The sequence below is a fragment of the Prionailurus bengalensis genome, chromosome A2, assembly GCF_016509475.1.
Source record: "Prionailurus bengalensis isolate Pbe53 chromosome A2, Fcat_Pben_1.1_paternal_pri, whole genome shotgun sequence".
NCBI lineage: Eukaryota > Metazoa > Chordata > Mammalia > Carnivora > Felidae > Prionailurus > Prionailurus bengalensis.
Genome location: NC_057348.1, coordinates 96609034 through 96753212, shown reverse-complemented (window position 1 = coordinate 96753212; position 144179 = coordinate 96609034). Strand labels below are relative to the sequence as shown.

Sequence of the window (144179 nt, the reverse complement as noted above, 5' to 3'; positions counted from 1 at the left end):
AACATTGGAAAACCAGTTTAATTCATCACATTTATTTTTTTTTTAATTTTTTTTTAACGTTTATTTATTTTTGAGGCAGAGAGAGACAGAGCATGAACGGGGGAGGGTCAGAGAGAGAGGGACACACAGAATCTGAAACAGGCTCCAGGCTCTGAGCGGTCAGCACAGAGCCCGACGCGGGGCTCGAACTCACGGAGTGTGAGATCGTGACCTGAGCTGAAGTTGGCCGCTTAACCGACTGAGCCACCCAGGCGCCCCAATTCACCACATTTAAAGATATTAAAAGTTGAATAGGGGCATCTGGGTGGTTCGGTTGGTTGAGCGTCTGACTTTGGCTCAGGTCATTAACTCGGCAGTTCATGAGTTCAAGCCCCACATTGGGCTCTGTGCTGACAGCTCAGAGCCTGGAGCCTGCTTCAGATTCTTTGTCTCCCTGTTGCTCTGTCACTCCCCCACTCACACTCTGTCTCTCAAAAATAAATAAAAATTAAAAAAAAAATTTTTTTTTAAGTTGATCAGCTCAGTTGGCTCAGAAAAAGAATATGATAAAATTCTACAACCATTAATGATTTTTAAAAAAACTTTTTTGGCAAACTAGGAATATAAATGTATTTAATCTGAAAACTATGAGAAGTAGCTAAGAAAACATTTTACTTAATGTTATGCTGAAAGTTTTCACCTTGAATTTGGAAATAAGTTCGCCACTGTTCACAATTTGATTGGAAGTTCTAGCCAGTATAATGACAACAACAACAAAAAACAGGACAAGAGATAATAGACCAGGCATTATAATGAAGAAATAAAACAATCTACTTTTTATAGATAATTGTCTTAGATCAGTGCATTATCTATAAGAATTAAGTTTTTTTTAAATGTTTTTTTAACATTCATTTTTGAGAGACAGAGAGACAGAGCATGAGTGGGGAAGGGGCAGAGAGAGAGAGACACAGAATCCGAAGCAGGCTCCAGGCTCCAAGCTGTCAGCACAGAGCCCTACTCGGGGCTCGAACCCACAAACTGCAGGATCATGACCTGAGCCAAAGTCGGATGCTCAACCAACTAAGCCACCCAGGCGCCCTTATTAGAATTTAGTTTTATTTCATTTTTATATACCAGAAACAGAAATTAAATTCTTTTTTTTTAATTTTTTAAGTTTATGTTTTTTGAGAGAGAGACAAAGACAGTGCAAGTGGGGGATGGGCAGAGAGAGAGGGAAAAAGAGAATCCCAAGCAGGCCTTGTGCTGCCAGACAGAGCCCAATGTGGAGCTTGAACCCATGAAACCTCAAGATCACGACTTGAGCCAAAACCAAGAGTTGGATGCTTAACTGACTGAACCACCCAGGTGCCCCAGAAATTAAATTCTTAACAAAGATACCATTTATAATAACATCAAAAATATCAATATTTAGGGATAGTGTTAACAGAAATTATGTAAGATTTCTACATGGAAGACTATAGAACATTACTGTGAGAAACTGAGGAAACCTAATGTAAACATAAAGATATCATTGATGGGGCACCTGGGTGGCTCAGTCAGTTAAGTGTCTGACTTCAGCTCAGGTCATGATCTCACTCGGTTTTTGAGTTCGAGCTCCACCTCAGGCTCTGTGCTGATAGCCCAGAGCCTGGAGCCTGCTTCGGATTCTGTGTCTCCATTCTCTCTCTCTGCCCCTCCCCCACTCACACTCTCTCTCTCTCTCTCTCTCAAAAATAAATAAACATAAAAAAATTTTTTTTAAACTGCAAAGGGAGCAGGGTAAAGACTTTCTTGAATAAGAACATGGTAGGAAGACTTATTCTACTGAATACTGAGTCTTGTTGTCAAGCTGTTGCTAATGCAAGGATACAGAATAGAAAATTTAAAAATTATTTTAAAAGATTATAAAAATACACCAATGGAATAAGAGAGTTTATAAAAATAAAAGGCCATAAGGGGCCTCAGTCAGCCAGGTGTCAGACTCTTGGTTTCCGCTCAGGTCATGATCTCACAGCAGTTCCTGGGATATAGCTCTGCATCTGGCTCTGCACTGACAGTGCAGATCCTGCCTGAGATTCTCTTTCCCTCTCTTTCTGTCCCTCCCCTGCTTGCATGCTTTCTCTGTCTCTCCCTTTCTCTCTCTCTCTCTCTCTCTCTCTCTCAAAATAAATAAACTTTAAAAAAAGTTAAAAAAAGCCATAAGAACAGAGGTACTTAGTTTATGAGGAAGGATTGGGGGACAGAAAGGAAAAAAACCAGTATTTTCAACAGTAATGAAAATTATAAAATTGGATATTCATACAGAAAAAAATGCACCTTGATTCCTACCTCATAAAAGCAATCACAAGTAAAGTATAGATATAAATGTTACTGATACATTACAAATAACTAAGAGTGCTAGAATATTCAGATGTCTACAGCATTGTTCCTCAAAAGTGTGACTAGCAAAGATCTTACACAGCCTCCACCTTTGGAGTGTCTCCAGATGAATTTAGGGAAGCTAAAACATAACTATTCACCCATACCCCCAATCAATCATGGAGAATTCATTAAATGCCATTAAATGCTGATGAGAAAAAATTAGAGTTCTGGTGTGTTTGAGGGGAGTGGACCTGAAAGCAAGGACGTTTAGAAACCCAGCAAGATTTAAGGTGTTTGAAGCTTACAATAACATTGTTAGTTTTGGAATGGAAAGAAAGGGGCAAATCAAAAAGATATTTTAATAGGGCTTAGCAGCTGTGTTGGTATGGGGGCAAAATGGGAAAAAGTCTAAATGACCCAAAGGTTTTGAGACTTATCCTTTTCTTAAGGACAGAAAATCAAGAAGACGTGGTGCCTGGGTGGCTCAGTCAGTAAGCATCTAACTCTTGGTTTTGGCTCAAGTCATGATCTCACAGTTGGTGAGTCTGAGCCCCACACCGGGCTCCACACTGCCTGTAAGGAGTCTGCTTGGGATTCTCTCCTCTCTGCCCCTCCCCCACCCCTTGAAATAAATAAATAAACTTTAAAGAAAGAAAATCAGGAAGGCAGTCTGGTTTGGGAGAGAAAATTATTGAGTTTGAGATGACAGAGGCATATGCAAACGAAAATGCCCAAAGAAGTAAGTTATTGGCAGTAAAGGTGCAAGGGGCGAGGCCTAGGATATTCAACAGTGTCTGCGGACAAATGACACATGGCTACTCACTGTCTGTCTCAATTCTCTCACATCTGTTCCTTGAGTTACAATTGTGGTATCATCTGCATTCACAGATCACTAGCCTGGTTTTGGAATGGAGGGGAAGGGACAAGTGCTGATGTTAACAGAGATGGACAATTCCTGCTGAGAGTTGCCTTTGAATAACTCTTAAGTCACACAGAACATTGATAAAACTTTAAACTAGCCTCAGCTTAAGACATTCTAGATAAAGAGATATTTCAGTAGATTCTGGCAAGCCACTCCATTATTTCACTAGCATTAGAATCTGTCGGTCACCTTCTTTCATCAATTAAACTCACCCAGTAGAATATTAGTAAGGGATGATGCCACATCTGAGGAACAATCCACTTAACTTCTTCAAGTGGGCTTAGGGAGGACATCAGTTATCTGGTATGGAAGAAAATCTTCTTCATGACTACTCTTTTCCTATTCTCTCTAGTATAGGGATAAGGCAATATATAAATATTTATGGCCGTGCATGATGGTTGTCATTGACCATCATTCCACTAATGGATGGCACCTGGATCCCAAAAAAAAAAAAAAAAAAAAAAGTTATTCTTTAATGGAATAAAGTTCTGAATGATCCAAATTTCAGAGGAGTGCATAAGCATGAATATTTATGTAACACATTACCATTTAAAAACATTTTTTCTCCTTTCAAAGCTTTCTAATTGAGCTATAAAAATTCATGCTAGCCTAGAATTAGGCATCCATGCTAAGTGCCCAGAAGTGCCATGTTAACACTTTAATCAAGTTTGGGGGCTGGGGCTGAGGTGGCAAATTTTCTCTCCCCTACTCCTATGATACCAATTTTCTAATTCTTTCTGTAAGAATTCTTATTTCCACATAATTCTTTGCTAATAGTCACTGATCAAACTGCCTTTTGACCTTGGGGCCTATTTAAAAGAATTTTGGGAGGTGGGGGAAGTACTTTAGGAATAGAAGAAATGAAATCAAATTCATAATGTTTCCATTTAACAATCAGGAGCTTTTATGGGCAGGTAAACAGTGAAGCAAAGATGATATTTACTTTATAACAGCAAAGAGTATTGTAGGGGACAAAGGCAGACCACCCCAAGATGGGCCACTTTATCAAAATTATTTTGAGTTATAAGCCATCAAAACCCAGCAGATTTAGGAACAGCTCTTTACCCCCCTCTTCTGCTTAAATTTACATTGGAAAGGAGAGTCTATACCAGGAAGAGAGCTATTAACAGATGCCTTTTTACCTAAGAAACTTATCTGCATAATAGGGCAACCCTTGTTTTCTTTTTTTTTTTTTAATTTTTTTTTCCAACGTTTATTTATTTTTGGGACAGAGAGACAGAGCATGAACGGGGGAGGGGCAGAGAGAGAGAGGGAGACACAGAATCAGAAACAGGCTCCAGGCTCGGAGCCATCAGCCCAGAGCCTGACGCGGGGCTCGAACTCACGGACCGCGAGATCGTGACCTGGCTGAAGTCGGACGCTTAACCGACTGCACCACCCAGGCGCCCTGCAACCCTTGTTTTCTAAACATCTCCTCTCACCTTCCTACTAATGGCCTTCTTCCCTTTTGTGTCCCTGGACTCCTAACCCTCTCCTTAGCTCAGAATGTCATATAAGCCTCTTGTTGCCTGTCTTTGGAATTTCATGTCTGTGTGGATTCCCTCTATGTACAAAATTAAATTAGATTTTCTCCTGTTAATCTCTGTCATGTAGATGTAATTCTTAGTCCAGCTAGAAGAAGCTTGGACAGAAGAAAATTTCTTCACTCCCCAACAATACAAATTTTGGCTCCATTTTAATGCCAGAAATGGTCTTCTTATAGATAAGAAAAAGAAAAAAAAGCTTGCTATAGAAGAATTTGAGATTAATGAATTGCTCTATTTCATTACAATGTGGGGGTTGGGTTTGATTTCAGAATCCCTGTCAATAACAAATGGGTTCTAAGAAGATATGAGGGAATTCAGATTGCCTCTCTGTAGACAGTCTGTGTGGAAGCCACAACTTGAGACTTAACCTCCACTTCAGGGAGTATCAGAGAACCCAGTGTGCTTCAAATAAGATCAGGTCTTTATCTTGTCTCTGTAGAGAAGATGTTCTTCTAACCCCAATAAAGAAAATTCAATAAAATAAATAGTAGTGAAAGCATACAACCAAATTCACCTGGGTTAGGAATACAAATCATTGCCATTACTAACAAACCATAACTTTTATGGCCAGTTTATGATTGTGATAAAGGCCCTAATGATGTGAATGAGCACAAAGCCTTTACTTTTCTAAGCTATTCCATGAAATCTGTTTATTGCTCAGAGAACAGAGACTAAGAATTTTTATGCAAATGCTCAAATGCACACATGCTTTAATGTACTAATAAATAATATTTTCCCCTACCCCAGCAACCATTTCCTATAGAATCTTCTCTGCCCAAACTTCTGCAAACCCTATCACTCAGCATCAACTGATTCTACTAATCAGGGGTAGACACCTTAGTCATCTTTGACCTATTAGATTTTCTCTTCCAGGAAACTGGGTTTGGGAAACTGCCTGAGAGATTGCTACAGGGATCAAACTGAAGGGTCAGAGAGACATGGAGCTAAAGTTTTCATGTTGGGATAGCTGGAAATCTAATTTTCAGAGAGAAGAATAAAGTAGATGAGAAATGTGGAGAAGAGACACCACATAGGCCCAGAGGAACAAAATTGGCTCCCTCTACCACCTCCTCTCATTTAAAAGTAATGTGCTTTCTCACTTTTAACACAAAAATGCTCTTGTTTCTATCTAGTGTCTTTCATTCAATATTATATTTGTGCAGTTCATCTATGCTGTTGTATATTGTGTAAGGTTTTCCATTCTCATTCCATTATATGCTAATGTATGCATTTACTACAGTTTATCCGTTCTGTGGATGGGCAAGTACACTGTTTCAACACTTGTTGTGTTCAACAACACTTGTTGTATGTATGTTCACCTATTGTTACTATATGCCTAGGAACAGAAGTGGTGATTCATGGGCATATAAGTAGGTATTTCAGCCTTAGTAGATATTGTCAAACCATTACCCAAGGTGGCTATACCAATTTACACATCCATCAGTAGCATCAGGAGCATGTGGTTGCTCCACATCCACACCTCTATCAACACGTGGTATTGTATGTGTGTATATATAGCCATTTTGAAGGAGGTATAATGTGATCTCACTATGGTTTTTATTTGCATATTTCTGATATCAAATGATGTTAAGCAACATTTCAAATGTGTATTGGCCATTTGGATATCCTCTTCTGTGAAGAGGTTTTTTTGTCCATTTTTTTTTTTTTTATTGACTGTGCTTTCCTTTTTAATTTGCAGGAGTTCTTTCTGTATTCTTCATATCTTTACACTTCACTAATGATGTTTGATGAACAGGAATTCTTATTTTTAATGTAGTGAAATTTATAAGTTTTTCCCTTTTTGGTTAATGGCTTTTTTTGTGTCTTGTTTAGGAAATCCTTTCTATCCCAAAGATACATATATTTTTCTTAAGATTTTATTTCACCTTTCATTTTAGGCCTGTAATCCATCTCAAATTGATTTTGGATAAGAAAAAGGTAATAATAATTTGGATAAGAAAGAGGTAATAATTCTTTTTATCATATGAATATAAATTCAGTACCATTTATTGAAAAAAATGAACTTTCCTCCATTGTACTATAGTGTCACCTTTGCATAAGTCAAGTGATGATATATAGCATACAAAGTTGAAATATGTTGATATAGAAGTACCATAAAACAAATCAAGAAGTCAGGAATCAGTTGCAAGAAAAAATTACTGAAAGCACAGATAAATTTTAAAGGAAACACCACACTTGATTGTCCTAGAATGTGGGTGTCAAACAACAGTGATTCTTAGAATATGATTCAATCATTTAATGTTTTGTAGTGCTCTGAAACCATTACATTCAGTCTGTAAGAATAAAAAGAACCAAATATTGAATATGACTATGGGATTATGGTTAATAACGGACAAAGTGACAAACTTGTTCTTTTAAACTCTGGCTACAGAGTACTCCTGTGTCAAGACTGAGGCAAACTGAAATGAGACAACTTGGGTACACCTGTGACATAGTCTTGGCACACTTTTAGAAATCAAGAGTAGTGAGGCCATTTGTGCAATAAAACAAAAATTTAGGTGAATGTCTCCTACATAACAACTGATAGCATTCTCTAGCACTGAACAACTTATTGAAAATGTTTTGTCTCTCACATATACATAACTAATCTGGTCTATTGGGAAAAAACAAGTCAGCGAGTGGAGTAATTAAATAACATGTTTGTCAAAGTGTCTGATAGTGTTGTTGCACAAATAAAACTACATTGTGGACTTTGTTTTTCCTTTTGTATTTTGGATGTATCAATATGATAATTCAATATAGTTCTTGAGGAATACATGCTATTAATATAAAATGAAAATCAACTTGACTAAATTAGTCTTGAATATAAGTAATGCACAACACCCATATTTTAAAATGTACAACACCAATATTTTCTAGGCAATGGAAATTAAACCTATCATCTTTAATCTAAAATGTTTTAGAAATGTCAAAGATGTCTCTGAAATTGGAATATTAAAAGGGCAGCCTGTGCAAAGTGCCCATTTTGAAATTTAGCTCTGCTGTAGGCCCAAATATTCAGGAAAAAAAAAATTGAAGTTACTGATTAACTGACATTCAGGAAGGAATCATTTCCCAGAATGAGGTCTTAGTAACACAATAGAGTTGCTGGAAGAATGAAACTTCTTGGAGTGAAACGTAAGATAGAGCCTCATCCCTGTGATCACACCTCATCACTCAAGTTTGTTGGGATTGTGCCCAACTTGAGGAAATTTTTTCTACTGTCTGTACACATACGCCATGTCACAAGTATTTCACTCATCTATGGCTCATTAACCACTTACTGGAGATAGAAACCACTTGGTGGGTGGTTGGGGAGAACTACACAACTTGCAACCTCTTCCCTTCCTCTTTCCCTTTGTTTCAAGAATTACATGAATTTCACTGCATAGTTATTTCACCTTGATCAATCTCTCACTGTGGATATACATTCTATGTTCACTCTCTCCCTTTTTCGCTACCACTTATGGCTCCCATTGCCTTGGAAGATTTCTCTGAAGACTAGGGTCAGGTGTGCAACTTTTGCTGTGGCACAGGACCCATTTGCTAGAAAAGCATCACACTTGGCTTAAAGCCCTGTAGGTACTGTCTTGAAATTTTTAATTTTGTCTTCGAACTTGTGTTTTGAAAATGAAGTCTAATGGAACAATGGGGCATGCATATGAGCAAGAGATAGGTGCAATATACATATTAATTGTTTCTTACCACCCCATTCACATGTAACATTTGCCATGCCCCATGAATGTAGAATTCCAGTGGACCCATAACACATGGGAGTTCAAAAAAACTCGGTGAATATAAGTATGTCAAGTCTGTGACTAAGTGTGGGTACTGAGAGCCACAAAAAGCCACATGTTCTTCTTCAACCAGAACTTCTGTAGAAAGAAAAAAAACATCCAAGGAACTGTCATATTTTTCCTTATTCATCTTGCTTCCTTGTATTAGCCAGTTGTATTGAAAATGATGACATAAATGGAAAGGAAAAGGTAGAGCAACCCACAATTGCTTTTCTTTTCAATCCCTCCTAACTCATCAGTAAGCTGAAGGTAAAGGGTGGGTAGAATACCAAGACACAGTGCATATCAAGACATGGAATAAAACAGTTGAATTAATTTTGTACAGGACTTCGACAAGATACATATTCATGTATTAGCTATGAAATATGAATTATATAATTTTGGTGATTTCACATATGAGTTAAATGCTCTTATGTTTGAACCTAAAACTGTATCATTGCACAATATAAAGATGAAGGGTAAAAATCATGCCAATAACTTAAAATTTCATTTTTTAATTAGAATGGCATTAAATAACAAAACGTGGTGACAACTTGATGAGTTGTAGAGAAAAAGCTTTATTTTTTAGTACCTTAACTGCACTTTTTTCCTGCTCTTTGAATGAGGGGTATTGCATTTTCATTTGTCACTGGGTCCCACAGATATGCAGCTGGTTCTACTGAAGACTTTTCAGTTGGGAGTCGTGTGCCTCAATTTTACTAATTGTGGCTGAGAGCATTACAGCAATACTAGCAATATTCCTGAATTATAGAAAGGGAAGATCAAATTTCTTGCTCTTTGAAAACTCCTTGAAAATTTCCTTTGCATTCTCAAGTGGTTTTGAGTAAAACTAATGTCCTCTCAAACAGAATAACCAAGATAATTTTTAAAATTATTTTTTTCTTTAATTATATTGCTTATTATGAGGATTACAAAATTATTTTTTCTACTGTTTTTGCTGAAAACGAGGTAGCATTTCAGCTGTACTATGGGCTACATGAACTTTGATTGGCCAGCATAGGAACCACAATAACCATATGTTTTCTAGGGCTGGGTTGGGAAACTTACCACCATTTCAATCTTTGAGAGGAAAGTGTTTTCAGGGCCAAATAACTAACTTACAAGCCAACTTTCATTCCATAGCCTGTTTATAAATCAAGCGCTATCTCCTTTTGTTTTACATTTTCTTGTGGTTCAAATATGATGCTTGATATATACTGATGCTTAATGATTTGGAAATGTGTTCATGTTTATTTAAGACCTTGGTATGTTATTTTTCTTTGGATTAGACCTGGTCAAGAAGAGACAGGACATATGGACAGGAAGCAGACAAACAGGAAAACCAGAGTTTCAAATTTTTACCAAGATTCGGACATTTCCCACTCATTTTCTTGCTTCTGTAATGACTATGAGGAATACTTATTTTAAGTCATTTTTAGTCACTCATTTCTTTAGTCATTCAAACCCTCAGAGATTGAATGTTTTCTATGAAAATATCTTATAAGAATATAGAAAAATTTCAAAATGCTATTTATCTCCAAGAATTGTATTTGTCTTTAATCAGTAAGAAGAGTGGGAATTCTAACTTGAAGAGAAAAATAAAATAATAAAAATTAAATGATATTCCCTGTAGTCTGTATGTCAATTGTGGTCACATTTAATAATTATTCTTCTGGGTATTAAACACATCACTTCCAGTTCATCTTTTGAATGCATAATCTTCTCAACCAGTAACCATCCTAATTTGAGACTGGCAACAGTAGTGATAACCAAGTGCCTATATTTGGATTTTTAGGTCACAAGCTCAACATAAACCAGTTTTGCCTTCCTTGAGTTATATTCTTGGTATATTTCATTCTCCCCCCGCCCTTTAAAAGCTATATTTTATTCTCAGATCTCCCTACCATGTAAGGGAAGTCATTTATAAGAGGACAAGTACATAGGTAATTTAAATAGTCTGTTTAGGTAAACTTAACATTAGATTTTTAAAAATTACATTTATATGAGAAAGCCTTCTTTAAGATGATTTTTCTGACATGTTTTGTTTATAGAACGTGTGTACTTTTTTACAAAAGAAGGGACTGTCACAGCTTGTAACTTAAAAAGGGAAGCCTGACCATCGTTTCTCTTACTGAACCTTCGTGGTTATTTGAAATATTTGTCCCTGATGTGACCTTCATTTAATTCCATAGATTTTAAAGAATGGTGGTTTATTTTATTTTTATGAAGACTGTATTTCTGTCATGACACTCTTGGAATGAGTTTATTTCTCAACTTAATTACTTTCATTATAAATTGTTTTTGTGTGTATTTTACAAAAGTAACCTTAAGACAGAGACTTCAATGTTCGTATTGAGAAACTATGACCAGATTTTGCATTCTCAGAAATCTCTAGTATGCAGATTATTCCACTGTCATACAGCAGCAAACAACAAAACCACAAACACCTGGTGTTTTTTTTCAATATATGAAATTTATTCTCAAATTGGTTTCCATACAACACCCATTGCTCATCCCAACCACCTGGTGGTTTTTTAAGCATCTACTGTGTATCAGATTTTTAAAAAACTGTTATTTCATTTAATCTTCATGATAATCTTGTGAGATAAAATGAAATTCTAGGACTAACCTGTAGCCTTAAGAAATAACAGCTTTGTTTTAACACTGTAGGTTAAGAGATAACAGCCTTATTCTATCAATCAAGGGATGTGATTAGTGTTTGATTGGATTGGGGCAAGGGCCTGTTTGAACTGTTTCCACCTGGGAACTATTGCTTTGTTCTGTTCCCAGGTGATAATAAGACAATGTGGTTGGCTATAAAAACTCTGTACCCCCGGCTGTTCGGCTGTCCGGGATCGCACTCTGGTCAAGAGCGTCGGTCCTGATCGATCGGTTTGCATTGCCTCTCATTGCAGTAAACTTTGTTGTGACTGTCACTGGTGCCCATAGCATTCTGTTTCAGGAATCGTGTGGATGCAATATTTGGTGCGTTGGCCAGGAAAGTTAAAGGTCTGAAACAGGGCCGTTTCCTCGGATTGCTCCACCGACCCCTGGAAGGAGGCTCGGGATTGGGAGAGGTAAGGATTGGGGCGCGCCATTTAAATGACTCAAGAAGGGTCTGCTGGACGTGGCTATAGACCGAGAGTCAGGGTTCCTACCGGGATGCCGGTGGATCCCACTTGGTTTGGTTTTTGTTAGAAAGGATCCTATTTTCATGTGGCTGCTGCGGCCTACTGGCCTCGAGATCTCAAACTAGTGTTTTCTTCATGTCTTAATTATTTTTTCTGTTGATTGTCTTGTGTATCCTACTTGGTTTTGCCTAATTGTTTTGTTTCTGTTGATTATGTGTCCTTCTCAGTTTTGCCTAACTCATTTCCAGGACTATGGGAAAGCTGCTTCAATTCTCGACTTCCATGTCAAGAAGCCAGTCCTTCGAACTCTCTGCGAGGTGGAAGGGACCAGCTTTCAGGTTGAATGGCCTCTGCAGGGGTCCTTTGACCTTACTCTGGTACATAAGGTTCATGCTATTGTCTATTCTAGGGACAAAAATCAAATTCCATACATTGAGGCATGGAGAACCCTCATTGAAAACCCTCCAGATTGGCTAAAACCTTTCTTTCCCCCTCACCTTCCTAAAGCACAGGTTTTGCTGCTTAAAGTCCATCCACTTGATAAGAATATTGACAGGACTAAGCAGCCGTCCCCTTTACCATCTGCACCGGAGGAAGAAGAAGAAACTTGTAAATGGCCCTATAGTTCCCACCTGGAGAATACGGGTCAGGATGCTTCAGACCAGGAGACAAGCCTGAGTCGGGACACTCCCCTGAGCCCGTCTCACACCCAGTCAGGAAACTCCTTCCATCCCCCTCCCGCTGCCTTACCCCTTTGGCCAGAGCCACCCCTGCAGGGTGATGTCCGACCCTTTATGATTTATGTACCCTTTTCCACTAGCCACTTTTATAATTGGAAGCTTCAAGACCCCCCGTTCTCAGAAAAACCCCAAGCATTAATTTCTTTCTTGAAACTATATTTGTGACCCATCAGCCAACCTGGGATGACTGCCAGCAGCTCTTAGAGGTTCTCTTCACTGCTGAGGAACGGGATAATATCTGTCACGAGGCCCGGAAATTGGTGATGGGGCCAAACGGGCATCCCACCGAGGATCCCGCCTTACTCAAGGAAGGCTTTCTTTCCTCGTACCCTGAAGATTGGAATCCAAACACTCCTCACAGGTGATCACTGACCCTATTTCGCCAGACTCTACTGGGAGGTCTCTGAGCAGCCGCCTTCCGGCCCACAAACATGTCTAAGGTAACTGAAGTAAGTTGTTCAGGGGACCGAGGAGACCCCCCCCTCAGCCTTCTTAGAAAGGCTCATGGAAGTGTACCGTACTTTACCCCTATTGACCCTGAGGCACCTGAAAATAGAAGGGCATTAAACCTGGCCTTTGTCTCACATGCAGCCAGCCCCAGACATTTGGAAGAAATTGCAAAGATTAGATGGGTTCGAAGGGAAAAATTTATCTGAGTTAGTTGAAATAGCCCAAAAAATTTTAACAATAGGGATTCTCAGGAAGAGACACAAAAAAATTGACTAGGGTTGTAGCGAGGGAAGGGGACCCCAAACATCCAAAGAATTCTGGTCTGGGAAAAAGAGAAAGGACAAAGGTTAGAGCGCCACTAGGAAAAAACCAATGTGCATATTGCAAGCAAGAGGGACACTGGACAAAAGATTGCTCCAACTTAGCCGAGTGTAAAATTCAGCCACCCCAGGAGTTGATAATGAAAGCTGATTCCGACTGATGGTGCTGCGGCTCGGTGGCCCCTTCTGAGCCGTTGGTTACTGTTAATATAGCGGGCCAGCCTAAGACTTTCTTGGTGGACACTGGGGCAACCTTCTCAGTTCTAAAACAAGATCCTGGCCCCACCAGGCGAGGAGCAACCCTGGCGCAAGGAGTGACTGGGTCCCAAACTTGTAAATGGACCACTGAACAAGTAGATTTAGGCCATAAAACTGTTACACATTCTTTCCTAATCATGCCTGAATGTCCCTACCCTGGATTACTGGGTAGAGACCTATTACATAAACTAATTGCTTCTTTGAGATTCACTGAAGGGGGTATGCATGTTAAAGTCGGCCAGGATGGCCCAACAATAGTAATGGTGACTGTGCCACTTGGGGAAGAGGGCCTACTTACCCCAGTGCCCAATGAAAATGTTCACACAGTCGATCCCCTCCTTAAAAGTCTCCAGGCGGACTTTCCCCAGGTATGGGCCGAGACCAATCCACCTGGACTAGTGATTCATCAAGCCCCGGTAATTGTGGGACTTAAGGTGTCTGCGCTTCCAGTAAGACAAACAATATCCTATGTCCCGGGAGGCTAGGCAGGGAATTGCTGTTCACATCAAGCATTTGCATGGCTTGGGCATTCTGACCCCATGCAAGTCACCATGGAATACTCCACTTCTTGTCTGAAAGTCTAACTCATCTGATTTCCAGCCAGTTCAAGACCTGAGAGCAGTAAACACCAGAGTAATGGATATTCCTCCCACTGTACCCAACCTGTATACTCACCTTAGTCTGCTTCCCCCTTCTCAGGTGTATTATACAGTTCTGGACTTAAAAGACGCCTTCTTTGCCATCCCGCTGGCCCCACAGAGCCAGCCACTGTTTGCATTTGAATGGACCGATCCTGAAGAGGGAAAAGCTGGACAGCTCACCTGGACACAACTCCCCCATGGATTCAAAAACTCTTACTCTTTTTTTTTTTAATTTTTTTTTTCAACGTTTATTTATTTTTGGGACAGAGAGAGGCAGAGCATGAACGGGGGAGGGGCAGAGAGAGAGGGAGACACAGAATCGGAAACAGGCTCCAGGCTCCAAGCCATCAGCCCAGAGCCTGACACGGGGCTCGAACTCACGGACCACGAGATCGTGACCTGGCTGAAGTCGGACGCTTAACCGACTGCGCCACCCAGGCACCCCTCTCTTACTCTTTTTTAATGAAGCCCTGAACCAGGATTTAGAACCATTTCGAATCTCCAAGCCGCAGGGAACTCTGTTGCGGTATGTTGATGATATCTTGCTGGTGGCCCCCTCTCGTTCAGAATGCCCGAGTGCCACCAAGGAACTCTTGAGTCTTCTGCAAAAACTGGGATACCGAGTATCAGCCAAAAAACGCAGATCTGTCACACTGCGGTCACTTTTTTAGGTTACAACATTAAAAAAGGTAAGCGCTATCTCAGTGAACAAAGAATTCGTGCTATACTCGATATTCCTCAGCCTAAAACTCGCAAACAAGTTCGCGAGTTCCTGGGGGCAGCAGGCTACTGCAGACTATGGATACCTGGCTTTGCTGAACTGGCAGCCCCTTTGTATGCCGCTCTCAAGGGATCTCTGGAGTCCTTCACATGGGGGGAGACTCAAACTAAAGCCTTCCAAGCTTTATGAGAGGCTCTCATGACCCCACTGGCCTTGGCCCTGCCAGATCCCACTAAGCCATTCCATTTGTTTGTAGCTGAGAAAGGGGGTGTAGCCCAGGGAGTTCTGACTCAGCACCTGCGACCTTGGCGCTGACCAGTGGCCTATTTATCCAAAAGGCTAGACCCAGTTGCTTCCGGGTGGCCCACATGCGTTCGACAGATTGCTGTCACCGTGCTACTAGTCAAAGACCAAGATAAATTAACCCTGGGACAGATGTTGCCTGTTATGGTGCCCCATGAAGGAGGCCTTACTGCGGGCTCCCCCAGAATGGTGGCTATCAAATGCTCGGATTACCCAGTATCAGGCATTGCTGCTCGACCAGCCCCAATACGTTTTTGTGCCCCCACAGCCTTAAACCCAGCTACTTTGCTGCCCAAAGGACTAGGTCCCCCTCTACATTCTTGTCCAGAGACCTTAGCGACAGTTTCGTCCCTCTGCTCCGATCTCACGGACATTCCCCTACAGGATCCTGATATCAACATGTTTTCAGACGGCAGTGGTTTTGTGTTTCAAGGGCAAAGGCATGCCGGTGCTGCAGTTACGACAAACCGCGAGGTTCTATGGCAACAGACCCTTCCCCCAGGAACCTCAGCCCCGTGCGCAGAGCTCATCGCACTAACTAAAGCCCTTGAAACTTGGTAAAAACAAGCCAGTTAATATTTATACACACAGCTGTTATGCCTTTGCAACTGTGCATGTGCACGGGTCCATCTATCAAGAGCGTGGCCTCCTCACAGCGAAGGGCAAGGACATCAAAAATAAAGCCAAAATTCTAGACCTTCTAACAGCCATCTAACCTGCAAGTCTCGAGATCATTCACTGCACTACCGATCTTGATAGACCCCCTGCTTCCACCGGAGCCCAATTACACTCCTAAAGATGTGAAGTGGATTTCAAAAAAAGGAGGAAGTATGATACCAGGACAAAAGTGGTTTCAGGATCCTGAAGGTAAGATATGCTTACCCGCGTCACTTGGGCGACGTATGGTGCATCTCCTCCACCAAGGGACTCATCTGGGAAAAACAAAGATGGTGGAATTGGTGCAGAAAAAGTTCAGGGCGCAAGAGCTGGGAAAAGAGATGGAGGAGATGGTTGAAAGATGTGTAAGTTGCACCCAAGTAAATCGCGGTGCAAATAAGTTTTCAGAAGCTAAAAGAGATAGAGGAACTGAGCCAGGCCGGTTTTGGGAAGTAGATTTTACTGAAATTAAACCAGGGAAATACAGATACAAATATCTGCTCGATTTTTTTTTGGACACCTTCTCCAGATGGGTTGAGGCGTTCCCCACTAAATCAGAAATGGCTGAGGTGACAGTTAAAAAATTATTAAATGAACTAATTCTTAGAGTCGGGCTGCCTTTGAGCATAGGATAGGACAATGGTCCGGCCTTCACGGCACAGGTATTGCAGGGTCTAGCCAGAGCATTGGGAATAGATTGGGAATTACATTGCTCATATAGACCCCAGAGCTTGGGTCAAGTAGACAGGATGAATCGGACTCTAAAGGAGACCTTAACCAAATTGTCCCTTGAGACTGGCGAAAATTGGGTTGATGTTCTGCCTTTTGCCCTTTTGCGAGCACGTTGTACTCCATTTATCAAGGGATTGTCCCCTTATGAAATTTTATTTGGCAGACCTCCACCTATCTTGCCGAGGCTAGGGGATGACATAAAGGAACAGCTAGAACAGGACCACTTGTTGGCTTCACTCATGGCCCTGCATCTTGTACAAAAGGAAATAACTAATGCCTTGAAAGAAGCCTTTGCCCATCCTCCTGTTCTTCCCCACCCCTTTCAACCAGGAGACTTAGTTTGGGTCAAGAGGCACGAGCCTAAACCCCTGGAGCCACGCTGGAAAGGACCACACACTGTGATCCTGACTACACCAATGGCCATGAAGATAGACGGTGTCCGAACCTGGATTCATCACTCTCAGGTTAAGAAAAACTGCGCGGAGGTGGGAACACCCAGGACTGATACAGGACTAGAGAATGAACAGCGATGGAAGGTTAAAAGGAATAATAGTCTGGGTTTGTATAATAAGCTTGGGAGACTGTGCGGAACTGCACCCCTTGTCTTTTTAGCCATACCAATGGGAACTCAGACACTGTCACAGGGAAGGTGGTAACATCTAATGCCTCTCGTACTATGCCTTGTTTCGTGTTCGACCTGTGTGACCTGGTAGGAGAAGAATGGGGGTTGCAAACCTGGGCAAGAGCTCTCGGAAACATTGGGGAGAACAATTTTGGATGTGGAAATAGGGCACTAGAGCAAAATTTGGCTAAGATGCAGACAGAAAAAATGAATGTGAAGGAGAGGGTCAATACCACTGTGCCAAATGGGGTTGTGGGATGCTAGCCCCCTGGTTAACAGGACGGGACATTGACCCCCTAATTACTCTCCTTAGAACCCCGAACCCCCAATGTGAGGCCCAAGGAAAATGTAACCCAACACCAGCTCATCTATTTTTTCCTCATTCTGAGATACTGGGCACACTTGGGGCCTCCGAATGTATGATGTCATTGTGCCCTTGGGGTTCACGACCAATTTTAACCCTAGAGGACCTCCAAGGGCAGGGTTGGTGTATACTGTGTCATGCCAACAATTCCGGATGAATTCGAGACACTCTTAGTTTGGTAAGGAACAATCTTAGAGCTAGGGAACGTGCCAGGGAGGCCAGCAATAATTGGTATCACTCTTGGTCCCCCTGACTCACATCGCTGCTCACCACCATAGCTGGGCCACTACTGTTGTTACTTCTCGGGTTAACTATCGGCCCATGCATTATCAATTGGTTAGTACAGTATGTCAAGAGGCAAGTTGGTGAAATAAAAATTATGATTAGGTCCAACTATGTCCCCTTAGTTCCTAATGATGAATCAAGGGATTGATTCACGGACAAGAAAAGGGGGAAATGTAAGGGTTAAATTGTAGTGTAGGGCTAACCTGTAGCCTTAAGAAATAAGAGTTTTGTTTTAACACTATAGGTTAAGAGATAACAGCCTTATCCTATCAATCAAGGGGTGGGATTAGTGTTTGGATTGGGGCAAGGGCCTGTTTGAACTGTTTCCACCTGGGCACTATTCCTTTGTTCTGTTCCCAGGTGATAAGACGATGTGGTCGGCTATAAAAACCCTGTACGCCAGCTGTTCGGGACCACACTCTGGTTAAGAGTGTCTGTCGGGACCGATCAGTTTGCCTTGCCTCTCATTGCAATAAACTTTGTTGTGACTGTCACTGGTTCCCATAGCATTCTGTTTCAGGAGTCGTGTGGATGCAACATTAACCCGGATCCCAGTACCCCCCTAACCTTGCCAACAGGCTCTTAAGCCCTTACTATCTCACACATGGTAATGTGCAATGTATCTCAATATCCTTTGTGTACGTTAGAAAGATCTAAGTGGGAGAGAGTTTAGGGGTCCTTTGGTCCTCAACAACTAATAGCCAATGTTCTTTCTAGAAATGCAACCAATCCAGTAACAGGTAACTAACTTATTAGTGCCTCCGGAAACCAGGTTCCTTTTATTAACCACTTTATTCCAAGCAAGAGTCCTATTCCAAGTGACCTGATTTTTCTAACTACTGTGTGACCCAGCACAAATTTGTTACCCTCTTCCTTTCCTTCTGTGGGTCTCAGATTACTTATGTATGAGATCATTATCTTGAGTAAAGTTTTCCTGGACTTTCCCTGAACTGACTCTAGAGGTCAGAGGAAGTAAGAGGAGGAATCAGGAAAGATGAGTCAAACATCCTCCCAAGGTCTGAGAAGGGCAGATCAACGAGGTTCAACTCGGTAGGCAACAAGCTGAGAGTAACGTCCAGGAAGCCGCGAGGCCAGCAGCAAAAACCCAGATCTTGAGAACCTGAGTCAGAGCCGCCCCAGCGCTCGCGCCTCTTCCGGAAGCCACGCCCACTCTAGGAGCCCGGTTCACGCCAGGCTGTTTTACTACCTGTGTCGACGGCGAACTACATTTCCCAGAATGCCATTCAAGCCGCCTCGCAGGGCAGTGATAAGTGCCTGCGTGACGCCATCAGCCGGCGCGCTGTTTAGCGTCCACTGATGTCGTGGCGCTTTGGAGAAAGAACTTGGTGTTTCTTCGGGCCCTGGTTCTGAAGACGCCGTCTGGGGGGCCCGTGGCTCCTTTCTACCCACCCCTCCTTCTGCTTTTTTGCCCCTACTGTGGCAGGATGAGGCGTGCAGGCCTGGGTAAGAAGAGGGCTGAGGTTCGAAGTTCGGGGGCCCTAGAACTGGCCGTACTGGGTGCGGGGATGTGGAAGGAAACCGGACCGGTCTTATGTCACTGGAATCTGGGCCAGAAAACAGGATGTATTCGAAGGGTCTTTGGAGGCGGTGCCGAGTGGAAACACACCATTTGTCCCAGATCCAAAAACTTTTCTTTAGTTTGGTTCAGTCCTAAGTTTGAATGGTAGGTTTATAGAGTAGCGGAGGAATGGGGATGGGGTATGTCCAGGTGCCAACTCAATAGTCAAGGTTGGTTTTTTAAATTGTTAATGACTGTCAGAGTGATTATGAAAACCGCTGGGTTTCCCGAATTCCGGCTTCGGTTTCTCGTACTGTACTCGTCCTGGGTGTTAGTTTTTTCAGAAGCGAAATTTGAAGAATGAATGTTGCACGCGAAGCACACTAACAATATTATTAAACTGGTAACAGTGAGTTACAAAGGTAAACGTACATGTCGTTACTGTTAAAGACTGTAGTGTGTAACATTGGGGGCAAAGGCCATTTTATCCAGAACATTTCTTATCTGAGTTTTGCTCCACTGTGAAAACTTAGGAAACAGGTTCACCAAGCACAAGGACTTTTAAGGGGGCCATTATAACGCACAGCTAATAAAACAGCATTTTCTGGTTTTTGAAGCTCTCTAGTAAGAGATACTTTTTTAAAAAACCTGCTAAATCGGGGTACAGTATACCTGAGAAAATACATGGAATATTTGAAAAAAGGGAATGTTGCTTTTTTCAGTTGTTACAATTAGAGGGAAAAAAAGTTTTTCAAAAGTGCCAGGTATTTAAAATTAGTGAAATTTTCCAGTAACTTTAGACGTATACATTGATTAAAAAATTGTATGAGGAAGAGCTTTTGAAAAATACAGCTTTTATGAATACTTGGATCATAGAAAGTTGGCCAAGTAACTTGTAGGGGAAAAATAGCTAATTTTGAATAGTTTTATATGCTTAATTTTTTTCTTTTTATCATTATTAATGACATTTATTGTGTACTTGAGTAAGCTCTAAGTGTACAGTTAATTGTGGCCCTGTTTGTGCTCCCAGAGCTTCCAGTCTAGATGGTGAGTAGGAACATGTACAAAGATAAATTATGGTATAAGTGATAACTATGCATCCAAATACTGAATAAGTTCTACAGCTAGTGTCTCAGAGGTTTCAGAGATAGAGCACTGCATACTTTGTGGAGATATCAGAACTTGGCACTAGAGCTTAAATAATGGAGGGTGAGACAGGCAAGGTCCAGTTGGAAACCAGACTCCCCCCTCCCCTATTCCTACCCCCCCCCAAAGTTGTAGGACTAGAATTATGAATAGTGTGTTTAAGGGTTATCATTAAGCCAGTTTGATTGAAGTAGGAGACATGGAACCAGAACCACATTGAGGAGATCTTTTGAGTGCCGGCCAAGGAGTTTGGATCTCAGCAATAGGTCCTTTGGGCCCTTTGAATGGTTTTTTTTGTTTTGTTTTGTTTTGTTTTGTTTTGCAGCAGTGTGCCATCATTTAAATTGCAGGAAACAGAGTGACTTGAGAAGTTGTGGTTCTTAGCCCTGACTGTACATTATAATCACCTGGAGAGCTTTTAAGGCATTGATACCTGGACTGCAGCCCAGACTAATTACATTAGAATCTCTAGGATGGATATGGATAGAGCTTTTGTTTTGTTTTGTTTTTGAAGCTCCCTTGTAGTTGAGTGGAAAGACAAGACGTTTACTTAAGTGTCTATTGTTATCATTTACACTGGTGTGCTGTGATTGTAATTTTTTTAAATTCTGTGTGTTGTTTTGTTTTGTATCAGTGTGTATTGGCCTGGAATTTTAAACTTGGGATAAATATTGAAGCTGATAGATATTCATGTGGAACACTTCACATGAATCTCTAAATGATTTGGCTCAGTTATTGATAGAAACTACCCAAAAGAAGTAGCATATATGTAAATGGACAAAGGCTAAGGATGACCTTTGGCATTCACTAGCTTTCCTACAACTTTTCATACTATATTTGGAGAGTTTTATGGATGGTGTGTCAGCAGTTGAGGGAAAATTTGGGAAATGCAAATCTTTCTACCCTGGAACACACTTGTTTAACATTTTGTTGTGGTTTCTGTGGTGGTGGAAATTGTGTGTCTGCTGCATATAAAGTACTCATTAGGTACAGGGGATATAGAAGTATGATACACTGTCTCTGCCCTCAAAGAAGTTTATGATTCCATTCTTGAGAAAGGCAGGCTCATTCAAAGTTGAATAACAGTGAATTCAGATTCTATTTAATTCATTTACAAGTATTCATTGAGTGTGCCTTTGTGTGTGTGCATCTGTATGTGTGTGTGTGTACACATTTGTGGGGGATATATAGCCATAAGTGAAACAAATTTAGTTTTTGCCCTTGTAGAACTATCTAGAGTGTGATATTACTGTTATGTACAGCAAGAGCTGTAAGAATTCAGAGGGAGTTTTACCTTTTAGAGAAAGTGAGGTTCCTGCTGTGTCTTGAAAGAGCTTCCACTTTACACTTCAGCCATCCTTCAACTACGAGCACTGACTGCTGCTTCCTACCCTTCCATCTTTTACTGTCCCTGTTGCCCCATCTACTCTTTGAGTTTATAGAGACCTAGTCTCTGTATCATCCCTTCCTCATTTCTCCATTGTAACTACTTCAATTCCTGTCCAGTATAGACCCCATATTCCATATCTTAAACCTCTCTTTTGTCAAGCAGTCTCGGCCTTTTGGAGCTCTGTTCTTCAGCCCCAGTGCTGTAAATCTCTTGATGAAATTCTTGATCAATCCAACGATGCAGGTTCTCACGGGCTAACTCAGGCTGATGAGTCCTTCTTCAGAAAAATCACACATTCAGGAGGATTGAAACCACCACAGTGTGTTGCCTCGGCCAGGATTATTTTCTCACCCTAGGATCCGTGTAGTCCTAGTCACTTTCCCTCATTATTCTCCTTACTGCTTTTTCCAAATGATACCGTTCCTTAAAGACAGCCTTATCTCTTCCTTTACTGAGAAAACTGATTGTATCAACTGTCTTTTGAAAACGTGGTTAAATAAGACCCTCAACTATGCTTTCCTCTCTCAATCCTTTAGCATATTTATATATAGATTCACTCTTCAGGCTCACTCCACCCATTTGATTGCCTGGTGAATATCAAGTACTTTATTAGGTAGTAGCTGGGACTGTGGATTCTGAAGTGCAATTCCACAGACGATAAGCTCCAAAAAGTAGTACCTAGAAAGAACAATGGATCTGACACATGGAAGTTTCTGAAATATTTGTTGAATGAATTCCCCTCTTAATTCTCAGGTAATGTTCTCCATAAGTTATTTTCCATAAGTTCTCTCTTCTATTTAAAAGAAAGAAATGCAAATAAAGGACCCTCCCTCTGCCATGAGCTCTTTCCTGCTACATTTATCCTCTTGCTCCCTTTCCCTTCGTAGCCAAGCTTCTTCAATGGATAGTTGAGACTTACTTTTAGATCCTTTTTAAAAGTTGTAGTTTTATGGAGAGGGAATGTATCCTGAATATCCTTTTAGATCAGTGCCTACTTTAGTGTCTTGTGGGCAATTAATAAGCAATCAGTAAATAAGTATAAAACAAATTGAATATTCTTTGCTTAAAAGAGGGCATTAGAAAAGAATTGTTCTGATCTCCATTTGGTTATTAATTTTTAAAATTCCTTTGAAGTGTGAATGTTATAGACATATGTGGTCTGCAACGCCCTCCAGGGGTCTTTTTTGGTTCTTTTCTATCAAGGCTTCAAAGGTGGCTTGTTTTTGCTACAACTATACTGTGACTCTGATCCTTGCAGGTGAAGGAGTACCTCCAGGCAACTATGGGAACTATGGGTATGCTAACAGTGGGTACAGTGCCTGTGAAGAAGAAAATGAGAGACTCACTGAAAGTCTGAGAAGCAAAGTAACTGCTATAAAATCTGTAAGTACGTAACAGATGATATACTTTCCAATTTGTGTATTTATGTATACATATGTACTTATAAACTATTTGTTGGTATCATATGGAGGAATTCAGTTACCCAAGTTGTGTATAGTTCAGTGAGGTCAAAGTACACTCAAAATTTAAACATGATTTGAATAGAAGATTAAAAGTGTGGCCAAATCAAAACATAATGGTACATTTATTTTTTTTAGCTGTGTGTGTGTGTGTGTGTGTAAATCTACAGTACTATATGTTGTCTGTAGTAATGTCTCAGAGCGGTACATCTTCCACCCCCAAGCAGTTCTTCTCCTGACTTTTGTTCTTCTAGTATACTAAGCTACACATCTCAGTGTTTCTATCTTTGTACATCACGTTAGTCACTGAGTTTTGTGCTTCCTTCTTTCTGTTTCTACTTTTCTCTTCCTGATACCATCCCTTGGTTTTCGTAGGCAAAGTATGGAGAGAGCCTCGTAACCTATTTGTTCCTCATTTTTTGCATGTTCCGCCATCTTTTTGGAGTGTTTGTAAAATTGCATCCTTTGCTCCCAGAAGTCTTCAGTGCCTTCCCATGATGTAAGAATAAAATCCATACTCTGTAGCTTGGTTAAATGGGTCCTTTAGAGATTATCCACAGCTTATCAGACCTTATCTCCTACACTTCTGGAATGTGTATATGTTTTCTGCCAGACAAATTAGAGAATCTCTCGTCCTGTGCATGGTGTCACTTGCACTCCCACATCTTTGATCATACTCTCCCTTTACTGGGGAGGTGTCCTTTCCCTCCTTACATTGGCCAAAGCCTTTAATAGTAAAGGCTCCACTTCTCTGCACTCCTTCCTTCCTGCAAGCTTTACCTAATTACCACATCAGAAGTAACTCTTTTCCTTGTGAACATAAGACAGTTTGCACCATTTCTACAGCATGTATTGCATAGGAATCTGCATTGGGATTATTTGTATGTAAAAGAAATTTACCAGAATGTAGAGTTTTCTGTTTTTATTTTTATCTTTATCACAGCACCTAAGCATAATTCGTTATCAGTGGTATTGAGTTTAACATGTGTTAAGTAAAAGAATTACAAAAATATGATTTTAACAGTGTATGTAATTGATTCTGTATTACAGTAAACATGCTATAAACTCATAGAGCCTTCAGTAGAAACTCATGTTGCTAAAACTTAATTGGTATTTCATTAGTCTTTGGAAAATACAATTGTGTTCAGCCTGGATACTAATAACATTCTGAAAAGAGTGTTGTTTTCAAAGTCATATTAGATCAAAAAGAGTTGATCTACGAACTAAGTAATACTGTATAATGTTAACAGTTTAGAAAATCAACATTGATAGAGAATGAAGAATTATTTATTTTTAACTCTGACATTGATAATTTAGCTCCTTATTGGAATAAAGGTTTACCCCCCCGCCCCCCGGGAAATTTCTTTCCTTGTCATGAATGACAGTTGTAGAAAGTAGTTAGGTGATTTGGGCTATTTGGCTTTATAGTTGCTTTATTATCTCTGGATTGTTAAATTTGGGGAAAAAGCTCATGTTCTGATCTATAGAATTCTAGTGTGATTTTGTGTATCACCCCATATACTTTCCACACAAGAGAAGTTGAGAACAATATTTGCAATGGTTTGCCAAGATTTTCATTTGTTGCTTGTAATTTATCCAAATATCTTGGAAGTGAAGCCTTTAATGAATTTGTCATATAAAGTATCGAATAGGCTTTGGTCTGAATAACAGCCATAATCACTTAAATTGTATTTTTTTAAGGCTCGGCTGAGCCTTAACAATAACTTGTCAATCTTTTTCCAGTTTATTGTCATACTTTAAAGGAAAACTTTTAGAATCTAAATAGGGCACCCCATGACTTAGTTAAGCCTCCTATTCTTGATTTTGGCTCAAGTATGATGTCATGGTTCATGAGACCGAGCCCTGCATTGGGCTTTATGCTGACAGCACAGAACCTGCTTAGGATTCTCTTTCTCTCTCTCTCTCTCTCTCTCTCTCTCTGTCCCTCCCCTGCTCATTCTCTCTTTCTCTCAAATAAACATTTTTAAAAAAGAATCTGAATAAATAACTAGTTTAGGCATATATTCAAGGTAATGTCCCATGTAGATTTTAATTGATAATATAGGTACTTATATATATCTCTTAAAATGTAAAGAAGAAAATATACATATAAATGCTGTTGTATGAATAATATAAAGAGAGGAAGAAAAAAGCATGCAAGGATAAGAGAACCAGAGAGAAGTGTGTACCAAAATTAAAAGATGGAATTGAATATTAAAATGAAATCAAAATGAAGAGCAGGGAGACAATATCCATAGTTGGGAAACAGTAGAAATTCTAAATTTATTTTCCTTTAATGTCAGTGGAAAAATTATCAGAAAAAACTATATGTAGTTTATAGTTTTAGAAGACAGTTTTGAGAAAATGTGTATGCTTAGAATGGCATTTTACTCTATAACACTTAAATGCCATTATGTGAGTAATAATGCATGTGTCTTTTTTTTTAATAGCTTTCCATTGAAATAGGCCATGAGGTTAAACATCAAAATAAATTATTAGCTGAAATGGTAAGTGGTTGTGACTTTAAATTTAAGAAAGTTGATCTAATATTCTCAAATTTAGTCTTTTAATCAGGAATAATATCATTTTAACTCTTACCCATTTTGAAATTAATCTAGAGATCATAAGTTCTGGATTCCGGCCTATTTGTATCTCATTGCTTTGAAATAACTAATAGGTTTATTCATTCTTGCATTTTTCATCTTCCCTAACACACTGTGAGTAGGAGGAGGAGGTGGAAGCCATTGTATTTTTAATCTTATGTTTAAAACACTGTTAAAGGCTCAGGAAAAATGACTGTTTTGAGTGTTCTTGGAGATCTCAATGGATACTGACTACCAAGTAATCAAAAAGCACTTCATATCTATCCAATTGATTGTCTTTCATGTAATGTGAGCCTATTTCTATTTGATCTCCTAAGGATCACTTCTGAACAAATCAATAAGATTTGAACATAGTAACATCCCAGAGCCTTTTATCTCTCCAGTCTAAGGGAGCTCAGCAACATATACCTTTCTTTGTAGAACCTCTTTCCATTCTTTATTTCGAATGTCAAATTTCTCTAGACGTTCCCTAGTTTCTCCACTTGCTTTTAAAATTGTGTTATTCAGAAATGAATAGGTCATTGAAAGCAATGTTCTTATGGAGGTTGTACATTCAAATCACTGGGGAACTTTCTGTAAGTGTTTATGCTAGTTCTCAACCTAAATAGAATTTTAGGGGGAGGGACCTACATATATGTATTTTGGAAAAAGAAAAGTGTCCCAGGTGATTGTGATACATAACCCTGGTGAAGAGCTATAGATCTAAAGTGTTTGAACTACATAGAGCCCGAGCTGTGCAAATGCTGTCATTCAGCTGGGGCCTTTACATCTTAGGATACTGAGATTTCTGTGAAAGTGCAGTATTTCTAATCTACACCTAGTCCTCTCATCTTCAGGACTTTTCCAGTTTCCAACTATGTTTTAATATGGTAGTTTTCCCCATCCATATTTGGAGTCTAACCACATTTTACTGCCTTTACATGATATTCTCTTAACTTTTAATAAACTCTGCTGTACTTCAAAGTCAGCTATCTGAATTAAAGAATCTTAAAAGTAAAGTACCTTTAACTGCTAACCATATTAAACTTTAGATGAATTATCATACTGAATTACTGAAAGCAACCAACCATTTGCCCTTTGAGAGCAATGCCCCAACAAAAACTGAGAATCAAACACCTGTATGATAGTAGACAAACTACTTACCTTTATTATTAGTGTCTTAATTCACACAATTGGAAAAAGACCTAAATAGTTTGGGATTTTGAATTACTCTGATGCTGAAAGAAACGTTTATTCAATGAAAGAGCTTTTTATTCATTGAGAGAATTACTCTATTTTGCACAGAGTAATCAGGCTTGATTACCCAAGTTATAAACAGGCTCCTGAATTGATTAAACACTAAAAATTTCATTAAAAATGTATTCTAAGGACAGTATATTCAATTACTTAAATGTGCATATGTACAATATTAGAATCTAACTATTTTGTTTTCCCTTTCTCCTCATAGGATTCACAGTTTGATTCTACAACTGGATTTCTAGGTAAAACTATGGGAAAACTGAAGATTTTATCTAGAGGGAGCCAGACAAAGCTGTTGTGCTATATGATGCTGTTTTCATTGTTTGTCTTTTTTGTCATTTATTGGATTATTAAACTGAGGTGATGCAAGTAAGTGTGAGTTTGGGATTTGTTCCAACTTAACTGTTTGGAGTACCATTTTGGTAAAAAATCAGCATCAAAACATTCCTAATTTTCAAATATTAAGACTTTTTCCATTGACGATTACAGAATTGTGCTTGTTTTATAAATCACATTAGGTAATACAGTACTCTTTGAATACTGTTTCTTAATGATTAATTTTTTGCCCCTATTTTCAGGGGTACTGAGATGGGCTGAAGTCAGTCTGGCCCTAAGAATTTTTTTTCCTGTTGTTTGCCATCAGATTAAATAGCCGTATAACACTCTGTTGTTAGCATAAATGTGGGTTTATGTTCCCGTGAAGAAACTTAGTGGGAGAATAACAGAATGCCTGGAGAGCCTGATGTTGAGCTCTTGAGGTAGTGAACAAGTTTGTGATTGAATGCTATATGTCTTTTCCCAAGTTGTCATCAACCCTGATAATGTATTCCCCTTTCTTCCTTCATTTGGTTAAAATTATAGGCTGATTTCCTCTTACCTAAGTTTTCCTCAGAATTTTTGATGATATGACTTCTTGTTCTCCTCTGCCCAAGGACCTCATCTTTTACTAAAGCTTGTTATTTTGGCCTATTTCTTGTAGGGCCCAAAACAAATGTATACTAGTCTAGTTGTTTTTTGTTAACTTTATACATACCATTGACTTGGCTTATAATAATTTTATGATTTTAGCTGCTTAGGTAGGCCATTTGGTTATAATTTGTGATAGAATAATGTGAAGCTAAAGTAATTGCTAAGCTCCGAGTGGAAATAAAATTAACTGCCTCTGCTTTATTATGTGTTCAAAATAGATATTGAAAGTACTCAGGCATTGAATTTGGGGTTAAGAGTATTGTTGCTTTAATCCAGTATGTTTGTGGAAAGGAAAACAAAGATGGATAGAAAGAAATATTAAAATGTTCTTAAATACTCTGCATTGCTACTGTTTGGGATTTGCCCATTGATGGGCTCTAAAAATAAAATTTTTAATGAAATATATTGTCTTTGTTGCCTCTTTGTTCAAGTGTTTTTGTTTTTTTGTTGTTGTTTTTACATAGAATCTGAGACATGGTCCTGAAAACAGATCCCAAACAAAATCAGGAAAAGTTAATATACTTGTATTATTTCAGAATTTGCTTCAAACAAATGACATAAGTCATGACTTCGGTTTGAAAAATCTCTTTCTTTGTATTTTCAGTTGTAAGTCTATTATCTTTGATTTTGCTGAGTGTGCAATCCTTTTTGCTCATCCTTAATTACCTATCAATTCAGGTCCTGTCTTCGGCTGTGTTTATCATCAGGCCTCTACTGGACAGGTGGAAACACCAGAACTGAGAGGGGTTAAGTGACTTTTCATATAAGAGGCTGGAGGACTTATGATGTGATATATAAGGGACTCTGGTTTGAGTTAGATGACCTGAGTTCAGATCACCATTCCTTAACTTGCTCAGTCCCTGTTTGGGACTGTTTCTTCATTCTTCATTCACCTATTTCCTAGGATTGTTGTGAGAGGTAAATAATTTATTGAAAATACATGACACATAATAAATGTTAGTTCTCCCTATTGTTAACAGACACATCAGATATTTTACAAGACAACATGTTGGTGTCAGGCTTTGAGATGATGCTGTGACTTCCAAGTGGACATCCCTATCAGAGATTCAGTTTTGAAGAATTATTTAACTGTGTACTCTGTGCCAACTGTGTGACATCAGAGCTCAGGGAAGACTAAAAAATCATTGTCAATAATTAAAATTGCAAAAGGAAGAACAGAAGGCCAAAGAAAAATGACTAGAAGATGGAAACAAGAGAACCAACAATGCAAATAAATGAAATATCAAAGCCTTGGGAAAACCAGTGATGGCAAGTGGGGGATGGATTTCAAGATTAAGGTTTGGCTGTTATATGACAGTCTTTGTAAAGTATTAAAACACTATTTAAATGTTAGATATTATCAAGGAGGTGGGGATTTCAGGAAATGGGGTTTGGGGGCGATGTAAAAGTGATTCTCATCACTGCACTGTCCATTTCTTATTTTACAATTCTAAAAACTGCCTAAAACAGGTTGGCTGAGATTCCTGGCAGGCAGCAGACTTCTCTGGAAGGGCCTGTCCCTGCCCCCTCAGAGATTCTTCTGGCAGCACCATTTCTTCCTTTTGTTTGGAAACCCCTAGCAAAAAGTACTCCCAGAAATAAAATTGGGGGAACACCTCAAATATGGAAAAGTTTTAGCCCTTCATAATCCTTCACAAGCCCATTGCTAACTCTATAGTACTTTATTGCTATAGGTGTCTGAGAAGTTGATTATAACAATTCAGGCAAAATATTCACATAGTTTTTATTCAGTGTAAGACTTTCAGATATTTGGGTGGTGGGTGACACACTGTATATTCTATATTTTAAAGGGTGGAGAAAATTGAGGAAGCAATTTATAAAAATCCCAAATGTCCACATCTTTCTGCCAAGTATCTAGTCACTTCATTTCAGTATGAGTTGGTCCTTGGAAGTATGCTAACACATTTGCACAGAAAAGAAAGTACTACTTACCTGCACCATCCCCTTTGGATACAAGGTGTAGGTCTCTACAATGAGGAGAGGGAGAATTACACATATTATTGATAGAATTTAAATTGGCATGCAAATTAATTCTTGGATACTACTGGAACAGAGAATAGTCGTTAAATCTAAAACAAATATGCACCATCTTAAACATCAGAATTCTGGAGCAGAAAACCCAGCACCTGCATCCATAGAAAGCTGGTTCTATAAAATAAACTAGTCCTATTTTTTCAATGCTCTTAAATTTCAAATTATATGTATTGAATTTGCTTCCTTGTAGAGAAAGTGGGAAAGGCGCTTGATAATTTAGGTTCATTCAGTTAGTAAATAACTTCATCAGGCTATACTGATGAATAACCTTTGACTAAATATTTACTGGGTAGCAGAAGAGCACCAGAGCTAAGACTGAGAGCTATGAGGTCACACTGGCTGAACATAAATCCTGGTTCCCACTCATAAGTTTGGGTGGATGACCTCTCCACCTCAGGTACTCTCTTTGTAAAACAGGAAGAAAAATTGTATATAGGTAGTGGTAACACAGCATTACTGTGCTAATTAAGTGATATTACTTGTAAAGAAATTAGAATGGGGGCACCTGGGTGGCTCAGTCGGTTGAGTGTCCGACCTCAGCTCAGGTCATGATCTCACAGTGTGAGTTCGAGCCCCGCATCGGGCTCTGTGCTGAGGGCTCAGAGCCTGGAGCCTGCTTTGGATTCTGTGTCTCCCTCTCTCTCTGCCCCTCCCCCGCTCATGCTCTGCTCTCTCTCTGTTAAAAATAAACATTAAAAAAAAAAAATTAGAATGGGTTCCTGGGACTCAGCGGTAGATGTTGCCTTTGTGGTCGAACGCTTAGAAATCTAATCGGTCACACTCACCCACATGTTGCTGAAAAAATTTCTCCCCGCTGCCTGGCCTCCCCGCCCCACCATCCTGCTACAGAAGGAAGCTGCTGCCTTTCCTCTTCTAGTGAGGGGTCCCCACTTTCTGGAAGTTAGTTCAATTAGGTTTCTTTGCAGCCTCAGCAATCTGATGGAATTAAAAAATTTAACGTTCATTCATTTTTTGATAGAGACAGAGCATGAGTGGGGGAGGGACAGAGAGAGGGAGATGCATTATCTGAAGAAGGCTCCAGGCTCTGAACTATCAGCACAGAGCCCCACGCAGGGCTCGAACCCAAGGACCGTGAGATCGTGACCTGAGCCAAAGTTGGACGCTTAGCCGACTGAGCCACCCAGACACCCCTGATGGAATTAAAAAAAAAAAATCTATGATATTTTAATGTATCTATCTTATTTACATTATTAGAATGAAAGCAACAGGGTTCAGCTTTGGAAGCAGAAGTCTGAAGAGAGAAACTTAGAAAGTTGTCTACTTGTAGAGGTTTGATGAAACAGTTGATAAACATTCTATTTCCTTTTACTTTCTCTACAGTTATATTTTTTAATTCTATTTTGAAACTTACCTAACTGTATGAGGTACAGGGCACAAATGATTTTCTTTTTTTTTTTTTTTAATTTTTTTTTAAATGTTTATTTTTGAGAGAGACAGAGTGTGAGCAGGGGAGGGGCAGAGAGAGGGAGACACAGAATCCGAAGCCTCAGCAGAGAGCCTGATGTGGGGCTCGAACTCACAAACCTCAAGATCATGACCTGGGCCAAAGTCACACACTTAACAGACTGAGCCCCACAAATGATTTTCTTTTTCATTTACAAAGTGCCAACTAGTTATTCTCACAGTAAATATTGGATAACATTTTCTTGCTCTTACATATAGGGTCTTTTGCTGGGGTATTTATTTTGTTCTATTCAGTTTTCTATTCTTGTACCAGTAACACACTATTTTAATTATTGGACTTTCGTAGTATTTTCATAGTTAATAGATACCTATTCAATCTTTCTGATGAACTTCATTATACTTTGATGATATTTTAATAAAGCAGAGTGGATTTTTATGAGAACCACGTTAATCTTTTATAATATTCTCTGAAGAAAATCTCCAAAATGTTTCCCTAACTGGAAAGTTGGATTCTGACTCCAAGCAAATTTCTCATTTCATTTCATTACATATTAATATTTAATGGTATAGCCCCAGAAACCAGCTTTCTGGGGCTGGGAAGGGTAGGAGGGTGATTTATAGTAATTTTTTATTTCTTTGGTGTAAATATTCCCGCCACACTTGATTTCAGTCTACCAATGTGACATCGCTGAACACAGTTGTGAAAATATCTGCACAACTGGCTCTCATGAGCTGGTACAAGGTACTGTAGCATACCACTGGCTATATTGATGACAAATATTCTTTTAAAAGATGTATAAGTTACTTGTTTTTTAGATGAGGACATCTCACTTAAATTTTAATAGAAAACAAAATTAGGCAACATGAAGTTAAATTGATAAAGTAACTTGAAAATAGTATTTTTCAAAGACAGTGGACTCTTAGAAGATCATTTGTGCATTTTGCATGTCAACCTTTTCTTAATTGGTATACGTAAATTCATGCTACATTTATGGACCTTCCATCCTTTGATAGTTCAAGTTCTGTATATGAATCGTATACAAAAAGGGTAGGTGATTATTGTCATTCTCCATGCTTTTCCCTGCAATTGGATGGTCAAACAGAGTGCAAGGGTCGCTCTGTATATTTAAAAAAGCTTTTTTCTCTTTAGAAAAGTATTGGCTTCTGGGGCGCTTGGGTGGCTCAGTTGGTTGAGCGACCAACTTCGGCTTAGATCATGATCTCGCAGTTTGTGAGTTCAAGCCCTGTGTCAGGCTCTGTGCTGACAGCTCAGAGCCTGGAGCCAACTTCAGATTCTATGTCTCCCCCTCTCTCTACCCCTCCCCTGCTCACACTCTGTGTCTCTCTGTCTCTCAATAATAAATAAACGTTAAACAAAATTTTCTTTAAATAAAAAAAAAGAAAAGTATTGGCTTCTAAAGTTTATCTTAGCTGAAGAGTTCAACTCACTGGGTCTCGCCTTTTTAGAAGAATTTTTCACAAGCCTTTGAAGGACTACCATATAAACTGAAGAGACTTGCAAAGTGCCAGGACCAGGTCTTAAAATAATCTTTCCTTACTTTTCAAAATGAACAGAAAGATAGAAAAACACAATATGTTTTAATAAAAACATTATCCACAAACTACATGTGAGATTCTAAAATTCACATAAGCTTAATAATTTATAACTTTAATAGCTACAAATATAACCATATTATCCATTGTAAATGTAAGTATTCTACAAAGTTTCTATGATGTTTATAAAGAAAAATGTTTATTGTTTTCTTTTTAGTAATTAAGTCAACTTTGCTAACTTCAACAAGGGTATAATATTATGTAATTCTATAAAAAATTGTTCCTACCATGCTTTTTCAAAGATCCACAATCATGGTGTGATTCACATTAAAGCAGACAGCTGAATCTGACTTTCTCAGTACTTAATAGCTTCTCTCACGACCAGAGTGAATTTGGAAATAAAAAAAACCCATACCTGGAAAAAAAAAAGGTCCACATAAAACAGATTTTAATAAACAGTGAAAAACTTTGTTAGGCCATCAATTTATATTTTAAAAGAATATTTATAATTATTCCTTTCTCCTCAACTTTCTTATTAATGAATAGTCCTAAAAACCAATAACTTTTTTTTTTTTCAACGTTTATTTATTTTTGGGACAGAGAGAGACAGAGCATGAATGGGGGAGGGGCAGAGAGAGAGGGAGACACAGAATCGGAAGCAGGCTCCAGGCTCCGAGCCATCAGCCCAGAGCCCCGACGTGGGGCTCGAACTCACGGACCGCGAGATCGTGACCTGGCTGAAGTCGGACGCTTAACCGACTGCGCCACCCAGGCGCCCCAAAACCAATAACTTATTAAGCTTTCTGCATTATTCAATAATGCATTGGCTTTAAACGTATATTCTTTACTTTCAAGGAAACTGGAGCATAAGTGTTATGTGAGATAAACTGTACGCAGAAAAGTTATTGGAATAAAATGCTTTAGTCTGCTTATAGACAGATTTAATGTTTAGCATTTTAAAGCTTCCTTTTAAAGTATTGTAATTTCACATTTATGTATATTTATTTAATATATTACTTAAACATTATTTAAACAAAATTAAAAGTTGGGTTTCTTTTGTTTGTGCATGCGCGTGCGCGCACGCGCGCACACACACACACACACACACACACACACACACACACACACCAGTTTTCCAGGGAGAATAAATATGTTCCAGTGATTTTTGTTAAAGATGTCCATACTACCAGATTAAAATTCCTTCAGTGATTAATGGATTATCTTCCAGGTTATTGCTCAAAAGACAAGAAAATTTCTGGGGTTACTTGGGTGACTTAGTCAGTTAAGCGGCCAACTTTGGTCAAAATCTCACAGTTTGTGGGTTCGAACCCTGGCTCAGGTTCTGTGCTGACAGTTCAGAGTCTGGAGCCTGCTTCAGATTCTGTGTCTCCCTCTCTCTCTCTGCCTCTCCCCTGCTCTCTCTCTCAAATAATTAAACATTAAAAATAATTTTAAAGACAAGAAAATTTCTGAATGGTGTGTGCTAGTCGGCTCCCTTGGATTCTCTTTACTTTTTCTGGATTTACTTCTCACGATTAAATAATTTAAACTTAATTTTAAGCTATTTCTCAAATAGTTTCTAGAATTCATAGAGAGAGCTATTTAAGTGGGATCAATGCGGATAGAGAACATTCTTATTGATTACACACTGTTTCATCTTCAAAACTTCCACAAAATTACTTTTGAAGGCCCAGCAGAAACAGCATGAGGGCATTGGCATATTTAAGACTCTGGCAGAAAACTAGAAAAGCACAAAAATTTTCTTTGCACTCCCAATCAGGGTCACACAGAGCAAGTGGCAACACCAGACTCCTTACTGTGAACTTCTTTGCAGGTGAGATAAGACAACTTGCTTAACACAAAATTGTTTAATGCAAAGTTTAATTTATCTGCTTTCGTACGTGTAGTATATCTGCATCTGCCTGTTGGGCTAATGGTTAGCCAACTGCCTTCGAGGGAGTCGCTTAAGTCCTTTGTACTTTCATACATCCAAGATTAACCACTAGGAAATTCTCATGTAATAGAGCTTAATATAAGCTAAATATTTGTAAACAAGTGAGAAGGAAAGAAGAATATATATTTTCTCTCTCTACATAAAATTTACTCTATATATATTTATTTATTTTATATACATATTTATGCATGACTGTCAATTTTTGTTCTCGTACTTACTTAGAGCTATTGTAAATACATTGCTCTGGTACCACCTAGTATTTAAAACTCATTTCTTCCTTACCAATGAGAAACTTTTTAACAACTGTTACCTCTTCAAAAACTATCTGTGGCATCTGGTGACTATATATCCCATATACCCAGTTTTACTACATTTTTTAGAGATATGAATTTCTCATAATAAAAACATGAAAATTATTCATGGAAAAGGACATTTTAACTATCAAAACTAAGGTATTTTTGTTGTATTAAGAAATATTTGGTATCTACCAATATAAGAGATCTTATGGTAAACACCTGTGCCTTCCCTAGAGCCCATGACACAAGAGTAAATTCCAAGAAGCATTTGATGAATAAATTAACCAGAGAACATATCTTTCTTATCATCTCTCACTAAAATTCCAGTGCCGATACCATAGAAAATCCTTAATAAAAATGTGTGACTTGGGACACCTGGGTGGTTCGGTCAGTTGAGCAACCGCCTCTTGGCTCTGGCTCATGTCGTGATCTCATGGTTTGTGGGATCCAGCTCTGTGATGGGCTGTACACTGAGAGCACGGAGCCTGCTTGGGATTCCGTCTCCCCCCTCTCTCTGCCCTTCCTCTTCTCACACTCTTTCTCTCAAAATAAATAAATAAACAAAAAATTTTTGTGGCTTGATTAATACTATGCCAAGTTCAGTTACTAGCTGAGCTTCATTGAATATTGGAGGCACAAAAGTATACCCATTAAGTTAATTAGGGGCCAAAAAATGTTGCTAATTTCACATTTTTCTCATGGCTTTCCCTTTTATAAAGTTGAGGGAGCATGAGTTAAAATCAGATGCTCCCCTACAGGGTCAATAACAGATGCCACTTCATCAGGCACAAGTGGCACAAGAGTGGAGGAAAGCTATTTCATATTCCTCCTCTCCTATAACTATTCATACTTTAAAACATAAGAGGTTTATGAGCATATTGGACCCAAGTTGATCAGGTTAGCAGGGCCTTCCATTCCAAAAAAAAACCCAGAGTAAAAAAAATGTTTATTTTGAGAGAGAGAGAGAGAACAAGCATGCATGCAGGCATGCATGAGTAGGGAAGGGGCAGAGAGAGAGAGAGAGAGGGAGGGGGAGGGAGAGAGAGAGAGAGAGAGAGAGAGAGAGAGAGAGAGAGAGAATCCCAAGCAGCCCTCACGTTGTCAGCTCAGAGCCCAGTGTGGGGCTCAATCCCATGAACCATGAGACCATGACCTGAGCTGAAATCAAGAGATGGAGACTTAACTGACTAAGCCACTCAGGTACCCCATAACCTAGACTTTTTTTCCTTCTGTTTCTATTCCTAAGTAATTGGAACTGACTCCTGTCCTTAGTGAAAAAGTCTGCATTTCGTACAAAGTCCTAACAAGATGTGTAACCCATTTAGTCAGCAATGTAAGTGGCAGCTTCTCACTAGGAGTTGTCATTGGCACAAAGACCAAGGACTTATTCAGGTCAAGGAGTGGGGCAGTACATCACCACCGCAGGCAGATAGGCCCATCCAGTCAGCCTAACATTCCTGGTGGTCCACATTTTGCTGCCATGAATGATACACTGTATAGTCATCACATTTTTTTTTAAGTAGGCTTCATGTCCAATGCAGAGCCCAACGTGGGGCTCCAACTCATGACCTTGAGATCAATGCCTAAGCTGAGATCAACAGCTGGACACTTAACCTACTGAGCCACTTAGGCATTGCTAGTCATCACCTTTCTTTACATGTCACCTTGATACCTACTGAAAAGGGGAATCAGAGGAAATACAAGTTTTATTTTATATCTTTCAGATCAGACAGTCCATTCTCATTCATGAAAGGCAAGTGATAAATATTAGCAACTTAGAAACTCAGCTCTTTAGGTCTACCATGGATTTTCAGACCTATAATTTTCTGGCAGGTTCACAGTACTATATAATTTTGAACTGGAAATGAGACACTATCTAATTCCAACACATCATTTCATAAATGCAAGGTTCTGGTCAGCATATTTTCATAGGTAAAACTGAAAGAAAACTGAGGATCGATTGAGACAAGAGTGTACATGTAGGTAGAATAACAAAGACAAACAGATTTGTCTTGCTGGTCTGGCTACCTTATTTCTCATTATCAAATTTCTGATCATTAGCTTAGGCAACAAAATAGCAGAATTGGTAAGAAGATTGGTGTTAGGGGAACAGAAGAAAGATAAAATCATTAAATTCACACATCACAGGAGTACCACTGTGGTTCATCACAAACAGCACGATCACCAGCTCTAAAACATTCTAGGTCCTGGATATATAAGGAGAAAAGAGAAAAAAAAGGGAAATCTGCAGATGGCCGAACGTGATTGAACAGACTATTTAGAATGCAGCACAGAAAGACAACAAGTAGAAACTGAAAGTGAAATAAAGATACGCAAAATGAGAACTCCAGCTTGTATCAAATATTCCCAAGGGAAAAAATGGAAGAAAAGGAAATGGGGAAAAGTTTTAAGAGATAATGAATGAAATTCTCTGATATGCCACCCTATGATGCAAGCAGACTCATAAAGGAAAGAGAAGAACAAGAAATCCCACAGCTATGTGTACCACATTAAAAATGCAAAACATGGGGCACCTGGGTGGCTCAATGGGTTGAGCTGCTGCAGACTTGAGCTCAGGTCATGAGGTCGCGGTTCATGAGTTCGAGCCCTGCCTCAGGCTCTGTGCTGACAGCTGGGAGCCTGGAGCCTGCTTTGGATTCGGTGTCTCCCTCTCTCTCTGCCCCTCCCCCTCTCGCACTCTGTCTCCAGCTCAAAAATAAATAAAAATATTTTTAAGAAATTAAAATGCAAAACACTAAAGATGAGGAAAAGCCATCTTAAATGTATTTCTTCAATAAGAGGAATAATGAACATAGAAGCAAGGAGATGAACATAAGAGTGACACTTGAAAGGTAACAAGAGTACCCGATTTATTTGGTCATATTCTTTCAAATGTGAACTGTCCCTTGCCTTATTTTCAGGGCTTTGAGACCAATAAAAATGGGGGAACAATGGCTTATGAAATGAAACCACTCTAATCGACAGAACTCCATAATAGAGCCTAAAGTAGCAGCACTCCAGACTTAAAGGTTAGGACTAATGGGAGTGAGGGGAGTGGTCAGAGAGGAACTTAAATTTATTCCCCAAACTCATATAATTATGTCACACCTGCTATTGCATGAGGAGATGGTATGGCCTCAAATGTGCTGTTCTTTTTCAAAGCCTTGTGCCCACTGGTAGAAGAAAGAGTATCCTTACAGACAGTGATAAACACAGCCGGAGAGTCAAATCTGGGAAAACACATAGGATGATGGTAGTTTAAGAAGACTTATTCCACTCACTTGTAACATCAGATCATATACCAGCTTCACTAAGACCAAGAGAAGTGGTGAAACCCTCTGGCAACAGAGGGAAAAAGTCACTGCTGTGTAAGCTCTTGGCTCCCATGCCTGAGGTTAAGAGGTCAAAGGAGCACTGGCTTAAAACTGGCCATACTTATTGGCAAAGTAAATGATCAGTTCTATCAGAATCGGAGCTGTTTGTTGTCAGCCCTGGCCAATTCCCAGTGTCCGGGTGCTCAATAAATATTTACCGAGTGAATGAATTGAAGTAATCTGAAACACAAAGGAAGGTATAACTTTAATACGCAACTTAAACCCCTCTGAAATATATCATACTCTCTGAAGGTAAATTTAAAAAATAAACAGAATCTAGCTACTGGTTTTCTGTGCAATCATATTTAAAAGAGGACAGGGTTATAAAAATTTTAGATCATGGTAAATTGAGTTTACTAATTTATGACTTGACACGTAAGGGAAAATTCTACTATTTTCAGGCCACACAAACATATTTTTAAATGAAAATATTTATAAAGCACTTTTCAGTTGGTTGTATATCCTTGCCATTACATAGAAAAATGACAGAGCAAGGCTTGTGTGGTGGATGTTGGTTGTTTTTATGTACCCAGCTCCCGGGCACCCCTGCCTATTATGGGGCAATCTCTGTATGAGTGTTGCTTCCCACCCCGGAAGCTAAAGGGGCTGGGGACTCTCTTCCTGCTCTCCTGGTAGTCTGGGTGTAGGCTCATTGGGTATTTCCAACCAGGGCTTCCAAAGATGCAGGGACCTGAAAAACCACTAATGACAGAAGCCAGCAGCATCAGCTATGCAGCATAGCTAGACGCAGAGTCCAGTGGCAGCAGCCTCGAGTGTCCCACGTTGAACAGTCTGGCAGAGACACCGAAACAAGAGCCTTGTTGTCCACTAGCGGCAGTACCAGTGACAACCACCAGGAGTGCTCATCAGTCATGACTAGTTAGGCTTCCTGCTCTTTGGCCAACCTTCGTTTCCCGGTGTCAGTTTTCTGTTCTTGATCCCCCAACTTCCGGAATGATTATGTGGACAACTTGAAAACAGCTTCATTTTCCCTTCAAGTTAGCCAAAACCATTTTCTTGACATAAAACTCTGACTGATACACCTTGCCATTCGTGACACAACTTCATGTGAGATAGTAATGTGTAATATTACTAAGAGAAAACACACAAAATGAGTCCATCGTCCCTTACTTTACACATCTGCACCTGAACTTGGAGAAGAAAAAGTTCTATGAATTGTGGGCTGAATTAATTAATTTGTTAAGAAGAAGTATTTCTAATCTGTCTTGGCATTACATAAACTGCTATCTATGCAGACGGCAATGCAGACCATAATAGCCGCAGATGACTTTTTATATTTGGCTCAAAATCTGACTATGCTGCATCACACACTTTGTCTTTCAGACAATGCATCCTTATTACAAAGACATGCTTCATTTTTAACTAGGTAACTTACCTCTCGGGAATGTGATATTGATGATGTTTTTGTCTATACACTGATGTAACTTTCCTATGACTCATAGGTAGCAGCTGATCAGGGACACGTTGATGCTAATTCATCATCTAAACATCCTTCTGGGTCATACATAAACATAAAACAGACTAACTTGTATACACTAAAGTAATTTCAAGGGCTTCATCACATCGTCATAGCTTTAGAGGAAGAAAACTAGATGCTATTCCAAATAGTCTCTCTTTTCTGGAGGAGACGAAAAAAGAAAAAGGAATTATATACATAGATGTATGTATTCTACTGCAGAAAATCTAATTCTACCTATATCCACAATTGCACTTAAATTTCCCTTCACTCATTAATTCGGGGACTTTTTCTGTTAAGAGAAATTTAAACTTTAATAATGAAAAAAGAATAAAAAACATTCCCAATCTTAAATGGGAGGAAGATGCAGTAAAATAAATGTAAAAATATTGGTCATGATTCCTAATGGCAACACAATGGGATTCTTATGATAAAGAAGATTTTTTGTACCACAAACTATTAAGTCCAATAGTTTATTTTTGAGGGGAGGGAACATGGGAAAGTGCTATCCCTCAATAGTCTTCTACTAACCGGGATAATGTAAAATGATGACTTCTACTGTTTTTCAAAGAAAGACAGAAAGAGAGAGAGAAAGAGAGGGAGAGAGGGGGAGGGGGAGAGAGAGAGAGAGAGAGAGAGAGAGAGAGAGAGAGAGAGAGAGAGGAAGAAAGAAAGAAAGAAAGAAAGAAAGAAAGAAAGAAAGAAAGAAAGAAAGGAAGAAAGAAAGAAAAGTTTTACTACTTGTGGATTCTCAGTCCATCTTTACAAATTTGTGATTCTGGGTACTAAAAAAGAAGGGGATATGTCATTTTCTTAATTAAGGAAGAATTTATTGTTCATTGGCCCTAATACTCTATCTAAAGAACAAATGGGCTCTTTCCTTTGACTTCTCCCTACGTGCCATTCAGCAGTTACTAAACTTCTACACAATTTCTATTCATGCAACTGCCTTATCTAGTTATTTGGAACTATTTTAAGTTATTTATGTGTAACTATTTTACAATCACAATTTTTATTTTATTTTTCTTATGTTTATTTATTCTTGAGAGCGAGAGTGACAGAGAGCAAGCAGGAGGAGGGGCAGAGAGAGAGGGAGACACAGAATCTGAAGCAGGCTCCAGGCTCTGAGCTGTCAGCACAGAGCCCATCTTAGGCTAGAAATCACGGACTGCAAAATCATAACCTGGGGCGAAGTCAGAAGCTTAACCGACTGAGCCATCCAGGAACCCCTATAATCAGAATTAAAATAAATAATAATTTGCAACCAAAAATAACTAGTACATATCTGTTTAGGAGAGAAGGGGACTATGGCTTTATCAAAATGTTTTGAATGCGTAGGTGAATGTTTTCAAATTCAATAGTATCCGGTGAAGCTCATTATCTGATAAATGGCTTCTTAAAGTTGAGAGCTATAAAATATATAGGAGACTGATGTAACTTTTTAACACATATGATAAATATTAACAACTACTTAATAAGTAGAATATCGACATTAAAAATTCATAAGTCTGGGGCGCCTGGGTGGCTCAGTCAGTTAAGCATCTGACTTCGGCTCTGGTCATGATCTTGTGGTTCATGAGTTGGAGAGCCCCGCATAGGGCTCTCTGCTGTCAGCCCAGAGCCTGCCTTGGATCCGGTCTCCTCTCTCTGCCCCTCCCCTGTATATGCTCTCTCTCACTCTCTCTCTCTCAAAAAAAACACACAAAACAAAACAAAACAAAACAAAAAAAACTTTGTAAGTCTATTATAGCCACATAAACTGCATAAAAATATATGACATTAAGAAAAATTAAAGCCATGATAAATTTCTATTCCACAAGAATTAAAGTAGTTAATTTAAAATTATTATTTCTAATACCTACTTCCTTCTATAATCACAAGAAATAGCAAAATAATACTTTTTTAAAAAATGTTGTGAAAGAGATTTTAGTGGCAATGTGGTCCATTTAAAAATGGAACTTTAAATGTGTATATTTTTATAAAAATGATAAAACTAAGAGATCATCATAAGAATTGAACTGCCTAAGATCACAGTAGTAGGTGGGGGCAAAGTGGAAAGTAGGCCAGGTTCCCTTTAAATCAAGTGTGTTTGCTCACATCACTACCTAGACTCCAACTCAGCCATGTTTGCTTGTCAATCACTTTTGTCATGAGAACGTTACTGAAAAGAAATAGAGTTAACAGCAAGTTTGTTTGTTTTAAATTATCTAAAGGGACATGTAGCATTCTGTTCATATTTCACTGGCAAAGCTCATCTCATGACCACCCAAACCACGGAAGGCAGAAGAGAAATCTTCCTATGTGCCTAGAAGTAAAGGGAAATATTTGGTGAGCAGCATTAATTACATATATATATATATATATATATATATATATATATATATATATCAGCTATTCCTTTGAGCTTTGCAAGGAAAATATTCACTTCATTACACATTCACTGAATAATGAATATTCATATATCTGTGAAAATGCTACCAGAAGACAGAAGGCTAATGAAATTTGATATCTGATTATACCTATCTGCTTCATGAAATATATTACTAAGCAGATTTTTAAGTGGATAACATGCAAAAACCTAGAATTTATTTTTTTTTTAATTTTTTTTTCAACGTTTATTTATTTTTGGGACAGAGAGAGACAGAGCATGAATGGGGGAGGGGCAGAGAGAGAGGGAGACACAGAATCGGAAATAGGCTCCAGGCTCTGAGCCATCAGCCCAGAGCCCGACGCGGGGCTCGAACTCACGGACCGTGAGATCGTGACCTGGCTGAAGTCGGACGCTTAACCGACTGCGCCACCCAGGCGCCCCAAAAACCTAGAATTTAAAACCAGATTTTAAAACCCCATATTGATTGGAATGTGTAATTTCTTCAAAATACACTTGTTTATTCATTAGGTAATGCTGCTTTTTCCCTCATTCAGGTTTACCCAATTTAGTAATGAAGTCAGTGCAGAAAAACTATGCTATAGGTATTTTTTTTCTGTTTGATTGAAAAACCATTGTGGTTTGAATGAAGTAACTAGAGAAAGGATAAAATACCCTAGCTGTAGAGGGGCCCTAAACGTCTGAATGGGAATATCAAGATTGCCACTAAAAACACTAAATGTTCTTAGGGGGAAAAATGCTAGAAGCCAATTTAATTACACCTTTATTGTTTAGAATATACGTGCTATGTTAGCCCATTTAAGCATTCATTATTTTTCAGGGGCTGTGCAGCTTATATAAAGTTAATATACAAGAATAATTGCCTTCACAAAGACCAACGATATGACACATTTAAGAATGTAATTTACTCAGAGGTCTTAAAAAGCCAACCAACTGAAGTTTTGATGAGGCAAGAAAAGTTTGAGTCAGAAATACTTAGGTTTACATTTTAGCTTTTCTATTTTTAGCTGTGTGGCTAGTCATGTTTTCTTTGTGGCCCCATTTCCTTTCCTCTGAACTGGGGACACTTTTATCTATATCACAGAACTGTTGCAGGAATCATTCCTTCACTCCTCCTATGAAATATTTAATAAGCCTCTCCATATGCCATGTGCTTTGCTAGGCATTAAGGTTACAACGAAGCACAAAGCAGGCAAGAGAGAAGCTAAATCCACAGATAAACAAAACAAACATATTTTGATAAAGAAATAAATAAGAGTGAGAGTTACCGAGGAGGCCACTTTAGATGGGGTGGTCAGAGAGGCTTCTCTGAGACCCTGTGATTGGGAGGATGCGGATGAGCTTGGAGGAAAGACCAGCTGAGCAGAGGAAATATCAAGTGCAATGGTGTAGAGGTTGACTCAATAAAAAGCACATACAGAAAATGCAGCACTTAAGCCTCACCAGCCGCCCCCGCCCCAGCCTACGCACACTCTTATCACTACTCTGTCCTTCTGCTTTGCAGACTAACACTTCACTGGAACATGTGCTAACAGTTGTAATGAGTTTCAAAGGAAGCAAATATAATAAGTAAAATAGAAACCAATGAGAGCCTTTGGGGAACTTCACTGTTAGTGTGAATACAATCATTTAAGCCTAAGTGCCTGAGACATTTTCCAAGAGGAGGAAAAAAGTAATCTTGAATACAGTTACCTAAGAATATGTAATCTTGGAACAGGTCATCAATTCTATAACATTTGAATAAAAATGAGACTGGCACTTGCCTTTCTACAATTTAATTAGTAGGTTAATTGTCTGTATTGACTTTCCACCAAAATAAATATTCTAATGATATATTCCTTTTAGTCCAAGTAACATTCAAGTTCAGTTACTGGATCTCAGAGAGTAGTAGCCAAGGTTGCTAAATTACCCAGTATGAACCGAACAAATATATTGCTTATATCTTTCAGCCTAGAGGCGCCTGGGGAGTTCAGTGGGTTAAGTGTCTGACTTCAGCTCAGGTTATGATCTCGCAGTTCGTGAGTTTGAGTCCAGTGTCTGTGCTGATAGCTCAGAGCCTGGAGCCTGCTTCAGATTCTGTGTCTCCCTCTCTCTCTGCCCCTCACCCACTTGTGCGTGCTCTCTCTCTCTCTCTCTCTATCAAAAATAAATAAACATTTAAAAAATTTTAAAAAAAAATAAAAGTTTTCAGCTTAATGCCCCTTGAGGGGTTTGTATATTTTACACGTCTTATTAACTTTACTGAAAAATTGCTCGGAGGAAAATAGACAATCACAGACCATCCAAATAAAATCATCTTTCAACAATGCAATAACACAGCTCCATCACTAAGTCCACGCAACATTTTTATCAAGTACTCCTGTCAAGGACCAGGCAATAGTCTCCTGATTCAACATACACAAAATTCAAATGTATGAAGACAAACATGTATTGAAGACCAGAAATATCCCAGACACTATCCTACTTTACACATTAAAGCAGATTCTAAGTCACTGTCAAGGAGAAATGCTTTATTGACTTTGATGCCAAAAACTTTGGGAACAGTGGACTTATCCCATGTTATGACCCTTTAACAAAGATCTGCAGGAAACCAGACTGAAGTATCCAAGTGCCCACTTTTATTAACCACAAATTATTGAAATGAGATAAAACGGGAAACAAAAAAAGCATTGCAGTGCTAAGCTAATTCCTATTGCTTTAAATACAATAAAAATGAAAATTCTTCTTTTACAGTTACCCAGAAAACCATAGTTCAGAGATCTTGCCTACACTCAGCTTGACTAGTAAAGAAATAAAGCTGATAGCATCAAAACATTCTTATGTTTGAATTGTCATTCTACCACTTAATGTGAATATTATATATCTTTATATATATATATATATTTCTGTATGTATAATATATATACATATATATGTACACGTACCATGAGTAGATATATTTCTGTATATATACATATATACATATATATATGTACATGTACCATGAGTAGATACCTTTCAAATGTATCGTGCTTAGTAAAGCTCTCAAAATAATCCTGTCATACCTTCTTTGCTCCACTTGTGAAAGTGAAGGCTTAACATCCTTTCTTCACAATGTGAAAGATGATCTGGATGGGAGGGGGTAGGAAAGAGCAAGGACAAAAGAGTGATTTGGGTTTTCTATCAAATAATATAAGCCTTCCATTAATCCACTAATTCTCTGCTCAGTTTTTCTGCAGCTCTTCTAAAACTGTATTTTACCTAAACTTTAAACAAATTTTTTGAATAGCTTAGAAACTACCATGTAGATTTTTCACATGGACCCTTCAGGTTCCAAGTACTGATACTAGCAGAAGCCTGTTTCTGCTCATTTCAGCTATTCCTTGGCATTTGTCCAGAAGGAACAGGCTTCCTTTCAGTTCCATCTAGCACAGCCACAGAATTATATAATCACATGTCAAAACAATGACTCGGAGGCACTGTGAAATCCTACAGTGACTTACAAACCATCCAAGAAAGATGTAAGTTGTTTTTTTTAACAAGTATATTTTGTAGACTCATAATACTTTGAAAATTGAAAATCAATATATGGTGCTATGGTTGAGCATAATATTAAAAGATAGTATCAGGACATTCTTCAACTATTCAAAAGACAATGGCATTTTCCACCCTTGTTCCTTCTATCTGGGATCATTTCAGCTTTCCAGTATGGTAAGAGCCTGCTCATAATCAGAACAAAAAGACGACTGAATGACAATTTAAGTGTCTATACAAAGACAGCATTAATTGGCATGTAATCTCTCCTATCGAAAGCTGGGTCACCTTTGCTATTAAAGCTTGCAGATACTTTCTAACACGTGACACAAAAATGCTTGCATTCCTGGGGCGCCTGGGTGGCTCAGTCCATTAAGTGTCCGACTTCGGCCCAGGTCATTATCTCGTGGTTCATGAGTTGGAGCCCCACGTCCAGCTCTGTGCTGACTGCTCAGAATTCTGTGTCTCCCTCTCTCTTTGCCTCTCCTCAATTCACGCTCCATCTCTCTCTCAAAAAATAAACATTGAAAAATTTTTTAAAAAATGTTTGCATTCCCTTTTTCAAATAAAAATGTTAATTTTTTCACAAAGCCACACATAATTTCCTGACCAAAAATAAAAATGATAACCTGCCTTTTCTGAATATACATGCCCCTGTATAGAGATTTTAGAAAACAGAAAAGTGTCAAGGAAAAAATAAAAATCACCTATATTTTCACCTTCCAAAGACAACTGCTCTTAATATTCTGGTACATTTTGTTTTAGTTGTTTCAAGTTTTTGGTTTGAAAGAGTTTTAGCCTTACAGAAAAGTAGAAGAAATAGCACAGAGGACTACCTTAAATGCTTCACATAGCTTGGCTTCATGTTAATACCTTGCTCTTAATATGGTTAATAACCATAGTACAGTGATCTAAACTAAGAGATCGACATTGGTACAATACTATTCCAATTTTCCTAGTTGTATCCTTTTTCTGTTCCAGGATCCTCTTTAGGATTTCATGTTGCATTTAGTTGTCCTATTTCTATAATCTCCTTTGACTTGTGTCATGTGCAGAAATTGACACTTCTGAAGAGTACTCATCAGTGATTCTGTAGAATGTCTATCAGTTTGGTTTTGTTTGATGTTTTCTCGTGATCAGATTGAGGTTATGTATTTTTGGCAAGAATACAACAGATACGATGTGTCTCTCAGTACATCGTATTAGGGAGTATGTGATGTCGACGTATCCCATCATGGATTACGTTAACTTTGATCACTTTGTAAAAGTTGTGCCTGCCAGGTTTCTCCACTCTAAAGATATTATTTTCCACTTTGTAGTTAATATATATTTTGGAAGAGGTACTTTCAAATGCAAATGTTGCCTTTCTCCTCAAACTTTCACCCACTAATTTTAGTAACCATCAGTGGATCCTGCCTGCAATAATTTGCTGGTATTCTAAAGGTGATTCTCTGTTTCCTTCATTACTTTCTCATTTCTTAATTGGTCTACTTTTCTAAGGAAGAGGTCTCTCTCTCTCTCTACACACACACACACACACACACATTTGGGGTTCTTCCCACATCCTGATTGACTTAAAAAAACATTTTACATACTGTACAATCCATTCTTCTGTTTTGTTTTCTTTTTTTTTTTAATTTTTTTTAACGTTTATTTATTTTTGAGACAGAGAGAGACAGAGCATGAATGGGGGAGGTCAGAGAGAGGGAGACACAGAATCTGAAACAGGCTCCAGGCTCTGAGCTGTCAGCACAGAGCCCGACGCGGGGCTCGAACTCACGGACCGTGAAATCATGACCTGAGCCGAAGTTGGCCGCTTAACTGACTGAGCCACCCAGGAGCCCCTTCTGTTTTGTTTTCAAGTAGCTTTAATGTATCTTAGAACAAAGCTCAAGAATGTTTATGGAATACAAATTGTCATTCTTTGTGGTGCAGAACTCTGTGACTTTTGACAAATGCTTAGAGTCTTGTATCTACCACCATAGTCATGATACAGAATACACAGGTACCCTCAACTCTCAGCCTCCAGAAACAATTGAGAAGTTTGTGGCAATCACCAGAGCAGTCTTGCTGAAAACAAACAAGTAAGCAAACAAATAGCATCTCCCCGTTCACTGCTTTTGCTTTTCAGTCTCCCCATCACAGGGCTCAAATGCCAGGTACTGAGGTGTGCTTGGGAAGTCTGAAGACTGCCTTCATCTCTCTGTGTCCTTACTCTTACTGCTGAATTCCTCACAGTCACGTCACCAGCTGTTTACAATGGGTGGTTTTATACGCATAGGAAATCACTCTCTTGCTGCGCCCACTTCCCTCACAGGCCAGGTCCAGTAATCAAGACTGAAAATCTATTTTGCTAAAATGGCTTACCCTGAGCTAGTTCTGGTATGATGGGAATGAGGTGCTCCTTTGTAGTTCAGAGAGCTACAGGGTGCTGAAGTCCCCAGAACCTCACTAGAGACAATGGGAAGTTTGAGCTTTAGTCATCAGGCAGCGTTGCAGGGACCATCAGTGGACAGGATCCAAGAAGGACTTGCTCAAGCCTGCTGACCAGCACGGGAGGCCTTCTGAAATGGCAGGCTTCGGGACAGCAGTGAGACTGTGGAGTCTCTAAGAACCCTGGATGCTCTTGTTCCTGGTATGGATAGTCTTTCCGCTCGCACGTGAAGAAGTTTGGAAATCTGTGGCAGCTGTGACTACAAGCAGCCCAGAACTTTTGGGATATCTGTGAACTATACTTCAGGTATCTCCACAAACAAATGGTTCATTGATCCTTGAGAGCTAAATGAAGACAATCTCCAATTTTCCTGCTCTCCTTTGGATTCCTGGTACTCTTTAATTTCAGAGCCAACTTTTCTGTTTTGAAGTTGAAAAGGCTGAAGAACTTAGCCAGTTTACAGCTTCAAGAAATAAATGAAATGGAGAAGGTAGTAAGGCTGTCTAGAGGCAGTACAATAATAGAGAGCCTTCCCACTGAAATGTACAATTGCCTTTAAAAAATTGTTAAGGGCAGATGGGAGAAGAAAAAAAGATAAGGATGATTCTGTCTGCCCACTTTTTTTTCTAAGGCAAGGGCTGAAGATTTTTCAAGTAAAATAGGAATATTCAATTTTACCTCCATGTAGGGATTCTTATTTTAGTCTAGTACGAAATGGTTTTCTACCCATCTGAAAACTCTCTTCTCAGCCAGACATCAGATTGGAGCTGGAGGTGCAAGCAGGGCTGGGACAGAAAAAGCACACACGCTGAATCAATCAGCCAGGGTTTGAATCAGCCTTTCCTCAATCACCAGCTAAGTGACTTTAAGGAAGTCACTTAATCCCTCTGTCTCTCTATTTTCCTATCTGCAAAGCAACACCTACCTCACAGGTCGTTACTACTATCAAACAAAAATTTTGTGCCAAAATGCCTGGCACATAATAGGTTTTCTAGAAATGTTAATTGAACCAGAAAACAACTGGTTATATGTGGTTCAACATACTTTACCTGTAAGGCAACTCCAGTGACAGCATTTCACATGCATAATGGTTTTGTTCCCTGGCTTCCTGGCACTGTGGTGGACATTATAACTCAGGAGAAACAAACTTCGTCGCGGATGGCAGCTTGCACTCTATAGCTGACACTTAACAGTCAATCACATATGAATAGAAAATACGCTAAAGTCTATGGCAGAATTATGACCAAAGACTTGATGTAGAGTGTCATTCTCTGGGTAGGAAAGAATACAACAGGAGCCTGATGCCGCAGATGCATGCTCTATTTTAAGAAAACAAAGCCTCCTTCAGGAACTTTCTCAAGATTACCTTTTTTTTTTTTTTTAATCCCAATTGGACTTTTCTTTTTAATTGCAACTGCTGAAAAGAGCTGCAAAATATAAAAAAGCATTTTTGTGCCCCTTTAAAAGTAAGCTGACTTGTGGGGCACCTGAGTGACTCGGTTGGTTAAGCGTCTGACTCTTGGTTTCTGCTCAGGTCATGATCTCAGGGTTGGTGAGATCAAGCCCCGCATCAGGCTCTGTGCTGACAGGGCAGAACCTGCTTGAGATTCTCTCTCTCCCCTCTCTCTGCCTCTCCCAGGTTCTCTCTTTCTCTCTCTCTCTCAAAATATATAAGTAAACATTTAAAAAAATGTTAGCTGACTTCCTGGAAAGTTACTCTTTAATTAAAACTTTCTCAGTTAAATCTCATTAGCAACAAACCCACATCATTAATAAAATTTCCTATTTGTTGCCTTAACTGAACTAGAGTAACTATTTAATTTATTATCTAGACTGAAACGCTTTTGGGAATAAAAGTGGAACTATTCTGGGTCCATAAAGCATATTTAGAGATGGTTTTGGGAAAATCTGGACAGAGGGTTACTCTAATTTTCCAGAAAGGTTAACTAGCCTGATCACCAATATCTAAGAGGACTGATGCACACACGTGTGCTGTGGATGCAAGTGATGCTGCTTGGATTCAGCAGAAACATTCTATGATTCTTTTTCTCCTTGAATTGGAAGATTGGCACATAATTGTCATTTTAGCATTAACTGTTATTCTAAGAAAAATGCTCTATACCTAAATTGTCCCCAGATTTCAAAGCAGGAGTAGATTTCTTATATTGATGGCCTGGACTTTGATTTACTGTTAATGCATTAGAGACAGTATGCCACTTTTGTGATTATTAGATTTGAACCTATCATATGGCACCCTCCTCCCATGTGAAGGGACACATTATTTTCAACAGATCTGAGAATAATACATGGTTATAAGACAAATGTGGGCTTTTAAATAATGTGTGAAGGGAAACAGGAGTGCCTATGTATATATTATATTCTTAGATATTTCTGTTTAAATATTGCACTATACACAGTATATACTTGAGTCTATTAGGTTTATTAGTTAGGTACAGTGGGAGTTGTCTTGATATTATGCAATATTCTTTCTGCCAAATAATCTGCTTAATAACATAATAACACAAACATCCTCAGTAATTGTTATGATATGTAACTCACAGTTATTTAAAATGTTTTGCTAATGGCATCTCCCCTTTTCCAGGAATCCGACAAGGCCTATTTATTCTGTTCTATCTATGTCCTGCCTTTTTCAAGCTTTTTATGTTCCCTTTGAAAATTCACCACTTAGCTCTATCTTCTAGTTAGTATAAAACTGGAGACACCAAAATATTTAAAGAAAAAAAAAGGAATGATTGCAGTTTAAAACCCTCATTAATACATTTTTTTTTGTCAAAAGCCAGATACTATATAATATTTAACACGTTCATCCCCAGTTACATTCGTAAATTCCTTTTACTCTTCTTTTTTATAGGATTCATGCATTTCCTAATGCAAGTAGTGTTGTGAGCTCTGCCCTATGTGCTGAGCACTATCATCCTCGGGAAGATGACAAACAAAGTGACTAAGACATGTGCACTCTCTCAAGGGGCTCACTAACCAATTTTTGTTATTTTAGAATAAGGTGACAGGGTAAGGATTATGACTGTATATTTGTATTCTATGGGCTTAGGGTTCAGAAAAAAATGTGCAGAATATGTAAATTCTAAACTTCTCTCAAAGTCTAGCTATTTAAAAGGTCAAAAAAAGTGTTTTCTTCTCAAGTGCTAATAGGGACGAGGGACATCTGCCAAGCAAAGAGCTTCAACTTGATCATGTGTTCGTTAGCTTCTCCACACGCTGCCATTCAGACAAGAGGAGACCCTTACTGAACATTCTGGGGGCTGTCAGGCTGAATGAGTGCATTTCCCAAAGGGGAAGTCCCATTTTCCACTGATATTTAATTATGTCCTTTCTTTTTTTCTCTGTTAAACAAAGGTCTTGATAAATGGTCTTTGCAAAAGCTACCTATTTACCCCCTTCGTGAATGCTAGATTATACAAAACTGCATTTCAGAGCAAAACATCTTTAATGCAAATGCTCTTGTATAACACCAATTTTGTATAAGAGATTGATTATGAATTTAGTTATTTTATTAACAAAGAACCAATGACTGAGCGTGGTTAGTAATTTATACTTTCCTCTATGAACACACAAAAAAACTGTCAAAATTCATCAAATTAATAAATATTTGGGTAATGATGACTTATCCAAGGTTGATTTAAAATAAAATATATTAAATTTCCTACAGGTCGACGGTGAAAGTCAAAGCTAAATTCAGAGAAGTTGACTAGACATTTAAAATCATCATAAACCAAGTACGAATAGAACCAACTGTCATTTCCAAAATTATAAAGCGTCAAGATCAGAGAGAAGCAATATGAAAAATAAGCATGTAAAGAAGTAAAATAACCACAAAAATAAAATATAGGAAGATATGTTGTGTGAGATTCCAGTAACTGATATAAACTGAAGGAAGCAGAAAAATACCTCCATGAAGTTAGCATATCCTCAGGTGATTGTCTTGAATGTCATGGGTTGGGTTTTTTCTGCTTCCCAGACAAAGACAGGTCATAAACACATCTTGATCCAAGGAGCAAAGTGGCCTAGCATCTATGTCTCCTTCCTGGGCACTCCTATCCATCCACATTATAACAGACAAATTCATGAGCTTACTTGTTACATTGACAGTTGGAAAGTCACTACCAAGTTACGGTAATTTACAAGGGAGGGTGCATTCTATGGCAGAGCGAGGACTTCAGGGAAGACAGAGCCTTCCTACAGCCATTCAATGTTGGAGTCCCTTGTTACCAAATAATCACACACTTCTCCTGTCTGAGTTCTGAACAAATTGAGAAGTGGGCTCGAGAGTCAGATAGTGATCAAACTATCTACTGAAATTTCATTAAAGCTGGATTAGAGCATTCCCTTGGACCCAAGAACAAAAATATGCCTCTAATTCTTTCTCCTCTGCACTCCTAGCTATTCACCCTGTCAGGGGCAATGAAATTGGACAGAAGGGCAGGCTTTCCTCTCACCAGGAAAGAGGGACATGTGAGGTTCCTAAGGTGAGCTGAGGAGAGGAATAGAGGGACAAAATGACAGAAAAATAGGTGACCCATGAGCTGGGTATTTTGCACCTTAACTTTCCTAACATGAACCACTCGTTAGATAAATCACCTTCTTAGAAAAAAGGAGCTATTTCTATCTTATCCTTCACAGAAAGCTGAAGTCACTGGTGAATGGATAAGGAAGAATGTGAGAAGAAAAGATGGGAAACTTTATACAGGTTGAGAAAAAAAATGCCGATCCTCTAAACCAAATGCAATAAGAAACAAAAACCTCTTCAATTACATTTGTCTGGGTTGTACTTACTTTCTCTGACTCTCTTTCTCTCTATATATACATACTCTGACTACACACACTCTCTCTCCCTCTCTCTCTCAACCACTTATTCTGATACAAAATCATATCTGGCTTCTCATTATTACTTAAATGTTTCACATGTGTGTCTTCTTTCCCCAACTACAGATTATAAATTCCAAAAGGAAGATAGAGTCATGCAGCAAAAGCACACGGGCCTTAGGTTCCCCAAGAATCGGGTGCAAATTCCAGTTCTGCAATTTGCTTGGCACATGATCTTGGATGAGTTGCTTAACTCTTCAGAGGCAAAATCTTGTCTATTAAATGCACCTAACTCCTAGGACTGCTATGGAGCATACAAACAATAATGCATATAAAACATTGACTGAATGTGCTTTAGTCATGCTGACACTTGTATTTTTCTCCCACAGAAGGCATTTGTTATCTCTTTTGAATTCTGCACATTGTCCAAAGTGGCAAATGATTTAATGGCTATTAAGCTCCCACTGCCCTGCCTTGGGAGCCACTACTGAGCAGATACTACTTTCGTATGTATGGTTTTAGAATACTTGTAGATTTTTAGTGCTTGAATATTCTAGTCTGGTAAATTAGAAATAATCTGATTTTCCATTTAGATGTATTTTGTAAAACTATGCCAGCACATTTGCAGTGAATTGTTTCTAAGAACAATTGAAGGCTTGTTACAAAGGGTACAACGTTTCAGTATATAAGATGAATATATTCAAGATGAATACAACGTAGAACATGGTGACTATAGTTAACAATATTGTACTGTATACTTGAAATTTGCTAAGAGGGTAGATCTTAAGTGCTCTCATCACACACACACACACACACACACACACACACACGCACCATAACTATGGATACATTAGCTTCTTTGTGGTAAGCATTTCACAACATAAATGTTTATCAAAACATAAAGCAGTACACATTCAGTATATGCAATTTTCATCAGTTGTAACTCAATAAGGCTAAAAAATTATATTTAATTATGTTCACCAATATTTATAGATTTGGTGAACCACCAAGAGAGTTATGCTACATTTAATTTGAAGTGGAGGTGGTGGGAGTTGTATGGAGGAAATAGATTATAACTAAACTGAAATGTATACAAATTTAATGTGTTCAATATTAGGTCAAGAAAACAGGAAGATCAAATGAAATGTCATTTTACTGTCTCATGTAAAGCAAACAACCTTCTATTTATATGCTCTGGTCAGTATGTGTCAAATAAGTTTCTCCCAGGAGTAAATTTGTTTATCCTTCATGGGCCAAGAAATGTTCAATGGAAATGCTCGTTAGCAGTTTTCTTTTCTTTTTTTTTAATGTTTATTTATTTTTGAGAGAGAGAAAGAGAGAGAGAGAGAGAGAGAGAGAGAGAGAGAGAGAGAGAATATGAATGAGCAGGGGAGGGCTGGGGAGAGAGGGAGACACAGAATCTGAAAGTCTCCAGGCTCTGAGCTGTCAGCACAGAGTCCCCGCCATGGGCTCAAACTTTTGAACTGTGAGATCATGATCTGAGCTGAATTCTGACGCTTAACTGAGTGAGCCACCCAGGAACCCCAGTAGTTTGGTTTTTCAAATATTCATGGAATCCTGTGGTAATTTTAGGGAGGTTTCACAAGTAGGACTAGATTCTATTCTTTCTGATGGTTTATGTGATAAATTCTGTGGAATGAAATATACTAAGCTAAACAATACAGCTCTTAACCATCTATGAATAATAGCATTTTTGGTACTCAAATGCAAAAGAACTCTTTAGAGATTGTTAAAGGTCTGTAAACAAAACAGAAATTTTGAGTTATGAAAAGACTTTCTAATGCAAAATTCAATTCCGTTTTTAAAAAAGATGTAAAGTCTAGTTTCAGTTTCTCCTAAATACGATTTAGAAATATAATTTCCAGATAAGAAAAGCTTCCCATGTCATCGCTCCTGCTCCTACCACCATTACCAATACTTTTGCACATACATGTTTTAAATGTAAGCGAAACCCCACGAAGCTGAAAGCTAATAGTAGATGGAATGGAAAGAGTGACATGAAGGTTCAACTTGCACACCCGTGACTGCCCCCTAAATAGCCCTCCTTTTCACTTCTGCATCAGTTGCAAGGTGCAGCACACTTCTGGAGGACCCACTCTGCCTTCCATCACTTCACATCCAGACAGCATACATGAAATCAGGTACCAGTCCACATTTACAACCTGTGTAATTTTTCAGAGAAGTTTTCTTTACACTTAAGGAAACTTAGAGCATTTTTCTAGGGTGAGTCCTGACTTGATTTGTGAAAGACAGGATTTGTTTTGTTATAAAACAGAGAAATTGTATGCGTTGAACTACCTAAGGGATGTTAAGATATATTTATTCTTAATTTGGTGGCGCAGATTCATGCCCCCTCCCCCCTTCATTTAGAGGGGTGCAAACCTGGCAGCCATGTTGATACTGAAGAACTGAGTGTCTGAGCTGTGGATGACCAGGACTAAAGTCAACGAGTAACCCCAGTTAAATCAATTGGATTATTTCTCAGTGTGCTACAATGAGGGCAGTCTCTCCTTCCCCCCTCTTCCTCCTCCCTCATCTCTTCCCTCCCTTCCTCCCCCCTCCTCCCCTACACACACACACACACACACACACACTTTTTCTCTAGCTGGAACCATGATCCACAGAACAATTTCCACCCCTCAGATGGAAAAGCAGCAGGGAGGGTGAAAAACAACAAAAAACAGCAGAATGGGGGAAAATGTGAGAGAGACAGTCTGGAGGACATCTTAGCGCTCGGTTTTAGTCCTTATCTGTCTTTGGCATTCTTAGGACATTTCTGTTTAATGATTTTCTTTTTAGCTCAAGCTATTTCAAGTTTCTTTCTCTCACTTGTAATTAAAACAGTCCCAATTAGTACAATCTCCCACTCATACCCACTGGCACAAGATAACATGGACTGGTTGCCAGTATTTTGCTCATACTCAAAGACTGGTATACATAACTGTAGTGTCCCCAGAGAACTCCAGACGATATCTCTGTGAGTAAATGAACAAAACGGAGGCTCTGTCATTTGCCTACTGCTTCAACTTTCTTAGGAGTCTCTGTGGCAGTACTAGGTCCTTTGGGCCTGCTCTGTTCTGCAGTCAGCTCAGGCTTGGCTCATTTATCAAAACTGTCTGGTTTTCTGTTCCCTGCCTGGCCAAAGTTATTCTTGCTACATTGGCTAGAGGAAGGTGGAAAGGACCTAATGGGCAGAAAATTAGGAAAAGTTGAAAAGTGTGGAGAATGGGAGATGTAAGGAAAACAAATGATAAAAGAGAAGGAAAGCCAAACAGCCAGAGACAGGGGGCTTGGTCAGAAATAAGGGAAAATAGGTGGACATGATAAGAAAGGGGAGTGAAATCAACAAAAGGAGAGAATAACGCAAAAGACTGCATTAGTAAATGGTAATGGCATTTTTGTTGTTCTATCTTCTTCCAGTCCCACTTTTTCCTGATTTTCAGTGAAAAGATGTTATTTCTTAATAGTTCTTTAATCTCAGCAGGTGTTCAAACCTCCTGTACCTTCTGTACCTCCTGTAAATATGGCCACCCTAGACTTGCTCTCTAGGTTATGATTCTCAGCCCGGGTTGATCATTGGGAAATATTTAAAAATACTGATGCCTGGGCTCCACATCAGACCATATATATCAGAATCTCTGATAGTATAACTCAGCATTGATATCTTATAATTTATTATTTATTTTTTAATATTTATTTATTTTTGAGAGGGGGAGGGGCAAAGAAAGAGGGAGACAGAATCCGAAGCAGATTCCAGGTTCTGAGCTGTCAGCACAGAGCCTGATGCGGGGCTCAAACTCACAGACTGTGAGATCATGACCTGAGCTGAAGTTGGCCTCTTAACAGACTGAGCCACCCAGGTGCCCCCAGCATTGATATTTTAAAGAGCTGCCCAGCGGAGTTGAAGTCTGCTCACTTTCTACTTCCTCTGATCAGAGCTTATGATAAAAGCTCTTTTATTATGCCTCAAATTTCTTCATAGCTATAGTATGTCACTTCCCTTCTTCTCTAAGATCTTACAAGTAAATTATCACATATCCTTTCCCAGATAACTCCTCTATTTGTACTCCTGATTCCATCATCTGCTCTTTGCTACACTAATTTGCTATTGTTACTTCTCTTTCTCATTTCAACTTCTATCTTTTCTGAACCTAAAAACTGCCTCAAACAACTTTTTGTTAAGGAATCTTCCCTTTCCCCTACTTCCTCTTCTGGTATCAGCTCATTATCTTTACCATCTTTCCAGATTCTTTTTTTTTTAATTTTTTAATGTTTATTTATTTTTGAGACAGAGAGAGACAGAGCATGAACGGGGGAGGGTCAGAGAGAGAGGGAGACACAGAATCTGAAACAGGCTCCAGGCTCTGAGCTGTCAGCACAGAGCAAGACACAGGGCTCAAACTCACGGACCGTGAGATCATGACCTGAGCCGAAGTCGGACACTTAACCAACTGAGCCACCCAGGCGCCCCACCATCTTTCCAGATTCTTAAATAGTGTTTTTATGTTTCATGTTTCAGTTAGGTTTCATGTAACAACTCCAGTGGCACCATTCAAAGGCCACTGGTGACTCCCTGGTGCCCAGATCCTGTGCCTTTTTTCAGTCCTCATTCAGCCCCATCTCCATGCCCCATTTGAGAGTGCTTGTTCCTCAAGTCCTCCCGATGCTCTGACCTATCTCTCCTGCTTTTGGTTAAGATGTTCCATCTGCCTCCCTATATCAGTCCCCCAAAATCTCACGCACCTTTAAATTTTTTAAGTTTATTTATATATTTTGAGAGAGGGAGAGAGGGAGAGAGCGAGCAGGGGAGGGGCAGAGAGAGAGGGAGAGAGAGAATCCCAAGCAAGCTCTGCACCATCAGTGTGGAGCCTGATGCAGGGCTTCAACTCATGAAACGTGATCTGAGCTGAAACCAAGAGTTGGATGCATTACTGACTGAGCCACCCAGGCAGTTTTTTTTTCCTAATTTTTCTTAAAGTTTATTATTTTTTTAAATTTTTTTTAACGTTTATTTATTTTTGAGACAGAGAGACACAGAGCACGAACGGGGGAGGGCCAGAAAGAGAGGGAGACACAGAATCCGAAACAGGCTCCAGGATCTGAGCTGTCAGCACAGAGCCTGACGCAGGGCTCAAAATCACGGACCGTGCGATCATGACCTGAGCCGAAGTCGGACACCCAACTGACTGAGCCACCCAGGCGCCCCTTAAAGTTTATTATTTTAAGAGAGAGAGAGAGAGAGAGAGAGAGAGCGCGCGCGCGCGCGCACGCGCGCAAGTGGGGGAGGGGCAGAGAGAGGGAGAGAGTTTCCACCTTTAAACCTCATTTCAAACTTTCCTCCATCCATAAAGATTTTATGTCATTGAATTCTTACATCATAGAATTATGCTCTACCACTGTTAACAGGAATCCTTCCCATTATAATTAATCATTTTTGGTGTTTTTTTAATCTTTTAATTTTTTAAATTAAAAAAATTGTTAATGTTTATTTACTTTTGAGAGAGAGAGAGAGAGAGAATGTGCGCATGAGCCAGGGAGGGGCAGAGAGAGACAGAGACACAGAATCCGAAGAGGCTCCAGGCTCTGAGCTGTCAGCATAGAGCCCTAGATGGGGCTTGAAATCACAGATCAGGAGATCATGACCTGAACCGAAATCAAGAGTCGGATGCTTAACCGACTGAGCCATCCAGGAGCCCCTCATTTCAGGTTTTTAAATGCTACCCTTAACAAAACATATCTATTTTTTGGCAATAAAACTTTAAAATTTTTTCTCAAAGAAGTACCAACAAGTCTAAGGGGGGGTACTATTTGGATGTGCGGAGTAAAGAAGGCCTAAGGGCCAAGGTTGGTTTCCAGGTGTCTGACTTGAGCAAATGACCTCTGATAAAGAACATGTTAAAGGAGTGAAGGACAGGGGCACTTGGGTGGCTCAGTCGGTTAGGCGTCCGACTTCAGCTCAGGTCACGATCTCGCGGTCCGTGAGTTCGAGCCCCGCGTCGGGCTCTGGGCTGATGGCTCAGAGCCTGGAGCCTGTTTCAGATTCTGTGTCTCCCTCTCTCTCTGCCCCTCCCCCGTTCATGCTCTGTCTCTCTCTGTCTCAAAAATAAATAAACGTTAAAAAAAAAAAAGGAGTGAAGGACAAAAACTATTACATTATAGAGCAGAGCATGCTGTATGCAAGATGTCTGTGGGCTGCTGGTACAGACTCATAAGTAGGTCAAAGACACACATTTTTGTTGGAGCTGGGGCTATGGAAGTAACTCTATTTAGAGTAAGAAGGGGTCAAAGACAGAAGCCTGCAGATACAAATATGTGAGAATCAAACAAGGGAAGAGATTCCAGCTTCCTGTTTAAGTAATACTCATAGAATGGATATAATCAAATACTTTGAAATATTTGATACCAAGTAGGTACATTACAACTTTCAGCGTATTTATCCTGTACACAAAACAAGGTACTGCACCATAAAAGGAAAGTAAATCAGTCTAGCAGGAACTGTGTCTTCATGAACTCATTCTAGTTTTTAATCACTCCCCCCCGCCACATACCCTTCCACCCCCACCAAATCTTTGCTTGTGGTTCTGCCTGTGACACTTCAAGTTTTCTGTGTCTTGCAACAGATGCTAGTATTTCCAGAGTATGTGGTCTTGTCTGTTAGAACAGCTCTTGTCCCCAGAAACACCTAGTGATGGCAAGTGCCTGGACCCTAAAGTACCCACTGAAAATGTGGTCACAAGTTTGCTAGATGATTTTTACAAGCTAACAACTACAGCAACTGTTACAGAAAAACATGTAAGAAGAGACCAAGTGAAGCATCAAATAACGCATCTGATCAAATATGATTGCATCTTCTTAGTTTTAAAGACTTCTTTGATATTTTGTTACCATAATCAGCCTCATCCCTAACATTTTGGAACATCATGTGTGCTAAGTGCCTTTACTCCTTCTAACAACTCAGTTATGATCATCTTAAAAAGCAGAAACTGAGGGTGAGGACAAATTGCCCAAGGTCACATTTTTTTAAAGAATTGTGGGGTATTTTTTAGTTTATTTATTTATTCTGTGAAAGAGAGAGAGAGAGAGACAGAGAGAGAGACAGAGACAGAGAGAGACTGAGACCATGACGGGGAGGAGGGGCAGACAGAGAGGGAGAGAGAAAGAATCCCAACCAGGCTGTATGCTGTCAGCATGGAGCCTGATGCGGGACTCGAATCCACAAACCATGAGATCATGACCTGAGCCAAAACCAAAAGGAGTTGATGCTTAACCATCTGAACCACCCAGGCGCCCCAGATCACATAATTATTAAATGTTGATGATCACCATCACGTGTAAATGTAACCCAAGAGCTCCATCATCACAACTACTGTAACATCCCCTCTTGTGCTACCACCAGAACTTGAGACTTACTAAAAGCTGTCTTAACCAACCTCCACCTAACAAGTGGACGAATTGATACTCCCCATTTCCTTAACAGCACAAGCTGATACCCTACGCATGCTGCACATGACCAGGATGTCCCTGCACTTCTGCTCCAGCAGGTGAACCCGTGCACTCACCCAGACGCAGTTTGTGTTTATTTTCATACCTGCTTATGCCATTTTTACATTTCATTTTAATTCTGTGACTTAATTTAACATTACATAAATCAGTGGTATAGAAGGGTTAAAGAAAGGAAGTTGCTGTTTAATGAAAACAAAGCTGAAAACATTTACAAATGATTTTGAAGAAGATGAATTGTTTAAAAAAGGATGAATATGAATTGTTTAATACTTCTATTAAATTAGGAATGGGTAAGATGTTATAAAATTTCTAAAATTTCATTCAACATTCAAATTGCTTTGCAAGTCTGTAAACACAAACACTTGCTTCGTTTTTCATAAAAGCCAGAATGGGGCACTAAGCATTGCATATGGTTGTGGTTTATGAGGAAAAAAAAGTAGGCATGCCATTCAGTAGAAACACATTCAAAGCAAGTATCTTGGCACTACATCAAATGAACATACCTTTGTAAGTTTTAAATTTACATATAATATTCAGAGACTATATGTACCTTTGTGTGTATGTGTGTGTGTATGTGTGTGAATGTGTGTGACTTACAGTTTAATCAACTGTTTTGATTACCTGACCAACTGCTGGTCCTTTTACATCAGAGAGCAGGACTTTTTTAAATTTATTTTATTTTTTTTAATTTTTAACTCTTATTCATTTTTGAGAGAGACACAGCATGAATGGGGGAGGGCAAAGAGAGAGGGAGACATAGAATTCAAAGCAGGCTCCAGGCTCTGAGCAGTCAGCACAGAGCCCAATGTAGGGCTTGAACTCACCAACTGTGAGATCAGGACCTGAGCCAAAGTCGGACACTTAACTGACTGAGCCACCCAGGAGCTCCAGAGAGCAGGATGTCTACCAAATATCTAATACCACACTTTTCACAATGTATTGTTTGCTAACACGTTTGTCTTCTTACTAGCTTGTGAATTCCTTGATTATAGCATTAGCAGTCTCCCAATTATTATATATATCTTTGAAATGTATCTTTTTTTATATTTTAAGAGAGAGACAGAAAGAGAGAGAAAGAAAGACTATGAACAGGGGAGAGGCAGAGAAAGGGAGAGAGACAATTCCAAGCAGGCTCCAGACTGATACATGGAGCCTAATGCAGGGCTTAAACTCACACACCATGAATTCATGACCTGAGCAGAAACCAAGAGTCGGTCACTTAACCGACTGAGCCACCCAGGTGCCCCTGAAATATATCTTTGTACTAAATATTTTAATAAAAATAAGCCTATTGAAAACTTGCAGTAGCACAAAGATAAAACCAAACTTTTGTAATCTTGATCCAAGGAAACTTAGGCATTCAGTTAGCACATTCTATACCTACATTCCAAGAACTGTTACAAACATTACCTAAAACACATTTGCCCTTGCCCTTTTTAAATCATATTTTTCATATATCTTGGAATGGTAAGTAATTAGTTTAATCCAACTCCCCCCTCCATTTAAAATTCTTCTTAGGTGATACAGGGAAGGGATCTAGTATTTATTATACACCTATGATGTGGCAAAAATGGGCTAGGTACTTTACATGACATTTAATTGTTATAGCAACCCTGCGTGGCAGAAATTATTACACTCATTTTACGGATGAGAAAACTAAAACTCCAAGGAGAGAAGTATTGTTCAGTGTTACATAGAAAATGAGGATTCAAATACAAGTTTGCCTAATTCCAGATTCTGTGGTCGTTCCGATGCACTGTGGTATTTGTCACCAAGGAATAATTATATAATGTGGGTAAATAGCAATAAGAACTGGAAGGGAATAGATTTTTGTACAACCTGCTTATTATTTAGTTTGTTTGTTTATCATGTAAAGGATCTCGTGCTGTTTTTTAAATAAGCCTCTAAAGGGTAAAGATTTAAGAAGGAATGATTTACTTATTCTGAGACTAGAAGTATCTCTGTCCACAAATGGTATGATTGTGTAATCCATGTCTAAGAAAAGAACTAGATTAGGTAGATAGACAGGGAGAGGAAGGGAAGGAAGGAAGGAGAGAAAGGAGGAAGGAAGGAATTTGCAGGCCATTTATAATGGATCTATAATATACATACAAACAAATACACCTACATACATATGTAAATATATACATTTCAACTTATGTTGCTGTTTTTCTAGATCAAATAGTTTGAACAAGAAAATATACATTATATTTAAATGTTAGCACATGTATGTCTCTGTAAATTCTTCACCTGCAACTCTTTTTAAGTATTTGCTACAACATTACATAAAATTCATAGAAATTCGTGCAAATATATATCTGTGATTTCCCACTATTACAGCATGCCAGAAACTCTGTCTCTTCCTCTGTGTCCCACTGGGTGCACACAATTTTGTTTTCAACAAAAGTGCCATGTCCTAACCATGCAATGCTGACAGTCCATAAAATAACTTGTGTTGCTAAGCAGCCCATCTTCTAGCATCTCAGCAGTTCTCTTTATCTTTTATGTAACTCTGTCAAACCATTGTGAAAACAACCAATAGCAGGTTCCTGGTTACATATTTGTATGTGTGTAAGAGGGAGAGAACATTCAGGCTTAGAATAAACTCTGTCTCTCTCCATGTTTTTCAAGCCAACTACACATTTAAACCTTCATCCTTGTTTCTTTAATAAGGAGAAGGAGGACTTCTTCCTTTCCATTGTAAAAGTTCTTATCATAGAAGTTCCCCTTTGAGAGTAGGTCTAAATATTAGGGATATCTGGTTTTTTGCCCTGCTCCAATATGCATATTCTATTAGTAACTGAATAACAAAAACATATTTTGGAAGGGTAAAGTTACAAACCCTTCGGGAGGAAAATGAGTTGTATAATGAAAATGCTACCAGGCACTTAACTAAAGCAGCTCTGGCAGGGACAATTATAATATAATTTATCACCAGAAAGCACACTTAGATGCAGAATACATAATCATCTTATCAGTAAGCTGAGAGCAATGGCAAAACTCATTTGAATTAAGAACCAAAAATGTAAGTCTCAAGGAAATTATAAGGTGTCAAGCAATCAGTAAAATTGAGATGAACACTAACAGTCTTTTAAGAGGTATATTTAATTTCCGGGGGAATGGAAGTTTGTAACTATACAAAGGGTTAAAAATGTACTGTAAGTTTAGGAGTAAGAATGGCTTGTGGGGGATGTAGATGTACTTGAAATGGATTAAAATATTCTACTTTTCTTTTAGAGAACTATATACTTAGGTATTATAACTATAAAAATGTTTTTCTAGTGTGTCAACCATGCCCAAATAAAAGAATTTTAAAAAATAAAATTATTTCCATTACTGAGAGCCTAAAAGTACATCATTCAGAAACTAAACTGCATTGAATGCATAGCATTTAGGTATTCTCTGCTATAGTTCCAATTTTGTGTTGTTTTTAGGGGACTCTGTGTTGTGTATAAACCACCATTATGCTCTTTTAGACTCAATCTACCCACAGTCACCTGCACTAAAGATGTCATATCTGGCACACTTAAATAGCACTTTGTCCTTTTCAACCATTTTCACCTGTGCTTTTGCAAGAAAACTGCCCCAGGTAGGTGAGAAAAGAACAGTATTTTTCGTCCCATCCATTCTCTGGGGAGAACTTAATAATAAATGCCCTGGCCCCGGGTTTTCCCACCTCGGCTTGGATGCAGCCTTGTGAACTAGGGGTCCCTGTGGGCGCAACATGACCAAGTCTGCTCCTTTTCCTGTTTCTCTGCAATGCTGTCAAGCCAGGATGCAACTTCCAAAAGGAACTGTTCTAAGAAATAACAGAAAAGTAAACAAAGAAAATGCAAAACCATACAATTAAAATACATTGGAAAGCGGCAGAGTCCAGTCTAGGATATCTAAAGACTACAAAGAAGCAGTTGCAGCAAAGGCATGAGATGTAAGCTTAACCCGTCTTGATTTCGAGTTAGTTTTGCCTTATACTGGATGTGTGTGATTGGCTCTGATGTGTAATCTGTGCACCCTCAATTTTTGTTTCAATTTACTTGTTTTAATGTGTAAAATGCGATTAGTAACTGACTTTATAGGGCTGTTATAGAATTAACACTATGGATGCTAACTTTTCTGTCAACTCGTAACTGTGATCAAATGTAAGGCATTTTTTATCCTCTTGAAGCAGTTTTGATTAGGAAAACCATGCTATACACAATTACAGTTGGTGCTGCCCTTCAGGGACGTACAGCTTCTTTATTGTTAGTTTAGAACTCCCAAGTAGATTCAATCATACTACTCTCTGTGACCTCTCCAGTGAGTGTTGCTTTGTGTCTGAGAACCTGACCATGACCCACATGTAATAAATTAAAAAAACAAAAAAATTTTACCTGGTCCAGCAGCCTTGTACCTTCTACAGGCACGCTCCACCCCAAGATCTTGCCCCTACCCTCTCTGTCCAATTTTGAATTTCTCTCCTAGGTGAGACTTTAGTGTTTACTTCATTTGGATAGCGCTGTTATCAGACTCATACGTAATCCACCGAAGCCACTGCCTCTCTGGTTTAAGTTTTTCAGTTCTATACATAACTGAAAATCTCTTCCTTGCCCTTCTCCCATTCTTCCTGTAAGGGGATGTTCTTGTTAAATGAGTGTCATTTCCCAGTATTGCAATATCATATACATTTAAAAAGAATCCTATGCATAGGATTTTTTGCATTGCCTTAGATCCTTCCTGTGAAAAAAGCTAGGCACATCAGTCCCCACACAAATCACTGCCATGACCAACTCAAAGCATCATTTAGGGCATGAGGAATTTCTGAGTGAGACACCCTCACCCTCACCCCAGGCTTTGCCTAAGACTGAGGCAGAGCAGGAGAACTTAGGAACGTCTTGCTTTAAATACAAGGCAGTGATGGCCTACCTCACGGGGATAGCTGGCAAACCTCTATTGGCCTTGCAGATAGAGACCCTCAATAAGGTGCAATAAATTAAGGCCTTTTTTGTGTGTCTGGGGGTGGAAGAGAACCTGCGATGATTCTCCAGCACTCCCTATCTTACACTAAATATGTCCTTTACACACAATGACCAGCATTCAATTAAAAAAGATAAACAGACATGAAAAAAACAAGAAAATACATCAGCAGGATAAACAGTCAATAAACAAAAAACCCAGGCACGGCACAGATGTAAAACTGATCAGACTGGGACTTTAAAATAACTATTACTTTGGACCACCCCCAGCAGTATCCCATCAATAGCTCCCTAGCTACTCCAACACTGCTTCTCAAAGAACACCTGGGAGACCACCAGCGGCAAGCATCTCCTGGGAGCTGATTTGGAAATACATATTTGGGGCTCACCCTGTACCTACAGAACCTTGGAAGGCGGCTCAGAAATCTGTGTTTTCACAAGCCTGCCAGGTGGCTGTTATGTGTTCTAAAACTTATGAACCACTCTACTAAAGACATTGAATTCACTACCATAAGTAAACACAAGACTGAAAAGAGCTGTGCCACACAAACATTTTCAGAAAATAAAGGAAGGTGGAACGATTTTGACTCATTTTGGGAGGCCAGCATAACCTTGATATCACCGGGATAGAAAACTCTAGACCAATAACCCTCATGAACTCATATATTTAAATTTTAACAAAATATTAGATAAATTAATCTAACAATACATTTAAAAAAAGATAACACATCATGACCAATGAGATTTATTCCAGGAATGCCAAGTTGGATTGACAATAGAAAATCAACCATGCAGTTCATACTAACAAAATAAAAGAGAAATAGTATACGATCCATTTAATAGATGCAGAGAAAGCATTTGACAAAACTCAACACCCATTAATGGTAAGAATTTCCCATCACGGTGGGAGTAGAAGAAAAAGTCCTAAATCTGATCAAAGGAGTCTACAAAAACCAACAGCTAATTTCTACTTAAATGTGGAACATTATGCATACAGTTTTCAGAACAGTGCCTGGTACAAAGTAAGCACTAAAAAGGATTTGAAAAAAAAAAACTGCACAAATTTTTAATTTGTCTTTACAGATATGATACAAGTAACCACATGTGAAAATTTATGATATAATATTAACTTTTATCCTGGCAGAAAGTACATGTTCAACAGATGTTCTTTTATATTTTCCCATGGATCTCTACATTTTTAAAGAAATTTTATTTGCACTTAGTTTTGAAATTTAATGATGTTATGAATACTTCAGTACAGGAAATGAGAGATTTTGAGTCATAAAATTAATTTTAAGTACTTTTAATTTTAAATAGTCTTTCTCTCTAAAAAATGGATAATGCCTTCGTATTTTCAGACTAAAAATCTTTGCAGCAAAAACACAAGTTTTTGATGGTGTGCATGTGTGTGTTTCTGAGAGAGAGTAAGGGTGTATGTATTTGACCTGTCTGCACATCGGGATCCCTTTTTATCTTTTTTAATGTTATGTGTCCATCTGAATGAGACCTGGGCTTTGCTTACAGCACCACATATCACCAAAGCACATACATTCTGATGTGGCTCAGTGCTCCCAACTGGACCTCTGTGTTCCCGTAATATTTCCCAATACAGGCCCTAAAAATCAAAAATTCATTTAGAGAAGTACAATATTTCTCTACCTCTCTTCAGGTTTTGGAAGGATAAGAGGTGTTCTTCCTTAAAAATCTGCCTTAAGAGATATGAACTACTAAGTCCTTAATTCAAGCTCTCTGGACTCTTATTCTCTCGTCAGAAAGAAAAGCACCCACCTTTATCTATAATAATTCATATCCTCAGTACAGCCCTGTGATATGATACTAATATTATCCTCATTTTATAGATAAGGACATTGAGTCAAAGTGAGATCTTGCAATTTAAAGTGCTATAACTAGTTAAATGGAAGAGCTAAGTTTTGAACCCAGGTAGACCAGCTCTGGACTCCCAGCTCTTTGGTTTTTTTTCTTTTTGTTTTTTTTAATTTTTTAATGTTTATTTACTTTTTTGAGAGAGAGAGAGAGAGAGAGCGAGCACGCGCACATAAGCGGGGGAGGGGCAGAGAGCGAGGGAGACCCAGAATCCGAAGCTGGCTCCAGGCTCTGAGCTGTCAGCACAGAGCCTGATGCGGGCTGGAACCCCTAAACCATGAGATCATGACCTGAACCAATGTCAGACACTGAACTGAGTCACCCAGGCGCCCCTGGATTCCCAGCTCTTAAACAATGTATATACTGCAACTCATATTAGTCATTTGCTTAATGCCGTCATTAAACTGTAGGATTCATAAAGCCAGCCAACTAATTACCTTGCTCACAGGGCTTAGCACATAGATTTCTAAGAATTAGATGTTGAATGAATGAACACTTTCAGGTAGCTATTCTTATCCCTGACTTATAAATGAGGAAACAGAGATTAAAGAAAGCAAAATTATCTACTCAGAATTAAGCAAATAGTACATCCAGAATTGAACCTGGATCACTGGCTCTGAATATTTTTCTCATTAGTCTTAAAGGACACCATACTAACTCTTCTTTAGATATCTGGCATCTCCAGAAAATTAATAGACAGCAAAAAAACACTACAGAGAATTTGGCCTTGTGAGAGATAATATATGAAATCACTTTGGTCATGAGGCCTTTATAAAAGGAAGTACTCAACATCACCTACTGGTGATGACAATGGCCTTGAGGTACCTGATGATGATGGTGATGAGGAGGAGGAGGAGGAGGATTCCTATGATGAAGAATTAGTCTTCATCAAGAATCCAACGTTCTACTCCTGGGACATAATATTGTTTTTCAGGCATAAAATATGCACACTTTGATGTGTTCTGTAAAATAGTTGTGCTATTTAATGGTCAGACATTATCTGGGCAAGTAAAAAATTCACACAATTTGGTAATAAAACATCAGATATTGATTCAGTACTGTCATTAAGATAACACTGCACAATCTAGGTCACAGTTGTTTATTAAAAAAAAATTTTTTTAAGCGTTTTACTTTTCTAACTGCATATTTGACACTATATAAAATGTGTTTCAGCAGGAAAATGGTAGGGTTCCCTGGGTGGCCCAGTCAGCTGAGCATCAGACTTTGGTTCAGGTCATGATCTCACAGTTCATGAGTTCGAGCCCTGCATCAGGCTCTGTGCTGACAGTGTAGAGCCTGGAGCCTACTTCGGATTCTGTGTCTCCTTTTCTCTGCCCCTTCCCTGCTCACGCTGTCTCTCTCTCTGTGTCTTAAAAATAAATAAACATTAAAAAACAAAACAAAACAAAAAACAGGAAAATGGCAAAATAAATGTAAGTTAAGGTAGACTGGACTGAAAGATATCAATACAATCACAATAAAAAATATAAAAGAGATAAGTCAGATTTGCCTGTATTCTCTACAGATTCAGAGGGAAAAATGGAAAAATTCACATTTTAGCAGATAAGTAATGATTAGTGTTAATCACAGCAGCCTTCTTACCAATAGCAACAAAGTCAGAAAGCCATTGTCTTAACAGTGATGCTCAGTGTAGTTCTAGCCTGCTACATACAATTGTTTTCTTAAAGAAGGAAACTAAAAAGTAACTGGAAGAGCAGCAGTTTGCTACCATTCAGGGTCAGCTGCAGGCATAGCCACAGGGTCTGTCCCCGTAAGTAATGGTCTGTTGCTGTCCAGACAAGCTGGTGAGTCATTCTCAGACTTGCCCTCTGGATACAATCGTAATTACTGGAAAATTTCACAATTTTCTGCCTCATGATGTGAATAATAAGAAAGCACAAATGTATGTTTAATGACCAAATAAAACATTTGTTTTGTTGGCTTGAGTGACCTGATCTAATGCTTCAATCTTTTGATCGATAAAAGACTAACACCTTCCACTAACTCTTAAAGTAGCAAGAAAAGGAAATGGTATCAGTAAGATATGTGTTGACAACAACCTGCAAATAAAAAGCAAACTAAAGTGTATTGCCCTTACTTGTATGCCCTCTTTCCTTCCTCACTTCCCTCATTCATTCATTCAGCAAATATCTTTGGAGCACCTATCATGAGCAACGCCGAGTGTGGCCATGTGTTCTATGCCGCCAGCACACTTCAGAAAGAAGGACATCACATGGAAATGCAGCAGGGTATGGTAGATAACATCCAAACAACCATGGTAAGTGAGGCTGGATCTTCATCCAGAACTTCTAGCTGAGGTGATGAGATAAGGTTTCTGAGACCTCTCTGAGACCCTAGCCAATCTAATGAGAACTCCTTTTTATTTTTTTATTTTTATTTTTATTTTAAAAAAATTTTTTTTTCTCAACGTTTATTTTTTAATTTTTGGGACAGAGAGAGAGCATGAATGGGGGAGGGGCAGAGAGAGAGGGAGACACAGAATGGGAAACAGGCTCCAGGCTCTGAGCCATCAGCCCAGAGCCTCACGTGGGGCTCAAACTCACGGACCGCGAGATCGTGACCTGGCTGAAGTCGGACGCTTAACCGACTGCGCCACCCAGGCACCCCGAGAACTCCTTTTTAAAAAATACACTAGCCTTCTGTTTTTCTTTACCTTCCTCTTAACCAGAATGTGTGTATTCCATCATCCAACATTTCAGTAACACTCTTGGTCTCACTCTAAATGTCTGTATTTTCTTCCATTTTGATCTCATCAGCTTTGCAAAATACCAGTCCTAGATAAACCCACCTACTGATGGCCTCTTTCTTGTATTCTTTGTTGGCATTCCAATAACTTTTTTTTTCATATTACTCTGCCATCACTTTACTCAGGGGTGACTCTTTTAAACTTTTTCTATTCTCCTGGAACTTTCATCTCTGCCACTTCCCACTTCTTCCTTGGTGTCAGCATGTGACATCACCTACTATCTCAGAGGGAAAATAGATGCGATCAGTCAGTCATTTCTTCCCAACACATTCCTTCCCTCTTCATCCATTTGCACTCTCTCTCTTTTTTGCAGGAGAGGACTTGGTCCTGTTCCCTGTAAAATCAAAATCTCCCAGCTGTGATTTGTAGCCTATCATCTCGCACCTGCTTAGAAACTTCAGTCAATCAAATACTTTTTTCGCTCTCTGCAAGATTTTCTAGTTTTATCTTTAAACCTGAATATTTTCAATCGCTTTTAAGTTCTCTCAAGCCTCTCCTAAAGAAAAAATAAAAATATTTACCTGATCCTTCATTCCGCTTCAACTACAACAAACTTCTCAAAAACACTGTGCATATTTTACTGTTTCTAATTCTTTATTTCCTGTATGCTCTTTCTCTTCTACCCAGGAGGTAATATTTGGCTGTTCTCCAGGCCAGGCTCAGGCTCCCTTCTGCTTTTACTTATTTCTCTAAGCAATTCCATGGTTTTAATTAGTGTCCATGTCTCTATGGGACATAAATCTTGTGTACCTCCTAAGATGTCCCTCAACTGCTTCCTTATTCTTTTTTCTCAGCACCCCACCTAGACCTGGGCATAGCTCTCCTGCAGGGTTGTTTAATTTGGGTGTTACAGGTTGAGTAGACGTTTACAAGGCAGAGCACAGCAGTAGAGAAAATTATCCCAGATATTGAAAATGGCAAAACAAGGGCAAAATTCATAAGAATAAAAGATCAAGGTGAATTTTGGAATCAGGAAGTAACCTGCTTGAATGAGCACAAGCTTTACAAATAAGTTGAACCTGGTCATGGAGGCAGAGAGGCACCCAGGCCCCACCCAAAAAATAACAGCAATCCCATGAAGGGTTTCAACAAGGGATAAATGGTATCAAAACAGTGCTTTAAGGTGACAAACCTTAGGCCCTCATGCGAGGTGGCTCTATGGAAAGAGACAATAAAAACTAGAACACAAAGTTGGAATATAACTATTTGAGACTTTCTGTTTTTGGGGGGATAAAGACCTGATTCAAGATGGCAATGAGAACTGGAAGAAAGAATGGGCCAGAAAACACCGTGAAAGATGGCAACTAAATTTGATGTGCAGGATATGCAGCGGATGAAAATCCAGGCTAAAAAGTCTTGTGAAGGTTGAAAGTCATTGGAAAAAGAGACTCACTCTTTAATGTTCAGAAGGGGATTTGAATATGTGAAACTAGCATCTAGGAAAGAAGCCTGGGGTGTTCATATTCATTTAAAAGTCACATTCAAAGAGGTGATAGTTGACTTTTCTAAGTTGAGTTTTCCAAAGGTAGAGGTAGAAAAAGGAAAGAGAAGAAGGTGGAGGAGAAGACCTTAGAAGGCATATAAAATGTTAAGGAAGGAAATGAGGAAGAATAAGCAAAGAAGAAATTTAATTTGTGCAGGGCCAGAGAAGCGAAGGAAAGGAAGCATGTCAAGAATGTTCTGAGACACCGAGGGGGAGAGAAAAGCACTTGGCAAGTTCTGAGTGTTTTTAATCCTTGCAAAGGATTAAGAAGAGTTTGATGAAAACAGCTCAGTCTTTGAAGAAACGTTGCGGTTAAAAGGAAAAAAAAAGTTCCGTTAGTTTAAGGAGGAAGTAGAATTGCTGAAAAGTTGATATTCTTGCCTATTTTAGGCTAAGGAAAATCTGACAGCACGTTTATACAGTGTGGAAAGACAATTATTGGAGAGAGGAGACATAATATAGTAAAGAAACAATGAAGTGAAAAACAGTTTGGAGGGTGGAAGAAACAAAAGGAATGTAAGAAACAGGGAAAGATAAGTTCCAGAAAAAAGGAAGGACGCCTTGTCCTTCCAACCATTGCTGCAAATAGATCAGTTGTGAGGACCTGAGAATGATGTGCTCAGAAGTCTATTCAAAATGGATGAGATAAAGTTTTAAGGCACTGTTGGAAAAGGAAGATAAGGGAGGAATCGGGTCGTCCGCAGTTATTCATCTCCTAAAATGGCTATGTACCAAATAGAAGAGAGGGGCTGCCAAGATAGTTGTCCAGCATTCCTTTTGAAAAGTGATTAATGATAAGTTTTGCCCAAATAATTGTTGTATCTGTTATATTTAGAAAAGTCTAAACCTGAGAAAGCAAATAGGTTTAATCTGTCATGTCAACTCCAATTGATCAGCAGGCCGGCGATGCCATTGAAAAGGACTATGAGGCCTGTTCTAGCTCAGTGGGAGGGTACCCTGTGATTGATCAGCCATGTCTACTTTGGGCCAAGCATGGAGGGTTGATGTATTTGCTAACTCTGGAACCATAACTATAATCTATTTAGCACAATTTTCTGATATACAGATCAGAAGCAAGACAGCATTTAGATATTCAGCACAGGCTTATATCAAAGTGGAAATGTCAGGGGCACCTGGGTGGTTCAGTTGGTTAAGTGTTAAACTTCAGCTCAGGTCATGATCTCACAGTTTGTGGGGTTGAGCCCTGCATCAGGCTCTGTGCTGACAGCTCAGAGCCTGGAGCCTCCTTCAGATTCTGTCTGTCTGTCTGTCTGTCTCTGTTTCTGTCTCTGACCCTTCCCTGCTCATGCTCTGTGTCTCAAAAATAAATAAATCTTAAAAAAAAACATTTTAAAAGTGGAAATATCAGGCAAAGCCATCCTACTTTAAGATTCCTTAGCTGAAAGATTTGGACTTTGGAACCCAAGTTTTGAAACGTGCAGAGTCCAAGCAGAAATGTCAGACCCCACTCATTTCTCTAAGCTGTTTTCAGATTTCACGTTTGCTCCTTCCTTCCAAGTTCATGTGGGACTGGTGCGGAAACACATTTGGACTTTACATTTCGAAAAGTATGACCAAAGTTTGCAGCACTATCCAGGATTGGTTGTCTGCTTTTTTCCTCCAATAAAAATAAACAGTGTTCTAGATTGAAATAGTTTCCAAAATGTACTCTTTTTAGTAGGATGGAGAGAGAGAGAGAGAGAGAGAGAGAGAGAGAGAGAGAGAGAGAGAGAGAGAATGGCAGGGAGGGTGGAGAGCAATAGCATCTCTATACATAGAGAAGTCTCTACAGATGAGGCAGGGTAGGTGAGGTCACCATGGTAAAACATGTTCTATAGTGTCAGTCCCTATCAAAGATGCAAATGTCCATCAGTGGACCTCGGAAGAAGGGTGTGGTTGGGGGCCTGTAGTCCTCTTCATTTGCTTCAATGCCTTAATTTAAACTGGATATAGAAATTAGTTCTAGAAAAGAAAAATCAGAAGGTCCATAATTTCAGTAAAGATGTTTTACTAAGATACAAATATTGATGTATTTCTTGAGTATAATTAACTTTTTGATTAATGTTGTTGAAACTAATTTCTATATTTAATAGTTGCATCCTTGTTTCTATACTTGTGTTATAAAATTCCTCTGCTATTATGTAGTGCATTGTTCATGTGAAGCTGTTTTTAAAGGAAACACAGCTCTGTCTTGATAAATATCAGGAAACTACCAGATGTTTCCTACTGTCTAAGCCAAGCCAGTCAACAGTATGATCATGCTTTCACTGACATAATTGTGAACTATATACCACCCACAGCGCCTCTCTAATAAGAGTCCACTGCTTTAGCACCCAGCAAAATGTACAATTTAAAAAGTTAGAAAAATAAATAAAACAAAACAAAAATGAGGAACATCATTCTAGTATTATTATTTTACCTTTCATACAAAAGAAAATGCAGGAGTCATATTTGCATTCTTAATCCAAAAAAGGAATATGAGGAATATCCCTCTAATATTATTATTTTACCTTATAAAAGAAGATGCACGGGTCATATTTGAATTCTTAATCCAAAAAAGGAATAGACTTGCTTTCTAATATCATGTAACACTTCCATAAATAGAATTTATATTTTTTCTCTCCTGAAAGTGGAAAATTACTAAAGAGATTAGACAGAGAAAAAGTTAACATGTTAAGAATAATATATTAAGAAAGGCTAATGGCCAAGCAAGTTTCTTATCTGAATAACCCAGAGCTAGTTGTAGTGCCCTTGCTGAGCCTGCATTCTAATGCTGAAGCCACCTGCACAGGGGTGAGGGGGGGAGGGAAGACAGGTTTTCAGACTGCGTAAATGGCATCTGCAACAATTGGGATACAGAAAAGCTTAAGGCTTGCTTAGCTATTAGCCAGCAGTCCCCTGGATAGGTATACACAGAAGAACAATGGAAGGACATAATCAATTAAAAATGTTTGGTGTGGAACCTTGAAGCCAGGCTGAGTAGTTTGTACCTACATCATTAAGCAGGCAAAATAAGGTTATGGGAGGTTTCTGAAAGAAGAAGCATATTATAGGATTTCTGGGGACACTCTTCATGGAGAGGGATAAAGAGAAAAGTGTGAAGGGCAGAGGTCATGGCATATTTGTGTATAAGAGGCTGGAAAGAGTGGTTATCATACAGGATGGAGAAGCTCCAAGAGGCAGAAGCAGGCAGAGGAGCATGGTGGATGAAGTTTTGAAGTCAAAGGAAGAAAGGGCTTTGAGTAGAAAGCAGCTTCCCATGATACAGAAGGTCATGAGTGAAGGAAAACTTAAATGCACTGGATTTGACAGAGAGTCATGTGAAGAAAGTGGGTAGTGAGAATGGAGGTGGGATTGCAAGATTTCAAAGAATGAGAAGTTAGTAAGGGGTGGAATGAGGGAAACAATATAGGCAATGCTCTCAACAGTGGAAATTGAATGACAGCATGGAGGGTATTGCTCACACAGGAAGCAGGAACGAGGGAAAGTTTCTCTTTTTGTTTTAGTATTACAATTGTTGTTTTTATCATTGATTTGGGGCAAGTTACATTTTTAGGCAGAAAAGAGGAAACCAATCAAGGGTGAGAATTAGAAAATATAAAGGAGACAGCATAACTTGTGGTCTTATATCCCAGGAGATCCAGGGATTTAAGAGCTCAAAAAGATAGTCTTAGTTTAAAAAAAAAAAAAAAAAAGGAAAATGCTTGCTTCCCTATCAGAAAAGAGAGGGACCAATAAAGAAAGATGACCATTCTCCTGTAGGAAGGAGAAAAAGTAGGAAGAGTGTACATGTGATACATTTTCTACTGAGTAAGAGGGTAGGGCACCTGCCAGCAAGATGGCGGGCTGAAGCAAGGCTGGACTCTTGAAGAAAAGAGAGAAAGTTGGTAACTGATGCGGTGGAGAATTCAAATAGCAAGTAAAAGAATCCCAGTGCAGCAAAGGGCCTAGCCAAGGTTAGTCAGGTTTTCTCTATACCTAGTCAATACCCTGGAAGCTGAAGAAACTCCAGACTATGATGGTGGAGAGACTGATCTTCATTAGAAATTAACTGGAATTTGGAAGTGAAACAAAGCAGTGAATCGAGGATGTGGAGGAGATATGTTGGAGGACGGAATAGCAACGCTTGGAGAAAGGACAGCAGGAAGACAGTACCAGAGACAGCAGACATTCAACTTGAGGTTGTTTCCTTTTTTATCTTATAACTTCCTCTTCACTTTAAGTAGTGAATAGTATTTGCTACATACAAAAATGCCTTGTAAGAAGAGTTGTGGGGAAATAAAGAGAATACTCAGAGAACAGCATGGCAGCAGGAAATAAAATGCCAGTGGGCAGGGGCGGGGGGTAGGCGGGGTAGAATTCAGAACCAGAGGTGTCCTTGAGAAAGTAAGTCTCAGGAATTCACATCCATGGGCCTTGGCTTCCCACAAGACTTGCCACAGGAGAGCTGAGTGAGTTTTATCAAGCTTTTAAAGGATGGTGTGAAATTACCTGACATTAGAGTGATCCAAGTATGGTGTTAAAATGGCTGACTCCCCAGGCCAGGCTGGATGGAAGCAAAGAGACTCAGAATGTGGAGAAAATTGGGGAAATTTGGGGGGCTATTAGAGGGGAATGTGGACAAGCACCCAGATTTATATAAAGGAAAGGGAGGAATGAAGACCTAGAAAACTCACAAGGTTGGGATTGAAGGTGAAAGAATTTTCAGTGACACCAGTGCTCGCAGAGGTAAAGGGGAACAGAAGATAATAGAAACGAAGTGGTGGCTGCAATACTGAAGCACAAGGACAATGCTGGTATTTTGATATTTAAGCTGGTGATTTATCATAAAGCAGGATGTGGTTGTCATCATATTCTATATTCTGCCCGAGGTGCTGCTTCCCCTGAAAGAGGGTCAGGGTCCAGGCCTGAGGTGCCTTTGACCTTCTGGCTCAGATGATTGATGAAAAAAATCCTGGTTTAAATAAATCATCTAAGAGCACCAGGGGTCAGGCCCCTGACAATTTACCAGGCTTAGAATAAGAAGAGGAAGAGAGTGAAGTGCATCAGTAATCAGCCTGCAGTGACGGCCTGGGAATTACATGAGGTGGTGACCCCCCACCCTCCATTACTCTCTTCTACTCCCATAGCCCCCTGCCACACACTCCCCTGATCTCCCTGTTGTCCCTCCCCTCCACCCACAATTTTCAAGATCCTGTTATGGATCCCAGAAAGTGCAGAAGAAACTGGCTCTGGGAGAACTACAAATGATTAAAACATAAGATTCACAATGCATTGGTAACCTGGGAAATCAGAATTAAAATAAGAACATTATCTTTTAGATAGTTTCAAAGGGGAGAAGGGAGCTCAGAATATTTTCTGTGGTAGCGAAAAGCGTATATATCATGAGAGAATGTAGCACAAAGAAATATTTCACAAAATTAGCATAACTGTGTGATTAAGGACCTCACTCACCCAACATCAAAAACACTACCAGCATCCCAGAAACTCCCTTCCATCACCTTTCAGTCACACATACACCTAAGAGCAACCACAATCTTGGTTTCTTATACCACAGGTTAGTTTTACCTTAGAAAAATTCACTGCCAAAAAGCAGAAAGGAGAAGACATGCAAATTTCTCATCATTAAAGAAACACAAATCAAAACAACTACACACACAAAAAAGTAAAAAGTTCACTGTCATTTTGTTCACATTTTTCATATTCTCTGGGCATAGCTCAAGACAGAAATTATGAATATCTCAAATTGGTGATATGCCAACAAAAATATTAGTATTTTAATACGTTAAAGTAATGCAGTACAATGGAATAGTGGGATGTGCAAAACTAGTATTGTAATCACTTGGGTTAAGGAAATGAGAACCTCTAAGTTTGAAGTGTTAAAAGGGACCTCATTTTAGGAGTTGACAGATTAGGGAGAAGGATGGAGTCAAACTCTCTGATGTGATCAAGGAAGAAGCAAGGATGGTAGGTAACTAACTGCATTCAAGAAGAGAGGATGGTGAAATCAGGCAGTCTGAACTTCAAACATCAATAGATGAAGGCCATGAGGTGGTGGTTAGGGTGAGGATATAGCAATGGAGGCCCCCAAGTCATGAAGGGAAACAAATAGAAGAAGGAGCAGTCTCTTGGACTAATTGCGATAATAGGAAAAGCTAATGGAAGGAGATAATTGGGAACATGGGTCAGTCTGATGACTATGGAATGGGAGGTAGATGGGGCACAGAGGAGGGTACACAGGGCTTGTGTTCCAAGTCTCCTGGAAGTTCTCAATATAGTGAGACAGTATCTGTTCTCAACTAAAGGGTCCACACAACCTCTTTCATGTGGGTTATATAGGCAATCTCCTTCATAAGGAAGGATCCTGTTTTAGTTTTTGTTTTTTTTATTAACACTTTTGAGATTAAAATAGACTAAAAAAATAAAATAAAATAAAATAAAATAAAATAAAATAAAATAAAATAAAATAAAATAAAATAAAATAAGACTGACTTACCATCAGTAAGGAGATATGTTGAGGATATATACACAATATATTAAATTAATTTCAGAAGGCTGACTCCTGAAACTCATTTCACATATATTCATGCATACTACAGGTTAAGAGCTTTTGGTTTAAGAAAAAGTATGTTTGAAGAAATAGCTCATCAACTGAGGATATTTATTTAAACAAAGGAAAGTCAAAGTCCTGATTTAGATGTATAACCTTTGGAAACCCCTTGACCTCTGGGGCTTAATTTTGTCATCTCTAGGATGAAAATAAATCATAGGGTCTTTAGGTGTTCTGAGACTACCAATTTCAGTGTTGGAGGGGAGTGTGGGGTGTTTCCCACACAACACCAAGCAATTCTTGGACATCATCTGGGAGTGTTGGAATTCAACTCAATTCTGACACTGTCTACCTAAGACATCATCAGATGCCACAGGTTAAGGGTTCAGTGCTATAAGACTGGCCCCCTCCCACTTCAGGCACTAGCTACAAGTCCAGATTGTTACCCATACTTCTGACTGGCTATAAATTAGAGGTTCCTATGTCCTCCTCCTTGGGTTTGACTAATCTGCTACAGAGGCTCACAGAATTCAGAGAAGCATTACTTAATAGATAACTGGCTTATTATAAAAGGATACAACTCAGGTACAGCCAGGTGGAAGAGATACATACAGCTTCCATGTTCTCTCCCATTCCCTAAATCTCCACTTAGACACCCAATCTAGAAGCTCTCCAAACCCTGTCCTTTTAATTTTTTTTTTTTTTTTTTTTTTTTTTACGAAGGTTTCATTATATAGGCACTATTGAATCATTGGCTTTTGGCAATTGATCCAACCTCTGGCCCCTCCCTTCTCCCCTCTCCTGAGGGCAGGGGGTAGGACTAAAAGTTCCAACCCTCTGATCACCTGGCTGGTTCTCCTGGCAACCAGTCCCATCCTTAGGTGTTTTCTAAAAGTCACCTCATTAACATAGCAATAGACACCTTTGTTGCTCTCATCACACAGGACATTTGAAGGGTTAAGAGCTCTGTGAAACAGGAGGAAGACCAAATATATATTTATTCATAAATCACAATATCCCGCCAGGTTTAATTCTTACACTGTGTACCTCTCAGGATCAAATGAAATAATGTGATGATGCACGAAACATATCAAAAGACCATACAAATGGAAGTCACTATTAGTGGTACACTTATTTATTACTTGTTGGCCTATTCATCCCAAGAATCTAGCTTTTCCTAGAAAATCAACTACATGAGGAGCAGGAAAACATCTTTCTTCCTCCCACTGGTGAGTAAATGGGTGAATCTCCTCATCCATGCCCTGAAATCAGGACTGGAAAAAGAAATTCAATTAAATATATTTCAAATGGAGGAAATAAATTTCAAAAGGGAGATTTCTTCTAGATTCTTTAAGTGGCCCAAATTATTAATTAGATGGTTAGAATAGTCTTTTTGACTTTAGATTCCAGTGCATTATGATTTTTTAAATTATGTTTATTTATTTTTGAGAGAGAGACAGAATGAGTAGAGGAGGGGCAGAGAGAGAGTGGGACAGAGGATCTGAAGTAGTCTTTGTACTCATGTGGGGCTGATGTGGGGCTTGAACCCACAAATCATGAGATCATGACCTGATCTGAAGTCAGAAGCTTAACTGACCAAGCCACCCACGAGCCCCTAGATTTCAGTGCATTATAAATTATACCAACAGGAATTATACAGTGCCTGATACACGAGATTCTAACCCAATACCTTCTATCTTTTATCCTCATTCATTTTCACCCTCTGTTTATTAAGGGTTGACTGTGCCAGGTACTAAGGGGAATACAGAAGATGTGTGTGATGCAGACATATACCCTTGATCCCCAAGCAAAGATGAGACACTCTCTCCTTTCCTTTCTGAGTCTCTCAGACACCCTGTACCTGCTCTCTCTTTTCAATAAATTTCAATAAACTCTGCTCCCACTTCGTCACTGCTCATGTTTGATTTCTATCCTGCATGAAGCCAAGGACCCTCTTGGCTTGTCCTGCGAGATCCCCTCTGGGTCTTTGGACCTGGCAGGCCTGCATCACTAGTACAAATCTTATAGGGTCCTCGTGAGGATAAAACAGGTTAATGTGAACAAGTCCCCTGGCACAAAGTCAGATAAACTCAATAAATGTCAACAAATATCAGGGATAGGCACACAAATAGGAAGAAGCCTCTGAATAAGGAGACTACAGACCGGATACTTTCATTGTGGTTTTGCTGCACTAATTTGCAGCACAACACTTATAAATTTCACTGACCTATGGCTTCCACAGCTTGTAAACTAGAAGGACATAGTCCTCAGGACCCCCTTCATTTCTGATACCAATTACAAGTTCAGGGGTACCCCAGACAACTCTTAGAGTCAGTAATTTGCTAGAAGGACTGACAGAACTCATTGAGAGCTGTTATATTCATAGCTGCAGTTCATCACAGCTGAAAGAGTCAAATTAAAATCAGCCAAGGGAGGTGATGCATGGAGCAGAATCCAGGAAAGTTCCAAAGATGGAGTTTCCAGTTGCCCTCTCCCAACGGAATCATGGACAACACCTTTCTCTCTCAGAAACAATGTGCAACAATATGCACAGGATATTGCCCAGCAGGGAAACTCACCAAAGCCTTGGTATCCAGAGTTTTTACTGGGGCCCCACAGTCAACTATCCACATGCTTGGTCTGAGTCTCCAGCCTCCTTAGAGATCAAGCTGATACCACAAGACTCCAAGACTCACTATAAGTCACATTATTATATTTCCTGGCAAGGTCCAAAGTCCCCAAGTAAACAAAGACACTCCTATCGGCTAGGACATTCAAAGGGCTTAGAGATCACCTGGGGGGTGGGGGGAGGGAGGACATGAGAGGTAGGGGAAACCCACGCCTCAATTTGGTCAAGGTTAAAGTCTTTACTATATACTATCAAAAACTGAACTTTCAGCTCTAACAACCTAGACTAACAGTTTTCAAACTTTTATCAACTGGAACCTACAAAAAGAAATGAATTTTTGCATGTCGACCTGAACACATATGTTTCAAAAGATAAATACTTACCCTTTCACAATATAGAATGTAGGCTGGTATGTTATTTGTTTTATTTTATTTTACTTTATTTTTTATTAAATTATTGGTAACATTCCACTAAATTGATCATGACATGAAACACTGATCTAGAGCAGAGTCCTGTGGGCCAAATCCAGCCACTGCTTATTTGCATAAAAATAGTTTTATTGAAACATAGCCACACTCTTTTGGTTATCTACTTTATTGTGTGTGGCTGCTTCCATATTGGAGCAGTTGCCACAGAGATAGTATAGCTTGTAAAGGCTAGTATAGTTACCATGCGGCCCATAAAAGAAAAAGGTTGACAACCTTCCATCTAGTGTACCAATATGACTTATGACCTCAGGAAAAGGCATTTATACTATTGCCTTATGGCCCTTTTAATATGTGACAAATACATAACCTTGCATCCAGTTTTTAGTTTATACAAATACATGATAATGACACAAAGTTTAGAGTACAGGCTGTCAAGTAAATTTTGTGAAGGAAAGTCTCTAACCATTGCTTTGAAAATGTCCTTCTAAATAGGATAAAATTATCACGTATTTTCAGAGTTAGCTACCAACGCAATGGATGCACGAAGACTGTAAGCTCATGATTTGTGTGCCCTCAAACTTGTGATTGTGTTACTCACTAATCAAAAAGTATTTGCAGGGGCGCCTGGGTGGCGCAGTCGGTTAAGCGTCCGACTTCAGCCAGGTCACGATCTCGCGGCCCGTGAGTTCGAGCCCCGCGTGAGGCTCTGGGCTGATGGCTCAGAGCCGGGAGCCTGTTTCAGATTCTGTGTCTCCCTCTCTCTCTACCCCTCCCCCGTTCATGCTCTGTCTCTCTCTGTCCCAAAAATAAATACATGTTGAAAAAAAAAAGTAAAAAAAAAAGTATTTGCAAACTCTTTCCCTTCCAGATAAATCGCACTCTTTCAACTACAACAAAGTATGAGGAATTATGTGAGAAACTTTAGGCATAATAAAAGGAATCAGAAGCCTCAGAAACACTGGTCAGGATTAAAGAGAAGGAGTTCAACTTTAGTAAGAGAAGTCTTATGCCAAGAAAAAAATTCCAACACAGACAAATACCCAAAGAAGTATCAGTAGAACCCTCTAAAGTCCAGATTCAAGCAGAATGTTCAGAAGAATTAAAACAAGTGCAAATCTGGGAGGTGACTGTAAATTAAACAGCAAACCGAATTCTCTGGATTTCTCTCTGATCACAGCCATCTAAGATAGAATATTAGGAAAAGACTAGAAAGAAACGCAGGCTGCCAGAGGATGAGCAAGGAGTGGCATGATATTTTTAGTTTCTGAAATATTGGCAGGATTGGGTTATAATAGCCCTTACCCTCAACCAGACTGGCTGGTCAGTTGCTGGGAATAAATCTTGTGACTTCTCAGAGGTTGGCTCCATTGAAAATGAGTCCTTCTGCATGAAGAGGTCATCAGATTGCAGGAGGCTTTTCTATTCTGTAACATAAGATGAAAAGGGCATAATCAGAACCTCAGTCTTCCACTTCCTAGAAATTGTTGTTTTTATAAACTGAGTTAGTTAAATTAATTTTCAAGAGGCTGCTCATTTTCTCATGAAGTTTGGATTTGCCACAGTAGCTATGAGGATTTGTCAAGTTACTGACACTCAAATTCATTTTGCTACTTCTCCTCTCACAATAGATTTCTAATCCACCCCTTCCTAATTTTTTGAATTACTAAGTGTGTGCCATGACTATCCCACGTTTTGCCTTATCATCGGAACCTTCTAGCTTTTATTCTAACAAAGTGTCTTTTCCCATGGATCCCTAGGTTATTCCTTTTGGCTTCCTGTTGCCCCAGGTCAAGGCCAAGATCCTCACTCAATGTGTTGGATAGATTGTAAACTGCCCCTAACTTTCTACCCTTCCTTGTATCTACACCCTTTGCCATATGATTTTGCAGCTCTTACACTCAAGAGGGAGCTTCAATTTTTCTTCCCTTTGATTCTGGTTTGGCCTTGTGTCTTCCTTCACTGAATGCAGGGAAGTGATGGTGTGCTAGTTCTTTTTCTAGGCCTTAAGATACCTTTTATACTTCCACTTTTCTCAGAACTCTGCCACGCTATGAGAGCAAGTCCAGGAAAGTCTGTTAAAGGATGAAAGGCATATAACCCAGTCACCAACTTTGCCCTAGCCAACTCCCAGCTAACCAGTTAGCTCTCAGCTCATCCGTTGGGTGACTACAGATGAATCAAGCTAGCTGTGATCAAGAGAACAAGGCCCTTATAAACTGACTGATAGACTCATAAGCAATAATAAATATATTGTCTCATTTATTATTTATTTTATTATTTATTTACATTTTATTTATTTTATTTTATTTTATTTTATTTTATTTTATTTTATTTTATTTTGAGAGAGCATGAATAGGGGATAGGGACAGAGGGAGAGATAGAATCTCAAGCAGGCCTGATGAGGCACTCGATCCCACAACCCTGGCATCATGACCTGAGCCAAAATCAAGAGTCAGACATTCAACTGACTGAACTACCCAGGCACCCCGTTAATATATTGTTTTCAGGCATTGAATTTGGGTAATCTATTACCCACAATAACGGAAAAAGCATTTCAAAGACTTTTTTTTCTTTTTTACCGAAGATAGTATGTCCAATTAACTATAGATTCCTTCTGCTTTTGATTTATACATTTGACAAATGCTTTTAATCTGCTAAATTACACTCAATAAGTGAAATTTCTCTTAGTTTAATACTTTACAAATTATTTTCCTTCATTTAAGGTATTGTGCCTCATCCATGAAATGTTCCCCCCAAAAGGTAGAAAATGTCCTAGTCTTACTGTAATCATTCACTTATTATCCCTTTTTTCTCACTTAATCCACTTACACTTTGTACATAAATTGATTTAATTAATTGGACTTGATAAATGTCACTACCACTTGTTTCGACTGCCAATTCCTAGAATGCAGAAAAAATATTGGCTGAACTTGTCCAAGAGTGTCATGTTTATAGGCCCTTAACCCATTTGTTGAATCAAATTAAAACAAACTATTTTTAAATGTCTAAATTATTCACTGTCCCAATTGAAAAATCCAAACGTTAATAAATATTAATTTATTCTACCTTATATCTTTTATATTAACGTATGTAAATAAGACTCAGCTGAAACCCCAATTGCTTGTGATCTTTGAAAGATGAATTAAAACAAAAAAAGAAAAAAAGGCAAGTCTCAGTATTCAGTTAAAGAGCACCCACATCCATGTTGTGGTGTTCCTTGCTAACGCATAAATTCAGTTATAAAGATGAAACATTTACCACCAACGGCCTTTGAACTGTTCTTAAGTAATCAGTGACCTATGTTAATATTTACTGTCATTTTTAGACTATGTTTTCAAAGTATTTAATGTATGTTTAAATGTTTCTCTCCTCTCCTCTTCATTTTTCACTTTTAGATTGGGACACATACAGGTTTCAATACTATTTCAAAACACTCAATAAGCCAAGACCAACTCCCTTTCTCTCCTTCCGTATGCTACACCAAACAGAGCTATAAAAGCTTGAATGAATACACTACTTCTGCAGAATAAATATTTTTTTTACATATTTATAGTTCATCTGAATGCTTCCACATGGGATTTGAAGATATTTACTGATAAATGCTGATCAATATGAAAACATGAGAACCTTTTATGGATTCAAACAGCTCTACTCATAGCATAGAGAATCCAGCCTAACAATTCCCAAACCAACTCTGGTTAACTGGGTCATTAACATGGTGTCTCAGGCTGGCAGGAAGAAGAGGATGAGATGACATAAGCTAAAGCCTGTAGCTAACTTTATTAAAGAAAACATCCAAGTTTTTTCAGAGAATGAATTTGATCACTTCTTAGAAAATATTCTTCACCGGGATGCCTGGGTGGCTCAGTTGGTTAAACGTCCGACTTCAGCTCAGGTCATGATCTCGCGGTCAGTGAGTTCGAGCCCCGTGTCGGGCTCTGTGCTGACAGCTCAGAGCCTGGAGCCTGTTTCAAATTCTGTGTCTCCCTCTCCCTCTGACCCTCCCCCATTCATGCTCTGTCTCTCTCTGTCTCAAAAATAAATAAACATTAAAAAAAATTAAAAAAAAAAAAAAGAAAATATTCTTCAGTACCTGTACGCAATTCTCTAGGGCTGTGATTCAATAATTTTGGTCCTTACTGAAAGTAAGTCCTTACAGAGTCTGATTTCTTTCTTCTAGATACTCTTCCATAATTTTTATAGCCTCTATCAGATAGATTCCAGTACTAACCTGAGAGATTACATTAATCAGCAAATGAGCAAATGTTATTTGGTATATAATTTGAGTTTATCACTGTTATAAAAATTTAGGGTGTGATACGATTTTTACTAAGAAAGCAAAATTCACCCACTTGGTACAGGTTAAAATTTTTATGTTAGGCTGTGATTACAGGAAACCAACCAACCTGCCCACCCACCAACCAGCCAACCAGTAAAAGCAACTGAAATAAGCTACTGTAAAATGCTATGTCATACATCAGGGCTAAATATTTCTGAGGTGATAGGAGCTGGCTCTACACGTGCCAAAAACCACTTCAGAAAATGGCTGAGCGAATAGTTCTTCTCATATATATTGGCTTGTGTAAGAGAGGCAGTACTGCATATTGTTTAAGGCACGGTCTGTGTTGCCAGTTACCAGTTACAATAGCTCTATGACTTTGTGTAAATCATTTTCCCTATATATAAGGTACTTGTGAGGATCAAAAGACATAATCTATGTAAAAAGGCTTACTCCAGTGTCCAAAAAATATTAAGCATTTCATTTGTGTAAGCTATCATCATCGTTATGTCATCATCAGCGTCATCAGTAAAAAGTAGAAAAAAAACACTTTCCTGTTATCCTAACCTATACATCATAATATACTCTGTAATTTCTGCCTATATCTGATTAATTATAATTTCTGTAAATCCCATGATGTTAAGGACTTTGTCTAATTCACCACTATATCCCTTGGGCCTAAACCAATACCTGGCACATAGAGCTCCAAATATTTTGGGTTTTTAATAGATAAATGCATACATTTTTATATATGCCAACGTGAATTATTTTTCATGACTGCTAGTTTTACAAAGATCTTTCCTTCCATTTTAAGTGTAATTTTTGCACAATTACTTTAAGGTCAATTTCTGAAATTTATAAACCACCTGTTTTAATCCCCCTTTCCTATTTTCCTGTCCAATGAAGTTAGGCACTCTTTAATGTCAGGTTTAAAAAGGAGGTCATCACTTAATCTATGTGTGAACTCAAAGGAAAAGGAAGAAATGACATTAATGAGTCTCTACATTCTCCTAGTGCCGGTGGATGGTTTTTTATGGTCTGTGGATTCATCTCCTCAGACTGAATGTAGCCCAGATGGAAAAGGTGCTGATGATGCCCTGGTCTTCCCTGGTCAGGACAGCCTGATACACAGAGCAGGGTATCAGGGTTCATTCTAACAGGAGATATCCCACAGCACTTTCCTTCCATGACCATCCCTCTCCTCCCTATTAAATGAGAAATACCTTCTGATTAGTCCCTGCTCTCCTAGACTGTTACAAGTAAGGGCTTATTTTTCATTGATTATCATCCTTCTAAGACTCATTTATAATGAATATAACAGACTATAATAACTAGTATTATTATTATTATTATTATTATTTTTGTCTTATCAGGATAAGCTGAATAGATCAAAATATACTATTAGATCATGTTAACTATACAAACTTATTTCTGATTCATAGGACATTAATATCAAAATATACTTACTCACCAAATCCTAAACATAGTAAGTATAAAACTTGCTTCCATTTGTTATTTTTAAATTAATTTTACTTTTTAAAGTAGATAACACATTTACAGGGTACAAAAATCAAAACTTTATAAAATTACTATTGGTTTCCTGTATAACCTTAAAATGTTCCTTCAAACAAATAAAAGCAGATAAAAATGGGTACATGAAAAGATGCTCAACATCACTAACCATCAAGGAAATACAAGTGAAAACTATAACGAGATATCACCTTGTACCTGTGAAAACGGCTTTCATCAGAAAGACAAGAAATAACAAGTGCTGGTGAGGATGTGGAGTAGGGAACACTTGTGCACTGTTGGTGGGAATGCAAATCGGTGCAGCCACTACGAAAAACAATAATTCAAAAACTCAAAAAACTGAAACTAGAACTACCATATGATCCAACAATTCCACTGCTATTTATCTGAAGAAACACTAATTTGAAAAGACGTCTCTACCCCCATGCGCATTGAAGCATTATTTACAATAGCCAAGATATGGAAACAATCTAAGTGTCCATTGATGGACAAATGGATAAAAATGTATTATAATTAGATGGAATATCTATACAAAATGGAGTATTCAGCTATAACAAAAGAAGGAAATCTTGCCATTGCAACAACATGGATGGACCTTGAGGGCATTATGCTAAGTGAAGTCAGTCAGACAGAGAAAGACAAATACTATATATAATCTTACTTTTTTATGGACTAAAAACAACAACAACACCCAAGCTTATAGATACAGAGGTAGTTGTAAGAGGCGGGGGCTGGGGTCATTGAAATGGGTGAAGGTGGTCAAAAGGCACGTGAAATCACACTATAAAAATACAGGAAATCAAGGAAATGCAAATTTAGAAAATATCGGGACACCAGTTTGCATCCAACATGTAAAATAATCCATCTTAAAATATCATGTACTAGTGAGCTTGTAATGTAGATTCTGCCTAGAAATAGGAAAACCAATTTTGCTAATTTAATGAGTTCATAGAACCTGAGTCTCAATACACAAAGCATAGTCACTATTTAATCAGATACCAAATGATTAACACAACTATATACTTGGAAGAAATTGAACCCATGATTTAAATTCTACTTAACAAATTCCCACTCACTAAAGGTTACTTTTATAATAAACCCAAATATATAGTTGCTATATTTTTCATTTTCTTCCTAATACAAGCTAATAAGTTTTTAGCAGTTGAACACTTGAAAATCAAGAGGATTTTATTATACTTCTACATGTTTGCTGAATTACTATGATGAAACAGTAAGAAAAAAACAGAATTAGGTTTAGTGGAAACATCTATAAGATTGGAGATTTATTAAGGAAAAACCAAAAGTGGGCTAAGCTGTCATCTGGCTGATAGTACATGAAAATTCAAGGCTAGGACTTGGAGGTGTACATAAATGGATAGCCTTCTAATGCACAACTCTCAAGAAGTTACAGGATGAATGTGTTGATCTGACCCTCCATGAAGGAAGCAGGCGATCTGATCTGACCAAGAACAAGAATAGATGCTTGTTTCCTCATGCAACACAAGAAAACCCCATGACTTGAGAGAAATGAATGGCTCATTAAAGTCAGACTTCCTAAGCCCCAAACCATTAAAATCTCAGGCCACTTTAAATGTGAAATGACATTCCAATACTAATTGTTCTTTGGCTGTTGGAAAAATTATGCCTTTACTGTTCTTAAATCTCATCTTGGAGTAGATCATGCTTTGGGCTAAAATTATCCCTGGGTTCTCAGTAATCCCAAATGGTGTCAACACTTGGAAAACAGAAGGAAACTGAAGGAAATAGTCCCTGCTCTTGGTTTGCTGTAACCTGCTCTTTCAAAAGCCTGGAGCATCCTGTTCCCTCTCAGAGAGGGAAAAAAAAGTAATTTTAGAGCAAGGAGGTTGCTATGCTTTAGGAAGCTGCTAGAGGTCACAAATGCCTCTCTGGTTTGATAAGGTATGGGTCTAGGCAAGAGAAAAAAACCTAGTCAAGGAGAAACCTGGGCTTCTGGTGTCACATTTAAAATTGCAAGGCAAGGTAATAACTAAGCCCATTTGAATGGAACTAACCTGTAAGGGTTTTGCTGGTCTTTCTTTTGGCCGAAACCTTGAGCAATTTCCATTCAACAGAATGGAGGTGGGGGGAAATGCTCAAAGAAGAAAGGTCCCTTTCTTTGAGGTCAGTGCTACGGGTACCTTCATAAAGTACTTGAGTGGGTCATGTACCTTGGTGCATTGCACCCAGGGGTTAAAACTATAGCAGCTACCATCCTTCCATGAAATGTTAAGCCATGGGCCAGAGAAGGTTATTTGCAACACCTATCACTGACAAAGGCTGAATGGTCAAACTATGTGAAGAATGCCTACAGATTGATGAGAAGTCAAAGCTAGTTTTAGAAAGGGAAAAAGACTAACGGGTCCCTTTGGAGGAGAAGAAAAGGTGGTATGGTTGGCCTGGGCTTGCTGGAAAAGGCTGGTTAGAGTAGGTGCAGAGCCAAGTGTCCATGCCAATGCCACAGAGCTGGAGTGTCGCCATACCCAGGACCTGCAGATCTTGTGGGAGATGCAGCTCCCCGAGGAGGGACATACCAGTGCTGACCTTCTGGGTATTTCTCCAGCACCCCAAACCTGGCCCTTTCCCAAGGCCACTATTGCAGCAACACTTTGAACAAGATCTGCCTGATGATAAACCTGGGAAGCACTAAAGTGGCTCCTGACTCAGAGACTCCAGCTCCTGTCAATGTTAGGAATTCTACTCACTCCTAAGAGTTACAGTTAGGTAAAAAACATCCCAGAAGTCAGAATTCAGCACTGTAAACCAACCGAGATTTGAAGTAGAGAGAGCTGGATTGGAGACCTGATCAAATCATCTAAACTTTTGATACATGTCCCAAGCACGTGATAGGTTAAGGGGAAAAACATAAAAGTAAATGCAAAAAACAAACACAAAAACAAAACAAAGAAAACTAAAACACTTTTTAAATCACCAACAGGCATTTTCCAGAGATAAGAAAACTTTATTTAAGGCATCAAGCAATACACTGAAAAGAGGTGAGTCACGCACAAGTAATGTCCTTATTTCCATAATTGTATGTTTGATACTCTCTGCCCTCTTGAAAAGGGTGTGTAGTTAGCAAAGATGAGAAACAGTTTTTATACATAATCATATCAATAGAAGTGTTTAAGAAAGTCTTTAAATTTTGTTTTTCTTTCTTTGAAAAGAATTTTGGTTTTATTTCAGAAAACCAAAACAAGCTAGTTCTTCTACTCAGGATGAAATTTCTCTCCAGTTATTTATGAAATAATACAGCTGCCTTTCTCTTTAAAAGGATTCTTGTCTTCTGGAATTCCTTTCACAAGAGGATCCTCTCCAGAACGTTCTTCAATATAGTTCTTTATTTCTTCAGAACATTTAGACACCTTAAGAAGAAAAAAAAAAGAATGAATTAGGTCAAGATCATCTACACTTTAGTGAAATTAATTTAATTGAGTACAGCCAGCACTTTAAAAAATGAAATAATACGAAAATATTAGCACAAAGCATGTGTAATACATATGCTACATATGAATGACACAATCTAAAATACCTTTCTTACTATGGTGAGGGCCAAAAAGTTTGAAAGTCACTGTATTAAACAGATCATCCCCAGCAATTTCTATCCATTGTGCCTCATATGACTTCCTGCCACTGCTAAAATACAATTATGGTGTATCCATAATATTTTAAGAACTGAAACATACCCCGTTTTCAATTTCCCATGCTAATGAACAGGTGCAGTAATAGATAATCCCCAAATGTTTTGGGCTGCATCCTGCCAAAATTCTCACTTATTATGGGCGTGTGCCATGTTCTGCAATTTTAAAAAATGATGGAAACACTGGAGAAGGCCTGATGCTGGGAAGGTTGAGGTTGCCTATTCATACCATTTGTGTCTCTGTTCAGAATCCCTTCCCACTGCTGGAGGGCAATGATCATAGCAACAGATTTATCTGAGGTTTATTAGGCTTATTTGAGACTCTTGTGTTTATGTAATTAGTTGAAACTTTTCCTACAAAGGAGAAAGGATTGAATACTTTCCTCAGAAACTCTATCCTTTAGAAATAGGTTGCATGAATGAGTTTAAAAAAGAAAAAGGAATAAAAAGGCAAGGAAAAGAAGGACTAGTGTCTTAGTGAAGGTCTGCATTATGAGTAAGAAATTGGAAGTAAAAATTACAGAAGCTCTAGCAAATTCTAATATAGACTTCTTAACCCTAAGAAACTGTTCCCATTAAGTTTATAATCTAGATTAGCAATCTTCAAATTGTTTCAATGGTAATCACTAAAACACGTTTGCATAATTATCCCCAAATGCATATAATTATAAATAATATGTAATTATTTACTTATAAATAAGCACAGATGCTACTGTGTTAATACATAATGCATAATTATAAAACATAAACTGGAAACTGTCAAATGATGAGGCTTAAAATCTAACCAAAAGTAGAAATTGTAATATCTTACTCCCATACCCCAAAGATTCTTTGCACACAGTGTAAAGACCACTGTTCTAAAAAATTAAAACCAGCTGATGTAGTTATATGACTTAAAATGTGGAGAAATAACCATCTATTCAAGTGCCACCCTCTCAGGTGACAATTGCTTTTATTTGTTGTTGACATTTATAGTGCATGCATTTTATGTGAATTGTCAGAAGTACAGATACAAGTATCCATAACCTGGGGTCTGTCTCCCCAGAGCTATTTGTGGATAAGATTAGAGTTCCCCCAAATTGTGTCTTTCTTACAGAGGCTTCTTCATTAAGTTTCCGAAGAGGTCTGCAGCCTCTGAAAGTGAATAATTACTCCTCTGAGCATTTCCTTCCACGATCAAGAAGATAGGTTTGAACAATTAGCTGGAGCCAGAATTCAGCCTGTGAATTTTGTGTCCTTGGCCTGAGCAGAGCACACAGCTCAGACATGAACAATTTACTGACAGAATAATGAACTGGGCATCAGAACACATGTGTTTCAGTAAGTGCTCTATTATTATCTCCGAGGTCTTAAATAAGAAGGTGGTTAGCCTCCTTGGGATTCAGTTTTTTATCCTTAAAAATGAAAGCACAGAAGGATCTCTAAGAACCATAATGTTTGTATAGCACTAATACTCTATAATTCAAAGTGTCTGATAACATATGTTTGAGTATTATTATTAGGATTTAGACACCTCTCCTTGTATCCCCTAAGGCTATCCCTCATGTTTTCTTCGCCCTCGGCATACACTTGGAGTTGGAAAACAGATCCAGCAGGGTGTGTCCTCAAGAGTGGAGGTGGGGAGCTGCCAGGGAGGAACAGGGTAATGAATGATACCTTTAATTTCCACACAGTCAGCTGCACCCAGGCTCCTGCCCGATTTCTAATTTGAAGCTTAAAATACCTAGAAGACATTTGTCTCTTTTTCTCCTGTAAGTTCTGCACACTCTGTTACTAGGATATTACAACTTTGTACAATGCTTTACTTCACGAAGCAATGTGTGAAAAAAATCTAAGCGGCCAACACATACTGCACTGTGCCATCCACAAAATGGGTCCCTTAAAGTTTCAAGAAATTACCCTATTGTTTGGGTCTTATAACTTTGTTTTTTTCCTTTAAACACAGCAGTATTTTTAAAGCTACAAAAACTTTGAACAAGGATAGAAATAACTTTGAACTCCAAAATCTAGGAAGCATAGGGATTTGGAGGTGAAAGGTTAAATTTGAAAAAAGAAATGCACAAAGAGTAAAACTCAAAAACACCTGCATCTTCCAATTATCACTCAAAATGATCATCCTGAGTAACAGGACTGTGTCATGAATAGATTTACTATAAGTAGAGCAGGAAAGCAAGTGAGCATATTTACCATACCTGCTTAATTTCCATTTTTTCCTTAATTTTTTCTAGTATTAAACCATAGAAAAATGAAATTAATTTATTTTTATTTTTATTTTTATTTTTTGCTGGGGAGAAAGGATTAGAGCATTTCCTTTAAAAAATATTTATCCTAAAACCTATTCCCGGACTACAGGTTGCCTGATTGAGGAAAAAAGGAAGAAATGCATGCTCATAATACCAGTAAGAAATTGAAGTAAAATTTACAAAATCCCCAACAAATTTCAGTGGAGGCTTCTGAACACCGAGGCATATGTTCTCACTGAATTTGTAATCCACTTTAGTGGTCTCTAAGATTTTTAATCATGATCACTAAAAAGAGTTTTCAAATGCACATCAGTATATGTATTATTACTTACTTATATATAAGTGTAAAAATGCTGTATTTGTTCATTGTGCGTACTTCTAAAACAAAGTGGAAATATAAAGGGATGAGAGTTACAAACAAATAAAAATAGGAATTGTAAGGTTTTGTTTCCAAGCCCCAGTGAACTGTTCATTGCATACCTCTGGAGAGGCCTCCTGAAATTCAAAACTATGTAATTCAAATTACCTAAATTGTGATGAATTAAATAGTGATAAAACAAAAACACCTTTAAATACCAGTCTTTCCCTTAATGAAAAAGATCAAGGAATGAAATAGCCATCTGCCTTCTTCCTATAATTTGAGTTTTTAAAACCGTCTAACAGCGGGCAGAATTGTTTTGTCCATGGTCCCCCATTCTAGCTCAGATGCTGTGACAGTTGGCTTTGAATTAACTCATGGGATCCTTGCGCTCTCCTTTCCCTCTTGTGATTTCCCCACATCAAGTGGCAGTTGCCAGGTACAACCAAAGCCCCACTTCAAGAGACGCTGGTGGGGGGGCGGGGAGGAGTGAGAAACCAAAGAACAAAAAAGCTGTACTGTTTTACTGTAACAAACCAGGCAAAACCACCCTTGGTTCATTTCAGAGAAGGGAATAATATTCTGGGACAATTTACCTGTTGCCTCTGCAATTTCACTTCTTTGCGCAGTTGCTCAACTTCCATCTTCAGCTTTTCCTTTTCTGGCAAATCTTCGATGTGAAGGGCCGGCATTTTCAGCCCAGAGCTGGGGCCGAGGACTGCTCTGGAAGTGGAGTGGCTGGAAGTGCGGCGAACCAGGGCGCGTCCCCAAGTAACTGTGGTGCCCTCGCACCCCGCCCTCCGGCTCAGGACGGGACCGCCTCCCCGAGGTGGCCCCCAGAGCCCTGAGAGCTCAGCTGTCCCCGGGTCTTCTCCACGTGCTGGCCCTGCCCAGCGCCCTAGGATCTCTCTAGGGCTCCCACGACCCCGGGTGGCCGGGCCCTGCGAGCCCGGGGACGGTAGAGTTGGGAGGGAGCCTGAGAAGCTCGGTGCTGCGAGATCTCCGGGCCGGATGCTGGCCCTCTGCCGGCTCCCGAATCGGCCACGCCCGCGCGGGACCGGCCAGGGCTGCCGCCCGAGGGTTGGGGCTGCACTAACCCACTTTCCTGGAGAAACAACTGTAAAGTTTTACTTTTTGTTCCTTTTTTGTTTTGTTTTGTTTTGTTTTCCGTTTCCAAGTCACATCCGGGTTTTGTTTGTGAAGCAAGAAAAGGAGGACACTACCCTGCAGGAAATAACGACCCTTCACCTCTCCAAGAGTTTCAAAAATATACAGCATGTTCCTTTTCCCCAGTTAATCTACATGTGTACTGTGGGAAATGTGAACTCTTAAGAAAAGGCCCAAGAGGAAAGTGAAACTGACCTGTAATCTCAGAAACACCCACCACGTCTATTGATGGACCCAGTGGGTTGCATGCCTGATACATATTTACATATTGGGGGATCAAGGAGTCATTGGGATGTGAATATTGTTTACAACTTGCAGGACCATTTTCTGGCAATCGTCTGCATCCTCCACAGCAGAGTTTTTGTTCTTTCTTTAGCGGAATGTTTTGTAATGATTTAGTGGACACACGGATGATACTAGAGAAGACAGAAGCAGCAGTCTTAAAGTTCTTACCAGAAAGTATTTCTCCACTCCCTATCAACCAAGGATTGGGTGACTGTTGACACCATGGGTCTTGAATTCCTGGCTCCAGCACCTTTCTGGACATAGGCAGCAGATTCACTAAGTACTGGTTTCTCCACTATCTGCAAAGCAGTATTCATCTTGCTGCCAGGAAAAGTGTCTGCTATGACAAATGCTTACCTGCAATGTAAGGTTTCCCTTGACTATAAACTAAAGCCTTCTTAATGATGGTCAACAGACTAGAAGAAAAATAAAGCATTAAGGGTAGGAAACCTTCCCAAGCAGTCAGATATTTCTCTTTTTGGAGATATTACCTCCTGCCTACAGAGCCAGATTCAAGAGTGGTGGCATGAACTGAGTTTTTCAGGGCACTTGACCTGAGACACCCATTGTCACTCCCTGTCTTGTGAGCAGAGGTTTTGTTTGCTCACAATTTCTATGTTCCACCCACTTATCTTCAATGAATATCTTGGAACAAGAAGGACAACAAACCACTTGGTGATTACTCTGGGTCTAGTCCCAGCTCTGTCCCTGGCTAGCGCTGGAAAAGTCCTTTATTTATTTATTTTTTCTGGATTTTGGCTTTCTAATTTATACAATATATGACGGGGAAGGGGAGAGGTGGATGAGCCAAGGTATGTTTTGTTTCTAATTGTATGTATGTATCTACATCTGATAAATCACTTTCACAAAGCAAACTGTTTAGGAGTTTTTCTATATTTGAAATACCACACATTCCAGGATCTCCCAGGCTCAAAGAAGTCAAATCAGCTGCCAAAGTTTTCCCCTGTTAGTAAGCTGTGAGCCAAGACAAAAAACTAACATCTGTCTCCAAAAGCAATTTGTATTTTCTGATTCCCCATTGCTCAGATTTAAAACGTTGGTTAAAAATAACTTAAACAAGTTAGTGAAAGTAGTTAACGTGACCCAAATTAAATAAACTCAGCACCCAAATTAAATAAGTTGCTTAAGTAACTTAATGTATTTCTTTCTGGTCCAAATCATAAAAGCCGAATTATTTTAGCCTGGAAATTTTTTCTCTATGAAATCATCAACTTGCATGCAGTGATAAATATTTATAAAACCACAGTGGTTCTTTCACTTATTCCACAGTATTATGAAACTTAAATTAGAGATGAAATACATATTATTATTTTTTGTTTTTATTCTTATCAAATAATGCAGGGTCCTAATATCATATTTAGTTAATTGATTAAACTAAAATGAATTGAGAAATGCTGAAATCCATGACCACACAACATTTTGAAAACTGTCTTGTTTGGTTTTACATGGTAAGATGCTGGGAACACTTTTTAGAAGAGCATGTAGCCCCCATCCCTAGCATGGAATGTACCTCCCAGACAGCAACCATGGTAAGCAATTTCTTGTGTATTCTCACAGAAATGTTCTACTAACAAAACCGTTTGGATAAACAGATTTTAAAATCCATATCAGTTATATCCAAACGTAACGTTAGCTTTTTACTTATATTTTACATATAAGTAATAGAAGTTATGATTGTTGTTTTTTTTTTTACAAAATAGTATGTGTACAAACCATTCTGCAATGAAAATAACAAGTATAACCAGAAAGTAACTTTTATTAGCCCATTATCTTCTGACAAATGTTTTAAAGAAAACTACTTAAGAAAATTAACCATGTGTTTATTTCCTATCTATCTATCTACCTACCTACCTACCTACCTACCTACCTACCTACCTATATATCATCTATCAAACCTTTACACCCAACATGGGGCTCGAACCCATGACCCGGAGTTCAAGAGTCACAAGCTCCACCAACTGAGCCAGCCAGATGCCCCTATTTCTACTTTTAAAGTATAAAAGAGCAAAGACCATGAAATATTTACCTTGACATGCAAAAAAAAAAAAAAAAAAAAAAGAAAGAAAAAAAAAGGAAAAAAAGGAAAGAAAAAAAAATAAAAAATTCTTTGGCTATGTTTCTGAATGTATTAAGTATGTTGTTAAAAATGCATATAAAGGAAACTATATAAGAAAATATCAAGAGTATTATATTGGAGTTGATTTAATGCTAGGTTGAACTCAAAAAGACCAGGATTCTGGTCTTATTTTATCTTATGTTTTGTTTTGTTTTGTTTGTTTTTACAGGACATATATTCTCTCTGCCTCTGTTTTGTTAGTGTAAATAAACTAGGTTATTTCCCAAATTCTGCTCTTCTGGAATTTATAAAGTTCATGATGACTGTTTAGGCCATTAAAATGATGGTTTCTTTAAGGAACATATTTAACAAATATTTGATGCACTTGGTTCATTTTATTTTACTTCAACTTATTATAACAATCCCATGGAAAATTTCACAACTGACCCATTCAACTGTGTGTATAAGCTTCCTTTTCTAGATGGAGATAATATGAAGTAAGAGGATGACCTGTGTCTCATGCTCCAATTCTCCTTTTTATTTTTTATTTTTCTGAGAGACAGAGAGTGAGCACACTTGAGTGCACTGGGGAGGGACAAAGGGACAGAGAATCTTAAGCAGGCTTCATACCTAGCTTGGAGCCAGTCATGGGCCTCGATCTCATGATCTGAGATCACGACCTGAGTCAAAATCTAGGGGTGCCCTGGTGGCTCAGTCCATTGAGCCTCAGACTCTTGATTTCAGTTCGGGTCATGATCTCATGGTTTGTGAGATCAAGCCCCACCTTGGGCTCTGCGCTGATAGCTCACAGCCTGCTTGGGATTCTCTCCCTCCTTCTTTACCCCTGCCCTGTTCATGCTCTCTCTCTCAAAAATAAAAATTAAAAAAAAAAAAAAAAAGAATCAGATGCTTAATCGACTGAGCCACCCAGGTGCCCCTAATGCTCCAACTATCTTAATAACTACTTATAATTCATATCAAATATGATTTATCAATTGTGCTTATACAAGACTTTAATTTCCATTTAACTGGTCATTCTTATTACTCATTTTACTGTTTTCTTCATGTTAATATTGTTTTAAGAATTTAGGAAGTTTGATATTAGCCTTGTTTTCAAATCTGGCTCAAATCAAATCAATCCAAATTAGAATAACTGTTTTTTTTTTCTTGCTAAAGCTTAACCTCACTTATGTGTACAAAATACCCTCAACGTGCAAGTATCTCAAATGGTATATACTGCAGTATGTATACTTAACTCATTCTCACTACTGGTACCAGGAAGTTTTGTTGAAGAGCCAAATGCTAAGGCTATGCCAGGAGTCTCTTTTGTTTCCCTGTAATCTTACCTCATTCCTTTTTACCTAGTAATCCATGGTCCTGAAATAACAACTTCTGGAAGGAAAAAAAAAAAAAAAGGTCACTCACTGTTGTAGCTGAATAGCCTGTGGAACAGTCATGATTATCACATCCTTCTTCCTAAACCATCTTTCTCTGTCACTGCTTTCTATGATTTTTATCTTATTCCAACTTCTGCGGATAATCTGTATTTTTTTTAAGTTTATTTATTTATTTTCAGAGAGGAAGAGTGCAAGTGGGGGAAGGGGCAGAGAGAGAAGGAGATAGAGAATCTCAAGCAGGTCTGCACTGTCAGCACCAAGCCTGATGTGGGGCTCGAACTCATGAAACCATGAGATGATGACCTGAGCCAAAACCAAGAGTCGGACACTTAACCAACTGAGCCACCCAGGTGTGCTGACAATCTGTATTTTTAAGCAACACGAATGTTACCCTACTGTCGATTTATTCCTCAATTAAGCTAATAAGAATTCTGAATTATCCAATATAAAAAGTATTACCCTTTCCTGCTTTTAATTGAACACTTAGTCAATTAAATTGTAGAGACAATTTATTAGTTGGTATGGCAGTTTCAATAATAAACAGAGCATCTGGCTTGGGGAATTTACAATACAGAATTGAGATCAAGACAACCATACCAACTGTAATAAGAGAAAGCAAAGCGATGTTAAATGAGTTAAAAGATTTACAGAATACTCTTGGGATGGAGTGAGGGACAGAGAAGATAGTTTTTAGTGAGTCTCAGAAATGAGTAGGATTCAAAAGGCTGAAGTGAGTTAGAGAAGAGGACATTTCAGGTGGAGAGATCAATAAGACTAAAACTGCAGAAGGTGGGGAAATGGGGTGTCATGTCAGTGGTCACTTAATAGTTAAGTTTGTTGGCTACAGGAAGTCTCCAAGGTTTATTATAATAGAGGACATTTGCTCATTTGCTCATCTCTATTCTAAGTGATTTTAAATTTTCATATAAGAATCCATCCTATGCTCTCATTTTATACATGAAAAAAACTCATGATGTTCAAAGAGTTGAAGTAGAAAGTGGACAAACCAAAGCTTTAACTTAGAATTATCTGGCTCTCAGATCTATTTCCAGTTGTTAGAGATGTTAGTTGGGACCATGCATGTAGAGATGTTGGTTAGGATCATGCGTGTTACTAAGTGCCATAGCAAGGACTCTGTATTTTTTTAATCAGGGGGGGAAAATAAATGGAACACTTAATAAACATTAATTTGCATCAAACTGCACATGGAAAAACCCTTGAGATGGACCACAATTCAACAAGTAGAACAAGTAAAATATATAGTATGCTAGATGGTGGTGGGAGCTATGGAAGAAAATAGAGTGGAACACAAAGACAGGCAGTGCTGAAGGGGTGCTTGGAAAGGAGTTTTATAATTTTAAACAGGGGAAAAGAGCTTCTGCTGAGGAAAGGGTAGTTTATCCAATAGTTTATCCTGGAATCCCTTAATACCGAAAGCATGTCTATATGTGATAGAGTATGTTGTTAACCATGCAGCCAGAGATCTGGAGTCTGGACCTGAGAAACTTGCCAATTCACTTCTCTGAGCCTGGATTTCCTCTATTTCAAAATGAAAGGGTTGAGCAGGAGTCAGCAGATCTTTGCTGAGCATTTACTACCACCAGAGTAGGAAAGCACCGTGCTAGGAGACAAACTTGGGACCACATTGACATTCCCTTCCAGACCAAATAAAGATAATTCTTACCTTGTTTTTAAAATGGATGACAGGGGTGCTTGGGTGGCTCATTCAGTTGCGTGTCTGATTTTGGCTCAGGTCATGATCTCAGTGTCCGTGAGTTCAAGCCTCGCGTTGGGCTCTGTGCCGACAGCTCAGAGCCTAGAGCCTGCTTCAGATTCTATGTCTCCCTTTCTCTCTGCCCTTCCCCTGCTTGTGCTCTCTCTCTGTAACTCAAAAATAAATGAGTATTTTTTTAAAAATTTTCAAAAAATGGATGACAATCAGTGTGCCTGGGTGGCTCAGTCAGTTGAGTGTCCAAATCTTGATTTCGGCTCAGGTCGTGATCCCAGGGTCCTTGGATCAAGCCTCATGTCAGGCTCTATGCTGTGCGTGGAGCCCGCTTAAGATTCTCTCTCTTTCTCTCTCTCCCTGCCGCTCTCCCTCTCCCATAAGTAATTAAAATAAAACAAAAAGAACATCAATTAGCATTTCCTTGTATTCTGATCACTGACGTATCCAAAAATAGCACTGTACGTGTGAGATAGGATAAGGAAACAGTAACAACAAAAGTAGTTTCCAAGTTGGGGTAATTAACACTCATCATTTGTTACAGAAACAGAGGCAAATTATCTTAGTCATTAGCACAAAGGTAGTGAGATTTGGCTTATGTCAACTCAATAAGATGCCAGGAGGAAACTGATTAGGAAGATGATGCAGAACAAAGCTATTTTTCTACCATTTTGCTCTTACACTGCTATAGGAAAAAGGACCGTATTGGTGACAGTCTTCTTAGAGATGGGATGGAATAGCACGTATCTTAAAGGATTCTGGATATGCATCTAGTTCCTTTCTCAGTAACACTAGTTAACACTTATTGGGTCTTACTGTGTGTCAGGTGGTACACTAAATGCCGTAATCACTCTAGTGTAATATTTAACCCCAAGTAAAAGGGGATAGAACCATTATTCTTTCTTTCCTACAGCAGAAGAAACTGAGATTTAAAAAGATTAAGTAACTTATCCAAAGTCAGAGAGGCAGTGAAGTGCCAGGGCCAGAACTTTCTGGCTTCTTATGACCTTTCCTCAGGAACTGCGCTGCGAGATCATGATCTGAGACCGTCACTTACCCGACTGAACCACCCAGGCGCCCCATGAAACAGTACGTATCGCTAAAAGAAAAAGGTCAATCAAAATTCACTGTACTAAACAGTTGAAGAAAAACAGATTTATACATTATCACATCCCAGTTTTTATTTAAAGTTTATATTTATAAATTTAAAGCTTTACGTACATGCTTAATAGAATTCTTATATATGACCAAAAACTAGTACTGTCATTAAAGCTCAAGATATTCCAAGGATTTTTTTTTTCTTATGAAATCACACAGCCTCCTTTGAGCTCCTTGAAGGGATTTTTGTCCTCTGGGATACCCTTTACTAGTGGATCTTCGCCAGATCTTTCTTCAACATAATCCCTTACTTCTTCACAACATTTGGAGACCTTAAAGGAAAAGAGAAAGAAATGACACATTTGGTTCAATACAAATGCTGCAGAATCCAAGAATGTATTTATTATAATTTTTGTGTTCTTTTAAATGTGGTTCTGCTTTCCGCCAATGCGTATGTACTTTCTAGGAGAGAAGAAGGAATAGCTGTTCACCAGAGTGAACATTGATTGAATATTTTTCCTCTTTCCAAAAATGTGACCTGTAAAGGTGGAAGGGAATGAATAATTGTTAAATTCCAGGCTTATCACCGCTCCTGGATTCTCAGAAGTATACACATGTAATGTTATTTTAAACTCATTTACAATGATTGATGATGACAGTGCATTAGAAGGTGACCTCCAAAAGGTCAGGGACCTTTGGCTGATTTGTTCACATGTATCGAGAACACAGACTGCATTTAGTTGGTGCTCCATAAATAAATATTTGTTGAACTGAGTTTTTTTTATGAGATTGATCTTCCCTCATATGCACTATTATAATAATGAGTTCATGAAAAATCAGGCTTTAGTACTTTAATGGGCTCAGCCAGAGCCTGAATGATCCATGTAACATTTAACCCACTTTTTAGAAAGAGTCAATGTTCTATAACATATATAAATACAAATATGTGTGTGTGTGTGTGTGTGTGTGTGTGTGTGCGTGCATATGCATGCATATATACACAGGATCAAGTTATCATTCCTTTTAACTTTCAGCTTGTTTCCTTTTCACTTAATACATCATTCATGAAATTAACATGAAACTACTTCATTTCCGGCAGCCCATTAGGTGGCCATTCCATAAGCTATCTAGGTATTGTGTTTTTTTAATAAAATATTTATGCTATTTTTATATGAAAATTTCCAGCAACATTAGATATAAGACTTAAGATTACTTTTTAACTCTGTAAACTCATTATGTACATATTAGAAAACATCATTCCTAACTGAGGCAAGACCTTGGTCAGATGGCTCCTTCAATTGGAGTTTATATACAATTTTAAAATATGCAGTAATTCAGATTCACATTTGTTCTTTCTCAAAACTAAGATTTAGATTCACTATATATATTTTTTTTAATTTTATTTTTTTTTATTTTTTAAAATTTATATCCAAGTTAGTTAGCATATAGTGCAACAATGATTTCAGGAATAGATTCCTTAGTGTCCCTTACCCATTTAGCCCATCCCCCCTCCCACAACCCTTCCAGTAACCCTCAGTTTGTTCTCCATATTTGAGTCTCTTCTGTTTGGTCCCCCTTCCTGTTTTTATATTATTTTTGTTTCCCTTCCCTTATGTTCATCTAGTTTGTCTCTTAAAGTCCTCATATGAGTGAAGTCATATGATTTTTGTCTTTCTCTGACTAATTTCACTTAGCATAATACCCTCCAGTTTCATCCACGTAGTTGCAAATGGCAAGGTTTCATTCTTTTTGATTGCCAAGTAATACTCCATTGTGTGTGTGTGTGTGTGTGTGTGTGTGTGTGTATATATATATATATATATATATATATATATATATACATACACTACATCTTCTTTATCCATTCATCCATTGATGGACCTTTGGGCTCTTTCCATACTTTGGCTATTGTTGATAGTGCTGCTATAAACATGGGGGTGCATGTAGATTCACTTTTTTTTATACTTCTCCGAACACCAGCTTTTTGGGCCCCAATCAGATGTCAGGAATAGAGGTTTAACTGCTGTTCTAATTCTGGAGTCAGTGAGGGGTTGGTTTTGACAATGTCTAACTAGGATCTGGGGCTACAAGGAGCAATAAATTACCCAAAACCCATGTGAGTGTGTTGTTCAAAATGTATTTCAGTGAAGCTTATTATAAGTATAGATAGTTTAATATAGGATTATATGGCATTGTGGAAAGCATGGACTCGATTCGGGCCACTCCAGGTCTAAATTTTGGCTCTACCCACTTACCCACAATAGACCCTTAGTTTGGAGAGTTCACCCAAGGTTTAGTTACTTCATCTACGAAATAGGAACAGCAACACTAGTTCCATTCAGTTCCCAGCATACAACAGATTCTCAATCAAATGGCAGCTATTTTTAGCTATTACCACAAAGATTATCTTCAATCTTTGCCCATTGAATCGACATATAGTCATTGCAAATATGTCCTCTAAAAGTGGGATGCAAGCAGTTGTCTTATTCTGACAATAGTGCCTTGATAGCAAAAGAGGTTGAGGCATATTATGAACTAGTCTGGGTCTCAGACTTCAATAATAATTTAAAAAGTAGTAATAGCAGAAAAAACTTGCTATGTCCTGGGTATTGTTTTCAGAGCTTTATATATATTATCCCATTTATTCCTCCCAATTGTCCTCTGAATTAGATTTTGTTACTATTCCCATTTTACAGAAAATATCTCAGGTGAGTGTTCCACAGAGAGAAAGCTGTGGAGCCAGAATCTGAGCCAGGGATATGGTTCCAATATCTATCCACTGGACCATACTAGAAGGATGCTATACCATCCTGTATCAGAAATGTCGGTTCAGGACCTAAAATTTCTGTGTGTGTGTGTGTGTGTGTGTGTGTGTGTGTGTGTGTGTGTAGGTTGTGTGTAGGTGTGTGTGGTTTGGGCAGGGTGGTATTAAATTAGTTTGACTTCCAAGAGCGAGGAGACATTGAGTAGTAGGGAAAAGGAACCCCCAAACCTGACCGATGGTAAGATGTATGTGATGTTTACCCAAAATTAAAAAACATAAAAATTCCCAGGTGAGCTTGCCATAAGTGAATAATAAACATGAACACAACCAAATTGCCTTCAAAACAATAATCCTGAAGATATAAGTAATCAAACAGCTTTTGGATGTTTCAAGTAAGAAAAAAGAACTTTCCTTTATGCCAAAAGTTTATGTTTCCTAAATTATAAAGATTTTAACTTTTTTGTTGTGAGTTCCAAGCTTTTCATGATATTTATAAATTTAATTTTTTTTTACAACAAAATATGTCTTGCCTGTATGGAAAGGGCAACAGGGAAGTTTGAGACAATTATAAAGGGGAAAAAACCCCAAAATTCCCATATTTATTGGGAGTAAGAGTTTTGAGCTAAGTACAAAGATAATGCAAACTACTCCCCCTTTTTTTGCTCTGGCTTGATAAAACAAATGTTTGAAAAAATATAAAACATACTCTTATTACTCATGGAGGAGTTTTTGTTCTACTTACTTTCCTAAAATGAAGAGATCTAAAATACATATCTACATCTTCCAAGCTTCAGTCACTGTTTCTTTGGAGGAAACTTTTATTCCTTTGCCATTTCTGGTCCTTTTAACAGCAGAGAACTCTTGGTAACCATTTCTAAGATCTGTCAGATGTTTTTAGGAGGAACGAGTGAGTTCTTGTGCTTGAACTCGTTTTTGTTTGCAAAGAAGGAATAGAATGTACTCCTTCATTACTAGCCATGACAGTGCTGGAGGGGATGAGGTTTTGGCTAAAAGTATTTAAACATCAAACTATTGCATTAAATAAAGAGAAGCTTATCAATTTAGAAAAGTAAAAATAAAATGCCTATATGTATTGCTTCACTTTACTGCTTAACTGAAATATGGCCTCTGTCTCACCTTTCTTTCTTTCTTTCTTTCTTTCTTTCTTTCTTTCTTTCTTTCTTTCTTTCTTTCTTTCATTTTTAAAACAACTCTATAAAAATGTAAAAAAACATTTTTAGCTTAGTGGTCATACTAAAACAGGCTAAAGGCTGGATTTGGTCTATGAAAAATAGTTTGCCAAATCTTTGATTTATAGTCTAATCAAGAGATAATTATGATTACTAACTTTCTTAATCTCTGATGAATTTTTACCCGAACAATTTATTTTTAACTACATTGAGCTTCTCCAGTAAATGGTGTGGGGGAGGACAAATAATTTCCCCTCTACTCTTTTAGGTTCTTGGCTGAGACACCCCTATAATAAAAAAAGGCAGATTGACAGGAGAAAAACGCACAGAAATTTAATAACGTGTACCTCCTGCATATATGGGAGAGACCCAGGAGAATGAATAACCTCTCCAAAATGACCTAAGATACCCCCTTAAATACCACCTCCAGCTGAAGACAAAAGATGTTGGGGGATATGGGGAGCAGGCCAGTTATGGGAGGTTTCCAGGAAAAGCAGTCATCAAAAACCCACTTAAATCAAGTGGACTTAAGTCCTTGCCTTCTCTACTGATATGAGTTTCTAGAGATTTAGAGTCTTCTCTAAATCCTAAGTCTCTAAATGCCTTCTCAGAAGAAGACACCCTTACAAATGGAGAGTTCTCTTATAACTGTAAACGTCTCTTACAAAAGGGCAGCTTTTACATGGTTTCCAGAGCTTCTCTACTATCTGCTGTTTCTTAAAAATAATCAGCCTAAAATAATGCTTATGCCAAAGGAACATATTTTGGGGTGGCAAATTCTGCTCCCCTGCAATGGTTTCTGACCCAGTATTCCTACTATATCTACAGTTTAAAATAAAATTCAAAAGAGAACAGCAGTTTACCAGCATTCTTTCCAGTGTTACTTCTTTCTTGAGCTGGTCGACTTCCATCTTCAATTTGTCCTTTTCCGTCAGGTCCTCAATATTGATCACTGGCATCTTTTGCCTGCTGGAAAAATAGATAGTTCGTGCACCTGAATTGCTGGCCTTTGTTTAAAGCCAATGTTAGCCAACACTTCCCTCCACTCTTAACTTACCACGTGAATTCTTTCTTTGTTTTAGTTTTCTGTGATAATGGATTTCTTATGAACGCTCTCTGAACAATTCTAGCACTACACGCTAGCCTTGCAATTTTAAAGCTCCTTTATAATCTTCACTAATATGATTAAACCAAGCATTGGACTCTAAACACCTGCTAGTAGGTTTGTGGGGAGAGGTCAGTTTAATCATATGTAATCTGCAACACCAAAAGCCTCTCTTTTTCCCTGTTTTTTTTTTTGACACAATTAAAAAATTTGGGTCTCCAACCTTCTTCTCCAACACCAAAGCCCTCCATCATATGATTTATGCCATTTAAATTAGTTTGAGGTCATTTTGAGGACTGCCCATTAATCCCCTAAATCACTAGAGTACTTAATCTGGTATTAACAGAGAACCATACAAAAACTGTTATTATGAGTTCTTTACAAATAATAGATTGAACTATGAACCAATAGAGTAGAAATACAGCAAACAATCTTATTAATCAAAAATAAACTAGCATGTTACTCTAAACAATACTTGGAAGTGTGTAATAACTGTCAATGCATTGGATAACAACAATGAGCAAATGGAGCAGGTTAAAGGTAGCATAGTGGGTCTGATCTACTGATGCTCATCATAGAAGAAGGATCTTTTGCACTCTCAGACATCTCTTCTCCTTGATTTTATCAGTGGGAAAAGGGGAAGATAAGCAACTGTCCAGTTGCTGGAACTGTCCAGTTCCATATGCAACTGTCTGGAAAATATTTCATTATAGCCAACTGGCACCACTTATAATCTCTCCTTTTTTGGTCCTCTCTTTTTCTCCTTTGTCTCCCTGGTCCAATTTTTATAATGATATATTTTTATTAAAGTAGACACATTCAGGTCACATGCTATTTCAGCAAACATTGTACATCTACATAAAAATATTCTGCTAATAATTTATCAGAAATTAACTTATTTCCCTGTGCTTACACAGTATTATCATTTCTAAAACCTTTGAGGAAACATTATTTCCTTTCTCAGTCTTATAATAGACTGTTGTTCTCTGGGAAATTGACATTTTATTTATTTATTTTTTAAGTTTCAGTTTTTATTTATTTGAGAGAGAAACAGCATGAGTGGGGTTGGGTCAGAGAGAGGGAGAGAGAATCCTAAGCAGGCTCTGCACTGCCAGCACAGAGCCAAACGTGGGGCTCAAACTCATGAAACCACGAGATCATGACCTGATTCAAAACCAAGAGTCCAATGCTTAACTGAGGGAGCCACACAGGCACCCCAGAAATAGACATTTTAGTATGTTTTTAGGAATAAATGCCAGCACAAATATAGAAAAAAACACTCTATCAGTACCCAAAGTTAATGTTTCCTATACTTTTTTTTTTTGCTATTTTGTTCCTATTTTAAGAAACAATGACAACAAAAAGTTTGTTCCTTCCTATGTAATTATTGCCTCGTATTCAAGAGCCCATGCTCAAGTTTATTCTCCCCTTTCTTCTCACTACCTTTAGACTATCTATAACCATTCACAAGTGTATCTATCTCTGCTGATCATTTTCAGCTGTTGACATTGGCCTTTGCACAACTTTTCTCCATTTTGGAAAACTAATTCCATTTGGTAATGGCTCTGACACTTCAATGTGTGTAAAAATCACTTTAGGACCTGTTAAAATATGAATCCAATCTAAGAGGTTTTGATTTGGAACAGGGTTTAGAATTTAATTTTTTCTGTTCTAGAGAATCCCTACCATATTTTTGCCAATGAAATAGTCACTCATTGGCTCTTGATAGGTGTGTGGCCCTGATCATGTTACTTAACTTCTCTGTGCCCCAGTTTACTAGGAAATAGAAGCAATATTATTACTTACATTGTAGATTTCTTGAGAGGAATAAAGATTACATAGAGTATGTAGTACAGAGCTAGTGCTCAGTACATGTTAGCTGGGTACCTCCAGGTTTTCAGACTGTGTTATCCTACATGTCATTTGCTGATAGGTAGCTTTATAAGTGCTCTTAAAGGATATCATGTGGACATAATTTCACTCATTTAATATCATGCATAGCAGACACTGTTGGTACCCTGCCTAGATCTCCCTTTCCAGGGTGGGGTATTCATCTCCCCAACACACCTGCAGGTGTTGACTGCCAAGGGTAAGCCTTCCGCATAAGTTTGTTCTTGGCTGATGGAAAACACTTCAGCTGGTGATGTCTGGGAGATTATGCTTTCAGCTGGCCCGGGTAGCACATGGCTGGCTGAAGTGGGGTTCTAATAGCTCAGACCACTTGCCTCTGGGCAGAACAACCTTATGATTGAGAACCTTCCAGAGCTCCCCATGGGATCAGGATCAGCTAGACATCTGAAACTACAACTTTGCTTATCTTCTGCTTCATCATGCTTTCCACCCTCCTTCAGAGGTTTCTCCTGAGAGCCCACCCTTGATAAGTCACTTGAACAAGGAAAGCCTTAGGCTCTGCTTCTAAAAAATCTAAGGCACAATGGGTTGTAAGGACCTTTATAAGAGCATTCATATCTTTCGTAACTTTTATGTCCTTTCTCCTGAATTGTTCAATACATAAAAGAGGATCTTGAAGTTGAAAAAGTCACTTGCAACCTACGTCATAAAAATTCACCTAGACACAGAGAAAAGTGCAAAGTTCTAACATTATTAACAAATGATCTCCCAACTCTAAAACGCTGTGATTCACGATATTTAATAATATTTTAAGTAAAACACATTTCCTTTGATGGAGGTGAATCTTAGAAGATGTGAGAATGCTTGCCAAATTTGATGCCACAGGACTTGCATGAGAAAACTCAAAGAGCGAATATCAAAACTCTAACCTCCCTCAAGGACACCCCAACACACAGAGAAGGGCAGTGTATATTGTCTTCATGGAGACCAAAGGCTCAGAGTTGCACTGAGAGGTTAGAATGAATTTAGATGTGGCATCATCTAATCATGCCTTATCCCATTTTACAGATGAAGCAAATGCAGTCCAGAGATTGAAGTGCCCCAAATCATACAATGGGTGGCAAACGAGCTGGGGTTATAACACAAGTGTTTGTTTTCTGGTCTGGGGTATTTTCGACTCCAGCATACTTATCTTTGTTTTTGTTTTTGTTTTCAGCACACTGTTACCCTTCTTCAAATTAGTGTAAAAGAATAGATTTGCTTTTTCATACTCTAGAATTACACAGAAAGAAAGCACAAAATTGAAAACAAAGGGCATTAAGCCCACTCTGCCATATCCCCCTCCCCTCTACCCCCCTCCTCCCCGCCCCCCCCCCCCTGCCCATACCTGGGTCACTTATATTCAAAGCTTCCAAGTTGACTCACCTGTCTATGGAAAGTCCTAAGAGGGGCTAGATCTTATAACTGCCCCTGCCCCTATTACCAAGCTCACCTATTACTCACCCTATCTTTACCAGAATATAAAAGGGAAGGACAGAAGACACAAACCAACAAGCTAAGGTAGCAATTTATGGCTAACTCAGGGGAGAAACATACCCTAGTAGAAGATATTTGCCTTTTTACTTCTTCCATCCTTCACTACCATCAGAAGAAATAAGGTCCAAACCGGCAAAGGGAAGAGAAGAGGGAGGAAGTATCTCAGAGTTGTGCCCCATCAATACAGCAGTGTTCTCAGTGGGGGCAATACTGCCCCCTCCAGGGCCTTTTGAAAATATGTTAGGTTGTTAATGGTTTTAGCTGGTTTTGTGGGTGTGGGGGAGGGATGTAGGGAGGATAAATCTGTGTAGAGTAACTTAAGTGTCTCACGCTTAATATCTTCAGCGTTTCCATTAGGATTCTTGCTGATTTATTCTAGAATTAAAGTGGGCTAGTATAAAGTTTAAAATCTACCTGTTTTCTGTTTGTTTTTACACATTATAGATAAGCATATTTTGAAGTAAGGGAACCTGATAAAATATTTTACTTATGGGGAGCCTGGGTGGGTAAGTCAGTTAAGCATCCCACTCTTGGGTTTCAGCTCAGGTCACGATCTCACAATTCGTGAGTTTGAGCCCCACAACTGGCTCTGCATTGACAGTGCGGAGCCTGCTTGGGATTCTCTCTCTCTCTCTCTCTCTGCCCCATTCCTGCTCTCTCTCTCTCTCTCTCTCTCTCTCTCTCTCTCTCTCTCTCTCTCACACACACACACACACACACACACACACACACTCTCTCTCTCTCTCTCTCTCTCTCTCAAAAAAAACTTAAAAAGTAAAAAAATAAAATAAAATATTTAACTTATAAGGGCTATATTAGGGGGAATTATTGAAATTACTTATAGAACTCCCCCATTTGATAGAGGACCAATCGCACATTCTTTGAAACAGAAATATTGCTAGCACACTTTAAATATTTTGACTTATAAACATTGAATTTGACACTTTTTCAGAAACAAATCCACTGTATTATGTACAACAAATTTGTAATCATATGGCTATAAATTTTCTTATCTTGTACTATTCTTTTTTGTCCTGTAATTATACTTGGGACTATAAAAATAGCTAACATTTTATTCATTCATTCAGCAAATATTTACTGAGTGCTATTATGTGCCAGATGCTTGAGGGTAGAGCAGAGAAAAATATAGAAGACACTGCCCATGAGGAATGTGCATTCTAATGAGGGAGAAAGACGATAAACAAGATAAAATGTACCATATATTAGATTGTGATAAGTGCTAGGGGAGGTATAATAAGTAATTTGTTTATTTCACAGACATTTATAAGCTCCTACTTTCTAACTCTTGCTCTTAGCACTGGGATGCAATGGTGCATACAACAGGTAAGTTCCCTGCTGCTGCAGAGCTTAGATATAATGAAAAGACAAGTAAAACAAAAGGAACCAACATAGTGATATCAGATAATAAAGGCTATAGGTTATGATAAAGAGTGACCGCTATGTGAAGCAACATCATATAGAATGGTTAGAGGTAGTGTCAGTGGGACCAAGACTGTCAAGAAGGAGCCAGTAAAGATAAGGAGATGAGCATTTCATGCAAGGAGAAGGGCTAAGCAGAAGGAAGATCTCATGCAAAGGACCTGAGGTGGAAACAAATTTGTTGTACTAGGAGAATAGAGAACACAGTGTAACTTGAGGGAGATTCGATGGAGAGTGAGGGGGTGAGGTCAGTAAGGGAGATAGCAGTCAGATCACATACAGTCACTCAGAGGAATGGTGAGGAATAAAATGAGAAGCTAATGAAGGGCTTTTAGATTTTATCTTGAAGTGAGGTATTGTGACATGCTCTGATATGTTAAAAATACCCTGCTGTGTGGGGCTGAGTGGGGAACAAAAGTGGAAACTGGGAATTTATGTAAGAACTTAACACAATGGTCCCTTAAGAACAAATAGATTTGAACTATATTGGTGGCCACGGACATAAAGAAATATGGGCAGATTAAAAATGTGACTTACAGGTAGAACCGACAGGACTATTGATGGGTTGGGTGATGAAGACACGGGCATGTCAAGAGTAATTCCAGTTTTGGGCTTGAAAGTCTACATAGAAGTGTCATTGACAGAAAGAAGGAAGATCAAGGTTTATGACTAAGACTTCAGTTTAAGACACATAATATTTGAGATGTCTATTAGACATCCAAATACAGATATTAAGTAGAGGTAAGTGTTTGGAATTCAGAGGTGAGATCAAGACTATACACAAATATACGTATGTGTGTGTGTGTGTGTGTGTGTGTATGAATATACATTTGAAAAACTGTGCAGTTAGAGAAGAGTTCTCAAGGTTGAGCTTTGAGTCACCCCAACCTTTAACGGGCAGGCAGAGGAGAAGGACAGATTGAGAAGGAATACCAAGTAAATAGGGGAAAACCAGAGAATGTGGTGTCATAAAAACTAAAAGAAAAGCATTTCAAGGATGAGGAAAGATTTGAAATTGTTAAACATTGTTGAGACAAAAGGTAAATGGAAAAAATGTGGTCCTTGGTGACCTTAGGGGCAGCTGTTTTGGTTGTCATATGACTTGAGAGGTCCAGTAAGATGTGGAAACATAATGAGGTGCCCTTGACAGGAGTACTTCCTGTTCTTCTTCCCGAAATGGAAGTTTAATTGGAGTGCAATGTGGAAAGAAAGGAAGATAAGGAATTGTAGCAGATAGTGAAGAAAACATTTCTGGTAAGTTTTGCTGGAAAAGGGAGCAGTGAAATAAGGCTCTAACTGAAAAGGGATAGAGAGTTAAATATGAACTTTAAGTTTGGGATGAAAACAGTCTGGGATGAAGCACTGTTGTTACAGAAAAGTGACAGGAGTCAAGTCCTTGAGAAGGCAAGAGGGGAAAAGACCCAGAGCAGTTGCTAAGGGGCTGGTGTCTGATTGGACCAGGGCATAACTTCTATTGTAAGAGACAGGAAGACAGAGAATGACGGAGATCCCATTGACCTGTAGGAACAACTCACACTTCTCTGGCTCCTTCAGTAGACCTGGTCCATGCCACTCTACTCAACTCCCTCCTAATACAGACCTTTCAGTTTGACTCAGTCTTTTCCTTGGCTAATAGTCAAGAAAGAAAAAAAAATTAGTAAGAGTCTTAGGAGATGTATTGCCCTTTCAAGCTGCAACTACCGCCTCCCCCCACCCCCAAATGGCAGGTTGTCCTTCCTGTGTGATTTAAGATACAAAAGCTTTTCCACACAAAACCAGAACAAATGAACATTTGAAGGGTTTATGGCATTTTAGTAAGTAATGTGTAACTAACATGAGATTTGGGTTAGAGCATAAAAATGACAATATTTTTGTAAGAAAGAGTGTCTTTATACTAGAAAGGTCAAGGTCCATTACTTTCTGCTAAATATAACCCTTAAAATAAGGACGTTAGTGATTAACTCTCTCAATCCTCTAATCTGATTACTAACTTTGGCAGATGTTTCTCTTGGAGCATTACAGCAATGTATTTAAATTGTATCTATTTGTATTTAAAGTAATCTATTTGTTTTCAGTGATAAACTTTATGTTTGAGTAAAAAGGAAATCTGAGATAAAATTGCCCAGGTACTGAACTAAGGTCATGAGGAAGTGTTATATATGAGAAGCCTGACATGGGTCCCCACTACTATGTAAGAAAAAGAAAAGTGCACACAGTGAGTAAGAACACGGGATCGGGATTCAGACTGCCTGAGCTAGCTGTATCGCTTTGGCCAACACACATATTCACCTGAAGTTTCAGTGCTCATTTGCAGAGTGAGGAGAATAAAGTATTTCCCTCAGTGGTTACTGTGGGAGATTTAATGAGCTAATGTATGCAAAATACAATGTATACTCTCAATAAACATCACATTCATCATTATAGTTATTGCTATTGAAGTTCCCACATGATATTCAGGAGTTAGAGACAATTTTCTCTGTCTTCCCCACTTCCTGACATGCCACTCTCTGATGGATTGGTAGCCCAGGCTAGAGTTTTGGACAGATGGTGAGACTGTACTGTGCCTGAAACATCTTGGGTGAAATAGTCCCAAATTTGTCCCAACCTTCTAGATGCCCTACATAGTTAAATATGTAGCACCCTGAGCAAGAGAAAAGATGGTCTGCCTCCTAGATAGGCATGATAGCTGAGGGAACATACATCTGGGTAGAAGAGAAAGGGGGTTTCTGAGATTCTACCTTCCTACAGAAGGCAATGCTTTGCTAGAGCCACAGCATCTTTAAAAACCAACCAAAAAAGCTAGCTGTTGAAAGAATGAGTCTCTGTGTCCCATAGGCATAGAAGATACAATGTTAGATATGTTTATATGGATTGCCTATTATTTTGAATTGAGCTCTTGCTAAAATGTTATTTCCTCCTCTATGATCCCATAAAACCTAGTACATAATTCAATATTGTACCAAAAACACTATATTGCAATTTGGTTATGTGATATTCATCTGTCTACCCTATTATGCTATGAGATCCCTAATGTGTTCGTCTTTGTATCCCAAACACCTAGCACAAGGTTTGGCACATGTTAAATATTAATTCTGCTTATTTTAAAAACCGGTGAATGAAAAATGACCATGGTACAAGACATATTAAATACTCCATTATCTCGTTCTCCCTAAGGAGAACAAGAATAATAAAATTAGGCATAGGGAAGGTTTCATCCGCTTATGTGGCTCCATCTTATTATAGAAGACTCACAGATGCACTCTATGTCCGACAGAGGGCGCAATAGAGTAAACATTTCGTATGTGGTCCAACTCGCGAGAAAAACGCCTTCTTGGTGAAGGAGTTGCCTAAACTTTAACAAAATCCTCGTGATCCCTAATCTCTCAGAAAAGATTAACTGCCTTTCTTATCAAATGTGTAAACTTCTTGTTAGAGCCAGCTGGATTCATTTCAGATTTTATTTTGTGAGGGCTTAACCTAAAAGGCAGCAAGAATTTTGTTTACTAAGGAGTTATCAGTGTAATTCCTTAAGTGACTATGTTATATAATACATATCCCCCAAATCACTGGCCTCAATTAATTCTCCTCATTCCTTCATGAGCTAACCATGCCACCTCTCTCTAAGGTGTCTGAGAGGAGGACCATCTGCCTCAATCCTTTCCTAAAATTCATGATGACAGTCCAAGCATGTGTGGCTCTCAAAAGACAGAACATCATACTTCAGGACTGGGAATTCTAGGAGCTAATGTGTTCCAAATCAACCTCATATCCATTTTTTTACTGGGTCGGGGGTGGTGGTGGTGGTGAGAAAGAACAGAAGCAAGGATCTGACACATGCACAGGTGCTCCTGAAGTCACTGTAGCTTCTGTGTGCTTCAATTCTGGTTTTTAGTGTTTTCCTCCAATGCCTTGTACAGTAGAAAGAGCCCATGTATGGGCTTAGAAAGAATACAGGCCTGCGTATCAGAACTTGGATTCTAGTCTCTGCCAACAACTAAGGTAAATAAACATGACCAGCCATTTTCTCTCTCCAGGTCTCAATTTATAATTCTGTGAAGTGAAAATAGTGGAATAGATGATATTGATAGTTCCTTTAGCATTCAAATGATAAGAATTCCATGCCTTATTTTACAGAACTCCAAACTATTTTGAACCTCTACTTTCTGGCCACAGCTACTAAAGCTATTACTTGGTATAACAATGACAAATCAATTTGGGTGACTGTTCTTCCCAGTTCCCTCCAGCCTTGCACTTCCTGTTGACTTTGGATAAAGGAATTCTTTTCCTTTGCTATGTGGTAACCCTTGGCCTAGATACTAGTTTAAGGATATAGAAGTAATATGACGTCCCTATGGAGGCTGATTGTAGTAGTCATTTGGCCCTTCCACATGGTCCTAAGTATAAATTCATTAATTTAAAGTAGTCCCAGGAAATTTAGATTCCCCTTATATTGGAAGGTATCTTTTTCATGGATATAAAAATACTGAAGTGTTTTGCAATTAAGGGGAGTAATTTCCTTCCTGATAACCTGGCTTGAAAATCTCAAACTTCTACCTGTCTTCACTTGTTCAATTCTCCTTCCCTGTCTCTGCTCAGTGGTCACAGGGGTGTTAAAGATGCATCCTATGGGGCGCCTGAGTGGCTCATTCAGTTAAACATCTGACTCTTAATTGTGGCTCAGGTCATGATCTCAAGGTTGTGAGATTGAGCCCTGCCCTGAGTAGGGCCTTGCTGATAGCATGAAGCCTGCTTGGGATTCTTTCTCTCCCTCTCACTCTGCCCCTTCTCTGCTTGCTGCTTGCTCTCTCTCTCTCTCTCAAAATAAATAAATAAACTTAAAAAAAAAAAAAAGAGATGCACCCTACAGCACACGGAATAAAGGAAGGAAATTAACATTTCTAGAATATCTCTGAACTCGAATTTTGACCTGTGTCCACAAACTCTACACCACAGAGGGGTGAAAAGCCTGGTTTTGGCCCTTTCCCCTTCCCCTCCATGTGTTTGTAACACAGCATATCTGAGTACTTAGCAGGACTAAGTACACTGCTCTGGCTGAAAGAATCCTGAGGCTCATTTCCCCAGAAGAAACCATCATGGATAGGTATCTGATTGTGTGACACCTTCCCAGGCAGAGGGGTAGCCTCTGAGCTCAGCCAAGAGGAGAGCTGGTGGGAACAATGTCACAGGTTTCAGTCTTACAAGGCCAGTTTTCTGATTGTATTGCTGTTTGTCTGATCATGTTGCTGTTTCCTGATTATGGTTGATACTCGATCTTAAAGTTTTGTGCCAAGGTTCTCAATGGGATTCTGGGCCTGTGTGTGAGAAGCTGAAGCACATCTCTTTGCGTGCCTACACACTTGCCTTTTAATCCTTATAACACACATGTAAACAAGAAGAGTCATTTTACCCATTTTACAGATAAGGAAACTGAGGCTCAGAGAGTTTATGTGACTTATCTGAAGGAGCAAGGAATAAAATTCATTTTCCCATTGCAGCATGCAATTTCCCAAAACAATCTGCCCTAATCCAAAAGATTCCTCATTTTATATGAAGCAAAAGATGATCAAAAAGTACCAGCACCTGAGAACAAAGAACAGATGTGACAACAGCCATTGCTGAATGACAAGTTTGAATCAGTCCTTTAATTTAGTTTAGTCCACGTGTGAGATATATGTAATCATACTCAGAAGAATGAAAATAGATTTGAAGTTGAATTTTCCTCTGAATGTGATACTGGCTGTTTGGTAAAATTTCCCTCTCCTATTAACATTTGAGAGGTACAGAGAGGGTCTAATCTGCTTCTCCTAGGAATGTGTCTTTCCCAAACCAGCTGGCTATTTCAGTAGTTGGTGTGCTAAAGCCAGCTCACGCTGGCTCTGGTGGGTTGACTGTACCTATCTATTTCCAACTCTGGTAGCCTGAAACTGGCCATGATGGGAGCATTTATACCATGGAAATCAGTAAACTATACACACCAAAAACACCACCCCCACCCACCCCCTCCCGGTATTCCCCTTCCTGAGAGCTGGTTGTTAAACATTTATCTTTATATCTTGGAGTGTCAGTCTTAATCACAGATATTTGGTAATCTGACAGCATCAGTAACACTGAATATCTCCAGAAGAGTCTAGTTTTCTTAAGAATATGATCTTATGCTGTGACATCAGGATAAATGAAAACTGGCACGAGGGATATAGTGTGCAAAATGTCCCAGACTGTTAAGTGTGAGCATAGTGTTTCTCAGAAACTTGGAAGAGAACTCCCGTAAACTCCATCCAGACCCTCAGGAGAAGCCAGGAATAATTATTCTCTCGAAAATATTAAATACAACAAGAGGAAAAAGGGGAGGAAGGGAAGACACATTCATCAAGAGAACCCATTAAAATATTCTCTAAAAATATCTTTAACGTTTTATGTGAAAACCAAATGTGAATAATTTGTTTTGTGTAAATAAAAGGTTAGACTGGGGCTAACATGTTAAAGGAGCAGTGAACTTTAATAAAGATGCACTGACAATTAGGAAATGTGCAGGAAGGGGCGAATCTGTGATCCCCTAAGCCCACTTCTCTTTGGACTTTGATGTTCCAGCTCAAAAAACATAGCTACAATACTTACACGTGGCTCGGGGGGGGGGGGTGTATAAAATGGTATAATCAATTTGGAAAAGTGGCAGTTTTTAACATTCATAAATATTTTACCAAAGAGTAATAAAAGCTGTGTGTGCACACAAAGTAGCTTTATTCCTAACAGTCCCAAACTAGAAACAATACAAATGTCCACTAACAGGACATCTGTAATATATTCAAACATTGGAAGAATGGACTCAGCATTTAAAAGGAATGAACTATCAATAACATGGTGTGTCTTAAAAACAGTAGTGGAATCCGGATGGCCAACAGGCACATGAAAAGATGCTCAACGTCGCTCCTTATCAGGGAAATACAAATCAAAACCACACTCAGAGACCACTTCACGCCAGTCAGAGTGGCTAAAATGGACAAATCAGGAGACTATAGATGCTGGAGAGGAGGTGGAGAAACGGGACCCCTCCTGCACTGTTGGTGGGAATGCAAATTGGTGCAGCCACTCTGGAAAACAGTGTGGAGGTTCCTCAGAAAATTAAAAATAGACCTACCCTATGACCCAGCAATAGCACTGCTAGGAATTTACCCAAGGGATACAGGAGCACTGATGCATAGGGCCACTTGTACCCCAATGTTCATAGCAGCACTCTCAACAATAGCCAAATTATGGAAAGAGCCTAAATGTCCATCAACTGATGAATGGATAAAGAAATTGTAGTTTATATACACAATGGAATACTATGTGGCAATGAGAAAGAATGAAATATGGCCCTTTGTAGCAACGTGGATGGAAGTGGAGAGTGTGATGCTAAGTGAAATAAGCCATACAGAAAAAGACAGATACCATATGTTTTCACTCTTAAGTGGATCCTGAGAAACTTAACAGAAACCCATGGGGGAGGGGAAGGAAAAAAAAAAGAGGTTAGAGAGGGAGGGAGCCAAAGCATAAGAGACTTTAAAAACTGAGAACAAACTGAGGGTTGATGGGGGGTGGGTGATGGGTATTGAGGAGGGCACCTTTTGGGATGAGCACTGGGTGTTGTATGGAAACCAATTTGACAATAAATTTCATATATTGAAAAAAAAACAGTAGTGGAGCCAAAGAAGTACAAAACTTTATAACGTACATACTTTAGGATTCCATTTGCATATGATTCAAGAACAGGCAAAACAGACGTCTGGGGATCAGAAGTGGTTGCCCCTGCCTGGGATGGGAAGGACTGACTGGGAAAGGGTATGAGAGAATGCTCTGGGGTGCTGTAAATGTTCGAATTCTTGATTTGGAATAGTGCTGTACACTTGAGATATTATGAGCCTTTTATTAAATGGAGATTAGATCTTGATTGAAATGGGTACGTACATATAAATGTAAATAAGTATACATACTCAAATTTCTAATCTAATGAAGGAATCTATTGCAATGAGCCAAGCTCCCCTCAGCCCAAAGAATTTCACACTCTCTTTCTGCCCTTGCAGTACTTGGATTTCGAGCTTTCAGAACATGGACTCAGGCTTCAGGGTGATGCTGCAAGTTGGAACCTTGTGCAATCACCCCCAGGTCATTTCCCTCTAGCTTGCCGACTTCCCATCACTGACACAATGCCACATCTGGCCACCCCCGCCAGGCCGCGAGAGAAAGTTTGGGAGAGGCAGGTTCAACCTGGTGGGGAATTCCTCTCCCCCGCACACTTTCCAGCTCCCTGCTGTGGCGGGTCACACAGCCCAGTAGGGCATGAATCAGCCTCCCTTCCAGGCTCCGCATAGGCACGCTCCGCCCCGTCCGGGGTCGGAGGCGGCTCACCCTACTACATAAAGCAAGCACCCAGCACGTCGGCACCCAGGCCGCCTAGAGGCTGGACTCTGTGCACCCTTTTCCAACGGGACTTTCAAGGAACGCCTCGCCCCGAGGGCCAATTGAACCGGACACCATGGACCCTACTGGACCTCTCGGGCTGTTACTTCTGCCGTTGCTCCTGATGGGGACCGTGCTGGGAGATGGTGTTCAGGAGGCACCAGGTATGGGCTGGTCTGGGACCCCCCTCTTTGCGCCGGGCTTCCGCTGAGGTAGGCAGGGAGGGTGCTGTGGCAGTGGGGCCCCCAGCACCCGCCCTCTCCACCCGGATTTCCCCGGGCCCCTGCCACACAGGGAGTCTAAAGCCGTGGGAAGAGGCACTCCCGCCGAAGTTTGTACTTTCTCTCCTGCAACCCCCCCCCCCCCCCCCCCCCCCCCCCTCTGCTCGGAACAGAACTCCCCCGGGAAGCCTCTACCTTCCCGGGAGACGGGAGACGTGGCTGACCTCCTTCCCTCTCTCAGGCTCTCCTTTTGACCCTCCTGTAGGAAACAATGCGGAGATCTGCCTCCTGCCCCCGGACGAAGGGCCCTGCCGGGCCCGGATCCCCAGTTACTACTACGACAGGTACACACAGAGCTGCCGCAAGTTCATGTACGGGGGCTGCGAGGGCAACGACAACAATTTCGAAACTTGGGAGGCCTGCGATGAAGCTTGCTGGAGGATAGAGAGTAAGTTGTTGCACGCAAGCTCAGAACTCTTGCGCGCTCCTTGCAGGGAAGGGCTGGTGGTAATTTAATTTTATGCCTCCTTGAAGACACTGTTTCCTCATGTCGATCATCCATCAATCTGAAATACTTTCACTGGATTTTATTATTAAAGTATGATTTAGCTAACTATAAATTTTCCTTTTGTCCCTGGATGCCCAAACATGTTTTGGCTTAGTACAGGGATATAGTGGAGATTCATGATAATGTTTTCTATTTTACTTTAATTATATTTATTGTATCTGTTAAGGCCAGTAACAGAACATGGGACTTTGCAATTCAGGGAAGTAAGCCAAAGGAGAATACCCATCCGTGTGAATAAGTTTAATTAACTTCATGTGTAGAAAAATCAGAACACCCTGTGAGAACAGAGAATTCCCACTACATTTGGCTGACTCAGGTCTGGAGCCACTGTTACAAAAAAAAAAAAAAAAAAAAAAAAAAAAAAAAAAAAAAGCTAAAATAACTGGATTAATGAAAAGTCTCTTGGGGATTTACTATCCCAGTACTAAACGTGATGCTGTTTTCTCCCCAGTCGTTTCTGAAAATATAGTAAAGTTTTGACGTAATACTAAGATAATTTTTGACTAACACTGTTTTATGCCCTCCTTTTCCTAGAAGTTCCCAAAATTTGCAGGTTGGAAGTCAGTGAGGGGCAGTGTGGAGAGCCCAGAGAAGAGTATTTCTTCAATCTCAGTTCCATGACGTGTGAAAAATTCCTATCTGGCGGGTGTCACAGCAATGAGAACAGGTTCCCAGATGAGGCTACCTGTATGGGCTTCTGTGCACCAAAAAAAAGTAAATACTACTTTTATGGTGTTTCTATTTTGTTTCTTTATTAAGACTTTAGGAGTAAAAAAATCAACAATTTGATGTGGAATTCACATGGCTTGTGTTCTGGTGATTTCACATACAGTATGATGTCGATCTTCACACAATTGCCCTGTGAGGAAGTAGAATTATTCCCATTTTTACATATGAGAGGACAGGCTACCAGAAGTTCATGACTTGCCAAGTTCTCAGGGCTGGAAAGTCACAAAGCCATGCATGATTTTAGTTTTTGCTTCCTCTTCTGGATTGTTTCTTTAGAACTATTTCTTATCTACTTAATTTACACATAAAAATTACAGTATTCTGAATGTCATGACCTCAGGTTTGGAATCACTTATTATAGGAGACAGTGGAATATATACAGACTTAAGATGGTGAAACTCAAAATTTCTATCTAAAGTTTTTGGCTAGATTTCTGTATCCTTTAGTAACTGCAAATTGCAGGACAAAGAGATTTCTATCCTTCTTTGTTACCCTTCTTTGTTCTTACCTACATCCTCACCCCCTCACTCCCTAAAAATGATGTGTTACTAGGGCAGCATTTTTGTAGAGAGAGACAATACAGGCATTTTCCCTCGGCATAGCAGACATACACAAATATATACAAACTTAACAAACAAGGAAAACTTGCTTTGGCAGAGATTTGAGGGAGCTCTATAGCTATTTGCTGTGTTCAAAATGTAAAATCTTGAGTTAATGGACAGATGGTGGTTGCTGGTGTTTCCTTAAATTTTTTGTGTAAATGTAAATGTTCCAGTGGCTACTTGGGAAATAGATACATGCATTCTTGATTAATAGTGGAAGGAGAGAGAGCTGATAAAAACATTTAAAATAAACCTACCAACACAAGAAACTTTACTAAAGCATGACATATATCAGCCCTTGAAACATAGCCCATTTCTACCAGACCATATCTGTTCTTTGGGTTCAATTTTTTTACACGTTCAAATGATACAACGACATAGCTTCGGAAGAAATTCTCTCCAGTTTATGAAAATTTTAGATTTAGAAAAGTATAGCATGTAAGCTTTCTTGAAAATTGAGACACGTTTTTTAAATGGTTTTGTATGATATTTTGGATTCAGAATGAAGCTTCTATGGGATTAGATTTTCTTCAGTTACTTCAGTAATCACAACTTATTAATTCTGGTATTACTGCATTTCTAATTTTATTTTCTTTTTTTTATAAAGGTCCATCATATTGCTATAGTCCAAAAGATGAAGGACTATGCTCGGCTAACGTGACTCGCTATTATTTTAATCCGAGACACAAAGCTTGTGAGGCCTTCACCTATACTGGCTGTGGAGGGAATGAGAATAACTTTATTAACATGAAGGATTGCAAACATGTTTGTGTAAAAGGTAATGATTTTTTTCTTCATTCCATTTTTAAACTAATTTTATAAATAATTTATAAGCAAATTCATATTTTTATGTATCCATTTTCCTAATAGCATATTGACATTTCAAGACTACTTCTACATAAATAGCATTTTAGTACTGGTCAGTTTTGTCAAATGCTAATGCTGTCTAGCTACAATAGACAGTAGCTGTATCCTTGCATTTTAAAGGTAGAAAGTTACTAACTTGAGTGGATAGTGAGTAAAACTGACTTTATAATCATTAAAAACACTTGAGGTGAGCTGGTAAGCATGTCGGCACTGTTGATTTAAAGTGAGTGTATGGGCTGGAGATATATGATACTTATTTTTACTTTGTTGACTTTAGCTTTGAAGAAGGAAAAGAATAAGAAGATGCCAAAACTTTTCTTTGCTAACAGACGGCTGAAGATTTGGAAGAGGCAATTTTAACTTTTTTTTTTCTATATTTCATTTTGTGAATGCTACTGCCTTTACGGTTATATCTGAATAATAATATAACATGGGTAAATGAATCATTAATGATTTACTTGCCAGTTTTTATTGCTACAGGTTACTTTTTTGTATATTTTTATACATAACCAGCTGCTATTCAAATGTGAATCTATTATTTTTAATTTACTGTTCACCTATATGAGGTTGAATTCTTACTGTGCGTAAGATATAAAAGCAAATATGACTCACCCAGTTCTTGGGGTTGTTCTTCCTGAAATCAGAAGGTGATAGCAATTGAAAAGCAGAAGACAGTATAATCATGTTGTCTTAATACATATGATCATAAAAAGGACCAGCAAATACATTTCATTTTGCATTTAAAAGTTGAATTATATTTTAAGTCCAAGGAAACAAACCTGCGGATTTATCAACACTTGAGAAAAATATTACAAGTGCTGTTAGGTAGACATGATTAACTTCTATTTCTATTGTGTCATTTAAAAGATAATAAAATAACTTTTTTGACTGAATAAAAAGTTTGCAAATTTATTAAAATCAGAAATGTTTTCTTCTGGGGATAAAATTCTCTCTCTCTTTAACTGTGTTTCCATCCATCATCCCCATTCACATGTCTATATATGTTTATACATATAGAATAGATGGCTTTTAATATTCTATCGTTACCTTACTTCCTAAGACATAATAAACTGGAGACCACTAAAATTGTTAAAATTTTTAACTGTTCAAGGTGTTTATTTATATTAAACCAGAGAGCATGCATGAATTTAATAATTTAAGTTCCACTAATGAAATATTCTTGATAAATATGATCATTCCAGTTAAACAGTTTTTTTTTTCTGTAATGACTTTTTAATTCCTACATTTTCATGGCAAGATTAATATGTTTAAAAGTATTCCCCTAGGGGCGCCTGGGTGGCGCAGTCGGTTAAGCGTCCGACTTCAGCCAGGTCACGATCTCGCGGTCCGTGAGTTCGAGCCCCGCGTCGGGCTCTGGGCTGATGGCTCAGAGCCTGGAGCCTGTTTCCGATTCTGTGTCTCCCTCTCTCTCTGCCCCTCCCCCATTCATGCTCTGTCTCTCTCTGTCCCAAAAATAAATAAACGTTGAAAAAAAAAAAATTAAAAAAAAAAAAAAAGTATTCCCCTAATCTAACAAAATTATAAATGCATTTGCCCTTTGCTTGAACAATTCCTCTTTTAAAATTCTAGCCCAGGGGCACCTGGGTGACCCAGGGGTCACAGTTGATCATCCCACTCTTGATTTCAGCTCAGGTCATGATCCCAGGGTCATGGGATCAAACCCCTTATCAGGCTCTGCGCTGAGCATGGGGCCTGCTTAAGATTCTCTCTCTCTGTCTCTGTCTCTGTCTCTGTCTCTCTCTCTTTCTCTCTCTCCCTGTCTCTTCTCTTTCTTTCTCTCTCTCCCTCTGCCTCTCTCTCTCTCTCAAATAAAATCAAAACAAACAAATCTATCCCAAAGGTATTGTGAGAACAGTACAAAATGGTATAAGCCTGAGGACATTCATTGATGTATTATTCGGAACAACTGAAAACTGGAAACAAACCAGATAATCATCAATAGGGGATTGGTTGAAGAAATTATGGATGAAAAATGAGCAAAATATTTATATATGGGTATCATCTTATCCTCAGAATACATTTAAAAAACAGGGTCTAGAACAATATGAATAAAATATACACATCACAGAGGACATAAGGATATTAAAAATAGTTGCCTATACCAGGAAGGAGGAAACAGAGGATGGGACAGGTATGGAGATATTATATAGTTTTGATCTTATACCACGCAAACACTGCATAATTTAAAACCAAAATTAAAAAGAATAGAAAGCATTCCTTCTGCAATTAGAAATAAACTAAAACAATTGAACCCAAATGAATATCAGATGGTGGCATAACTATACAAAGAATATGTAATTGTTTCCGGTGACTTTCAAAGCCAGTATTTTGACTATATGTCTTTTAAAGGCTATGATCTAAGGGTCATATAAATTCTGAAGAAATCTGAAAATGCAGATTAGTAGTCATTAGTAATATTGATACTGTTATTTTGAACCTATCATATATAGAAAATATATTTCTTTAGAAGTCAAGATTTTCAGTGTTAAGAGAAAAAGACAGAAGTATGAAATTAAGAAATTAAGAAAAAGCCTTTAACTTTTAAATTGGAATTACAAACATTAGTATGAATTGAAAGTATATTTTCTCTTTTAAAAAAATAAAAGTGTTTTCCATTTAAAAGTCCTTGAAGCAATGATAATCCAGTGGCAGTAAGTACACCTACCAGGGTTCTGAGGAGAAATCACCAATCCAGGTCTAGAACTGGAAATATGTAAGATGAGTTTAGGCCATCTTATTCCAGATAGCGAGGAAGCTATCAAAGACTAATGAATCAGGGGCACCTCGGTGGCTCAGTTGGTTAAGCATCCAACTTTGGCTCAGGTCATGATCTCACAGTGTGTGGGTTTGAGCCCCACATGGGGCTCTGTGCTGACAGCTCAGAGACTAGAGCCTGCGTTGGATTCTGTGAATCCCTCTCTCTCTATTCCTCCCTCACTCACACTCTGTCTCTCTCTCTCTCCCCAAAATAAAAGAAACATTAAAAACCATTTAAAAGGAAGACTAATGAATCATATCATAAAAACAGGAGGGTAACAACAAGGGCCTTTCAATGATCTAAAATAAGGCAATATGAACATCAAAACAAATAATGACCACAATATATGTAAATATATAAAAATGAATTAATAATTACACACACATGCACGCCTCCTTGGTCACATTTGGAGACTGCTAGGGCACTCTCCCATTACTTTGAAAACTGATAAGTTAACAGAAAGAATAAAGTATTTATCCTTTTTTATTTATCCTTAAATTTATACCACCGGGAAACTAAATAGTGTATAAAAGTTATTCATAGAAGAATCTCACCTTATACATGCATGAAGATGTTAGAAGATACCTCTAATGAAAGTATGCATCTGGGTAATGATCATCTGTGGATGCCAAAGTCGTGGCTCAAAAGGTTGATGGAGGAATTAGGCTTATGTCTCTGAATCCATGGATAATTTCAGTGGCAACAGACATTCTTTGCTTCTTGATATGATGAAGTAGCACACACCTCCTCCCCATGAAGAAATCTTGAAGAAAGAAAAAAAATTGAACCCGAAGTTAATCAAACCTCTAGATCTATCATTCATGAGGCAATATTGGGGATAAAGGAACAAGTTGGAAGAAACCAGGGGAAGTCAACCAGCCAAATCCATAATGTTGGCCACCCTACAGGAAAAATACCTTACGTTTTCCAACAAACCAATGAAATTTTAAAAGGAGTGAGAGCAGGAGCCAATGCTTTTATAGCTTTTATATGGGATGCAGCATGTCATTAAAAGGTTTTTGGTGGAATAAGACCTGTATTTGTGACTACTCTTGGTGGTTTTTGAGAATGATCAGAGCAAAAGGGTCTTATGTACTCTGAGGATCTTATGTACAGAACCTTTGGGAATTCTGGGGATTCCAAGTGCTACAGGGAAGCTTGATTTGGTATTTGCTGCCTTTACGTCCCCTGCAGCCAAAGCCCTCAGGAGATGGCTCAGCCTACATTCAGCTACAGCTGCAGCTTTCTGTCCAGCTTGGGTAGGAATTTTGAAAACAATTTTCTAATACACCAAAACCTCTGCCATTTTATTTTAATGAAGAAGTATATACAGCTGTTGTAGGTCATCCTGCAGTCTAAGTGAAATTCCTTCTGGCCACAGCCTGAAGACAAGTCACTGCTGTGGTTTCACCAGACAGCCTGATTAAAAGGAATGTCTCGTTCTAGGTACAAAAAGACACAAAATAGAACAGGCTGGCTTTAAATAACATAGTCTTTTATTGAAAAAAAAATTACTCTGGACCGCCACTCATTCCTGCTCTATGCACACACACTGTCACATGTTTAACCATACAAACTGCAGTGGAGCCTTTAAAACTGCCTGGATCACAGCATCTCTAGATATACATGCTATCTCTGCCAACAGTCTCGTAGACATTTAGCTTATGATGTAACTCCGTAATGTTCTTTGGAGTATCTGTTCCTGTATTGTAATAGTGGCTCCAGTAAAATATGGGTCTTGTGATAAAAATAAGGAAAGGTGGAAAAGTGGAGTTTGTAGTTTTAAGAGATTCTTCGTCTAGGTATTTTAAGCCTAGAATGAAGGCAAGCAAATGTGGGCATTGGAACCATCCAAAATTATTTTGTCTTCACTCAGTATTCAATTGGTAACCAAGTATATCTGTTCAAGTCTATTCTAGTGCTGCTTATCTTATTCCAGGAAAACTAAAACATTTTCCCAAATTTCCTCCCTGCCTGTCTGCTCCCTATCCAATCATCCACACTGATGCCAGGGTAATCTTTTTGAAAAAAAATCTTATCAAGATTTACTCCTCTTAAACTCTTCAGATGTTTGCTGTTGAATCTTCATGTTAACTGCCCAAGCCCCTAGTGTGTCATTTAAGGCTCCTTAAAAGTGGGCCATGACATTCCTCTCCAGATGTATCTCCCCCATTCCAACATCACCAGTAAGCTACAATTCAGTTGCACTAAATTATGTTCAGTTTCCAAAGAATGTGATACTGCTTTGGCTTTTTTGGTAATGTAATTAACGAATTTTGCACATGAGAACCATCCAGGGAACCAGTTACACGGCAGGCTCCTATGCCCAATGACTGGGGGTTTTGATTTAGTGGGTTTGAGTTAGCAAAGATGTACATGACAGACAATGACTCCAGATGATAAGAAGGTACACTTGTGCCACACTTTGAGGAACACTATTTTATGCCTCAGTGTAAGTTTTTGTTTTCTTTGAAATGAATAGCCTTCCCTCTTTACTAACCACTTGGTAAGCTGAATCTTCTTATTGGCGGCATTCCTTGAGTTACCTCAACCAGGTTTAATCATTTGTCCTGTGGCTTCGCTGTATCTAATACAACTTCCTAGTTGCACTAAGATAGCATTTAGTTATTTTCCTAGGATTTTTGTTGTTAGGGTGTTCAAGTTTTTCATGCAAAACTAATAGGTTATATTTTGATTTTGAAATATGTTATTACACTCACTGTATACTATATAGAAAATTAAAAGTATCTATAAAGATAAGAATAAAAATAGTCCAAAATTTCATCACTAAGTAATTAACAACCACTCTTCTGTTCCCTTGAAGTGGAAGTAACTTAGTCAAGAGGTATGAACATGTTAATGCTCTCAGTATATGCTGACAAATTACATTACAAAGTTCTATCAGTTTATCTCCATCTAAGAATCTAAGAATGTATGCAAATGCCCAACACACTGGGTTTTAAACGAGCAGAAAAATAAATTCACTTCTTTGTCATAATAAAATTATATCTCATCATTATTTTAATTGGTATTTCCAGGATTATTACTAAGGTTGAACCTTTACAAATTTTATACATTTTCTTTCATTAAAGGTTAATACTTCCTTTAAACTCAGCTCAAAATTTTTAACATAAAAATAGAGCTTAAATTTTACAATTTAATTTTAATCATGAAAGGTTTCAACTGTACAGAAAATTACAGAAAACTAGTATAATTGACCCAGTTTAGAAAAGATGTCAGATTTGTTTCAGGAGCTTTTTCTATTTTAATGGAGCTCAAGATTCAATATGCACCTCATCCTATTTTCCTCTCTCATGAGAAGTAACTGCTCTCCTGATACTGGAGTGTATACATTCTCTGCATATTTCTTTTTCATTTTTTTAATGTTTAGTTATTTTTTGAGAGACAGAGCACGAGTGGGGGAGGGGCAGAGAGAGGGAGACACAGAATCTGAAGCAGGTTCCAGGCTCTGAGGTGTCAGCACAGAGCCCAACGCTGGGCTCAAACTCATGAACCACGAGATCATGACCAGAGCCAAAGTCAGATACTTAACCACCTGAGCCATTAAGGTACCACAATTCTCTGCATATTTTAATGCTTGTATTATAAATATAATAATTCATAGCAACATGAATTATTGTTCTATGTGCTTTAAAATTACTCATGGTGTCACACCATATATATCCATTGTCATCATGCATTTTTACTATTGTTTTGGATATACCCTCTAAATCCATTTTGTTTCATGAAGATCTGCTTCATTTATTTTTACCACTCTATAGTATTCCATTACATAAATATAGCACGGTGTGTTCATTTCCCTGTTAATGGATATTTACTTTATTCCCAAATTTTGGTTATTATAAACAATAATGAATATTTATATACATATCTCATTACACACATATATGTGCATAAAAGTGAAATTGTCAAAGACAAGTTCATTCAACCTACTAGATTTTGCCAAATTGCTCTCCAAATACTTGTAGCCAGCAATGTATACAAATTTATATTTCTTCAAGTTTTTTGCAACATTGTGCATCAGTGATGCCTTTATTGACATTCATATAAGTGAGAAGTTATACCTCATTACTGTTTTCATTTTTATTTTCTGATTAGTAATGGGATTGAAAATTATTTTTTCACATTTTATTGGCTATTCTTCTATAAATTGCCTCTTTATACTCTTTTCCCATTTTTCCATTTGACTTTGTGTCTTTTATAATTAACATATTTTTATGCATTCTGGGTAAGAATTCCTTGTTAGTTATATAATATAGAGATACCTTCTTCCAATTTGTGTAAACAGTGATGTTGTTTTATTTTCCCTTTGCCTGTTGGATTATGATGTTACATTATTGCATAAAATGTCAGAAATCTGGGTTAATTTAGCACTTTCTCAACTTTTAAATTGATTATGTAGCCTCATTACAAGAAAGCAGGAAGTATGATGTTTGTGCCAAAGCCCAGATCATGTGCTACTTCCTTAGTAAAACAGTAACACTTGAACAAAGAGATAAGAAAGGTTTTATGTATTATAAGAAGTATTATATTGTATATAAAAAGAAATATTGGAAGAAATATTGGCTAGGAATTTCCCCAAACTAATTAAAGACATGACTATACATTCAAGAAGCTCTGTGTACCCCACATAGAAAATAAAACAAAACAAACAAAACCAACTAAGCACATCACAGTCCAACTTCTGAATGCTAAAAACAAACTGACAATCTTCATATACCTAGAAAAACAGAGATAATACCTCCAAATGAGCATCAAAAAGGCTGATGACTGACATTTCCACAGAAATTATGGAAGTCAGAAAATGACAGATTAACATTTTAAAGTGCTAAAGAAAAACAAACAAACCCTGCAAACCAATATTCTATATCCAGCAAAAAATCCTTCAGAATCGAAGGATAAGTAAAGATGTTTACAGTTAAACACAGCTGAGAGGATTTGCTGCCAGCAGATTTGCACTACAAGTAACATTATTGGGAATTCTGAAGGAAAATGATTCCAGATGGAAGCACATAACTGCAAAATGGAATGAGAACACTAGAAGATGTAAACATCAAAAACTATAAATGAGCCCATCTCTGCTGCTGCTCTCACAGTGCGGAGCTGGGACACATAGCTGTGTTGGAGACGCCGCCCTCAGGCCACAGGAAGCCACACCTGGAGAAGCTGCTGTGGGGGATCACTTGAAGCCTAGAGTCACCCCCAGGTGTGACAGACGTTACTATCATAGGAAAGTCACCTGCTGAACATCATATGGGTTTCTCCATGGGAACAAAATAATAACTGCATGCTACCTGAGGATGTGAAGAAATTTTTTCCTGATGACCAGTGGCTGCCACATGACATGAGTGTGAAGCTGGACGAGCACACCATTCCAGTGGGCAGCATGACACCTAACAGCATCTCCAAGCCAACTTGACTCAACCAGTCTTCCATGCATTCACTCCCTAATGCACCAACTTGGCAGGCCTGGAGGATTGATGCACTTGAAGCCAGTGAGAATGTCCAGAGAAGCCTCACTTTGATTCTTACTGTGTGATATTGAGTTGGATCCTTGCAATGGGAAGGGAAGGTTTGCCTTGCCTACAAAAGAGGGAAGCCAGCAATAGCACAAGATGCTGAAATTTGGCTACTAGATAGAGAGTTATACAGGCATTTTCTTTTTTCTTTTAATTTTTTTTAATGTGTATTATTGAGAGAGAGAGAGAGAGTTGGGGAGGGGCAGAGCGTGAGAGGGAGACACAGAACTGAAACAGTCTCTAGGCTCCAAGCTGTAGCCCAACGGGGGGCTTGAACCCAAGAACTGCTGGATCATGACCTGAACCAGAGGTGGATGCCCAACTGACTGAGCCACCCAGGCACCCCTATACTCGCATTTTCTCACAGATACCTTTACCGCTTACTATGTCCTGCTCCTCATGTATCTGGGCCTGCCACAGTGGCAGTATGACTTCACCAACTATGGCATCCCACAAGTCAAGCAATGGTTCAACATTTATAAACCCATCACCTACAACACAAACCAGCTCACAGAAGAAACCAACTCCTTCATGAACAAGCTGTATCGCAGCAAAGTGTTCAAGAGCAAGAACAAGACCTTAATCCCCCAAAAGAAAGAGCCCAACCAGCCTGCAGGTGGCCAGAAAGGGCCCTCAGTTCCTTCCTTCACCTCTAAATTCTCTTGTAGCCCTGGAAACCCTGTTGGAAATGAGCATCCCCACCTCCCTGCCAGTCCCACAGCGATGATTTCCATGCACAGATGGCCCAAGCCTCTTCCCATCTGAGTGAGCCAAATCCTAGGCCTTTGACTCCTGTCAGCATTAGCCAAGAGTTCAAGGGCATACTCAGGTCTCCCCCAGAGTCCTTTCCTTACCCTCAGCTTTGGAGAGCTGTGGAGTTTCAGAACTTGTTTAAGTAGCTAAACAGATCTGTAAAGAGCTTTCCTTTCTCTCCACTCCCAACCCTCTACACTTTTCAGCAGTGATTAGAGAAGGGCTCCAGAGAAACCATTGGTTTTGACCCATGAAGCATTAGAATGGTGCTGCTCTGTTGGTAACTGTTAGCCACATGTGACTGTTTATATTAAAAATTCAGTTCCTCAATTACATTAGTTATGTTGTGACTATTCATGTGGCTAGTATTATCATCACAGAAAATTCTCTTGGGCAGCACTGCATCAGAATATTTTCATGCTGCCCTTTCCCAGATTATTTTTGTTAGAGAATGTGGATATCTCAATTTGATGGGTATCATTTTCCATTAAAATTCTTAAAAAAATTTTTTATGTTTATTTATTTTTGAGAGAGAAACAGAGACAGAACATGAGTGGGGAGGGGCAGAGAGAGAAGGAGACACAGAACCGGAAGCAGGCTCCAGGCTCTGAGCTGTCAGCACAGAGCCAGACACGGGGCTAGAACCCATGAACTGTGTGATCATGGCCTGAGCTGAAGTCCAACGTCAACCGAGTGAGCCACCCAGGCACCCCCCTGTTAAAATTCTTGAAGCTACAATTGTATATGTGCTTTTTGTCTTTCATAAGTAATTCTCACTCTGCTCCTTTTTTCAGTTTCCTATAAAGTTTGTGGTTTCCAGTAAAGGAAAAAAACTATAAATGAACATTCTGTTTACAAGCATTGAGTATTATATCTTATGCATATAAAAGCTTACATTTAAAATATATGAAATTGATGGCATCAAAGGTGTTTTGATTAATGGAATTAAACTATTTTGTTTCTTGTATGCTTTGGGAAGTATTACAACTTACCGTGTAGAACTCATACAGTGACTTTAAGAATAATCAATGAAATAATAACAAAATATATATAGCTAAAAAGCTAATAATGAATGGAATAATAAAAAAATAAAACAATGACCAGAAATAAATAAATAAATAAAAGACCAGAAAAGATAAATGAAGAAACAAGGATGAAACAATTAGAAAACAATGGCAAGATGGTTGACTTAAACTCAACCATCTCAGTAATATAATAGGTAATAGTAGGTAACTAGAAATTAATATAAGATTATTGGAAAATCTCTAAGTGTTTAGAAATTAAATACACAGTTATATAGCACATGTGTCAAAAAAGAAATCACAATGAATTATGTTTTAAATTGAATGAAAAAAATGTGACATGACAAAAATTCCAAGAAGCAGTTAAAGTGGTGGCCAAAGGGAAATTCTTAGCTCTAAATTAGTATACTGAAAAAGAAGTTGAGAATCAATCTTCCAATCTACCATCTCAAAGAACTAGAAAATTAACTACAAATTGAACATATTTAAGTACTCCCTAAGGAATAGAAGAAAATGTTTTAAAAGCAGACATCATTGTATGAAAGACCTAAATGTAAGACAGGAAGCCATCAAAATCCTCGAGAAGAAAGCAGGCAAAAACCTCTTTGATTTTGGCCGCAGCAACTTCTTACTCAACACGTCTCTGGAGGCAAGGGAAACAAAGGCAAAAATGAACTACTGGGACCTCATCAAAATAAAAAGCTTCTGCAGAGTGAAGGAAACAATCAGCAAAACTAAAAGGCAACCGACAGAATGGGAGAAGATATTTGCGAATGATATCCGATAAAGGGTTAGTATCCAAAATATATAAAGAACTTATCAAACTCAACACCCAAAACCAAATAATCCAGTGAAGAAATGAGCAAAAGACATGAATAGACACTTCTCCAAAGAAGACATCCAGATGACCAACTGACACATGAAAAAATGTTCCACATCACTCATCATCAGGGAAATACAAATCAAAACCACAATGAGATACCACCTGACACCTGTCAGAATGGCTAACATGAACAACTCAGGCAACAACAGATGTTGGCGAGGATGTGGAGAAAAAGGATCTCTTTTGCATTGTTGGTGGGAATGCAAGCTGGTGCAGCCACTCTGGAAAACAGTATGGAGGTTCCTCAAAAAACTAAAAATAGAACTACCCTACATGCAGCAATGGCACTACTAGGCATTTATCCAAGGGATACAGGTGTGCTGTTTCCAAGGGACACATGCACCCCCATATTTATAGCAGCACTATCAACAATAGCCAAAGTATGGAAAGAGCCCAAATGTCCATCGATGGATGAATGGATAAAGAAGATGTGGTATGTATGTATGTATATATTATACACACACACACACACACACACACACACACACACACACAATGGAGTATTGCTTGGCAATGAAAAAGGATGAAATCTTGCCATTTGCAACTACATGGATGGAACTGGAAGGTATTATGCTAAGTGAAATTAGTCAGAGAAAGACAAAAATCCTGTAACTTCACTCATATGAGGACTTTAAGAGACAAAACAGATGAACATAAGGAAAGGGAAGCAAAAATAATATAAAAACAGGGAGGGGGACAAAACAGGAGAGACTCATAAATATGGAGAACAAACAGAGGGTTGTTGGAGGGGTTGTGAGAGGGGGGATAGGCTAAATGGATAAGGGGCAGTAAGGAATCTACTCCTGAAATCATTGTTGCACTATATGCTAACTAATTTGGATGTAAATTAAAAATAAAATAAAATAAAAAAATAAAAAATAAAGTTTAAAAAATAAAAAAATAAAATAAAATAAAAAAGCAGACATCATTGTAAAGAAAATGAATACATCAAAAATTATTTCTCAAAAAATCAAATATTTTGTTAATAGCAAGATATTAAAGAAAGATAAAGAATATAAATTATCAATATCATAAGTGGAAAAACAGACATTATAAATCCTAAAGATCTTGAAAATAGAATGGATATTAACAAATTAATACCAATAAATTTGATAACTTAAATAAGCAAATACCTTTAAAACCACACATGACAAAATAAGAATAACTATATCATTTGAGAGGTCCAGTGCAAAATGAGAGTTTCTTTGTTCAAACACTGATAAAAAATTTAAATATGGTGACAGTAAAGCATTAAATTAGTGCAAGACATTTATAAGTGCATGTCATTTCCCAGATTATATGACCATGGGCTGGCCTTGCTTCTAAAACTGACATACAAATGAAAATTCTGATCACTTATATATCCATTAAAGAAAATGAAGCCACAATTTTCAACTTTCCAGAGATTTAACATGAAATAATCCCAATTTGCAAAATCACTTTCAGCAAATAATAACGTTTCCTATTTTTCGAGTCTCTAATAGGGTAATTAATTCGCAAAAGCATTAAATGACAAATACCATACCATCATCTTAATAGATGCAGAAAAGATATCTGATAAAATTGAACAGCAATTCATGATAAAAAAATAATCTCAACAAATAGCAATATAAGAGATCCTCTTTCATCTGAAAATGGAAGTCCACAAAAACCTATGGTTAATATTGTAACTAAAAATGAAATATTGAATACTTTCCCGGTGATTTGGAATAAAACAAATTGGTCCAATACTATCATTTCTATTCAAATTTTACTGGAACTCCTCAACACTGTAAAATTTCAAGAAAAGGACATAAAATCTATAAATATTGGACAGAAAAAAGTAAAATTATCATAATTTTCAGTAACATATTTGAATAGCTAGAAAATATAAAGGAATCTACAAATTATATCATTTATAAGTGAGTTCGGCAAGGTCACTGGATACAAGATCAATATAAAAATAAATTGTATTTCTATATACCAGAAACAAGCAATTGAAAATGAGATATAATATACAAGTGTCCAAAAAATCAAATGCCTAGGAATAAATGTAGCAAAATATGTACAAGAACTCTACCATGAAGATCAAAGTCATTGCTGAGAGAAATTAAAGATCTAAATAAATGGTGATCAATCAATTGGATATCCATGTGAAAAAAAAAGTGAACCTTAATGTCTACTTCACACAATAAACAGAAATTAACTGGAAATAGGGCATAAATTGAAATGTGAAAGGTAAATTATAAAGCTCTCAAGGAGAAAATGTAGGAGAATATCTTTATGACCTTGGAGTAGTCAAGGGACATAGGACCGAAAAACACACTATAAAAGACATTGGTGAATTGTACTTCATAAAAATTAAGATGTTCTTTTCTTCAAAAGAGATTTTAAAAGTAAATCAAACACAAATCAAACAATTAACTTTTTCAAGTTAATTTCAGTGCATATATTGGACAAAGAACCCATATCCGGACTATAAAAAATTTCCAATAAATCAATAGGAAAAAAATCAATAAAAAAAATAATGGGACACAAATATGAACAGGAACTTTACAAAACAGAATGTGCAAATTGCAGATAAGCATATGAGAAGGTGATCAACAGAATTAGCCATCAGGAATACATTTGAAAGCCATAATAAAATACTACTATCTACCCATAAGCATGACTAAAAAGAGCTAACAATATCTAGTGTTGGCAAGTATGCACAGGAACTCTGGCTATCACACATTGTTCAAAAGAGTGTAAATCGATACAACCATTTTAGTCAATTCTTTGGCAGAATCTGCTAAAACTGACCATACAGGTACCATATTACCCAGCAATTATACTTCCAAGTACATGTCCAACAGAAATATGATGCATATGTCTATCAAAAGACATGTAAAAATGGTCATTTTAGCTTTATTCATAATAGTAAAAATCTGGAAACATTTCAACTATCCACCAACTTGAGAGTGAATAAATGAAATAATACACAGTAGTGGAAAGAAAAATCCACTACTGAACACAACGGCACAGATAAATTTAGCAGAAGTAATACTAAGACAAAAAACCCCATACATATTGTATAGTTTCATTTATACGATGGTCAAGAATAGGCAAAACTAATCTATTGTGATAAAGGTCAGAAGATAAGTTACTCTTTATTTTGATAAAGGTCAGAAGTGAGTATATTAACCTTAAAAGGAAATGAGGTAGGCTTCTGGGGTGGTGATAACAGTCCATATCTCAATCTGGATGGTTGTTATATAGGGACATAAATTAGTAAAAAAAAAAAAATCACTTTTTGTACTTTACTGTATGTAAGTTATAACTCACTTTCAAAAAGCATTATGAAAAAATATTTTTAAATTTTTAAAAATGTTTTTATTTATTTTTGAGAGAGAGAGACAGAGTACGAATGAAGAAGGGGCAGAGAGAGAGAGGCAGACACAGAATCTGAAGCAGGCTTCAGGCTCTGAGCTATTAGCACAGAACCTGACATGGGGCTTGAACCCAAAAATCATGAGATCATGACTTGAGCCAAAGTCAGATGCTTAACCAACAGAGCCACCCAGCTGCCCCCAAAAATAATTTTAAAAAAAGAAGGGTGAGACTTTTAAGATGAGAAATTAGAATTGATGCCAAGGTTTTTTTATTGTTTTGTTTTTTAGGCTAGAATCTGGAAGAATAGCATTAACTGGGATGGGGAAGGGTTAACCATATGTTAACCCATATGTTATGGGTTAGACTGAAAGCTCAGTGTTGGACATGCTGCATGTGGAGATACCTATTAGATCTCCAATTCAATGTGTAATTGGTAATAGGGATCTGGAGTTCAGGAGCAAACTGTCCACTGGCATATAGATGACATTTTTAGCTTTAAGACTGGATGCCATCACCAAAGGAATAAGGATAGACAGAGAATATAAGCAAGGATGGATCTCTGGCGTGCTGTCATGTCAAAGAGGGGGAAGAAGGGAAGTGGAGTGGAGTGGAGTGGAGTGGAGTGGAGTGGAGTGGAGTGGAATGCAATGCAATGCAATGCAATGCAATGCAATGCAATGCAATGCAATGCAAACTGAGAAGGAGCAACTAAAGAGGAGGGTTATGTCTTAGAAACTGAATAATGAAAGTATATCAAGGAGAGGAGCATAACTGACTGCATCAGATGCCATCGATAAGTAAGATGAGGAATGAGAATTGAATATTAGTTTAGCAATGAGGATATCATCGAGGACCTTGGAAAAAGCAGTTTAGGGGACATAGAGGGAATGCAAATCTGGATGGAGTGATTTTGAAAGAGACAGAGGGGCACCTGAGTGGGGGCTCAGTCCAACTTTGGCTCTGGTCATGATCTCATGGTTCGTGAGTTCAAGCCCCACATCGGGCTCACTGCTATCAGCACAGAGCTCACTTTGGATCCTCCATCCTCCTCTCTCTACCTCTCCCCAGCTTGCGTTCTCTCAAAAATAAATAAAGAAAAAAAAAAAGAAAGAAAGAGAAAGGTGGAGTTGGAGACATTCCTATAGACATCTCTTTTAAGAAGTTTTGATGCAAAGGAGAGGAAAGGAGAAGTTATGTCACGTAGAAGTAGGATCAAGCATTTTGCTTTTTTTTATATAGGTTAGGAGAAATAACAGATATTTATATGCTGAGGGCAATGATCTAGTAAAGAGCTAATATGGGAAAGAAAAAATTTGGAGCTATATTTTTGTATAGGCAACAGGAGATGGGATCTAGAGCACAAGTGAGGAGATTTGCCTTGGATTGGCTCATGGGTGGTTGATCTGTGGCAACACATGGGAGGGCAAGGTATGTTATGCAGATACTCGGAAGTGAGAAGATGTGGTGGCAGGCGTCTGTGGAAGTTATCTTCCAATTGTTTGATTTTCTCACTAAGGAAGCCAGTTATCAGTCGAAAGTGAGGAAGGGAGAGGAGGTTGAGGTGGTTCGAGGACAGAAGATAATATATGAAATAGACTTTCAGGAGAAGGTAAAGATGAATGGCCTTATGGCATACACTTTGATGGTCTGACAGCCTAGCTGGCTGGCTTGAAGTGTGTTTTCACGAATACGGTTTTGAATTTTTCTACAGTTAGTAACAGCTCATGGGCTGACATAAAGCAAGTGGAGAGATTAATTTAACCAGGGTTGTAATTTTTGTGATGTTAGCACAATACTGAGGAATGCACAGAATGGAGTTATGGAATTGAGAGAACAGATGCAGGATAAATGGAAGGATATGACTACAATTATTATCTATGAAATGTAAGCTAGATGAAGAGAGAAGAGAAAGCATCAGGGGATAGCATAAAAAGTGGTAGGATCAACAGACTTTCAGTCTATTGTATATTGCTGTTGAAATATATTGCTGAGAAAGAAGGTAATAATAAAGGTAATAATAAAGATTAGAGAAGAATTAAGTGATATAGAGACTAAAATAACAATAGAACAGATCAATGAAATCAGGAGCTGATACTTTGAAAAAAGTCAATAAAATTGATATCCTCTAGCCAGACTTATCAAGACATAAAGAGAAAGGACTCAAATAAATAAAATCACAAATGAGAGAGAAGAAATAACAACACCACATAAATACAAACAATTATAAGAGAATATTATGAAAAACTATATGCCAACAAATTGGACAACTTAGAAGAAATGGATAAATTCCTGCAAACATATAAACTATCAAAACTGAAACAGGAAGAAATAGAAAATTAAAAAAAAAAATTTAACATGTATTCATTATTATTATTCATATTATTCATCCAGGCTCTGAACTGACAGCACAGAGCAGGGCTTGAACTCACAAACCGTGAGATCATGACCTGAGCTAAAGTTGGACACTTAACCGAGTGAGCCACTCAGGCGCCCCTAGAAAATTTGAACAGAACCAATAACCACCAAAGAAATTGAGTCAGTAATCAAGAAACTCCCAACAAACAAAAATCCAGGACCAGATGGCTTTACAGATGAATTCTACCAAACATTTAAAGAAGAGTTAATACTTATTCTTCTCTATTCCAAAAATAAGGAAAAAAAGGAAAACTTCCCAATTCATTCTATGAGGACAGTATTTACCCTGATACCAAAGCCAGACAAAGACAACACTAAAAAAGAGAACTAGGGTCAATATCCCTCATGAACATAGATGCAAAAAATCTCAATAAAATACTAGCAAACTGAATTCAGCAATGCATTTAAGTAATCATTCATCACAATCAAGTGGGATTTATTCCTGGGTTGTAAGCGTGGTTCAATATTTGCAAATCAATGTGATACATCACATCAATATGAGAAAGGATAAGAACTATATGATTATTTCAATAGACACAGGAAAAGGCATTTGACAAAGCACAACATCCATTCATGATAAAACTATCAATAAAGTAAGTTTAGAGGGAACATACCTCAAAATAATAAAGGCCATCTAAGAAAAACCCACAGTTAGCATCATCCTTAATGGGAAAAACAGAGTTTTTCCCATAAGGTCAGGAATAAGACAAGGATATCTACTCTCACCACTTTAATCCAACATGGTATTGGAAGTCCTAGCCACAGAAATCAGACAACAAAAATAAACAAAAGGCAACCAAATCAGTAAGGAAGAAATAAAACTTTCACTATTTACAGATGACCTGATACTGTATATAGAAAACCCAAAGACTCCACTAAAAAACTGCTAGAACTGGGGCGCCTGGGTGGCGCAGTCGGTTAAGCGTCCGACTTCAGCCAGGTCACGATCTCGCAGCCTGTGAGTTCGAGCCCCGCGTCAGGCTCTGGGCTGATGGCTCAGAGCCTGGAGCCTGTTTCTGAATCTGTGTCTCCCTCTCTCTCTGCCCCTCCCCCGTTCATGCTCTGTCTCTCTCTGTCCCAAAAATAAATAAATGTTGAAAAAAAAAATTAAAAAAAAAAACTGCTAGAACTGATAAACAAATTGAGTAAAGTCACAGGATACAAAATCAGTGTATAGAAATCTTTTGCTTTTCTACATACACCAAACAATGAAGCAGAATTAGGATAAATTAAGAAACAATCCCATTTACAATTATACCCAAATTAATAAGATACCTAGGAATAGCCTAACCAAAGAGGTAAATGACCTATACTTTGAAACTACAGAACACTGATAAAAGAAATTGCAGACCACACAAAGAAATGGAAAGATATTCCATGTTCATGGACTGGAATAACAAATACTGTTAAAATGTCTATATGACCCAAAGCAATCTACACATTTAATGCAATTCCTATCAAAATACCAACATCATGTTTCACAGAACTGGAACAAACAATCCTAAAATTTTTATGGAACCAGAAAAGAACTCAAACAGCCAAAGCAACCTTGAAAAACAAAAGCAAAGCTAGAGACAACACAACTTTGGACTTCAAGTTATATTACAAAGCTATAGTGATCAAAATAGTATGGTATTGGCACAAAAACAGACATATAGATCAATAGAATATAAAATCCAGAAATAAACCCACAATTATATGGTCAATTAATCTTCAACAAAGCAGGAAAGAATATCCAATGGGAGAAATACAGTCTCTTCAACAAATGGTGTTGGGAAAACTCAACAGAAACATGCAGAAGAATGAGACTGGACCACTTTCTTACACAAAAATAAATACACAAAAATAAATTCAAAATGGATTAAAAACCTAAATGTGAGGCCTGAAACCATAAAAATACTAGAGGAGAACATAGGTAATAACTTCTTTGACACTGGCTCTAGCAGCTTCTTTCTAGATATGTCTCCTGAGACAAGGGAAACAAAAGCAAAAAATAAACTATAGGAACTTCATCAAAATAAAAACCTTCTGCACAGTGAAGGAAACAATCAGAAAAACTAAAAGGCAACCTATGGAATGGGAGAAGATATTTGCACATGACATACCTGATAAACAGTATCTGAAATAAATAAAGAACTTCTAAAATGCAACACTCAAATAACAAATCCAACTTAAAAATGGGAAGAAGACATGAACAAACATTTCCTCAAAGAAGACATACATTTGGCCAACAGATACATGAAGAAATGTTCATTATTTATGATCAGGGAAAGGCAAATCAAAACTATAATGAGATATCCCCTCACACCTGTCAGAAAGGCTAAAATCAGTAACATAAGAAATAGGTGTTGGTGAGGAAAAAGGAACACTCATGCACTGTTGATGGGAATGAAACTGGTATGGCCACTCTAGAAAATAATATGGAGTTTCCGCAAAAAGTTAAAAATAAAACTACCTTATGATCCAGCAATTGCACCACTGGGTAGTTACCCAAAGAATACAAGAACACTAATTCAAAGGGATACATACACCCCTATGTTTGTAGCAGCATTACTTACAATAGCCAAATTATGGAAGCATCCCGAATGCCCATCACTAGAAGAATGGATAAAGAAAATGTGGTGTGTGTGTGTGTGTGTGTGTGTGTGTGTGTGTGTGTATGTGTATATATGTATATGTGTGTGTATATATATACATATATATATATATTGTGTGTGTATACACACACACACACACACAGTGGAATAGTATTAAGTCATAAAAAATGAAGTCTTGCCATTTGCAATGACATAGATGGAGGTAGGGAGTATAATGCTAACAAAATAAGTCAGAGAAAGACAAATACCATATGATTTCACTCATATGTGGAATTTAAGAAACAAAACAAACGAGAAAAGGAGAAAAAAGAGAGAGAGACAAATCAAGAAACTGACTATTAATTATAAATAACAAACTGGTGGTTACCAGAGGGGAGGTGGGGTGGGGGGGGGGGGAGGTTGGGTTAAACAGGTGATGGGGATTAAGGAGTGTACTTGTCATGATGGGCACAGGGTGATGTATGGAAGTGTTGAATTACTATATGGTATACCTGAAACTAACATAACACTGTATGTTAACTGGAATTATAATAAAAACAAAAAACAGCAACAACAAAAGAAATGCATTGCTGGCATTTTTTCCCCTTTGTGACAGTCTTTTCGCCTGAAGCCCCAAAGGGTTTTCTTTCATTTTAGACTCTATTAATTTTACTAGGTAATATATCATAATTGATCAGAATTTAAAGATCTGATTTCATAGTTGTTTTTCTTCTTGCCACATATATTTAATTTATACACACACACTACATGTTTTGCTTATTTTCTGTATCTAGAATTTTTCTTTTGAATACCTTTCTCTCTCTCCCTCTCTCCCATTTTGTGTATGTTCTCTTGGCTCTTTTAATTCCTTATTCAAATGTTCCTTATTTTAATGCCAAAGCTGCTTTCTGTTGAACAGTTTGTAATTATCTTGAGTTCCAAAATGATTGTTTTCCATTTCTTTCCTGAGCTTAGTCAATTCTAATTTTTTTCCGTCTTTCTATATTTTGTCATCTTTATTATTTATTGTTATTCAAGTCATTTTTTATTCTTATTTCTTAGCCTTTATTTTATGGTGTGTTCTCTTATCTACCATTGCTGGTTTAATATTATGGATTTTGTATTTGAGCACTGGGTTATAATTTTATAATTTTTCTCTGCTACATTTTTAGGGATATTTTTATCCCGTGAAAAAATTGAGTCTTTTCTCTTTATTATAGCTTCATAAGGATGTTGTTTGATTTTCTGACCATTTTTAAATGTCTTGGATTTTTGTACATCAGCAACAGCCAGCATCCCTATGGAGAAGGATGAAAGGTTTGGGTGATTACTAGGTTTCTTAGTTCAAGAACATACTCTTCTGTTGGTACTCAGAGGTCTTTAGGAAGTGAGTCCATTGTTGCATGTTGGTGTGTCTTCTACTTTCTGTGATTCTTTTACTTTCTCTGAGATTCTTGCTGTCTATTTCTTTCTTTGTCCATTCACTATCAGATCTTCAAAGGATATTTACTTCTTTAGGGCTGGTGCACTGCCACCTCTGGTTCTACAACTCACTATCCCTTCTCTCCTCCAACTCCTTCAAAGGCTGTGGCTTTGATCCACTAGGCTTCACACTCTCACTGAGGTAAAACCCTCTTTTTGGGGGGGTTACATCATCACACTTCACCAACTGCAGGATCCTACTACACTCTGCTTTCATGCATAATCTTCACATTTTTCCCCAGTTACATGTAAATAAACGTTTGTGTGTTCCCTTTCTCTTAGTTTCACTCTACATATAAGTTGTGGGTGATTTTATTAGATCTCTTTACGAATTTGTACAGTCTTTGGAGGGTGTGTGGAGAGATTACTATTGAAGTATCTACAATTATCCAAGGGAAATCTGAAGTCCAAAATAATGTTAAAACTAAAATAATATTTTGTTTTAAAAACCGTAATTTTCCTTTCCTCTTTTTTAAACCTGCTTTGATTCTTACATTCACATCTCTTACTGCATACAGAATATAAATTATATGTTGACATTACCTTCAAAGCCTAAGCTCCTTAACCCATGAATGAATTTGTAACT

General features: G+C 38.4%; 5 protein-coding genes and 1 pseudogene across 8 annotated transcripts; 4 read left to right on the top strand and 2 right to left on the bottom strand.

Moving 5' to 3' along the window:
- The first annotated feature begins 16024 nt into the window (after window positions 1–16024).
- Window positions 16025–18303, top strand: LOC122487890. The gene has a single exon (XM_043588874.1). It carries the CDS (start codon window positions 16556–16558, stop codon window positions 17192–17194), a length of 639 nt encoding a protein of 212 aa, XP_043444809.1. The 5' UTR covers window positions 16025–16555; the 3' UTR covers window positions 17195–18303.
- A 507-nt stretch (window positions 18304–18810) lies between these two features.
- Window positions 18811–29770, top strand: BET1 (Bet1 golgi vesicular membrane trafficking protein). 2 transcript variants are annotated; one of them, XM_043588873.1, is made up of 5 exons: window positions 19089–19273; window positions 23123–23247; window positions 25775–25831; window positions 27375–27408; window positions 29116–29770. In XM_043588873.1, exons 1-5 carry the CDS (start codon window positions 19255–19257, stop codon window positions 29172–29174), a joined length of 294 nt encoding a protein of 97 aa, XP_043444808.1. In that variant the 5' UTR covers window positions 19089–19254; the 3' UTR covers window positions 29175–29770. The 2 variants fall into 2 exon arrangements, with proteins under 2 accessions (XP_043444806.1, XP_043444808.1); XM_043588871.1 differs by lacking the exon at window positions 29116–29770 and having other exon boundaries at window positions 18811–19273; window positions 27375–28536.
- A 60663-nt stretch (window positions 29771–90433) lies between these two features.
- On the bottom strand, window positions 90434–95636 carry GNG11 (G protein subunit gamma 11). Its single transcript, XM_043588870.1, has 2 exons — window positions 94330–95636; window positions 90434–90857 (listed from the first exon to the last, which is right to left on the bottom strand). The coding sequence occupies exons 1-2, from the start codon at window positions 94423–94425 to the stop codon at window positions 90732–90734; spliced, it is 222 nt and encodes a 73-aa protein (XP_043444805.1). The 5' UTR covers window positions 94426–95636; the 3' UTR covers window positions 90434–90731.
- A 2736-nt stretch (window positions 95637–98372) lies between these two features.
- GNGT1 (G protein subunit gamma transducin 1) lies at window positions 98373–106629 on the bottom strand. Of its 3 annotated transcripts, XR_006298494.1 has the most exons (4): window positions 106495–106629; window positions 106301–106406; window positions 101607–101815; window positions 98373–98654 (listed from the first exon to the last, which is right to left on the bottom strand). XR_006298494.1 is itself a non-coding variant. In XM_043588868.1 (3 exons), the coding sequence occupies exons 2-3, from the start codon at window positions 106394–106396 to the stop codon at window positions 101687–101689; spliced, it is 225 nt and encodes a 74-aa protein (XP_043444803.1). In that variant the 5' UTR covers window positions 106397–106406; window positions 106495–106629; the 3' UTR covers window positions 101552–101686. The 3 variants fall into 3 exon arrangements, 2 of the variants coding, with proteins under 2 accessions (XP_043444803.1, XP_043444804.1); XM_043588868.1 differs by lacking the exon at window positions 98373–98654 and having other exon boundaries at window positions 101552–101815; XM_043588869.1 differs by lacking the exon at window positions 98373–98654 and having other exon boundaries at window positions 101552–101815; window positions 106301–106403; window positions 106495–106626.
- Window positions 106630–119554: 12925 nt separating this feature from the next.
- TFPI2 (tissue factor pathway inhibitor 2) lies at window positions 119555–123685 on the top strand. The gene is made up of 5 exons (XM_043588867.1): window positions 119555–119969; window positions 120292–120474; window positions 121129–121308; window positions 122533–122703; window positions 123070–123685. The coding sequence occupies exons 1-5, from the start codon at window positions 119882–119884 to the stop codon at window positions 123150–123152; spliced, it is 705 nt and encodes a 234-aa protein (XP_043444802.1). The 5' UTR covers window positions 119555–119881; the 3' UTR covers window positions 123153–123685.
- A 1250-nt stretch (window positions 123686–124935) lies between these two features.
- LOC122488264 lies at window positions 124936–131876 on the top strand (annotated as a pseudogene).
- Window positions 131877–144179: the final 12303 nt, after the last annotated feature.

Excerpts from the sequence above, each read along its gene's own strand:
- LOC122487890 (XM_043588874.1), top strand. The coding sequence starts at position 16,556 with ATGAATCGGACTCTAAAGGAGACCTTAACCAAATTGTCCCTTGAGACT.
- BET1 (XM_043588871.1), top strand. Across the intron at positions 23,248-25,774 it reads AAGTAACTGCTATAAAATCT|CTTTCCATTGAAATAGGCCA; the intron begins GTAAGTACGTAA and ends TTTTTTTAATAG. Across the intron at positions 25,832-27,374 it reads ATAAATTATTAGCTGAAATG|GATTCACAGTTTGATTCTAC; the intron begins GTAAGTGGTTGT and ends TTCTCCTCATAG.
- GNG11 (XM_043588870.1), bottom strand. The coding sequence starts at position 94,425 with ATGCCGGCCCTTCACATCGAAGATTTGCCAGAAAAGGAAAAGCTGAAG. Across the intron at positions 90,858-94,329 it reads TGAAATTGCAGAGGCAACAG|GTGTCTAAATGTTCTGAAGA; the intron begins GTAAATTGTCCC and ends TTTCTTCTTAAG.
- GNGT1 (XM_043588868.1), bottom strand. The coding sequence starts at position 106,396 with ATGCCAGTGATCAATATTGAGGACCTGACGGAAAAGGACAAATTGAAG. Across the intron at positions 101,816-106,300 it reads TAACACTGGAAAGAATGCTG|GTCTCCAAATGTTGTGAAGA; the intron begins GTAAACTGCTGT and ends TTTTCCTTTAAG.
- TFPI2 (XM_043588867.1), top strand. The coding sequence starts at position 119,882 with ATGGACCCTACTGGACCTCTCGGGCTGTTACTTCTGCCGTTGCTCCTG. Across the intron at positions 119,970-120,291 it reads TGGTGTTCAGGAGGCACCAG|GAAACAATGCGGAGATCTGC; the intron begins GTATGGGCTGGT and ends ACCCTCCTGTAG. Across the intron at positions 121,309-122,532 it reads CTTCTGTGCACCAAAAAAAA|GTCCATCATATTGCTATAGT; the intron begins GTAAATACTACT and ends TTTTTTATAAAG.